We start from the raw sequence: 122,949 nt of genomic DNA, 5'->3' as shown, positions 1-122,949 counted from the left end.
AAAACTATACCAGCGTGAAGGTTTAGGATGGAGTAATTATTGCGCAGCATTGTGCTATAGGATAATTGAATAGATCCTAGTCTCTCTGTGTGGTTATATGGGTAAAATGCTGGTTAAGGAGTAACTGCTGATTTCACTAAAATAATTTGATATTAAATATTGATAATCATTCAATAAAACTACATCAAAAAGTACACGTGTGCTGTTAGTCCTTTCACTAAAGTTTTCTCAGTTGTCTCTCTTTTGGATGGAATGCATCTTCTAAAGGAGTCAGTTGATACCTGGGCAGTATTCCTTGAGTTATTTCCAAACTGTTTTTCTTTGAAACTCAAAGGGCTCTTGGCTAGATTAAAAAAGAAAAAAAAAATGACAGCTTGCAGTCTGCTCTTAAGTCTCTTAAGAAAGTGTTCCTATTATCATTTATTTTTATGCCATTCAGAAGAAGCCTGAGAGTCATAAATAATTTGACCTTTTAGCAAGAGCTTCTGGAATGAGCTGAAAAAGTGGTCCTAGAAAGCTATATCCATACCCAAAGCCCTGGCATGTGTAGCTATTAGTTTGATTGGAAAACAATTTTTTAAATGATTTTTTAAAAATTTTTTATTAATTTATTCTTGTTACATCTCAATTGTTATCCCATCCCTTGTATCCTTCCATTCTTCCCTCCCTCCTATTTTCCCCTTACTCCCCTCCCCTATGACTGTTCCTGAGGGGGATTACCTCCCCCTGTATATGTTCATAGGGTATCAAGTCTCTTCTTGGTAACCTGCTATCCTTCCTCTGAGTGCCACCAGGTCTCCCCCTCCAGGGGACATGGCCAAATGTGAGGCACCAGAGTACATGAGAAAGTCATATCCCACTCTCCACTCAACTGTGGAGAATGTTCTGTCCATTGGCTAGATCTGGGTAGGGGTTTAAAGTTTACCACCTGTATTGTCCTTGGCTGGTGCCTTAGTTTGAGTGGGACCCCTGGGCCCAAATCTGCCTATCATAATGTTCTACTTGTAGGCTTCTAGGACCCTCTGGATCCTTCTACTTTGCCATTCTCCCATGCTTCTCTCATCTAGAGTCCCAGTAGGATGTCCTCCCCTCTGTCCCAGTTTCCTGGTAATTGAAGGCTTAGAAAACAATTTTTGTAGATGTCATTAGAGCATCTTGAGACAAGATTGTCCTAGGTTATCCAGGTAGCCCCTACATTCAGTAAAGAGGGAAACACTGGATGTAAATCTGAGAGAGAGAGAGAGAGAGAGAGAGAGAGAGAGATTACAATTTTAGAGTCTTCTAGAAAATGTCTCAAAATTGCTCTTTTTAGGTTAGTTTTCTTAAATATACAGTGTGTGCTTGCAATGTATAAATTTACATTTTTTCTTATTTATGGAAGGTTCTCTTGGATTTCAGTCCTGTCTCATTGATGGCTTTCCTTCTTCTAGAACTTCCGTTATGTGTATATTAGGTCTTAGTTGACCAGTACATGGAAGGGGAGTGGTGCTCCTTGCAGAACTGGCAAAGAAAACGATCAAGGCGGAAGACTTGCTAGAAGAAACGAGAGGTACATCTTCAGAGCACTGTAGCACATCACAATGAAAAACAATTATTTTTATTATCAAGCTGTAACTGGGATGCTCAAGTGTTTCCCAGGCACGTGATGCAAACTAATACACCAGCTGTCTTCAACTTAAGCCCAGCGTAAACTCCAGTAGCAGTGTCTCGGCTCCACCAGTAGCCCCCATTGCTGGCTTCCTTTCCCTCCATGCCTTCAGTTCTCGGCCTTTGTGTATGGATCCAGTATGTACTCCACCAGCCTTAGAGCTGCTACTGTCCCGGATCCAGCTCTTTGCCTTACTTTCAATCAAGTTTTCATTCCTTACCTTAGGCTTTTGCCTACTCTACTGTTGTAGTCAGTTGAGGAAAAATATAACAATGTATCTCAGACTACATAATTTACACGTACAAATTTATTGTTGACTTTTTTTTTTTAAGTGAGCAGGGAAGGTCTAAGATTCTGGCACCGGAAAATTTGTATGTTCTACGTGTCCTCTCCTGGTGGCAGAGGACACACAACTCCTTGTGCCTGTTTTATAAGGATGCTAATGATAATTCTGAAGGATCCACCTTCAGGACCTAGTTGCCTCCATTTTAATCCTGTTGGTCTAAGACAGTGGTTCTCAAACTGTGGATTGTGACCTTTTGACGGCCTGCCTGAGACAACGGGAAAACACAGATATTCACATTAAGGCTCCTAACAACAGCAAAATCAGTTATGAAGGAGCAATGAAAATTACTCTATAGCTAGGGGTGGAGGGTCACCACAACATGAGAAACTATATTAAGAGGTCACGGAATTAGGAAGGTTAGGGTCCACTTGCCTAGGATTAGCTTTCAGCACACAGCTTGGGAAGGGGATACAATCATTCACACCATAACATCTACTTATGTGGTATCTCCTAGTTTTGTTTATGTTGTTGTGATTTTTTTAAAAAATGCTCTGGCAGAAAGCAACTCGGGGAGAATGGGATTACTTCCCTTACAATTCCAGGTTATATTACATCGTAGCTGGAAAATCAAGACAGGCACGTGAAACAGCAGTTGCATGACATCTGAGAGCAGAGCGAGAAAAAAAAAAATGCATGCACCCTTAGTACTGAGCTAGCCTCCTCTACGTTTCTCCAGCCGGGGACTCAGACCCAAGGAATGGCACTTCCCATGGTGCCCTGGGTCTTCCCACCTCAATTAATTACGGAAGAAAAAAAATCCTTCACAGGTGTGCCCACAGGCCAACCTTGATGTAGGCAGTTCTTTACTGAAGTTCTCATCCTAGGTGATTCTAGACGGTACCAAGCTGGCAATTCAAGCAGTCCTGTTCCACGGTGTCTAGCGACCTGTACTGTGTGGCCACCACTGCTACCTTCAAGGAGGGGCTCACGTCTCTACTTCCTGTCGCTCACTCCACACCTGGGCTCTGGCCACTTCCGCTGAAGAAGGATGGCCAGAAGTTTAGCCATAGGTCTGAGGGTTTTCTTGTTCTTCTTCTTCAAGGTATGCAAGCCCTTCACATTGGCTATCATAATGGGATTCTGTATCATTTTTAACCTGGTACCAATGGCGGCTTCTTCCACTTTCAGGCTATAGCTGGCTCCAGCGGGCCTCCTGCCTAGATTCCACTCTCTCACTAGAGTCCAGTCCCTAGCACACGGGGACAGCTCCTTCCCCATGAAGCTCCTCAGCATCTATGTCAAAAAGCTCATCTAAACCGAAGCCACAAAAAGCATATGTTTAGATTCTCAAAAGGCGGCTGCCCCAGGCTGGAGCTATGGCTCAGCAGTTAGGAGCAGATGCTGATCTCACGAAGAACTAGTTTAGTTCGAAGCTCCCACATGAGGAGGTTTACAATTGCCTAGAAGTCCAGCTCCAGAGGATGCCACACCCTCTTCTGGTCTCCATGGGCACCTGCACTGACAGCACGCATGCATGGACACATGCACAAGCGCGTGCACACACACACACACACACACACACTCACACACACACACACACACTTAAAATAAATCTTTGTTTTAAAAAAAAAAAGCATCTTCCTCATGAGGTGGATCATCCTGTCCGTGATCTAGAATAAGACTCTATTAGAAAGAGGTGATAGCAAGAAAGCACAAAGGCCCAGCAGTTTGGTGCTCTGTCTTAATAAATGTGTTAAAATGTTTCTACATTCAAAATTACTGAGTCAAAAGTATCCCACATCCCCACTTCCCCATATCTGGGGAGAACTATAGCAAAAGTTGCCTTCAATGGAAATTGTATTGATGACCTAGAATGGAGCAAATTAGAATATGCTAATTATCACAAGTTATGGTGATTCCACCCCGTGCTTTTATAAGATGTTTGAAACTTTGTTTAAAATTAAAACTACAAGAAAGTTTTTGTCTCTTTACTGCTTACCAAGAGGAATTTACTCTTTGATCCCTTTAAGCCAGTTCCATAATGGAACTAAGCTTTTTAAATGAAGTTCAAGACATGAGGTTTAAGGTTATATAATAAATTATATATACACACATATATATAATAAATTATATATACACATATACACATATATATGCATAAGTATTATATATAAAGGTTATAAAAGATTATATATATATATATATATATATATATATATAAATATAAATTACAGTCATATGTTTGAGATCTGAGTTCCTCACTGATAAACTCTTAAATTCATATTAGTCCAAGAAACTATAGATAATTTGGAACCAGGTCTCTAAATTATAGCTCTCAGCTATCTCATACACATATAGAAGCTACAAGTGCATCCTTACAATATGTCCTATATATTACTAGCACTGTCATGTTTAACTATACAACAACCTTATAAGTAAGGTGTTAACAGTCCCATTTTTAGAAAGAAACCATTCTTCCAAAATAGCCAGAGAGTTGCCTATAGCCATTAGCAACTAAGTAAGAACTGAATGCAGGCCAATTAGCTTCACAAGCCTACCCTGTACTTGATGTGGTAGCATCTGCCAGCACTCAAGGGCACAGGCTGGACTGTGAGTTCAAGGCCAACTTCAGCCGCATAGGAACTATAGCAAGTATGAGACCAGCCTGGGCTACCCACCCAGTGGGACCTTGTCTTAAAAACAAACAAGCATCATCAAGGACGGAGAGATTACCTAGAAGTCAGTGGCACTAGTTGCTCTTCCAGAGGACATAGGTTCAATTCCCAGCACCCACATGGCAGCTTACAACTATCTGTAACTACTATTCCAGGTGGTCCCACACCCTTTTCTTGCTTTTGAAGTAAGTAATGGTGCACACTCATAGTGCACAGATTTACATGAAGGCAAAGCACCTATAAACATAAAATAATGAAAATGTTTTGTTTTGTTTTGTTTTGTTTTTTAAAAAAACCTAGTCGAACAGAAAGCCTTATTCAGACTACTGTATAGAATTGCCTGTCTGCATCTGCTGAAGTGTACAAGATGAAGTTGCTTCCCTCTGGCTTTCTCACTGCCTTTAGCAGTCTTACAATGGTTTCCTGAGGTAGACCAGATGTCCTGTAAACAGCCTGTAACGTTTATTCTTACCTACCTAGAGTTTGCCTTTCTCTCTCCTCAGGCTGGAAATTTGGAACTCCGTTTCTCAGCCTTACTCACAATTAGTGTCAACTTGCACACGAATGGGAAGTCGGTGGCGAGGCAGACGCCATTTTCCTGGTGACAGTGGAACTTTTGGGACTTTGTGACGCACAGGCTAAGTGTTGAGATAGTTGAGGTGGGCTGTGCCGGACAGGGACCTTCTGACGAGATTGACGCTAATGCAATGTGTCTACAGAGTTGACATTTCCTAGTATCCAACCTCCACAGAGGTGACACCAACCCTACAGGGGCTGGTCCAGCGCGCCCACATAAGCACCTGCTTCTCTCTGGCCAATGCCTTTGTGCTTAAAATAGCCACTGTGGTTTTTGCTTCCTGCAACAGAGCTCTGCTGACACAAACCATTTTCCTTCTTTTCCTCTAACTGCTGAGCTTTGCAACTGACAACCCTGCAACTGATCCTGTGAACGCCAAAATGATGGCTTCGATGGATCTCCGCTGCTCCCTGCTTCCCTTGTCCCACTTTATTATCCTCCACAGCGTTTGCTGTCTCCCAAAGATTAGGATTACAACTACTCATTGGTTGGATATCTCCCATCCCAACGCTCTCTTAGAAGGCGGTCCATTCTCTTCTATGTAGCCTTAACACTTAAGACTGACACATACTGGTAACGTCATAGGGTTGAATGAGGGAAGTCTATGTCTCTTAATGAAACATACTCCCCCAAAATTAATGGGTTAGCAATAAACTCATCAACAATATATCTCTAATAATATCTTCTCATGAGACTTAAATCTTTTTAACACTCTCAAAAGAGCAGTACAGATGTATCCTCTGATTGCAACATTATATTTAGGGTAACCAAATCCTGTGGTTTATCCAAGGTAGTCTCAATTTCAACAATAAAAAAATTCCCCACCTTGAGGAACCTCTGAGTTCTGGGCAGACCAAGATCTTTAATTACCAAGTTGTTAAAGTCATCAGCTGCTAAAAAGCAAATCCCTTAGACTTATATGACTTTAAATCTATCCTGCAAATAGCAACTTAAAAACATGCTAAATGACCCAGTGGTTCCCTTCCCTTATCATAGCCCGGTTGCCATGTGACCCACCCCTCTAAAGACACTAGTTAGAATTTGAGCAATAGCTTGTGGCTGTGTTTTTGCACTTCCCTCTAAAATTCTAATTTCCCTATAGGCTGAATACTGTAGAGCCGGGGCTGTGAGCTCTCTTCTGCATTTCACAGTCACATTAAAAACATGATCTACGGGCTTCCCAGAGCAAAGATGCTGCAGACGGAGATAAGAGCTGGATTTACAGCCCTGGAGAGGAACTGCTGGCAGACAGAAGAGCATGCTCAAATAGAGAATGTTTGTCAGTGTCAATGCTCAGGGTGGATAAAGCCTGGCTCACACTAACTGTAGGACTCACCCCCCAGCTAGCTGCCCACATTGTCCTAAAGCTTAAGGCACATTCCTAGTGCAATATGTGGGTTTAAATTGCCTTTGCAATGGTACATTGGGGAATTGAGAGGCAACAGAAGCAATCCCAGATAGAAGACCCGATCTTCAATCAGACAGAAGATGTCTGATGTCTTTTCCCTTTGACAGTTCATGCAGACAAGTGTTAGGGTTTCCAATTGTAGTACAGTCTTCTCGGCAAAATAAAATAAAATAAAAAAGGAGCCATGGAATTTAGAAATATGAGTGGCCTAGGTATTTTGCCCCCTGGCCCTGCACAAAAAGTTTGTATCTCTCAAATCTACTGATTTTGTGACACAGACAGATGAGTGTGACACAGTGACTCTTCAGCCGTGAGACTTGGACGACACAGCACAGTATTTTCCACAGAGCCAGCAATTTGCCTGAACGTGTTTGTGCAGTAGATATAGAGAAAGTGACCAGACTTTATCTAGAGGCTCAGGACACGTGTTCTGTTTCCTTTCTGAAGAAACATGCCAAATGATCGTAGAACGGGGTCTTTCCAGACTATATAAACTCCTCACTTTTATTGATTTGTTTATTTCTTTATTTTCATGGTGCTAGGGATTGTACAGGGTCCTGCATATGTCAGACAAGCACTCTGCCACTGAGCTGCACCCCCACTCTAGACTGAGTAAGATCTGAAAGGATCTTCCTCCTGATCCTTTCATGGCATGACTGAAGTTCTTGGACAGACTTAACATTTTTGCTAAAATCAGCTATCAGGCCTGACCACTTCCTTCCCCCGCAGGTTCTATTTTCAGACAGTGCCTCAGCACCTGTTGTTAGACTGGCCACACAAGCAAATCCCTTTACAACCTTCATTTTATGCCAGCAATAGCCAAGCTATGGCAGAGAATTGCTTCAGTGTCCACTAGGGCTAATGGAGGCCCAGAAGCTAGCCAGATTCAGGAATCCCTCCCCATCACTGTACATGCTTTTTTTTTTTTCCTTCCCTATCTCCTCACCCAAAGCTTCACTTACGCCCAGCAAAACCCCCTTCTCCAGGTCTGCAGCTGGTATCCAAGTAGTCATTGCTGAAAGACGTAGCTGAGGCCTGACGGACGTGGTCTTCTTAAGGAGAGCAATGGTGGCACACGATGTAGGAGATGCTGGTGTGATTAGCTAATCAATACTTGCCTAGTGCCACTTGTGAGAATGAGAGGACGCTGTAGGCACCACTCAAGATGCTTTCAGTCCCATGAGAGAGAGAGAGAGAGAGAGAGAGAGAGAGAGAGAGAGAGAGAGAGAGAGAGAGAGAGAGAGAGAGAGAGAAATATGCCTGAGATCCCTTTGGGATGGGTCCACTACAGCCTAGACACAATGGGAGTGATGTTCCCTAGAAGGTCCTGCTGTGTTCATTCATTCTGGCCCTAGGTTATAAGAAGAGATGGGGAGTTTCAAACTAAAAATAACCAGTTAAAACCTGTTTCTGCTTCCATTCTCTTTTCTAAACCCAGACTAGTAAAGGTATTGGACAGTGTAGCCCTGCATGCCAGAAACCCGTTCATCTGCTTGCCAGCCTTTCCCTTCCTTTTTTTTTTTTTTTTTTTTTTTTTTGTCTGTCGTTAGTAAAAATTTGGCAAAAGACTTGGCTTCTGGGTTCCTCCTTTTATCTGGGTCACAAAGCTAAAATAACAAGGAGCTTTTAAACCATAGTGAATTCAAAGGGCAGCCTTTAGCAAAAAGACGGTCTAATGTTTCACCTCTCAGGTTTGGGGAAAGAGGCCATTTGGAGCTTACCGCTTTTTTTTTTCTTTTTTCTTTTTCCATTCACATGGAAAATACTTTTAAAACACCAACTTGAAAACTCAGAATCCTGAAACCAATGAAACCTAATCACTAATCTTCCGCATTCCTAAAATTTCCATCTCGGGAGAGGGTTCCATGGTGGTGCCCTTTGTACTTGGGGAAAAGGCGGTGGAAAGGGTATCATTTTAGGGCTTTGATTGCCAGAGGATTCGCACTTCTCAGCCAAGTGTTTCTAACACAGTCAAGTGGACTAACCACTGCCTTTGGCATCTAAGTAAGGCAGGAAAGCTGTGGTCGAAGACGGACTTGTTTAACACACCAAGCGGCATCCTGGGAGCCAGTTCCAACAAGGTGCTCAGTTCACTCTACCTTAGTGCTGTCAATGAATTCCCAGATCACAGATGTGTAAGGAACTTTGTTACAGGTGTGGCCTGTGTGCTTGCTACAGAGCATGGAAACTGCTGTCCCAAAGGCAGTTACATTGCTACTTAAAACACACACCCGAAGGGAAACCCATCGTAAAAACCGTATCAGCACACACAGAGGCTAACTAAATAAAATCACATGTCCCCAGCACTTCCTCTAAGTGACAACAACAAGGTCTGGGGACTTGTGTTCCTGAGTGTGTTTGGCCCCCTCACATCCACCCCTCCAGTCTCCCCTGCCTCCCCCCTCCCCCACCCGCTATGGCGTAACTCACGTGTTTTCCTTTACTTTTGGCAAGTGGGGGCTATTTCTAAGCACCCTTCTGTTTTTGTGATCTTATTGGCAATAACGTGTTACCTTGAGCACCTCAATTGTGTGTCAGCTATCCTACATCAGCTTGTAGTCCTGTCCGTCAAGTACTGGGCTTTTGTTGTCTTGCAAGCAAAACAAAGAAGGTTATTAATGAGATTTTAAAAATATAAGTTACCAATAGGAGAGGTTAATATACTAAAGGCCTTACGATGTCCCCTAAGGAATCAAAATAAAATACCTCCTACATCAAAATGAAAAAGGAGGAGGGAAGAAGAAGAAGAAGAAGAAGAAGAAGAAGAAGAAGAAGAAGAAGAAGAAGAAGAAGAAGAAGAAGAAGAAGAAGAAATTGACCACCTGTGTGAGACGTTACCAATAATTCACCAAATAGTACCATGTTTCTGTTGATTTATGTTCTGAGGTGACAATTTTATGGCCACTGGTTGAAGCTGCAGCCACATACATATAGGATGGACTTTAAAAGAGTCCTTTGTCCTTTCATAAATTGAAAGGACCTTTTCAACCATTAACTTAGTGATCTTTTCCCAACCCCCAAGGGTGGCAAAGTTTTAGTATTCTGAGGAAACATGGAAGGTAAGGGAGGTGGCCTCCTCAAGGCCAGGGCTGTACCTTGAACTGCCAAGGTGTGTATGTGAAGGCCATTAAGGTAATTCAAAAGGAAAGGACATCAACTCCATCCAGGTGGCAGAGAAAAGTGTCCTCAACGCCTTAAGCATTAAGAGCACAGTCTCCGTTTAAAGATCCCCAGGTCTTAGAAGACGGACAAACAGAATAATAGAACCCAATGGCCATTCCCCATTGCACAAAGTGTATTAGCTGTGCCTGGATATGCAACACAACACAGACTCCAGTTGTAAGTAGAACCTTAGAGGTGGGAACAGAAAACACAGTAAGAGGCATGGACTCAACTCACATCGGGGGACAATGGACCAGGCAAGAGACTTTCTCCAGCAGGGAGGGGGGCTCCAGGCTTGGGCTCCACTGGCATTTTGATCTTATGTTGCCTTGGTAACCTGAGCAGAAGATCTTCATTCTGCCATGAGGAAGAGTAACGAATGTCCTTTCTGGGCACAACTGTGATAAGCAAAGATGGCAACTCACTACCCAGGGCTCAGTGCAGCGGGCAGTGGGAAGAGGAAATTATTTACTGCCTCACCATAGGAAGCTCCTAATTTTCTTGTGGTCGGCAAAGAAAAGCATGTTGGTCTCCAAGAAGAAACATTTTGTCAGCCCTGACCCATGACTATGCTCTAAGTAGACACATAAAGCCAAGAGTGACACCCATTAAAAATTTTAACTATATACCATATTCATTTATTATCAATCCACAGGATAATTTGATTGCTACATGAGCTCATAAAAGTTTTTTTTTCACCTTTACAAAATTAAAAACAAAAATGTGCCACAAGGATGTAATAACAACTGCTGATAAACAAGAAAAGGAATCTTAAAATTATAAATTTGCTGTAGAAAAGATAAAAAACAATTATATTTTATTTAGAATTTTACCTTGAATAAAATATTCCCCTGTATAAAAAATAAAAAAGCTTGCTCTGGTTAGAATTAGAGTATTTTCGTCTTCAAATCTGGGAATTTGCATAATATTTCCATGACAGTTTTCCTTTGTACCGCGTGGCATTCAAGCATAGCAGATTAGAAAGATTTTTTTTTTCAAGCAGTCTTAAAATGGGACAGCTGTGGAGAAATTCATTTTCTTCTCCTCCTCCTCCTCCTCCTCCTCCTCCAAGATGTGGAACAATTGCCTTTGAGGAGAGGAAAAGGAGAAAGAGAAATGGGTGGGCTTGGGAAGGGAAGTGGTGGGCAGTGGGCTGGGCTGGAGGGGTTGGGAGGGAGGGTGGGTAGTGGGCTGGGCTGGAGGGGTTGGGAGGGCAGGGTGGGCCGAGAGCTGGGATAGAGGGAGGAGTGGGTGGGTGGGTGAATGGACACAGAAGGGGACGCCGAGCGGGCCGTGAAGGAGAGCAAGATCACGAGAAGGCCTGTTTATTGTAAGTGCTTCAAGATAAGGTGCAGAAGGAGACCGCGGCGTCGCTAGTGCTGCCCTATGTACATATTCACAAGAATAAAAAAAATTCCAGCTAGTTCACATTTTCTCGTCCGTTCTGAGGCGTCCACTCCACCATGCTGGCCTTGACCGTAGGCAACGCAGCACCTCCACCGCCCGTGTGGCTGTTGGTCCTTGAACTTGAGGGAGTAGCCCTGGGAGACCCAGCAGGTTCTAGAGATACGCATCTACCGAGGGGCTGGAGTCCTGAGTTAAAAAGAAGCTCCTGCTCTGGAGGTGGACACAGCAATCAATATTCTATTGTCAAGGCTTTTTTTTCCCTTAGATTTGTCTAAGATAGGTATCAGAGAGGAAAAAAAATAATAATAAAATACAAACAAATAACAACACAAAGCTAAGAAATCCCAACAACCAACGGGAAGAGAGTCAAAGGCTTAGCAGCTCTTGACACGGGCCTGGGTGATATCCGACGTCTTCTTGATGACACTGGCCCGGGCCTCCCTGTCCGGCCGACTGCTGCTGGGCGTGGGGGTCACTGGGGCAGGGAGGGGGAGGTCTGTGAACGGGGGCCAGGAACTGTTGTAAGGCATTGGACAGCTCTCCTCTTTGATGGTGACCTGCAGATCTGGCTTGTTGGAAGTGACAAAGGTCGCCATGCTGGGCAGCAGGTAGGTGTTCCGAGTCCCCATGTTGCTGAGGTACTGCTTGCCTTGAATGTTCCTCTTCCTCCAGTGTGGTCTCCCCTGTCAGAGAAAACAATCAAGACGCGATGCATAGGTTAGGTTTTTGTTTTTTGTTTTTTTTTTTCCTTCCGTTGAAAGTCACATGCTGAACAATGGCGTCTTACTTTTCAAATGAATTCCCACTTGCTATCTCCCAGAAATCTGGTCTAGACTATGCTACAAAGACACAAAACAAGGTGACAACTTGGCTTCTGGCTCCTATCCCTTGGCTGCCCCTGCTACCTAGGCTTCATACTGGATAGTTTCCAGCCATAATGAATGGCCCAACCTAATCAGTTACCCTGAATTCTCAGAGGAAAAGTATAAGGCCGTAGGCACAGAGACGCTGCCTTTTGACTGCTTTTTGAATGGGTGGTGCTGAGGTGTGGGGTTTTGGGGCTGCAACTGGCCTGGTTGCCAGGCAGCAGAAAAGGAGTTAAGGTCCTTGAAGAAACCAGATCATACACAGATGCCTACTGTCTTCTCGGAATTCCTGAGCTTGGAATATTAGGTAGCCAAACAGACACCAGCTTCTCTTCCATCCCACTACTTCTCCCCATCAGCTTTACAGGCACTTCCTGTCATTGTATGAGCCCCGCCTACAGCGGGAAACCGGAAGCAGGTCTGCTGGTGCGGAGATTGGACACACCCTGCCTCTCTGTGGGACCACTCCAGGAGGAGACCCATCTGTATGAAGATAATTTTGCTCAATTCTTTCTGATGGTTGCTGCTGCTCACTGCTTTGGGCTGGGCAGGCCGTACTATTCCTGTTGGCAAATCAGGATGTTTACAGCCATAAGAGTATCAACATTTCCTGGCCTTGACTTCAATTTCCTCTTCCTGCCTTGTTAATATTCACCTCTCTTTCTGAAGGTCACATTTTACTTCCCTCCTGCCCACTCAGTGCTCAGTACTGCATTTTACAACTCAGAATAAAAAACTAAGGTAAATTTTAAGTTATGTAATTCTTTGTCTCCATCTCTGTCTCTTATCTGTCTTGAGAATCTGTCTGTCTCCTCTCTCTGTCTCGCCCCACCCCCCCCTCTCTCTCTCCCTCCCCCCCCCCCCTCTCTCTCTCTCTCTCTCACACACACACACACACACACACACACACACACACACACACACGGAAGCAGACTTACCTCTGCGTTCTCCTCATCACTGGGCACACTGTCTGTAGTTTCGCTTTCTGTACAGAAAGAAAAACAGAGATATTTATTTTTGTAGCTCAAGCTATTTTGAGGGCTCAGGAAGTTCTTAAAAACCTACACCAGCACTTCAGCAATAAGAAACTACACGCCACCTCTCCTATTTCGTAAGGTTAAGCACTTCCAAGTGGGACAACGGTGCATTTCACTTCCTGCTTGCTCCCCTAGGTAAAGTGAGCTTTGGAGCTGAGTGGAGAGGCTCACTTTCCAAGGCTATGCTGCCACAGTCTCTGCCTCCCAGGGTGGGTGCTGTCCCTGAGGCACCTCCTCCTCCCTGAAGCTCTGTCCACAATGTCACACACTCTCTTCTCCCATGCCAGTTGTCACAGGAAGTCTTGACTCTGTGAAAAATTTCCATGAAGTCTCCTTACACCATCTAATTATTAATAGCCTCCCTTGGATTTATAGGGATCTAGCATCTACTGAGGTTATAGCAGGTGGCCATATTGTAGATGCCCCGAGACCTTCACTCAGTGTTTACTGTCTTTGGGACTTGTCCTCTTCAGTGTGGGTAGGAGCTGTGGCCTGCTTTGGGCCAACAGAGCACAGCAACTATGTAACTATTAGATGAGCACGATTATGTCATTGTGTAAGATTTAACCTGTCTTTTGTGGATACTTTCCTGCTTGCTGGCCTTTGTGGGAAGGCCCAGACGGTAAATTTAACTTAAAGGAGTCTCTGTTCCACACTTGCAAGGACTTCTATACTGGCCAATGCTGCATGAGCCAGTGGCTCAACAGTTGACTCTCATAGGAGTTGCAGCACTAGGCGACACCTGATGACAGGTTAGCACGGCTCTGCTGCAAAGGACCCAGCTAAGCCACACCTGGGGTCCTAGCTCACAGAGACTGTGAGATGTGCATTGTGCTAAGCCATTATGTTTACGGTCAGACTGCCACGGAGCAACGGATAATTAATCTATTATAAACCTGATTGGACCTGCCAGACACAGAGACCAGTTCTAAACCACAGTGAGCTACAGTTACCTGCCACCTTCCGAAGAGGGTTAGATGCTGAGTAAGTGGGAGAGCATTTGGGTGTTGAAAAGGCCCAGCACAGAGCTGACACATGTGCCTGCATTGTAACTGCTACTTAACACTGAGTTTGTGCATTGGGCTGGAGCCAACAGTGTCAAATTCAATAACTGGTGATTACACATCATGTGTATATTAAGTTTTACAAATTAAAAAAAGACAGTAGTTTTTTTTTTCCTTCAGTGTTTACCACTATTGCAAAAGTTAATGCACAGAGGGTAAAGATCTAAAATACACAGACTCTTGCAGGTCATTTTGTCTGGGTCATTTACTGTACTGACAAGAGGTGGGCATTTGCAGAGAACTACGGCCTTTGCAAAGAAGCCTTTGTATACAGGTCTTGCTCATCCCTTACAAAGATCCTAAGTCAGAAAGCAGCTGCTGTCATCTGAAATTATGTCTCTAGGGCCTTCTACCCTGGATTCAATAGCTCTAGGCCAGCTAGTGCCTTTTCTACCATTCAGTGCACTGGCCCGCCACCAGGCTCTCCACACATAACAAATTAAAGAACGAATGGACAAACCGTACCCCAAGTGCATTCCTGAACCACACAACAAGCACGTGAGAGCCACAAGTCTCACCCAGGAACGTTTCTGCATGATTCTCAGCCACTGTTTCTCCAGGGACTTCAGGCAGGCCTGAGAGATTGCCATGGGCTGACCAAAACCCGAATCATAATGTTCCCCCCAAAACATGCCCATACAGGGGCCACCAGATGCTAGGAGTAAGCACTAGGTCTTAGCTGCCCATGATCTCAGCTATAGAGACAAACTGCCGATAGACACAAGAAAGAGTTTCAGGCAGAAGCAAACAAAGACCAGAAAGGGGCACGCCCCTTCAAACACACACACACACACACACACACACACACACACACACACACACACACACACACACACACACACAGCCTCCAGAGGAGGCAGGACAGGTACCCCCAAGAAGAAAAAAAACAAAAACAAAAAATGAGGAACAGAGATGTTAAGAACATTGCCAAGTCGTGGTCTGAGTCAGCAGAGGAGAGAAAACAAAACCGTGCTTCAGATGCCAGACTCCAAACACCACAGACTGCCTTCCTGCTGGCGAAACGGCAAGATCCCTTTTCTATTTTCACATCTAGCTTCGTTTGTGCTCTGAAGCCAAAGTTTCTCTTCCTTCCACGGGCATCAGGAGCCCTCTCCTCCTAATGGCTCTCCATAAATCCTAAAGGTCCTCCGCGCCTTTCCCCTCAAATAGAAGCAAACACACAGAGACACATCAGGCACGCTTTGGAGTGTCAAAGACAGAAGCTGTTGACACCAGCGGTCTAGAATCCCACAAGCCCAAGCCACAGATTTGAGAGGCTCTGGAGTCTGATGCCAGGTTTGAACAGACCTGAAAGGGGATAAGAACATTAATTTCCTGTAAGCCTTCATCTAGAGGAACAAAGCTAAGTAGAGGCACACATACCCTTGTGTTTTCGGCTGACACAAGTGCCGACTGGAAAGACTCATTTCTAAATTAAGGTCAACTGTCTTGATGTAGTCATGGGGCCCCTCCAGGTCAGGAATTAGGTGTAAGGGTTTGGATCTTAACTGCCTCCCAAAGGGTCAACTGTTGAAGACCTGGTCCCCAGATGATGGGATAGGTTGGGAACCTCACGAGGTAAGATCAGTGCCCTCACACCTACGCAGGGGGGTGCCGCTGGGTCCCCAGCTCCTCTCTGCCTTTCTTTCCCTTCCCAGCCACCTTGGGAAGCTATGTTCCCACCACATGCTGTGCTCATCCATCACACTCCCAACACAATGGCACCAAATAGCTCTGAACTGAAATCTCTGAAACCGAGCCACACCGTCGTTCGCTCTTTTAAAGCTGATTGCCTCGTGTGTTCTGTTACAGCAATGTGAAGTGTACTGAAGACACCAATACTGAACTCTGATTCTTTTTGAGAAAGTGGTCCTTGAGGGCCTTTACCCTAGGGAGATGCAGGTGCCTGGGGCTCCCATCTAAGGCTTGGCTTACAGGTGAATGGTGGTTTTGATAATTATTACTGAATAGCTGGCTCCAAGTCCTCATTCCTGGTCTCTTGGGTTTTTTTTGCTTTGTTTTGTTTTTAACTCCACCACAGCCATTTCCAGAATGACTTCTTACAGGACAAATGAGTTCACTATGGCTGAGGCTTCCAGATCGATGTGGCTGCCAAGATGTCAGTGTGGACTATGCCACTTCCACACTTTTTATTAGTCTGGATACTTTTCAAACGGACTTCCAATACAATGGGATAAAAACAGATGAAGTTCCTTTGCAAGAGTGGTCAGAATACACTGAAATATTTACATAGTAGTAGCAGGCACACGGATAATTGGTTTAACCTTTCTGGCCTGTTTTCCTACAAGTGGCTAAGAGGGAAGGCAGTAATTTAGACTGGGATCTGAAGACCTCGAGGGCTCTCCCGGAGTGGCAGCTCTCCAGTCATGCCACTTTAGCCCAGTTTTTAGCATCTGCCTGGAGAATACACATTGCTGAACCACCTCAAGAACATCATAGGGAAGGAGAGGGTATGTTTTATAGAACACGTTATTGTATTATGTGATATATTTTCTGGAAGGCTCTCATTTAAAAAAAATACACTTAGCATTGATTTCTTCCCATATAATTTTCTCAATTATGTTCACAGGAAGATGCAAGTGGTCACTCGGCGCCTCAAGTCAATGTCTTCTTGGTCTCCACGACAACGCGTTTTCGCCTCACTCACAACCTGCACATGGTTTCTGGAGGACCTGTGGTCGGATGCCTGCGCAACCTCAGCCTCCTGATTATATAACCAATGAAGTCTTATTATGCTTCCCAGTCAAATCTGTTTGCCACCTCCTTTCTTCTGAATTACCATCATGGTTATTATCTTTCACCAAACCACCAACAATCTTGTTAAATCCTAGACAGATGAGGTTTATGGCTGCATCACAATAAAGTGAAGGCTGGGATACAGGCCATTGGTGGAACACTCGTTCTAACGTGCCTGAAGCCTTGGGTTTTATCTTCAGCACTGCAAAAATGAATATGCAAACAAACAAACAAACAAACAAAAAGTGACTATGCCTTAATGCTTCTTCAGGCTGGGCTTTGAAACATACTTCTCCACTATGAAAATTTTACAATTGAAATAATTTTTTCTAATTACCTTAAACTTTCTGTTGCAAATACTTCCTTCCACCCAAAGACATTGTCTCAACTGACCCTGACAGTTAAATAATACATTAGAAGACGGATCTGGAAAGCTGGTTATATTTCAGTGATTACTAGAGGAAAAGAATATTCAACAACAGTCTCCAAATACAAAACACCATTTCCTGAACAGGTTAATGAAGGTGGTTGATGTTTGGATGAAGTACCCGCACAAAGGAACTCTGCTGTGGAAAACTACCAAATGGCCTAGAGTACTGAAAAACATAAAATTAAAAGGTGAGAGCAGAGAGCTACAGAATGTTATAAACTTCAGACTGGAAGACTTGAACCAGCCACGGTCAGTAACAGAGAACTTTCTAGCATGTCATCAATAGCATGTCGTCAAATCTAGAAAAGGACAGCAGTGAAACACTGGCTCTATCCAATAAACATCCTTTTACAAGACTCTGGAGAATTCTGACAATGAAAACGGTAAAGCGAACCAAATATAAGGCTGGCTGGAAAGCTGAGCTCTCACAGAAACTCATGCTGCCTGCCACCCGGGAGCTAAAACCTTTCCTTTTAAATCTATGCAAATGTCCCAGAACCGGGAATGAAATTTTCATTTCTCTCTACTCACATCAGCTGCTCTCAGAATGCCTCAGATAAAGCAAAATGCCACTGCTGACAGAAAAGGAAGAAGAAGAAAAGAAGAAGAAGAAGGCCTTTCCAGACCACCAAGGAAAACTCACACAACAGGCAAACCAGGCTACTTCAAGGCTCCACACCTCAAGCCGCACCTCTTGTTTAATAACAACAGCAGCTGGACAACTTAGAGAAAGCCATGAACTTAGCCTTATCTCCACACACATAAGCAAAATACCTTAGTGCTTATTGCTTCTGTTGTTTCTTCATAAACATTTGAGTCTACTACCTCTGATGGGTCCTTTGACAATCAAATGAGACTATAGCATGTGACCCTGTGTAGCACTGTAGTGTGAGTTTAAAAACAACAGCTACAAACAGATCTATGTGTGTCACTATTTTTTCATTCCTAGACTCACATTGCCCTTGGAGTCCTCATTCTTGAAGAGGAAAGAATAATATGTACTCTTTTGAAAAATTAAGCAATCCAATTCATTCAAATTCTTACAAGCATTTAGTATAATTCCCCAGAGCACAGTGAACATACAACAAATGATAGTTACTGAGCCCCAGCAAAGACCGAAAAGAGACAGACACATATAAGAGTTCGTCAAGCTATCTCTGATGACTGACTGACTGACGACAGCAGGTTGTTTGATAGATTACAGGATACCTGTCACTAAGGTTCATGCTCAATTTTTTTTTATGTTCCTAACACAAAGATAAGTTACAATGCATGCTAAGTAAAATAAGCTAGTTACAGAAGGTTAAAGACTGCAAGGTTCCACTCCCAAGTACCCACTGAGTAGAGAGAAAGTAGATGAGTGGATCTCAAGTTTTGAGTAGAGGAGTTCTTATTTAATGGGTATAGCAATTTAGGTTTAGAAGATGGAAGATTTCTGGAGAGAGATGTGGTGAAGATTACACAAATAGCAAGAATATAGTCAAAGCCATTGAACTGAGCACTTAACAAATGGGAAATATGTGTTAATGTATTTTACCACAACTCAAAAAATAAACTCAAAAAGAAAGATGGCTGTTAGGGAATATAAGGTTAATTTACCTGCTGATAATTTACAAAAGTTGATGTTGGGATGAACTCTGCCACATGAGTCTACGCTATCCTTGTGTGGCCTCCAAAGCATACAAATAGGCCTGGGGAGAAGGTGATCCATTCGCTAGAGCTGATTGGCCTTTCCCATGCCCAGACCTCTGGTTTTTATTTGTAATAGTTGCAAGCAATATGACTCAGAATTTAGATTTCCTAATTGTGACTGAGTTCCAAAAGCTTAAATGGAAGCAGGGTGTGGTGGCACATGCCTTTAATCCCAGCACTTGGGAGGCAGAGGCAGGTGGATCTCTGAATTCAAGACCAGCCTGGTCTACAAAGTAAGTCTAGGATAGCCAAGGCTACACAGAGAAACCCTGTCTCAGAAAAACAAACAAACAAACAGCTTAAATGGAAATGGTCATGGAGTAAAAAATGATGTAATGCTGGTGACAAAAGGAATTGTCATTTTCTCAGTCTCTTCCTTTCTTTAACTTAAATTTCTCAGTCTATTTCTAATCCTGTGACTCTGGACTAAATTCTGCAATGATGGGACCAATCTCCAGGAGAAGTAGAAATGACCTTAGTTACACTATATAACAAGACAGGAAGGCAAGAAAATGGGAAGAAAGGAAGGGAAGGAGGGAAGGAGAGAAAGGCAACACAAGGAGGGATGGAGGGAAGGACAGAGGGAGGGAAGGAAGAAGGGAGGGAGGGAGGGAGGGAAGATGTGGAAGTGGCAAATTGGCAAGTAAAGCTAATAAAATGGATTGGATCTAGCAATGACCTCAAGGCTAAAGGCTGAGTTCAAGTCCTGGCCAGAACATGTGCTGGCTGAGTGAGTAAAGGAATTCCATGAGTACCTGTTCTAACAGAAATGTCCAAGATGGCGTCAAGAACATAAGAGTAAGAATAATTCCACTACAGTAATTCCTAGTGCAGAACAGAGATCTCCTGTGGTGTGGTGAAATGGGATGATGCTAGACTTAGTGGTCTGGTCCCCATTCAGTCTCCAAGTCACCCTCCTGTCCCCTTACCTGCGTAGGAAGACACAGGAGAAATCTGTAGAGGGTAGAGCTCGCTCATGCTGACTGGCTGGTCATCACTCTCAGTGGTCACTTCCACAACTTGGCAAATGTCTGGCGGATTAGCGACAATCTCTTGATCTTCAATGCTGCTGTCCAGATGGGACTGTCCTACAACTTCAAAGGACAAGGAGACCATCATCCCTCAAAGCCTTCTTGACTTCATGATTACAGCACCCACTCTCAAACCAGGAAACCTGCCTCCGCTCAGGAAGGCTGCCAAGTAGGGTTCAGACTCTGGGCCTCCCTATGTCACTGGCTAGGAAGCTGAAAACCAAACTTGAGCTTTGAGTTAATGTCTCGGAGAAGTAGTCTGCAATGGCTTGACCCAGATGTGCCCCCAGTATGCCCATTGATGGTACATCCTGGGAACAATGTCCTGAGTCTTAAACTCAACCTGCTCACAGTCAGGTCCCCAGGCTACCTCTTGACCAAATCTCAGGCCAGATATCCTAATGCTCCAAACTCAACCTACTACTGTTCCCCTGATCTTATTCTGCAGGAAGCTCCTATGTTTATTATCAGAATTCTGAGGTCCAGACAGACATTGTCAAATCTTCATTAGAAGGCAAAGACCCAAAAATCCACCCACTGTGCCATTTCCAGCCACATGGAAAGGGGGAAGTTCTACTCATAGCTCTTCCTGATCTGAACGAAACCCACTGTCCAAAATATCAGAACAATGAAATGGTTCTCAGATTCTAACAAATGTTAATAATGCGCAAACACTGATAAAAGACTAATCTAAACAAGCTGACTCTGAAACTGCTTCTATCTTTTTTTTTTAATTAAAATATTTATTTTGGTGAAGAGAAAAAGTGACAGTAGGGTACTGTAGTGAGAATTTTGGTTTCTTTAAAGACCGAGTTATGTTATATGACTACATTTTTTATTTTAATCTCAGGTGTGGGATAAAAGGCTGCTTCACAGGAGCTGATTATGAGCCCCCTTGTGCTCTGGCAGGGGCGTGGTTTTGCCAGCTGCAGATAGTTTCTCCAAGTGTGTGATGTTTGGAATTCTGGGAACTTTTGAGAAGGTATGAATTCCAGAGCCTGGAGAGGGGCCGGGTGCATGCTCCAAGGAGGCTGCTGCTGGTTCCTGTTGCTGCGGTTTGCCAAGTGGTCATGAGCAAAGAGATGAGGAGAAGAAATTGGATATCCTGGTGATGAAGATGGACTTGCTCCAAGGAACTCAACACACCCCTAATCAGAAGGAAGTTGTCTAAGAAGGTCTACGCCCCCTTTCCCCTCTAACCTTTCTCCTGTCCTACCTAGTGTTTTGGGTTTGGAAGGGACTAGGGTAGAGTAAGAGTTCCAAGGGTCATAGATATAGAAAATCAATTAACCTCCACCAAAAGCATGCCTACAGGGCACCCAGACTCAACTGGTCCATCTACAACACACCACCTACACTAAAGGCTCAGGGAACATCACAGAAGAGAGGGCAGAAAGATTGTAAGAGCCAGAGGACCGAGTCGTCTTCTGTGAGATGGTTTCTTTTATATAAGGCAAAGAAGTTGTACCCATGAAATTGAAACAACATGGCTATCTAAACAAGACCTGAACAGGACAACAAGAACTGCCCTAACAGTATAAATGGAGAGGGGGGGGGAATCTTATGTGTCCCACCCACCTCTAGGTAACTAATGACTAGGTAATTAACAGAGGGAGAATCAGTCTTCTCACCAAACTGTCTGGATCTTTTACTCAGTTTCCTTCAGGCAACACCTTGTGAGTCCAATACCTCAACCACAAGAGTGACAATCCACTATCTTGTTCAGATTGTCTGATTTTTACCTGTATTCCTGGTGTGTGATGAGTGTACGGACCTCCTTGTAATTTTAACCACATACCAAGTTTCATGTACCGACCACCACAGCCAAACAACTGACTCCACTACTACAGGAGCCTCTCCAGCTCTGTAACCTTAGCTGTCCTTCCTCAGCACCCCCTCAATCACCTCCTGTCTTCTGTCCCTGGCAGTCATCAATCTAGTCCACTTTTCTGCAATTTTTGTCATTTCAAAGCTGTTACACAAGTAGGTTCATAGCAACCCACTGAGGTTGGCTTTTTTCACTTAGCATAACTCCCCAGCAAGCCACCGAGTTGTGTGTAGCCGCAGCTGGCTCTCTACTGCTGGTGTACATATTCCGATGTTTAACTGTTGTAGACCATATCCCATCTGTTTAGCTAGCCACTCACTGGAGGATGCTTCGGTGGATACCAGCCTTTGCCGAGTACAGACAAGGTCTCTGTGAACATTTGTGTTCAAGTTTTCCACAAACATGTTTCCATTTCTCTGGGATAAACTTCCAAGAGTGTAATTGCTGGCTCATATGGAAATTCCATGTTTAGCTCCATAAGAACCAGCCGAACTGTTTCCCAGGGAGGCTGCATATTCTACATTCTTGTCAGCAGTGCCAGAGTGATCTAATTTCTCTGCATCTTTGCCAGCATTTGGTGTTGTTAGAATTTTTATTTTGACTGTTCTTCTAGGTAAGTAATGATAGTGGACTAATTCCGACGTCTCTGATGCTATGTTCTAACTTTAAACAGAATTGACAGGATCTTGTTGGCAGCTGATTGGATAAAAAGTCACTGAAAATCAACTGCACTTAGTAAAAGAGAAGGAAGCAGTGTGCCAATACACTTTCCTAAGGCCCTCAAAGAATGAGGCCACCATAACCAACTTAAGCGCTGGGAGGCTGTGTTAACATGTCAGTCGTCAGAATGAAGCACACTTGTCTTGATACAGACAAAGGAACTGGGCCACAGAGAGGTGGGAAGACGTTTCCATGGGTTCAGTGTGGTCCTGCACAGCTCTCTATTCCTCTTCCTTTCCCATCCTTCTGCAAGTGTGAAATGCCCAGTTTTTGTCAGAAGAGGCCACACTCCAGTCCCCCCTGGAAGTTATCGACTTAACAGCTTTGGCTTCAGCCACTCGAAGCATCTCCTTGGCTGACCTATTATTTATAAGTTTTTAAACACCTTTGAAGGTTCATTTGACTATTAGGCATGTATGTATGCATATAAGCGTGAGTGTCCTCAGAAGCCAGAGGCTCCAGGCAGCTGTGAGCTGTGAGCTGCACAACCTGGGTGCTGGGAACTGAACTCAGACCCTGTGCAAGAGCAGCGCACGCTCTTAACCACTGGGCCATCCCTCCGGTCTCGGTATTTTTTTAAACAATTATATCTTCTGGGCATGGTGGTACATACTTTTAATCCCAGCACTTGAGAGGTAGACACAGGAAGATCTCTGAGTTCTAGGCCAGCTGATCTATAGCATTAGTTCCAGGGCATATATAGCGAGACCTTGTCATAGACACATATGCTTGCATGTGAGTGTGTGTGTGTGTGTGTGTGTGTGTGTGTGTGTGTGTGTGTGTATGTATGTATGTGTGTATGTGTGTATGTATGCATTTGTATGTATGTGTGTATGTGTGCATTTGTATGTATGTGTATGTATTTGTATGTATGTGTGTATGTATATGTATTTGTGTATATATACATTTGTATATGTGCGTGTGTGTTGTATGTATGTGTGTATGTGTATGTGCAGAAGGGACAATGGAAACAGGGTCCTACAGTGACTTTATCTAAAACAAAGCCTCTTTCATCTCAGTGCTCCAAAGCTCCTTTGTACTGTCATTTCAGCAGGGACAGAAGCTGGCTAAGGACTGTAGACAATGGCGCAGCTCAGGTACTTTCACATCTGTCCTTTTGTTCTGCCCAAGAGTTCTTTCTCTCTGTTCTTTTCCTCACAATGCCCAGCTTAGTTACTCAACCAGCCCAGACGGGTGGAGCACCTGCTTGGCACAGGTGCCCTATCTGGTCCTGGCAGGGGCAGAGACGGTGCAGCGGGGACAAGGAACAGGTGTGTAAGAAGTCTAGAGGGCAACAGGCCAGCACATAGCCATGCAGGGAGGAAGTGGAAGACAGAGAAAGACTGAAAGAGGAAAAGCAAGGGATGAAATCAGAAGGAGATCCAAGTTGACGAAGTATTTTTTTTCCAGCTAGAGAATCAAATGCTTCAGCAAGATAGGACTAGAGGGAAGATCAGCGATGGGCACTGCCCAGATGGCCCTGTTTTCTAGCACCTTCCCAAACCTGACCCACAGAGTCACCAACCTTCCCCTAAGCACCTCCCAGACCCTGTAGTTGGAGCTCAAGACCAAACCATGGGACCTTGCAGCACATTTTGATTTTCTGCCTCCATTCCTAGTTCACTCGATGCCTCCTTATTTAACCCTTTATTTGTGTACGCCATATCTCCTGAGAGCTGAAAAAGGCCGTCAGCACTTCCTGTACTCCACCATGGCCCGTGATCGTGGCTGACGCCAGCCCACAGCTCAACGGACTTCAGAACCGAATAAGCGAAGGGATCCAGGCCCAGTGAGTTCCAGGAATGTATGCGCAGTTCATAAGATCTTGCAAATATGGGGCATGACAGTTAATGCTTTTTAGCAAATGTCAAGACTTGTAGTAAGTGGGCTAGCTTTAACTTTGCAAGTGAAAAAGACGCGAGGGACTATATTGCTATGAAAAGTTAGGGCTGAAAGGCTCTGGGCCGATGAAGACATTCTATCTTGAATATGATGCTGGTTATTACAACTGAATGCATTTGTCTAAACATAGAGAACTGTGGGGCTGGGGATCTAACTCCGTGGCAGAATGCTGAATTATACACCTAAAAGGAGTTAACTTTGTCTCTTCTTTCATTTAACATACACAACTTGAGAGAAGACACAGACAGGCAGCTTTGTTTAAATTATGAGTGGATCACCCGGACATGGTAGTACATGCCTTTAATCCCAGCACTCGGGAGTTCGAGGCCAGCCTGGTCTACAAAGCGAGTCCAGGACGGCCAAGGCTACACAGAGAAACCCTGTCTCAAAAAACAAAACAAAACAAAAAAAACCAAAAGAGTTATGAGTGGATCCTGAACACCAGTGACTAGGACAGACAGCTAAGATTTTGTCTTCTGGGGCTAAGAACTAGATGCCCGGTCTATACAATTATCATCTCGGAGGTCAAAGTTCCCTCCTAGGGCTGTGCTATTTTGAGAAGGCAAGTTACTCCATCCACACCCTGGTTAGAGCCCTTTGGAAGCATCCCAACCCTCAAGTGCAGGCCCTCCACAGCAACAGGGAAACCCCGAAGCCTGCGGAGCTCTGTGTGTGAGCAGGACTGTGAAGGGAGCTGCTGTCACTTGTCTGTCTCTAGGGCACGAGAATGAGTAACCTAACTGAAAAGCAACAATAAAATCCAACTTTCTGAGCATACCCTTTGAAAAGCCTCCCAACCCTATAAGGGCAGCACACTGCGCTATGACCTCATCTTTGACAGAATATGAGAAAAGAAAACTAATCAGGCAAAGGCCAGCCAACTAGTTACATGAGAGAACCAAGGAATTAAAGTCAGTTTTACTTTGACTCCAAATTCCAAGTCCTTGGTGGCATGGGCTCCCTAAGTAGAAGCAGCTCATGACATTTAAACCGAGCTACTCTCATACCCTGAAACCTTCCAGATCTCACCTTAATGAATCGTTGGACCCGCGACCAACAGTGAAATTTCTTCTCAACAGCTTCCTGTTTGGTGCCAGAAATTCTCAGCTGGGTCAGTAGGCAAACAGTCCACCAAACTCTTTTCAGCTCAGTAAGGCCAGCCCCTCGTGCAAGGTCACCCTCGGGAACGTAACTCTGAGTCCGGTTGATGAGAACCACAGCAATTTTATTCATAGCCGGTTATCAATGGATGGACTGGTCTGACCGCTTAAAAGACCATACTTGCTTTATTAACAATTGCTGAGTTGGTGCGAGGCCCCACCTGAGAATGGGGCTTGCTCTCAGGCTTTAGACAAAGTTGGAAACAGAAAGGCCCTTGAGGGGGGCTGGGCCTATCACTTTACAGTTTAAAATGCTGAAACGCTGGGGTGAGGTAAATTGCCAGGGTTACCTGGTAGCTACAGGGCCAAGCAATGAACTTACTGGCTGTGCATTAAAAAACAAACAAACAAACAAACAAACAAAAAACAAAAAAACAAAAAACCTGGACAATCGGCATCTCACTATAGGCAGAAACATATCCTTAGGTGGTTTGAGGATTGAAACCGCTAATACCGCACCCTGTTGACCCAGCATACAGTGAAACCCTTTTCCTACTCAAATGCATGTTTATTTGATTTTGGGGATATAATCATCCTATTTCCTCTCTAAACACAGAATGACCAACTGTACTTTGTATTTGATCCTCACAAGTGTATAGAATCGCTATTATTGGTTTCATTTTATAGAATATTGTACTTGTCCATTTTACAGATAATAAAGCATATTGTTTCCAATTCACATATACACTGTGGGGCGGTCTGGATAAAGATGGCCCCCCGCAGCCCCATAGGGAGTGGCACTATGAGGAGGTGTGGCCTTCTTGGAGTAGGCGTGGCTTACTGGAGGAAGTGTGTCACCGGGTGGGCGGGGGTGGGGTGGGGTTCATTGCAGTTTCTGATGCTCAAGCCAGGCCCAGGGTCTCTCTCCCCGCCCCCCTCTCCCTGCTGCCTGCGGATCTAGATATAGAACACTCAGCTCCCTCTCCAGCACCATGCCTGCCCGCATGCTGCCATGCTTCCTGCCTGGTGGCCACGGACTGAACCTCTGAACTGTAAGCCAGCCCCAGTTAAATGTTTTCCTTTGTAAGAGTTGCTGTGGTCATGGTGTCTCCTCACAGCAATGGAAACTAAGACACACCGTGTCTCAGATTTTAAGAGGTATGAATCAAAACCTCTAAAAGTAGGTCTAGCATCCAAGTCTTTTGTTTGTTTTTATTTTTTGAGACAAGAGTTTCTCTGTGTAGCCTTGGCTGTCCTGGACTCACTTTGTAGACCAGGCTGGCCTCGAACTCACAGCGATCCGCCTGCCTCTGCCTCCCGAGGACTAGGATTAAAGGCGTGCGCCACCACTGCCCGGCTAGCATCCAAGTCTTAACAGCTAATCTAGGGCTCATCTCTATCAAATACAGCATTCATTCACCTCTATAGCGTAACAGCCACCACTAAGCTTGGGGAGAAAGAGTCATAATAGGGTTAGGAACGTAAGGCTGTGGCCGAGTCCTGGCACGGTCAGCTGTCTGGGCTACCTAGCATTAGGGCTGTTATCTGGACTGTAGTAGCATTAGGCTACTGCTACCTCAACTAGTTGAGACAAGTGTAGGAAGAAGCAGGCGTTTAGCTGGTGCAGAGGGGACCGGGCAAAAATGGAGGACACAGAGCACGCATCACAGGCCTCTGTGTGAAGCAGAGCTCAGAGGGTTCCCGGTAAAACTCGCAAGAGGTTAATCAGCATCTCAGGGGTCAATGATCTGGAAGCAGAAACCTGAACACAGTGTGCTAAGCTGGCAGGACCTAGTCCGGGATCAGCTGCCCGGTCCTCAGTTCTCCTGCCAGCCTCCTCCTCCTCCTCCTCCTCCTCCTCCTCCTCCTCCTCCTCCTCCTCCTCCTCGACAGCTCACCACACACTGTTAGATTTCTTGGGCTGGCTCAAGGTCAAACTCAGGTCTGAACAAGGACAGGAAGTGCAAGACGCTGAGAAGACTCCGGTTTGTTTTGCGTTGGAGGCAATGGTGACATGGTAGTCCGGGCCTTTTCAAAAATCACTGTTAACTGAGGGATGAGTAGGGAGAGGGGAGAAGACTGGGGGCGGAGCCCAGAGGAGAAGCAAAGTGTGACTAGAAACTGTCAGAAACAGAAGAAGTTGGAGCAGAGGACGTGCGGACGAGGGGGCGGGGCAGAGCCTGATAGTTAATTATCAACAGGTGCAGGTGGGTAAGAACGAGAGGAGGAGAGAGAACTTCATGGATTTCTTAAGCACCTTAAAAAAAAAAACTCTGTGAGTCTAGAAAAACAACAGCCAAATTCTACCACCTATGGCTCCTGAATAGCAACTAGCAACCATCCTGCTTGTGTGACCCAGCTGGGGGAGGGGGGGGCGGCCGGAGCTGCCAAAGAAAAATAACAACATATCCACATATCGTATTTTTCTTTGTATCCTGATGATAGCTGGGTTTTGAGACTTGGCTTTTTTTAAAAAAGCTACTTAAGGCTTAAGTTGTATAACACAGTGTTGGCGTATTTGTCCAGGATTCACTCTCCAGCAACTCAGAAATAGAAAAGCTTGAGCTTTGCTTTACATAAAGTTAACTGAATTGGAAGAAATTGTGAGAAAGGACAGTCCCCCAAGGTGTGTTCTGAGTAGCTAATATTAAGACTAAGTACATCACTTCCTAGTTGTCCTATGTCAGTCACTTTATGTTGCTTTATGTCCATCAAAGTGTTGAATTTGAATAGTGTCCCTTGTTTCTGGTGATCTTTGCCTTGGTGAAGGGTGGGGTTCCCTCTTTTACAATGGGGCTGTAAAGCAGTTGCCTCAGAGTCGCACACCTGCAAGCTTCAGCAGGCTGGCCTGCAGATCCTTTCTGTACAAATCAGCAGAAGTTCTGTTACCTAGGGCAGGAGGCCAGCTGGACACTGTCAGAACAACTGAACAAGTGGCTGGCTTCTTCCACGTCCTACACACAGAAGCCACCACATACCCAGGCAACCCTGACAAGAATGAAAGAATACCAGGGCTAATCTCCACCAAACTCAGTGATTTTGGGCTAACAAGCCTCTAGACTGCGTGTAAAATGGTGCAATGTTATATAACCCATTTCAGCTCCCAGTTTTCATACATTCACCAACACAGGATGCAAACACCTTGTAGCTTTCTTGTCGGGGCCCAAATACAAAACTGAAATGCAAGCCAGGTCTAGAAGCAAGTCAGTGGGAAGTGAGAGGTGGTGTTATTTATAAAGAAAAATTCAAGGTAAAGAGACAGAGTATCTCAGAAGCCACTGTAGCCACGAATCTAGACTGCTGTGTTTCTCACCCCTATCCACAAGCCTCAAAGACCAAGGTGGCTAATAAGAAATACACGGGAGGCTGTAGGCAAAAGCTCCTGGGGTTTAAAGTTGAGACAGTAACACGGTGAACAGCGGCACTGATTAGCCGTCTATTGAAATACATGATGGCGCTATTTCCTTCCATTCACTTATTTTCTAAGAGCAACCAGCTAAACAGAAAGATGTCTTCAGACTCATTTTGCTGCCATTTATTATTAATGTACTATTAAGTCTCTTGAGTATTAACTATTAACTTCCTGGTCACCATTTAAGAGAATCATTAACCCAGTGGGGTGACTGTCTCAGGAATCCTGTCCAACATCTTTGTCCTGGAAGAGAGTACTTGCTCAGCCTTATACCAGCTCCAGGCAGCACCAGCCAGGCAATAGGGCAAAGAAGGGTCAGAAAAGCTACACACTGCAGACTCCACCAAAATGACAAAAAAGAAAGAAAACAAAAGAAAGGAAAACAAGGTAGATCCGAAGGACACAATGCTAAGTGAAATAAGTCAGGCGCTTGAAAAACAGTACTGCCTGGCCTCAGCACAAGTTGAAATAAATTCTGATCTCATCAGAAAAAGAGAGAAGGGAGGAAATCACTGGAGGGTCCTGGGGCAGGGAACGGAAAGGGAAACTGCTGATCTAGGGCACAGAGCATGTTTAAAGTTGAAGACTGGCTTTTACAGGTCTTTATAGCACTGCATGCTGTCAGTGATGGTAATGCCACACTGTGTGCTTCCAAATGACTGGAAGAATTGATGGTTTGTGTGCTTTTTTTTTTTTTAAACAAAACAAAAAACTCCTAATGCCACACACACACAAAAAAAAATGTTGACGAGGTGCATCCTTTATATAGTCATAATTATTACTTGCCAACTAAAAGTAAGTAAGTAGCCACTGTATAACCTTAGCTTTGGTCTGGCAGATCATTTGGGGCTTACTTCACCTAATAAATGAAGGGAAATTCCAGAACCATCCAACACATTCAAAATGAGCTAAGTCTTAAGAAGTTGAGCCAGGAGTTTGGGGGAAATTTTTTAAGGGCTCCCAGAGTTCTATGTAAATTCGCCAGGCTTGCCCGCTAAGTGGTACCCCACAGGGAAAGGCAGGAAAGGAGACACTTCCAGGGAAGAGGGGACAGGAGTCAGGAAATAGGGGGATACCTCCAAAATAGGGGTGAATCTCCAAACTCAAGGGGAATGATGGGTAAGACAGTTTCCGGCTGTGGCCCCCTGTCAGTCAGTGTTCGGCTAAGAATTCAGACAGAAAGCTCGGCTCCATATGTCTTTGCTGGCTCTTTCAGGTTCTTAGTAACATCAGAAGCCCAGATAGAAGCAAAGTTTTATGGACCAAAAGGCAGCCCTGGGCCACGGAAGCCTCAACTCTGGATCCTGTGTGCAGATGCAAGCCAAGCTCCCTGCGAGGCCTCCCCAGAGACTGATCATCCTTAGCGTCTCAGCAGGATTTTGCTATGATGTAATTCATGACTTGTCACCCACTTGCCTGAAACTCTTAAAGCACAGTGCTTGCTTTGTGGACGTTATTGTCCATATGTTGCTTCAGTGTAGAAATAATGTTACTAGATTTATTTTTATTTATGTGTTTGTGTTTGTGTCTGTCTATCTGCCGTGCATATGGGTGCATGTTTGCGGGTACCCACAGAGGCCAGAAGAGAATGTCAGATTCCATGGAGCTGGAGTTACAGACAGTTGTGAGCTGCCCAACCCTGGCGCTAGGAACCAGACTCTGGTCCTGTGGAATCTCAGCAAGACTATTAACTGCTGAGCCAACTTTCCAGCCCCACCCCACCTCATCCCAATTTTAAACACCCAGCCCAATAATTTGAATAAAACACAACTTTCTTACCATGATCTACAATATCTCCATGACAACATTTCCTGACTACTTGTATTAGTCAGAGTTGCCTAGAAGAATAGAACTTATAGAATTTATTTACACACACACACACAGAGACATATATATAATAGAAATTAAATACATATATGTTCTGTATGTGGTTTATTATTTATTATATATGTGATTTGTTATAGTGGCAGATGGCTGTGGTCCAGCTAGTACAACGAAAGCTGATTAACAACAGAAAGTCTAAGAATCTAGTAGCTGTTTGGCCCACAAGGCTGGATGTCCTCAGTATACACCGTAACACTGAAGAAGCGGGCTCTAATGCCAGGGAAGGAATGGACTGACCAGCAAGAGTGAAGGCAAGCAGGCAAAGAGAAATAAGTTTCTTCTCAGACCAAAAGTGGGTCTTACCACTTCAAATGAGTTAAGAAAAGATCCTCACAGGTCTACCCAGCCACTTGGGTCTTAGCTGATTACAGATAGAGCCAAGTTGGCAATCCAGGAAGAACCATCACAAGTCTACCCTTCATCAACTTGACACACAATGCTACTCCCTAGTGTCATGCTTAATTTCTAAATGAAAACAATAACTAGGTCATAATTATGTCTAACATGACTATCACACATACAATCTCAAATGCATTATATATTTAACATATATATGTTATGATATATGTATATAAATATAATTGAGATAACTTAACATCATAATTATGTCTACATGATATAATTATCCCTTATACAACCACAAACACAGAATCTAAAAACACTTGGGAGGGGAAAATATGATAAAAATATATTTAAATTTATAAATTGTTCTAATAACAAAAATATAATAAAAAGAAATTTTACTAAGAAGAGATAAAATAAATTTATATAGTGTCTAAAACAAAAAGTAAATAATATTTTGTTTTAGAAATAAAATGTTAAATATTAGTAGAAAGTAAGCATTTATGTACTAAAGTATTTTCTAAAAAAAAAAAAATAACAATAGGTGGAAATGTGCCTTGATGGACATTCATTCTTTTGGTATCTCAAAACTTGAATAGGGTAACTCATATTCTCTCTGCCCGGCCCTCTCTTTCTCTTGATTTTTCTAGACAGGATTTCTCTGTGTAGCTCTGGCTGTCCTGGAACTCACTCTATAGACTAGACTGGCCTCGAATTTAAAGATCTGCCTGCCTCTGCTTCCTGAGTCCTGGGATCAAAGGGGTGTGCCACCACAGCCCGGTGCACTGATATTCTCTTAATTGATGTTAAATTACATGGCAAAGAAATCATGGAAAGAAAACACAAATATCTATACAAATACATTCTTAGTGAAAGATGACAAAAACACTCATGTCAACTATAACCCTCATTTCTGCAACTGGTCACATGGCCTTAGCTGGTATTTATAACTACCTTTTCTCTACTACCCATTCTGTATTTCCTTTACCTTCAGCAAGCACCTCAGGAGGTCTTGGCTCTCTTCCTGGAGGAGTGACCCATACCTTCATTCCTGAAGAGTCTGTGCCCTCTGTCACCTTACTGGATTAGGCTGTTATAGTTTCCCACTGACTTTAACTACAGGACATGGTGGCACAAAGAGACACCCTAAAGGATCTCCTGCACTGCAGACATCATCTTTCTCACTTCCACTTCCATTTCTGCATAATCATCTCCCTCTCCTAGCACTGTTACTCCTTTCTTAGCCTTGGCTTAAGGGCATCAGAAGCAAGCAGAAGGAAGCCCGAGCTTCCAGTTCAATGGGGTGTTTGTTTCATCTTCTGGCAGGAGTGCTCTCCCCTCTGCAACCCAAATTTCTAGGCCAGCAGAACTCAAGGTCATGGGAACAGGAGCCAGAAATGTCCCTAATGGGTCACGGGTCAGATGGTGTGTTGAACAACTGCAGTTTCCATCCCTTGATTCCCGGACCTGTGAATCCTGGCTATGGGAAAAACAGTACCACATGTTATACACTAATTCAAAGCCTACTTTGGGGAACCCTGCCCAGCCCTTCAGCTGCTGTCACCCAATTAGTGCTGTAACTGTGTCTTTTAAAAGGTCATTCCAGTGCTGAGCAGTGGTGGTGCAGCCTTTAATCTCAGCACTAGGGAGTCAGAGGCAGGTGGATCTCTGTGAGTTCAAGGCCAGCCTGGTCTACAGAGCGAGTTCCAGGACAGCCAAGGCTACACAGAGAAACCCTGTCTCAACAAAACAAAACAAAAACAAAAACAAAAACAAAAAAAAAAGGCCATTCCATCTTTCTATCAGGCCAGCTGCTTCAGAGTGATGGTAGGACATGGTAAGAGCAGCGGGCCACAATTGTGGTTCCACTATGGCACTTCTCTGGCTTTGAAGCAAGTTCCTTAGTCAGTAGGGATCTTGTGTGGAACACCATGACAGTGGATAAGTAAGGCATTCTATAAATACACAGATGGTAGTTCCAGCAGTAGCATTACATGCAGGAAAGGCGAATCCACAACACGAGTAAGTATCTACTCCAGTAAGAACTAAGTGTTATTTTTCCCACAGAGGAAGTGGTCCAATGTAGTCAGCCTGCCATCAGGTCCTGGCTGGTCACCCTAGGGAAGGGTGCCATATCTGGGGTTCTTCGTTGGCTTCTGCTGTAGTCACATTGGGCACTTCTGACTGCAGTCAGGTCAAACCTGTTGAGTGGATGTCCATGTTGTCAAGCCCATGCATAACCTCCACCTCTGCCACCATGGCCACTTTATTCATGGGCCCATTGAGGAATGACAGGGATGGCTGGTGAAAGGGTCTGGCTGTCCACAGAATGGGTCATCCAAGTACTTGATGACTGAAATCTTCCTCTGCTGAAGTCATCTTTTGATGAGCATTTGCTTGAGACTCATCAAACAAATGGAGAGGGCTAGCCATATAATTCTTCCCCACGTGTCTTTCTCACCAATTTCCATGCATCTGACCATCCAGCAAATCCATTGCCTGCAGCCCAGGAATCAGTGAACAATCACATATCTGGTCATTTCTCCTTCCAAACAAACTGTATGACCGTGTGTACTGCCCGAAGTTCTGCCCACTGTGAAGATATCCCTTCACTGATGGCTTTCAGGGTTGTCCCAGAAAGGAGTGGTAATGCATCAGCTGCCCATTTCATGGTGATGGCTCTATAACCTGCAGAGCCATCAGCAAATGATGCCCTGGTCTTCTCTTCCTTACTCAGTTGATCATCAGACATATCCACGACACTATGCATGCTTGGCGGCAGACGGCATTGTAAAGGGAGCAGAAACCGTAAGGATTTGGGCAACTTCTTAATGTAAACTGTTTGTGCCTTCAGGGCTGCTCTGGCCTAGTCACATATACACCACTTCAATTTGATAATATGGATTTCCACTCTATACATCCTACTTTAGGACTTGGTGGGTCAGATAACACACAGCTCATGATGGGCGGTCCAGGTTGCTGAGTAAATTTGTGGCCCATTGTCAAACATCCAGTTTCCACCAAGGACCAACAGCAGGCCAAGAGCTCTCTTCTCAGAGGGAGAATAGCTGTCTGCAGATGACCTGCTCCCAAACCCCAAAGGTCTCTTCTGTGACTCAACTACAAGGGTCTTCCAAAGGCTCCAAACAGCATCCCTACCAACCACTGAAACCTCAAGTACCACCAAGTCTACTGGATCATATGGTTTGAGTGGTAGAGCAGCCAACAGAGCAGCCTGCTTCTGTTGAAGAGCCCACTCCTGTTCCAGGCCTCACTCGAAGCTAGCCACTTTCCCAGTCACTTGGAATCTGGGCTGGAGTAACGCACCCACGTGAAGAATGGACTGACTTCAAAATCCAAACAGGCCCACCATATGTCACATTTAGTGCTTCTTCCTTGGTGATGGGAGGGACCAAGGACACTAACTTATCATTCCCCTAAGAAGGAATATCTTTGTATGACACATACCGTGGGACTCGTAAAAATTTCCCTGGTGTAGAAAGCCCTAGAATTTTTTGTTGGATTTATTTATTTGGTTGGAATGTGTTACCAACAAGTATAAAATGGGTGCTGCATCTTTTTTTTTTTTTACTTCTTTTTTTTTCCTTTTTTAATTAATTTATTCTTGTTACATCTCAATGGTTATTCCCATCCCTTGTATCCTCCCATTCTTCTCTCACTCCCATTTTCCCCTTATTCCCCTCCCCTATGACTGTTCCTGAGGGGGATTACCTCCCCCTGTATATGTTCATAGGGTATCAAGTCTCTTCTTGGTAACCTGCTGTCCTTCCTCTGAGTGCCACCAGGTCTCCCCCTCCAGGGGACATGGTCAAAGGTGAGGCACCAGAGTACGTGAGAAAGTCATACCCCACTCTCCACTCAACTGTGGAGAATGTTCGAATCATTGGCTAGATCTGGGTAGGGGTTTAAAGTTTTACGGCCTGTATTGTCCTTGGCTGGTGCCTTAGTTTGAACAGGACCCCTGGGCCCAAATCTGCCTATCATAATGGCCTACTTGTAGGTTTCTAGGACCCTCTGGATCCTTCTACTTTGCCATTCTCCCATGCTTCTCTCATCTAGAGTCCCAATAGAATGTCCTCCCCTCTGTCTCAGTTTCCTGGTAAGTGAAGGCTTTCGTGGGACATGCCCCTTGGGCTAATATGCAGATATAAGTGAGTATATACCATTTGAGTCTTTCTGCTTCTGGGTTAACTCACTCATTATGATCATTTCTAGCTCAATCCATTTATCCACAAATTTCGGGAATTCCTTGTTTTTAATAGCTGAATAGTATTCCATAGTGTACCACAGTTTCTTTATCCATTCTTCTACTGATGGACACTTAGGCTGTTTCCATGTTCTGGCTATTATGAATAAGGCTGCTATGAACATGGTTGAGCAAATTTTCTTGTTGTGTGCTGGAACATCTTCTGGGTATATTCCAAGGAGTGGAATAGCTGGGTCTTGAGGAAGCCCTATTCCCATTTTTCTGAGATAGCACCAGATAGATTTCCAAAGTGGCTGTACTAGTTGGCATTCCCACCAGCAATGAAGGAGTGTTCCTCTCTCTCCACATCCTCACCAGCATGTGGTGTTGCTTGAATTTTTGATCTTAGCCATTCTGATGAGTATAAGATGGAATCTCAGAGTTGTTTTGATTTGCATTTCCCTGATGATTAAGGAGGTTGAGCATTTCTTTAAGTGTTTCTCAGCCATTTGATATTCCTCTGTTGAGAATTCTCTGTTTAGTTCCAAGCCCCATTTCTCAATTGGGTTATTTGGTTTGGTGGTGTTTAACTTCTTGAGTTCTTTATATATTTTGGATATTAGACTTTTGTCAGATGTAGGGTTGGTGAAGATCTTTTCCCAGTCTGTAAGCTGTCGCTTTGTTCTCTTGGGGTGCTGCATCTTGCTCACTTGGTCCAATCAGGATATCATCAATATAGTGAACCAATGTGATAATTTTTGGAAGAGACAGATGGCCAAGATCTCTTTGAAGAAAGTTACGACACACGGCTGGAGAGTTAATATATCCTTGAGGTAAAACTGTAAAGGCACACTGCTGGCCTAAAAGGCACACTGATGGCCTTGCCTACTGAAGGCAAAGGGCTTTGCTTCTGGTGATCCTTACGGAAAGGTACCGAGAAAAAGAAATTCACTAGATCACTAGCTGCATGCAATATACAAGGAGATGTGTTAATCTGCTCAAGCAAGGAACAGCACATCTAGTATAGCAGATGCGATTGGAATGAATACTTGACTAAGTTTTCCATAGTCATTTTCTATGATCCGCGTGTCTTCTGCCATATAGAAAAGCTAAAGGGAGACACGAGGGAAACCACTATCCCTGCATCCTTCCAGCCCTTAATGGTGGCACTAATTTCTTCAGTTCCTCCTGGGATGCAATACTGTCTTTGATTCATTATTTTTCCCAGCGGCAACTCCAGTGTCTTCCATTTATTTAGCCTTTCCCACTTGAAGAATGGACTGACTTCAAAATCCGTAACAGCCCTCACTCCACAGGTCAGGGAACCAACATAGGAACTGTGTCAACCTCTAACTACTACATCTATCCCAATTACACAGTCTGAAACTGGAAAGTTAACTACAGGATGAGCTCAAGGACCCCCTGGTCCCACTGTGAGTTGTATTTCACCCAAAAAGTCAATTAATCACCTGACCCCCATAAGCTCCTACTTTAACTGGGAGGCCGCAATGTTTCTTGGGATCTCCCGGGATCAGCATCAATTCAGAAACAGTATCCAATAGACCCTGGGAACTCTGGTTGTTTCCTTTCTCCCCACATGAAGTGACACTTGTAAGAGGCATGGGTTCTTCTGGAGCAATGACTGGAGGAAGGCTAACAGTAAAACTCTCACACATTTTATCAAGGTCTTTCCTCAGGGGAGGCTGGTCATTCCTTCATTCGAGGGCTTCTGGGTCTGCAAACTGACTCAAGTCTGGAAATTATTTTATAGGCCGAGATTCTCTTTCGCCAAAATCCAGAGTAATCTTTCACTGATTTGTTTGACAATTTTTCCACTTATACAAATCAAAACAAAAACGCGGTAGGCTTTTTATCTCATGCATGCCTGGAAACACTGTATTGATTACCAAGTACCAAAGGTCCACAGGAGTCATGCCATCATAAATGTCACGTTATCTGTGCTGCCCATTACAAGTTCGGCCATTGTGAGCATTGCCTTGTCGATGCTGCCCATTACAATAACTATGGTCACCTTGCCTCTGGCCATTTAGTGCTGTCACCTGGCCCCTGGGACTCTGAGGCACAATTAAAACCAGTGCATTTAATTTGCCCACTCAGCAGTAGTGTCTCCAACCCCAAAGTCTGACACAAGAAAACGGACAAGTAAGCTCTTCAAATGTGCTGATGCCCCTCTCACCAACCTACTGTCTTATAGGATTAGTGAAGGGCATGTCCTCAGGGCCTTCCCATTTGAAGGACTGGGCACTACACAGCATACGCACGCTAGCACTGCAACTTGAGCCTTAAAGTCTCTTCATCAACACTGAACCAACGGATACCTAGCATCTCCAAACTCATTTAGAGCAGGCCATTTTTTGGCAAATATTCTAGTCGATCATTTCAGACAACTTTTGATACCCTTTCTAACTGAGAAATTTTCCTAATTAAGCCTAGAATTTCTGCTCAGAGGGCCTATATCAATGAACTGAGCCTGGTCCAGTTTTATGTTTCTTCCACCGTTATCTCAGACCCATAAATCCACTCCCACACATACTCCCGAGACTGCTGCTTGAATGAAGCAGCAAACGTGTTAAGCTTTAGTAATGTATGTGGTGTACTTCCCTGTGGTCTACACTTTCTGTCTCCCCCCCCTAGGAGCCTGCTAAGCCTTAAGTCTGGTTATAGGTCTCGAGGCAACTACTGGTGAGCCCCGAAGGATATCAGAATTGTCTTGCCTGGCATCTCCTTCAGTAACAGTCACTGCTGGTTTAGCGGACAACGAAGGGCTAATTTCCTGAGTCACAGGTGAAAGAGGCAATAGTTCAGGGGCTGGGGTGTGAATACATCTGCTGAGAGTGGAGAGATACTTCCTCCAGTAAGATAAACCCTTGAGAATCCGAGGGTTCAGAGCTCTCAGCTTCAATGGAGTCCTCTCCCAGCTCTCCATCCCAAGTCACAGGACCCCATGCTCTACTAATTAATGCCCCCACTTTAGCAGCCAACATCCTCCAAGGCTGGGGCTTGAATTTTCATTGCTATTCAATTCAATCGACCTTCTAATGAGGGCTTTGGTTGATTTTCTGCAACTTGCGCTCTATGGCTGCTGGAGGGACGACCTGCGGGGCACACTTAGAAAAAGAAACCTTTAGGCTGCTCGTGCTCATCTGGAGCTGGTCAGTTTTATCACTGAGTTCACTGTTGTCCTTCACACTATATCCTGGGAAGCTAGAAGGTGGTACAGTTTATCTTGGAGCTCATTCTTTTCCTTTGTTAAATTATCCAGAGATGCTGGGAGCACTCAACAATCATCATCATTCTCCTTACTTTTCTACAAACTGTCAAAAAGTTTTCTATACAGGGTCACCAAGTCCGTTGCGTCTCATAACTGGAGAACTGAGATAGCCACATGCATTTATCTCCTCTAATTTGTAAAAAAAATAGTTCACACCATGGGCTTTTAATACTCTCTGAGCTTCTAGGTGAGGCTTCAGTAGGTGTTGGCAAATTGGAAAGCCTATTCCAGATACTTAAAAAAAAAAAAAAAAAACAACTCACCCTTAGATTTATGTTGTTCTACAACCATCTCTGTTGCCAAAATCTGTACTAGTCAGGATTCTCTAGTGGAACAAAACTGATAGAAGGAACGTGTGTGTGTGTGTGTGTGTGTGTGTGTGTGTGTGTGTTATGAGATTTATTAGGGTGGCTTACAGGCTGTGGTCCAGGTAGCCCAACAATGGCTGCGTACTAACAAAGCCCAAAACTCCAATAGCGGTTCAGTCTGTGCGGCTGGATGTCTCAGCTGGTCTTTAGTATATTTCAGAATCCTAAAGAAGTTGTCTCTCATGCCAGTGAGGGAGAGGACTTGCCAGAGAGCGTGAGAGCAGGCAGGCAAAACCCCACATTCCTCCTCTTTCCGTGTCTTTTCTATAGGCCTGCCAGCAGAAGGTGAGGCCCAGACTGAAGGTGGACCTTCCCACCTCCAGAGGTGTGGATTTAAAGCGGGTCTTTCCACTTCAAATGATTTAATGAAGGAAACGAAACCCCTCACAGATGAACCTGGCCGCTGGGGTTGGGGGTCATTCCAGATGTAGTCAAGCCGCCAACCAAGGATAGCCATGAGGAAACCTCTGCCCCTGAGGGGACCTCGTGAGCAGTCACCAAGCTTCCTATGCTATGCAGCACTGGCTTGCTTCCTGTTCCCTTTGTACCCCGGGTTCCTGTCACCATCATGCCTGCCACCCCATGTCACCTGCTGCCCCTCACGCACCCTCTATCAGCGAATGCCACTCTTCAGAAGGCACCCACCCTACCATGCGACTCTGGCTTCTAGGTTATTCCTAGTCACCCTTGTTTTCTTCCTTTGTATCACAGACCCCAGAGGGGTGCTATGCTTACCTGTAGCTTCGCCTGTTCACTGTGTCTCCACAAAAATAGGAATAAAGCCTAAGCTGTTCCTTATTTACTTCCTGCGCACAGAACTGCATCTGGACGGTAGAAAGTTCCTAGCAAATCTCTAAGACAGTCAGTCCCTTGACAGAAGATTCTGAGCTTTGGTCTCATGGCCTGTAAAACAGGTGACACCCACCGCTGGGAAAGTGTACACAAGGCAGAAGCTGGGGGCACTTGCAAGGATGGCCTTTCTTCTCTTTGGTTCTCAAGTTGAACAAATGACATTTTTGTCCACGTGACTAAACCATGAGTGATGAAGAACTGCTGACCACTAGCCACCAGGGAGGAAGCATCTCCAATGCCTGGCCTTCCTTCTTTTGGTTCTGTCTCATCTACAACCCTTTCTCTCTTCTTCAAAGCCCTGAAACCTAGGGAACAGACCTTGGATTTGGACGTGCTCCAAGAACCCCCTCCTGCTGACTGTTATTTAGAGATTACTGTTTCACAAAGTTTAGACCTCAGAGGCTGCTTGTGAGTATAAAAATAAGACGTCAAAACAGTTTACCTATGATGTTCACCGTACTATCCACTTCATTTTTTATAGCTGAAGTCAGGACCGCGTACTCAGAAGAAAAGTCACTTACTCCATTACTAAGCCCCAAAGATGACTCAACTGGTTCTTGCTAGGAAGAAGAAAAGAAAAAAGAATTGAGAACACGTCCTTTCCCTCCCTTTTCTTAGCTTCAATTCTCCCCCTAAGTTGTTGAATCCTGGGGTTAGTCATTTCATGTCATGTCCCAAGTGTATGCCCTGTCTCTTTAAATTAGCTTGACATTAAAGAAGCTACCTATTCGGCTTCTTTTCTTTCTTTCTTTCTTTCTTTCTTTCTTTCTTTCTTTCTTTCTTTCTTTCTTTTTCCTTCAAGGAAAGGCTCTCAGCACAGCTGGCTTGCTTTCGGGGAAATACCTGCAGCTGTAAGTACACAGAAGACCCTTCTGTGGTTTGACAGAGCTGCCGCGCTGTCCAGTAAGTGCCCGCATGGGTCCCATGCCCTCTCCTCTAAGGGAGCACTCTGAAGAACCTGTTCCTGGATTCTCGCAGGGAAGTCATGGCCTCTGCTTTTGCAGTCACTGCTTAGGGCAAACTGCCTCAGTGATGAGCCAGTGACAGGACCCCAGAAGAAGATGGGGAACACTTAGGCATACTTTGTAGTGGGTTTACAGACCCTTGAACACACTGCACTGGCGGTCTGATGATAGTGTGGGCCGTGACCTTAACTGAAGTCTCTTCTCACTGGCCCATCACCCAGGCAAACCCACCGCCACGGCCTCACATGAACTAAATGCACAGGCCTTCCTGTGCCCAAACTCCCATCCAGCCCAAGAAGGGGCCTAGTGACACTAGCACAAAGCAGAATACAATCTTTTCTTGTTTTAACTGTGTCTCCTCTTCCGTTCACTTGAACCCTCCCTTCCCTGACAGTAGCCACCAATCAAGGAAAGCCAATCCTGAGGTGCACTTGAGTCTCAGAACTCTGACGAGGGTAAGACTACATTTGTTGCCGCAACAGCAGTGAGCCAGACAAAAGCCACAGAGCAGGACGACTCTACAGGAATCCAGAGTGGAAGAAAAGGCTGGAGGCGGGAGAGTGAAAACAGGGCTGCAAGCACAGGAGGATTGTGGGAGTGGTAGTGTCAGAAGGAGTGGGCATTCTAAGGCATTTGGGGCATTCTTGGTATCAGTTGGTCACACTGGGAAATGGAGATCAAATTCCTTTCGGTCCCCATGATCCTCTGGCAAACTCCCACGACAGTTTTGTCTTTAAGGTATCACCTTGATGTTCAGCTCAACTTAAGGGAAACAAATAAACAAACAAACAAACAAGCCTCATGGCAGGGTTTACCCTCTAAACCAAAGGTCAAATACCCGGAAGAGCCCTGGGCAGGCCCACTGAGCATCTCAACATCTTGCACCCCCCACACCTGTTAGTAAGTTCCAAAAGAAGCTCTCCCTTTCAGGGAGAAAGGAGGGACTTAGCAGTTGTCTTTCCTTTACTGTCAACATCTGACCAGATGGCCGGCCTTTGCTAACTCGGCCTCCTCAGGCACACCCTTAGAAAGGCCTACAGCCCCTGCCTTGCCTCCATTTGCAGAATGCCCTCAGAGGAAGTACAAAAAAAAAGAGGGCTATGGGATCAGACCAGGAGACCAAGCCTGGCTCCCCTGCTTCTCACTAAATTGCAGGCTCAATTTAACCCTTTAACGCCCTCTTCAGGCACTGCAGACATCTGGGAGCTGAGCACCACCACGCCTGGCCACGGGGTGAGGAGAAGCTTAAAGGATATGATTATAGACGAGGCGTTTATTATTAAGTAGCACTCGCTACCAGCTAAGATCACCAGTAAAACTGTTCTTCCCAAATCCAATGGCCCTTTCTCAAGTCCCGTCCCCTCAGCTCCATCCTCAGGCACACAACAGCGAGAACTTTGCCTGCCTGCCTCTTGGCAGCCTGAATGACCTGATGCTGCTACACGGCTGCTGCTGTTGCTGCTGCTGCGCATGCCCACCTCTTGGCAGCCTGACTCACCTGACACTGCTGCTGCGCATGTGCCTACCACCCCCTGGCACCATCCTTTCTCTGTGGCTTTCTCAGCGGCCCCAGTTCCATTTTCTCCTCCCCTGCCATGTTCCACTTTGCAACATACCACTTCATTTCCTCAATTCTTCCCCAAGGAACTAAGTGCAGGTCTCCAAAGAAGGGCAGGAGGAACTGCGTCTGCGCATTCTTCTCTCCGAACCCCTCTCCTCGCCCCTCCCCCCCCCCCCGCCCGCCACCGCGCCTCTAAAAAAAAAAAAACCATTTTATTTCTCGAATTGTTATCAACGTAATGAAACAGTCAGGTTTGTACTATTCAAAAACTGAATTAATCTGACTTTGCAACAGAGACCTCTAAGTGTTTCACATGATCTACAGTTTAACTGGTGGCAAGTGATACTTTTGTCGCTTCTCATGAGAGAAAAATTATGACTCACTAAGTTAATTTTTCCAAGATCATGTTACTTTTAGCCTGGTGAGATACAGGAAGTAAGCTGAGCTTTCCTTGTGCAGTACGGGCAAACCAAAGACGGATGGGGTAGACAGCTGTTTCCCCTCTGCCTACCCCGTGTCCTGCCTGAGGCAGAACATTCAACCAATGACTCTTGAGAGACTATTAGAAACTGGTTTTACTTCTCCTATCACTACTCTGGGAAAACTGTCACCAGCCCTGCTGCTCCTGGGCATGGGTTCTCAATCTGTGGGTTGTGACCCTCTTGTAAGGGTCAAACAATCTTTCAGGGCGATCACAGATCATATATCCTGCAGATCGGACATTTACATTATGATTCACAAAAGTAGCAAAATTACAGTTAGGAAGTAGCAATGAAAATAATATTATGCTTGGGGGATCGCCATACCCAAGGAACTGTATTAAAGGGTCATAGCATTAGGAAAGTTGAAAACAGCTGTTTGGGATGGACAAACAAGATGGTAACACGGATGGCATATTGTGTTGCACATCGCTCTGACAAATCTCCTTCCAAGATCTGGAACAAATGGTCCCAGAGGAGAAATATCTTCAAGAACTCAGTCAAAAGTTTTGAAATAATTAGACACAGGGATACCAAAAGCTAAGAGGTTGGGGTGGGTGTCAGACTTTCTCTGACCTCCACCACACACTGTGCATGTGTGGGCATGTGATCTGCACAGGCACACAAATAAATACTAAATAATGTAATACAAATATTTTCTTTAGAAAACAAAAGACGCTAAACTACATTAAAAACCCCAAGGATCCCAAACTGTGAAAAGAGGTGACATTTCTCTATGAACATGCAGAGGCAATGGAAGAGATGGATGGCCTGTCCCGGTGACCTCCAATGGCCACTTCTGCCTGGTCTCAACCATATCTCACTCTACCACTGCACCAAAGCCTGGCCTACTGAGTCCTGAGCCTCCTATTAGAGGCTGTCTCACAAACCAGCTTCCCTGTGGCTCCCTTGGTGTCTAAGCCTCTCACCTCACTCCCACAGAAACAAATTATGCTCAGGCAGATTCCCTCCGTAGTACCAAATTAACCCTGGCAAATATTTAGGGTCAGAGACATCTTCTGCAATTACAGAATCTAAGATTTGGTGTAGCTTAAAGGAATTTTAAGCAAAAGGAGGAGGGTTTTTTTTGGGGGGGAGGGCAATTGTTTGTTTGTTGGTTGGTTGATTTTTTTTGAGATAAGGCTTCTCTGTGTGACAGCCCTCACTGTCCTGGAACTCTCTTTGTGAACCAGGCTGGCCTCAAATTCACAGAAATCTGCCTGCCTCTGCCTCCTAATGCTGGGATGAAAGGCGTGTGCCACCACCGTCCGGCTCCACAGAGAGTTTTACGAGTGAGCGGTGGCCTCCTTATAGCTGTAAAACAGCCCGCTTTGGTTGGTCTCTGGGCTCAGTTTGCTAGATGGGCTTAGAGTGGACCCAAGATAAAGTAGCAAAGGAGCTCTTCTGTCTTAGCTCTGTGCTAAAGCACTGTGCCCATCTCCGCCCTCCCAGGGCCCAATGGGATGGCCAGAAGAACATTCCCCACTTGGCCCACCTCTTATCCACAAATGCTTTTAAAGTCAATGTGAGGACATCAGATCTACGGGCACCTCCAGGTCTCAGGTAACCAAAGGTCCAGGCTGAGCGCCATAAACAAAGGCAAGGAGAGAACCTCAGAGTGTGCACAGGCCCACGACAGCAGTCACCACAGCACTGCAGGGAACAAAACCTGCCACACCGCCTCCAGCCTTCCCTGGGGCGAGGCCATCTTTCCTCTTCTCCATCCTCACTCACCGCAGCGTCCCTTCTGACTTCCCTCCTTGACTTCCTTTTCTTTCCCTTCATCTCAGAGACTTCCTGTCTTGCAGGAGGCCTGCCTTTAAGGCTTCCAATGTTGACCTGGAGTGAACACTGGGCCTCTTGGATCCTCAGTCACTTGGCACGAAATCTGCTTACCCAGCAATCGCTCTCATTTCACTAACAAGCCCCAGGCCTCCTATGGGCTCCGCTGTTAGCCTCTCCTGTCTTCACTCTCCACACTCTGAAGAAACGTCCCCTTGTCTCCATCCCAGTGGTCACCTCACCATCTTTGTCTATACTTGCTATTGTACAGTCCGTCATTCTCTTCCCCCTCCATGGATCTTCATTATGACGTCAACTCCCCTGGGCTCCAAAACTTGGCTCCAAGCAAGTCAGCTCTGTTTCCTAAAGTTATCCGTAGAAGTGTGAACAAGAATTCCTCGTGAGAAGGTGGGTCTGGGGCGACTGATCCTCTGAGTAGAACTTCAGCAATGTGGAGAGATTGGAATTTTGCAGGTCCAGGACTAATTAGCTTAGCTTGTGCTATATTTAGCCTCCATAATAGCCCTCCTGGCCCCCCCCCTCTGTGTCAGAACTAGCAACCTGTGACTTATTAATAAAACCTTCCTGAAGTATATTACCACAGCCGAACAACTAGTTTCCACCAACTCCAAAACTAAGAGAGCTCCCTCCATCCCACTGTAAGCACCTCTCTGATGAGCCCACTGATATATTTTTAACTTGCCTTGGCATGATTTTCATGATTCTGTAAAACTATCAAGCTTCATGAAACTGCTTCCACATAGGACCCTAGAATTTGGAGTGACCTAAAGCTATGTTTCTGAGACATAGTCACTCAAATCTAGCTCTAGAATAAACCGTCTTTTCTCCGAGGTGAAGGCTTATCACTTCTGTGTCCACAGACATGATTTAGTCCACCAGCAGGTGAAGGGAAGGACCAGAGGTCGTCCCTAGCCCACCTCATCCAGAGCAGCTCTGATGTCCTTTGCAAGTAGATCACCGATACAGGGTCTCTGTAATCACCGGTTTCAAACCGGAAGAGCTTTCCCAAGCCAGGAAGGGGCTTGCTGCAGTGACAGCTCCCACAGACAGTCACTGTCCTGTCTAACTGGGAATGCACTGTTGCAGGGAACAGTCCTATGAGAAAGTTCTGTTGAACCGGTATGAGCTTTTCTCTAACTCCTATTTACACGGCTGCACTCACAACTAACACAGGCCAATGACTTTACCAAATGACCCTAGGCCCCTTGCCATTCTGTTTCCATGGTAACGCGGATGCTTTGCTCTAGAAGTACTTGTGTTTTCATCTGCAAACAGCCCCCTGAGGCAAGAAGCACTCCATATCCACCATAACCCTGCATCTTTATTTCCCATTGTTTGCCACACAACCCCACCCATCCGTGCTCAAATTGAGCCGGACTCCACATTCATTCAAAGAAAACCGAATAATTCTAACCTCTAGACCTTCACTTATGAAGCTCCCAGGAATAGGCAAGGAGGACCATCTCATCCAGGCTACATTTCCCTCCCCAGAGTCTGGATCAGATTCTGCAGCTTCCGAAAGGCTCCACAAAGCTATGCCACCTTGGGAAAACGACTCAGGCCCTGGGCCTGTACTTCCTTGATATGTAAAAGGGAGAAAGTCTGACCATCACAGGAAGGGGTAAAGAAGGTAATAACATCACTTGGAGGAACTAGAAAGTCTCCACACCTACTGCTCTGCCTGCTTTTAGCCTTATTGTTCTTGGTGTTGCCTATGGTCCCACAGAGCAATCTGCTCCATGCTATATATATATATATTTTTTTGAAACCCATTCACTGCTGTTTAATCTAGGACCACTCACTCGTGTTTCTCTTATTCTAATTTCCTTAGGTAGACAGTAGCCCCATGGAGGCGGGGTTTATTTCACAGATGTCTATACTGGTGACTCACTAAGTGTGTAGGGATACACTCTCAGAGAAAGAGAGAGAGAGAGAGAGAGAGAGAGAGAGAGAGAGAGAGAGAGAGAGAGAGATGGGGGGGATGGGAAGGAAGGTATTTTGGAGACCTATCTGTCTCTATCGGATGACCTTACAAAATGCGACTGAAGCCCAGGAAAGGATGGGCCCGTGACAGGCAGGACCATGCCTTGCCCAGCACTGCACTGAAGGCCATGTTCTCGACCCTCTATTTAAACTTTAACTGCCTTGCAGGACCCTGAAGATGGACTTCAGGCTTACTGGATCTTTCTGTTCTTCCCAACGTGGTCGTATTCGGGAGGAAAAAGAAAGAAAGCTCAATTTTCTGCTTTCTATTATTAACTTGGCTCTTTCAATCGGTTTATGGAGGGTGGGTGAGCAAAGGTGGCATCAAGAATGAGCTGTGACATGGAAAAAGTGGTCTAACAAAGTATTAGGGTTGTGTGACATCTCCCCGGGCATCAGTTCCCCCATTGGATGGGGGCCTTTTCCTTCTCCCAGCATGAGACTTCTGGGGGAAATTCCTATTTCTTAGGGGCTCACTGTTTGAGCAGTCTGGCCTCACTCCTTTCCATTTCTGCCAGGCCAGCTACAACTCCCCATCCCCACCTCCACCGCCCAGCCCCGCCCAGTTTCTGTTTTAACTCCTCAGTCTTGAGGTGGAATGCATCTGTGTCTAAATAAATGAACAGCGTATAGACAGGAATGAAGGTTAGAACATACTTAGCGCCAGGTATCTGGGCGGAAGAGGTATGTATTTCTAACCCCGTGACTTTGGCAAGAGCTGGCACAAGCAACTTCATCTTGGTTTGAGAAAGGGGCTTATCATAAAACGAGGACCTTCCCTCATGATTAAATCCCATCCCACCCCCATCCCCCACCCCCATTTCACTGTGTAAAGGCCCGGATGACAGGAAAACCTGCCACACCCAGTGTGAGTCCATTTGGACTCCGACCACTTCTCCCCTTATCTCCACGGATCTGGAAGACACTGTTTTCTGGGGCAACAAGAAACACACAACAAACACGTCTGAGGCCCAGGAAGTACTTTTCAAGTACTTGGCTAGCATGCCCTAAGTATTGTTTGCGGATTAAAACTCTGTCTTGAGTTGAGGGTTGGGAAGAGCTGGCTTCAACAACTCTGTGTAGTTGCAGTTCTAGGTACATACTGACAATTCCATCAGGAGGCATTTAGCTGGCCTAACCACTCATGCATTTGCACATGACTGAAGAATTCAGCTTAGGCGTTTTGTTAGCTTCTATCTCCACTTGCCAATTGCTGGGATTATAGGCATAGACTACCAAACATGGCTCAGCTTACATATTTTGACTTGCAACCAACCAAAACAAAACAAAACAAAAACAAAAAAATAATTAAAAAAAAACTCTATTAATAGTTTATTTAAGATGGTATCACATGCCTTTAATCCCAGCACTCAGGAGGCAGAGGCAGGTAGATCACTGTGAGTTTGAGGCCAGCCTGGTTCAGGGAACCCAGAACAGCCAAGGCTACACAGAGAAACCCTGTCTCAAAAAAACCAAAAGGGAAAGAAAGAAAGAAAGAAAGAAAGAAAGAAAGAAAGAAAGAAAGAAAGAAAGAAAGAAAGAAAGAAAATCTTTTGACTATATGATCCCAGAGCAATCATGGAATTCACTTTGGGAACATTCTGCAGGCACCCTAAATCCATCAATGTCTTAAGCAACTATGAACCCTATAGTTGGGAATTGGGAAAGCCCAGTGGTCTGATTCATGTTCCATTTGTGGCACTGCAAGACATACGCAAAAACAGATCTCCATCCAAAGGTCAGGCAGCACTGTGTATGATTCATCAGCCTCCCACGGAAGGAACACTGTCCCTTGAGGAACAAAGTGCTAATCCTATCTTTGTTACACAACGCTTTAATAACATATTCCGCCAAGCGGGAGCTTTACCCATATGGTTGTACCTAAGGCTTCTCTCTCACTTCCTAGGTCAACATAGCTAAGCCCCACCCAGGGCTGTACCTTCCACAACTTGCTCCTTTTAATGGCCCCACAAAAGACAAGCCTCACAAAGCTAAAGTGACCAAAAGTACCCTTTACTTATAAGAACCCCGTATGTCATCCACCCTAGGACGCACACTTCCTTGAACGCCCACAGCCCTGAAATACTACATGTCTTAGCCCTGACTGTGGATCCCAGTCTCACAGGAAGCCGTCTTTCTGTCTTAAAGAGACATAATATAATGGTCTACCATATCATATTTGGTATTTGATATTAAATGGAATATAGTGGTTACATGTGGGCAAAATATCCTAAAAAGATGTTATTTTGCTGCTATTTTTTACTAACAGCACTTATGAAATTGAATCCGTACCCTAATGTAAAGCCCCTGGCTCCACCACACATATTATACCTTTATGTTTATACAACAAGTGCTAATGCATCCACTCAGTTATCAAATCTGTATGGGTTGCTCTATGCTACTCACTGAATGCTGTGGAAATAGCAAATATGACAGAACCACACCTAAGATTGCAGTGAACTCTTCAAGTTCTGTATTTGTTGAGGGAAAAGGTTAGACATTTCTTACTGAACAAGACACTCAAAATGTTGGTCTAAAAAAACAGCATCATGGAAAACAGTATGGCTGATAATTAGATTGGTTTTTGTTGCTGTTGTTTTGTGTTGTTGTCGTCTTTGTTTTTACAATCACAAGGAGAAATTTATCTTTTTTATAAAAATAGACAAGTGAGAAAATCCATAGATTAAAAACAAAACCACTCAAACTGGCTGTGGTGACTCTTGTCCCTAGTCCCAGCACCAGGGAGGCTGGCGGAAGAGCACTGCTGCAAGTCTGGGGCCAGCCTGGGCTTCAAGGTGAGACCCTGCCTCAAAGAAAACCATAACCAAGCAAGCAAAGAAAGAAAGAAAAAATTCTTAGGACATATTTTTTTAAAAATCACACATGAATCTTATATAAATTCCCTTTTCTTTTCTGAGAAAAACTTTCCTTCATTGTATGGTCCAGGACAGACATCCAGTGTCCCTTTTTTGGCCTTTTGTGTGCTCCCTACCATGCCCAGCCCATAATATTGGTCTTTAATTAAAATAAAAAAAAATATCCAGATATTGCAGAAACATTTCTGAGATAACTGAAAACCTGAGTGACTGAGGAATCATATCAGATGCATCAGTTAAAATAATGACACCATGGTATTTTTAAAGAGTCTTTACTCTTAAAGATATATGTTGAAATATTTATGGAAGAGAAACAACACGTTTGAAATCTGCTTCAAAATACTTGACAACTATCAGAAACTGTTTCTATAAGTCTATGATGACATATTGAAAGTCAGGAAAAGGATGGAGGCACCAATGGAACAAAATTGGCCATGAGTTGATTAATATTAAAGTTACAGTGGTGGTCTAGAGTAAATTTTACTCCTTCCTATGTGTATAAAATTTTTCCACAATAAAACTACAACTAAAACCATCAATAATCCTGTGCTGGGTTTTTTGTTTGTTTGCTTGCTTAAGGTGGTTGTTGTTTTCATTTGCAGCTGTGGCTGTGGTTGTGGCCATGGCCATCTGTGGCCAAAGCCAGAAGAGGGCTTTGGATCTCTAGGAGCTAAAGTTAAAAGTGGTTATGAGCTACCTGACATATATACTAGGAACCAAACTCAGATCCCCTCAGAACATTCCTAACCAATGAGCTGGCTCTCCAATACCTAAACGGTTAAAACAAAATATTGCTGCTAAATAGTCCGCCTAAAGTATTTGTTTTCCATTGCAGAGGTAAGTGTCTCTAAAACTTGAATAGCTACCTAAGTTTTCCCTCAAACTCTAACTATGGAGGCTGGAGAAATGGCTTTGCAGTCATGAGCATTCGCTGCTCTATGAGAGGATTCGGGTTCAATTCTCAGTACCCATCTGGAGGCTCACAACTGTCCAGAACTCCAGCTCCAGGGGATCTGAGGCCCTCTTCTGGCCTCTCCACGTACCAGGCATATACAAGGTACACAGACATACATGCAGGCACCCTACACACAGAGAGGAGAATCTAACAACAGTTAGCATACGTGTCCACAATTCTAAACCCACATATCCAACCAATCACTAACTGTACCAAACCTATATAAACGCCTTTTCTTTAAATTATACAACACTTTACATCATATTAGGTATTAAAAGTAACCGAGGGGTGATTTAAAGTAAATGGGGGATGTGGACAGGTTCTATTCAAACATCTACATCATTTTCCATGAGGATGACTTGCAGGGGAGGGGAATCCTGGGGACCAGGACCCAGTGACAAGACAGGCGTCTACCCCCTCTCAAGTCTAGCGAGATGGCTAAATTAAGTCACTTTGTGTTGTTCGCTTGTCTTTTCATTGTCAATCAGAATGTTCCACATCAACTTCAAGTCCACTTCTCAGGAGCCATGAGAGCTTGCCCAAAGGCCACTCAACCCTCAGAGTTCAGTGCCTTCCGCCGCACCCAGATGTCATCTCTTGGGTGGCCTCTGGCTCTCTCACTGTACTGTTGCTTCAGTTAGTAACTGATGGGAGTCCCCAGTCGGGCATGCAGTCATTTGACACTTCCCTCAATATTTAACAAGGGCTACACCAGCTATGCACTAAGATCATTGAAATGTAGGGGTGCTTACACCACCTAATTGACTGAAACTCTAAAGCATACAGACCCAGCCCTGTAGAAAACTCTTGGGACTTATGTGGGATGGTTCGGTTCGGTCACGAAGCAGAAACAAACCAGTGAAACTCACACTAACGGAGTGTCTGAACGACTGTGTTCCCAAGCTAACGGCTTGTGACAAAATGGACAGAAGGACAGCTAATACTTTTAATAGATGTGCAGAGTAGTTACGATAGCTTTAAACATATCTCATAGTCTGAAAACATGTCACAGCATTAGACAGGAGCCAGTGGCTGGAGCTTAGATGAAGCTGAGTGATTGGCTAAGGAGAGGCGACTGTCAAGCTCTGTGAATCTGTGACATCATTTGCACTTTTCTCTGGGACACTTGGATTAGGGAAAGCCTCTGTGTATTCATGTCTGCAAGTGGGTTTATGCAGAGGGGAAAATGTGAAAAGCACACAAAACACAACAGCAAAAGGAGAAAGGTCAAAGCCCCCACAAAGCTTGTTACTTGCGTTGATCGGACAGAACAGGAATCAATATATGAGCACAACATGGGCTTTCTAAACAACCAAAGATTACCTTGATGTGCTTAACCCTCTCTTCTTTTTCTGTCTTTGGTTTCTTTCCTGTGGCAACAAAAAGGTAAGTTCTGGATCAGTTCATTGAAGGATATTAAAAAAAAAAATAACATGGACTTTCCTATGTTAAATTCTTTCTGAAACGCAGTGCCTCATCTATACAAGATCAAAATTCCGTATGTATCTTTTTTTTTCCCCCTTTGGTGCCTCGAAAGTCACTTTTCCAAGGCAAACAAAGGCAGAATTGCCACCTCTAGGGTGAAAAAGCATTCTGCCCTTTGAAGTGAATACAGAGGCAGAAATAGAGATCAAAGGGTACTGGGATGTACGCTGAGTGATCATTTATTCAGTCAACAAGCAACTTTACCTTTTTTGGAAGGTCGTTCAGATAAGGGCAACATCCGGTAGACTCTGAAGGCATTGTTTCCTTTCTTTATACTTCTATCCTTCACTTCCTCGATATCAGGCAAGGAATTCATGGCACATCGGAAGTTTGCTTTCCATGTTTTGGGATCAGGTTTATCTACTCCTGGTTGATGCTTTCCTAGCAAAATAGCCAAAGATAAAGAAAAAGCGGGGGGGGGGGGGGGGATGGGGGAGGGGACGGGACAATGGTGTCAGACCGGGGAAATGTCTAAAAGCAATACTGCCAGGGGTGGGGTGCAAAACTGTTTTGTTTCAGATACCTAAGAATCCCGCTTTGCCTGAAGCCAAGGCATTTCTAAGGTACTGGCAACTTATTTTAAATCCCTAGACAACGGATACTGGGACACTGGGACAAGCTGGTCACTCTGGCTTTACCATATAGTTTGAGGGGAAAATAAAAGGGTAGAATAAGAATCAAACTATTCCTAAGACTAGAAATCCAACAAGCAGAATCAAGTAGCTTCAAAGATCCACAGCTAAAGATCGCTCCCTGCAGCGATTTCTGTAATAAGTAAGTGTATTATGGTAAGTTAAAAGTGCTAAAGTTGCCCCAGTAACCATGAAGAACTTATTAGAATGTCACATCTATGGGGAATTTAAGGACCGGGGACCTCTGCGGTGGGTGGGACATCACTTCTGAATGATGCTACTTCTCATACATCACCTAGATGGACCTGGGACATCACCCAGGATTTTCAGCACTATTTTCATGAAGTCTTTTTTTTTTAAGATTTATTTATTTATTATTATGTATATAGTGCTCTCTGCCTGTATGTACACCTGCAGGCCAAAAGAGTGTATCAGATCACATTACAGATGCTTGTGAGCCACCATGTGGTTGCTGGGAATTGAACTCAGGACCTCTGGGAGAGCAGGCAGTGCTCTTAACCTCTGAGCCATCTCTCACAGCCCCTCTTTGTGAAGTCTTAAGCCAGGACATTCGTGTAATGGAAACAGAAACAAACAACAGCAGCCATGCAGAGGAAGAAGGCGAGGGTTAGTACCTGTATGGATGGCCCAGTTTCTGAAGAGTGGAGCATCCTTTTCTACATCCCACCCATGTCTCGCTGCGTGCATCCATGGGATCTGGAAAATCTTCTTTTCCTGAAATGAAAATCACACAGTCGAGTAAAAACTGAAGCTGTGGGGTTTGGCTGAAGAAAGGCGCCTGCTTCCACAGTTCTAGCGCTAAATCTCACAGCCAAGCAGAGCTGAGCGTGTTGAGCGTCTGCAGTGAAGGCGACTATAAAACAAGCCTGTGGGCTGGGAGATGGCCCAGTTGGCAAAGGTCTTGCCGTGTAAACATGAAGACCCTGATTCAAGCACCCACATTAAAAAAAAAAAGCCAGGGGTGGTGTATGTCGGTGTCTTAGTCAGGGATACTATTGCTTTGGTAAAACACCATGAGCAAAGCAACTAGGGGAGGAAAGGTGTTTTGGCCTACACTGCCGCATCACTGTTCATCATCAGAACAAGTCGGGACAGGGCCTCAAACAGAGCAGAACCTGGAAGCAGGAGCTGCCGCAGAGGCCACAGAGGGGTGCTGCTCACCGGCTTGCTCTTTATTGCTCGTTCAGCCTGCTTTCTTATAGAACCCAGGACCTCGAGCCCAGGGATGGCAACAACCACAATGGGCTGGACCCTCCCACATCACTAATTAAGTAAAGTCCTACAGCCCGATCTTTCTTAATTGAGGCTCCCTCTTCTCAGATGACATCAGCTTGTGACAAGTTGACATAGAACTGTCCAGACAGCCTGTAACCCTAGTGCTGGGAAAGTAGAGACCAGAAGATTCCTGGTGCATGCCCAAGCTTGCCCAGTCAGTAGGCTCCAAATTCAGTGAGAAACACTGTCTCAAAAAATAAGGTAGAGCGCTATTGATGAGAGCAACCAACATTATACAATGATAAACAAATGAGCACACTATATACATGCAACAGAGAGAGAGAGAGAGAGAGAGACAGAGAGACAGAGAGAGAGAGAGAGAGAGAGAGAGAGAGAGAGAGAGAGAGAGAGAGAGAGACTAATTTGAAGAAAACTTAATATATATATATATAAAATCCCACTGCCTCACTGGGTCCCTAATTCTCACAATCTCTCCAGGAGGAAATTCAGAAGAACTCACAGGCAGATCTCTGTGAGTTCGAGGCCAGCCTGGTCTACAGAGTGAGTTCCAGGACAGCCAAGGCTACACAGAGAGACCCTGTGTAAAGTCAAAGGTGAAGGTTTGTGCTACGATGATGAACTGCTCCGTGTTTTGTTTCCCTCCCCTTTCACACAGCCAGTGACAACTCGCCGCTGGCTGAAACACCTAGTGTGGATTTTATTACATATGTCTTCCTGTCACGCTGCTAAAGGGATGTCTAGTGTACTGCAGACCCTGGCACAGAACACAAGTATTTTCAGTTTTGCATGGTTATTTACCAAACAAGGGTGTGTGTGTGTGTGTGTGTGTGTGTAGGACATAATAGCAGGAAATGCAAAGATGTGTACTCTGGCAAAAATTTCAATATAAACTTTATACGAGATGTTTATCTTCCTTACCACCTAAGCACAATTCACAACTGCTTAAGTCAAATCTGAGCAAACACGTGTTCAGAAACCGATTCTCCAGAAAAAGGTCGGACTCATAGTGAAAACCTCATGTGTGAGAAGAAGGCTGCTCACCCCACCCTGTGACTGTGCCTGTGCACTGAGTGCCTGACTATGCATGTCCACATGGGGCTCGCTTTTGTTTCCTGCAATTGCCTTAAGGGGTTAAGCTTATAATTTCCATTTTACAAGTGAGAAACTGAAGAAAGGAATTCATTTCTTTCACCAAGGAACTTTTGGTTCAAAGCATCTAAAACCAAAGCCAAAGTTGTGTGATTCCCTGTTAACCCACATATTGCCTCTCGCCTTTTAGATTTGGATTCTCTGCCCTGTTGACTTGCCCTCTGTGGAGATTAAAGCCCAGGGCAGCAGTGGTGGTGGTGGCGCACATCTTTAATCTCAATATCAAGAGGCAGAAGCAGGCAGATCTTTGTGAGTTCGAGGCCAGCCTAGTCTACAGAGTGAGTTGCAGGATAGCCAAGGCTACACAGAGAAACTCTGTCTTAAAAAAACAAAAAACAAAACAGGAATGTGGCAGGGTTGGGTGTTTGTTTCTTTCTTTCTTTAAAGCTTTTAGATAGTACTGATGATGGCTAAGTCTTCGGGATACCCATATTAGACACCGTGGAAGGAAAAGGAAGGCCAACAGGGATTTTCCATCACTGGGTCTCACACAGTGAAATCTAAAAAGGGACTCAGCTGCCTCAAAGGGACTTGAGACCTCTAGACAGAACCACTCAAACAGGCCGAACTGACAACACTTCAACATGCTGAAGAGTTTCCAAAACTGTTATGGGGGGAGGGGGGCGGAATCTACTGTATTTGTAACAGTCAGTTAATAAAGAAGAACTGAAAGCGACAGACATTTTCATAACCTCTCCATTGTTCAGTGTGTGTCGCCCAGCCACAGGTGGGCCAACGAACAGGGGATCACAGGAAGGCTGAGTGGAATTTTAATTTTTTTTTTAACGTGCATGAAAATCAGAGAGCAAAATTATTTAATGCAGGTTTTTTTCCTTGTGAAAATGAATACAAATAAAAAGGAACTGATTTCATAGATATGTTTTCTCTGCTGACTAGATTTCAAAATGCTAGAAGGTACTACCAGGGTGCTGGGGGGGAGAAAGCACATCATCAATGGTCCAGCACTGGACTCTGCGTGCTGTAACACTGACCAGGCAGGCAAGTGTGTCCACTGCTGCAATAGTGGCATGGATGCTAGTAACTAACTTTTTTCTGGTTGCATTTGAGGCTTGTTCCACAGGTGGAAATCTGAGGCTGGTATTATAAACCTGGTCAGAAATCCATGACTGTGAAAGTAATAGATCCTACTTGGAAACCTGGTACAACTTTTTTGCTAAATCGACATGTTGCCAAACTGCCATCTAAGTACTTTTGTTTATGCCTATGCGATAGCGCTATTCTCAACCTTAGCTAGAGAAGTTCCTTTTGCAGCGGGCAGCATCCAATGCAGACTTGTAACTAGTCAAAGTGCTAAGAAGAAATGTCTATTCAGTGTTAGGCCCTAATGAGACATCTACATCAAATCCTCAAAACTCAGGGAACATCACAGAAGAAGGGGCAGAAAGACTGTAATAGTGGGAGTTTGGGGAGGAGTGTTCAGGGACGGGGGGCCATTTTTCTTTTGCAGCTGGTGGTGGCGGCTGTTAATGTATTACTTATGCTTTAGCTGATGGCCTCATACCGAGGCACATGTGGGAAGTAATCATAAAATCAGTGGGTGATTTAAAACAAGAAGAGCGTGCACGTGAAGGTTGGGGGGGGGGATCTGGGAGAAGTGAAAAGGAGAGTTAGGGATGGATACGATCAAAGTGTATTATTTACACGTATGAAAATATCAAAGAATAAATACAAAAATGTTCTTTAAAAAAAGAAAAAAAAAGGATTCCAGACACTTTTTTTTTTGCAGGAATTTCACCCCTATAATCTAAAGCTTCCTGATTAAAAACACAGACTCTGAAGAAAGGAGTTTATTTTATTTTTGTTTTTGCTTTCCCTAGATGGAAAATAAGTTCTGGTGTAACATAATCTGAATCCTACTCCACAAGACACAAAACAACATCTTCTCAAGCATTGTGGTCTGGATGTGTACTCAGAGAATTACAACACGTATTCAACAACAAAAACTGTGTGGATGTGCATACACTCACAAACCCCAAAGGTAGAGAAGCTGTCCAGATGCCCAAACTTGTGAGTCCATAAGCTAAGTGTGGCTTGTGCATGCAGCAGAGTCTCTATCATCCCACCCTATTTCATGTTTTGATTATCATTCCATTTCTACAGATCAGGAACGAGGTACTGACACATGCAACCACATGGGTAAACTTTGCAAAGATGGTGCTGACAAAAATAACACAGACATAAAGGAGCAAACACCAAATGGCCCCATCTGTATGGGATCCCTGGGACGGGCAATACTACGGAGACTGCGGGCAGCTCAGCAGTTGCCCGGAGCTAGAGGAGGAAGAAACTAACGGTGACTGCATAATAAATACAATGCTTTATCTGGGTGCGGTAAAAAGCTTTTTAAAAAACTACACACAGCTTTTAACTTGTTTTTCATATTACATAGAAAGCACTGCTAACTAAGTATATCCAAGAGCTTAAAAAAATACTTTGATGGAATAATACACTCTTTTAACTCCGGAACTATCTCTCCAGATCCAAGGTTCATTTGTAAATTGAGATTTTTTTTTTTTTAGCAAGTGTTCTTGTCAAAGATCCTTGTGCTTCAAGGGACAGGAACAGTTTTTCTACATGTCTGCTTAGACCCTGAGGCATCTGCAGGGTCCAGTGGCTCAGAATCCTTCACAGTCCTGCACACATGCTGAGTGTACACACTTCAGATGAGAAGACTTCATGGGGTTGAAGACTACATAGTTATAGTCTCACAATTAAATTGTTTAGGATGATAGACATTGACAGATAGTAAGATACTTTATACGAATGTAAGTCTTGCCTAATAATTTTAATAATTGTTATATATAGTTTGTTACTGTAAGAAAAGGAGCCTTTTATTAGGCTAAAAGAGGGAAATGTAGGCATAAAGTTATTGTGTAGTTTAAATTCTGATTTCCTGTCTAAATGTTGTATAAACTCGGCTTCTAGTTGTCCCCTGTTATGTCAATAAAGCAGCTAACAGCTAGTCAGTGAGCAGAGGAGAGAATAGGGCTGGACTTCCTGCCAGCCAGGGAGGAGGAGTTAGGAGAGGAAGCAGGGGATTCAGCCATGGGTCGAGGTCCAAGGAAGATCAGGAGGAAGGAACTTGGAGCCAAGGAAAGCTACAAAGTGCAAGTGTCTCTGGGATGTTTGCTGGGAGTAAGACAGGATAGCACAGAAGGTTAAGGACAGACTTAAGCTAAGCTCAAGACTGTTGTGAAGCTCATTTTAAAACAAGTATAAAAGAGTCAATTATTTGTGTGGTAGCCAGGTTAAGAAATACGCTAAGAGAAACAAACACTGTTACATAAAAATAACATCAACACCTGAGCCTTCTCCCACGTGTGACTATGAACAGACCTGCCCAACTGAGGAAGAACTGGCAGATACTCTTGTGAGCAGGGTGAAATGTACATACCTTGGTCCCCATGGAAACCAGTTGTTATCTCCCTCTGCTTCACCTCCCCCTACCACTGATAAGATGTTCTAATTAGTTTGTTCCTTCTGTTTGGACTTTTTACTCTCTGCAGAGATAGTCTGATATTTACCCAAATACAAGCCTGTTTCAAAGTGAGAAGAGAGAGAAAGGTCTTTGGTCTGAGGAGTGGCCAAGGTGCCTTGGTCTAAATGGATCTCTACTGTGAATACCAACAACCAGAATGGAAATAACACAGAGCTATGAGAGGAGTGATGGATACCTCCTTCATTCCTAAATCAATGGCCTGGGAAAAATCACAAGCAATCATACAGAAACATCTGGAACTAGCATGGATTCTCCAATGAACCAATGACAAGAAAGAAAGCAAAAACAGGAAGGGCACTTAATGCTCATAGAAGAGACTTAAAAATCATAAAACCAAACTTGCAAAGCAAACACAGATATATGTCAAAAAGATTATGCACCATAACCACGTTGGCTTTATCGCTGAGACACAGGGATAGTTCAACATATGCAAGTCAATGAATGTAACAAGCCACATAAACGGACTTAAAGACAACAAATATGTATCACAAAATCATCTCAATAGATGCAAAATCAGGGATGCCGTCATGTTAATAAATCATAGATAAAGTAGGCTAGGAATGTAATAAAGACTGTATGTGAGAAACTCAAGACAACATCATCCTACTGAAGAAAAGCTTACATCAATCCCACTGAAACCAGGAACAAGGCAGGATGTCCACCATCCCCACTCCTTCTCAATATCGTGCTCGAAGCATTGGCTGGAGTAATAAGGCAAGAGAATGAAATTAAAGGGAGATAAATAGGGAAAGAAGCAGCCAAACTATCTCTATCTGCAGACTGCGTGATACTATTCATTAGAGACCCCAAAACCTTTACCGAAAAACTCCTGGAAGTGACAAATTCAGAGATGTGTCAGGATACACAGTTGAGAAAGTTTCCTCAACAGTGGTGCTGGGGACACTGCCCACGTGCAGAAGAAAGAAACTAGACCTGTCTGTTTTACCTTCTGTGAAAACTAACTCCAAATCTCGATCAAAGACCTAAAGGTGAAACCGGAAGACCTGAAACTCCTGTAAGAATGCATAGGCGGGACCTACATGACACAGGTGTAGGAAATGACTCCCTGAATAAGGCCCCATTAGCTCAAGATTGAAGATCAACAGTTGACCAGCGGGATTTCATGAAACTAAAAGTCTTCCATGCAACTAGGGAAACAATCAATAGGGTGAGAGTAAGTCAGAGAATGGGTGAGACTCATTGTCAGCTACACATCTGATAGATGATTAACATCCAGTGTATAAAAAACAAGACAAAACAAACAAACAAACAAACAAAAAACCAAACAAAACCAAAACATCCATTCAAAATACAGACCTGAGTCTAAGTTCATCATCTCTAACAATTAGGAAAATCCAAACCAAAACAAGTCTGAGATTGAGTGGCACTCCAGTCAGAATGTCAAAGATCAACAAAGGATTGACAACAAACGCTAGAGAGAGGATGTGGAGAAAGAGGAACTCTTACTCGCTGTTGGTAGGACTGTAAACTGGTCCAACCACTCTGTAAATCATCGTGGGGAAGCTAAAAATAAATCTGCTGTGTGACTAAATGGTCAATGTCAAGCATAAATACAAGTAACATTATATATACTGAGCAGGTTTATGACTTAGGAATATTCATATATATTGCAAGTTAAGAAAAGAGGCCATGAATCTAAGACTGTGGTGGTGTGGGGGGTGGGGGGTGGGGGGTGGGGAGAGGTACAGAAGGAGAAAAGAGAAGGAGGAAATGATCTAAGTATATTTATAGTCTCCAAAAATAAACAAATTATTTTTAAAAGGTATCTCGGGAATACACAAGGCATCTGAATATAAGTGGGACAGTGATACTTAAGACAAAAAACAAAACAAAACTGACAATGTTCAACTAGCAATGATATATATATATATATATATATATATATATATATATATATATATATATATATATGTAGGTAAGAAAATATTCTTAAATCTTACAGATACACACTATCACCCCATGACTTTAAGATACCACCTCCTCCTACCTGCACAGAAAAGATAAAGCAAGACAGTAAGAAATCTAGATGTGGACATGTAAGAATTTGGTCTTCTAATGTCCCCTGGAGGGGGAGACCTGGTGGCACTCAGAGGAAGGACAGCAGGTTACCAAGAAGAGACTTGATACCCTATGAGCATATACAGGGGGAGGTAATCCCCCTCAGGAACAGTCATAGGGGAGGGGAATAAGGGGAAAATGGGAGGGAGGGAAGAATGGGAGGATACAAGGGATGGGATAACCATTGAGATGTAACAAGAATAAATTAATAAAGGAAAAAATTAAAAATTAAAAAAAATAAAAAGAATTTGGTCTTCTGTTCATTCTGGACATGTGACTCAGCCAAACTATGTCATTGGCAAATACTGTCAGAAAAGGTAGATGGTCCTTCCTGGGCCTCATTCCCAAGTGATAAGGATACTGCTTCGGCAACTTCTTAGATGCTCATTTGGACTCTTCTACAGTGGCTGAGCCCTGTCATATATGACAGGTCTCCTTCACTTTTATTAGAATTGGGAAATGGAAACAAATTAAAGCACAACTAATCACCTACTTGTGTCTTACTAAAAGTCCAGCCTTCACTGGCTGGACTCGTCCTTGGAGATAGACGTGATAGTGTCCAACCCATTAATCCTAACTTTAACTTCTATTGTTTTTCTTTCTTTCCTTCGTTTTTGTTGGCTTATTTTGATTTTTTTTTTTTTTTGAGGCAGGGTTTCCATAGGTAGCCAATTTGGATTCCAATGCTCAGCAATGCTGAGTATGAAGGCCACAGACATATTACCACCAAGCTTGTTAATTTTAGTGTAAAAAAAATAAAAAAGAAAAAAGAAACAGCCATGAATTTGGGTCCATTATCTTCATTCCCAGGTTCACTGGAGAGTCTCCTACTTGGTCCAGCACTAGGTCTGGCACCATGCATAGAGTGACGGGCGGGTAGCCACGCACTGTACCGACAGCTTCCAGGCATAGGTAAAAAAAAATGTATCCTGAGTGTCAACTGCTAGGGTTTGGCTGTGGCTCGAGTGTGTCTTACAAGACTTCCTTGGTCTGCGGCATGGATGCGCTGAGGTGACGGACCCTTGAAGTGATGGGTGTCCAGTGGAGAGTGATTAGATCATAAGCGCTGCCTTCATGAGTGGGTTGGTACTGTCTGGGGGAGTGGATCAGGTCTGGGAAGAATACCCTAGTTCCTTAAAGAACCTGCTGTTACTTTTTTTTAGCTGCAAGTTGGTCCCTGCCCAGGTCTTTTCCCCTAGTTTACAGATTGGCCTCTTCTGCTGTCAGCCATGTTGGAAAGCAGCCCTTACCAGAACTTGGGCTCCATGCTGTGCAGACACTTCAGCCACCTGGACTGTGAGTCTGATAATTCCATAGCATACAGTTTATCACATTCTGTCACAGCAACACAGATTGAACCAAGACACCAACTGTGCCGTAAGAGAGTCACAAAGTCTTAGGGGTGGTGAGTCTGTTTTCCTAGAATCCCAACAGTCTTCAACCGGAAACAAAATTTTGGAAAGACCTCAAACTACTCAACATACTAACGGGTTCTTTAGAGTGCCTGTGAATAGCAAAGGAAAAACAACAGGCTCTCGATGAAGTAATTTACGTCAACAGATGCATGCCAACCAGCCTAAGTTAGAAGAAACCTATATAAAGATGCCTGTGGGAGTTTAGGTATGGAGAGAAAATACCCAGACACATCTGAGGCCTTGTACCAACCATATGCACAGATACACAGCTGCTGTAGCTCAGCTCTTATGGATCACCTGCCTAAAAAGGACCGTCAGTCAGAGAGCAGCCTAGGCAGTCCTGTGTCAACACTGTCCTGAGAAGTGGAGGGAGCTAGATCTTGTACATGTCCCTTTCAATCAGATGGCCACAGGTCCAGCCTAGAAATGCTCAAGAGATGGCGAGGAGGGTCCTTCCCTGGTCTTCTCTGGAAAAACACTTGTGGTGCCACAGTGCAGAGAAGGGAAGCCCAGTAGGGAAGGGGCCCCTGAACACGCTAAGGGCTTGGTTATGCAAAAAGAAATCGCTGCCTCTGGCTCTAGAGTAGAAAAAAGTGAACAAGGCTGGGGGTGAGCCTCGGTGGCAGAGTGTTTGGCCAGTGTGCACAAGGCCTTTCCATCCCCAGCACTAGGGGTAATGGGTAGCAGATAATGAGGCTCCATGGAGAAGGAAGTACCTTAAAGGGTATACTTACTTCCTTAAGCTGTTGTGGTTGTTGTTGTTGTTGTTATTTTATAAAAAGACCATACCCTAAGTGACTTACAACATCAGAAATGCATTCTAACACAGTTCAGAAAGTCAGAAAACCAAAATCAAGGTGTTGGCAGCATTTCATTTCCCCCTTGAAATTTCTAGAAGAAAATTTCCCTCCCAACCCAGCTTCTGGTAGCACCAAGAGCTCCTTGGCTGGGGCTTCATCATCCCACCTCCTGTCATCATAGAGTTTCTTCTCTTTGTGTGTATCTTCTGTCTATTCTAAAGGAACCTGTCCTCGGACTTAGAGCCCAGGCAGATGGTCCAGATGCTCTCATCTTGAATTCCTTAGCTCCATCTCAAAACTCTTTTTCAAACAGGGCCACATTCCTGGGCTCTAGAGGTTGGGATTGGGTCACTGGAGGTGGAGACAACTGGTCAACCTCCTGCATGGACCACCCAACTACAGGTTACCAGTGCCTACTTGACACAATGACACCCGTGTTCTGCACATACGGATATGGTTTGGGACCAGCAAACTTGAGAAAAGAAAACTCTGGGGTTAGAAAAAGAAAATGTGGAAATAAACCACTTGCTTTTCTTGAGACTCGAGAGACACATCTTTTAACAGCACACCATGAATCTAAACTGGAATCCTCCTTATGTCTCTGTACCTCAGGTTCCTGGTCTGCAAGATGGAAAATAACAGCCTTTTCCCAGAGTGGAGACTAAGTGAGTTGACGTATGTAACGCCTTACTTAGAAGAGCAAGTGGCACTGATTACTTGACAAATGGCAGCAGCCATTGCTACAGTCTGCTACCCTTCACTGCCCTATACTGCTCTGAACTACCACCCCTCCCCTTCCTTATAGCTCTACTCGTACTGTGGTTCACTGAGCAATCAAGGGTGACTTGAGTTCTTGTTTGTGTTTTTAGAAGAGACTAACTATATACCGAAAACCTCAACTAACTACAGATGTTACAAGCTTAGACATAATATATTCCTTGCCACAAAACCTTCCGTTACATGACAGGACATGTGAAACAAGTATGGAGTGCATTTGTTTCTATTTTCTCTGTCTTCCACCTTATTTAAGAAAGGACTCAAATAGATATTCAATTGTGGTCATATTAGAGTCAAAATAAGTGGGCAAGAAGAACATCAAGATGTAAGAGGAATGAAACCAGAAGTGTTTTTGCCTTTTTTTTTTTCCTCCATAATATTTTTTTCACTCATTAAAAGCAGGCCACAATCTGCTCTCTGGTTTTTAAGCTCTTATACCTGGTGCAAAAATAAAGTCTGACCCATTAAATTATTCATCATGTCCTTAAGATTAAAAGATGCAGGGAGTAGAGTAGAGAAGAAAAAAGAGACATTTGCTTAGAATTCTTGGTGTTCTTGTTGAAAGGAAAAAAAAATTCTCCTTCCGGCCTCCTTAGAGAGGCATAATTCTACTTAGCTGGTCCTTTAGGCCAGAGGTCCTCAGCCTGTGGGTCCAGACCGCTTTGGGGTCACATGTCAGATATCTTGCATATCAAGTATTTATTACATTACAGTTCATAACTGTAACAAAATTGCAGTTTATGAAGTGGCAACAAAATAACTTTATGGTTGGGGTCACCACAACATGAGGAGCTGTATTAAAGGGTCACAGCAGTAGGGAAGTTGAGCACCTGAATTAAACTGTAACTGCACTTTTAGTTTAAAAACTAAATTGGCCACATTATTTCACCTTGATTCACTACTAATAGCTAGAACCAGTTAAATTGAAAGTGGTGAGGTTAACAAAGTAGGAGAATGTGTGTGCACATGCGTGTGTGCACGCGCGTGCGTGTGCGAGTGTTTTGGGGGAAATGTAAATGATTAACAACTACTTTGTTAGAGAAGGTAGGCAGACAAGTGGTGTTTCATAGAAAGACAGTATATATGTTTGTTTTGTTTGTTTGTTTTCTGAGGCAGGGTCTTGCTGTGTATTCTGACTGACTCAGAACTCACTCTGTCAGCCAGACTGGCCTCAGACTAACAGAGATCCTCATCTGACCGCCGCTACCTCCCAAGATCTGGGATTAAAGGCAAGCAACACCTCACCCAACATGACTTTTTTTTTTTTTTTTTTTTAAGAAAAGAGCAAAAATTCCTTACATAAAGAGCCTTTTAAAGGGCAGTGGTGGTGGTATGATGAAGCACTCCAGAGGCAGAGGCAGACAGATTTCTGTGGGTTCAAGACCAGCCTGATCTATAGAGTAAGTTCAAGGACAGCAAGGCCACACAGAGAAACCCCATCTCAAACAAACAAACAAAAAGCCAAAACTGGAACCTTTTAAAGGGTAAGATCTTCCTCTCAAATAAAAACAAACAAACAAACAAAACCCACCACCATGGAGCCCTGTGTCCTTTAGTGCTTGAGCAGTAGGAGAGGCAAAGACAGGAAGTGAGGCAGAGGGGGACTGTCGGTGGAGAACACAGAACAGGAGCCTCACAAAGTCACCTGGAAACCCAAGGCTACAACTGGTACTCAGGTTGGGGTGACAGTCTGAGAAGATGACAAAAAAAATTTTTTTAAATAATTAAAACTCTTGCAAGTGAAAAATGAGGTTAGCCAGACCCAAAGTCTATCCATTTCAATGAACTTTCGTACAGTGAGAACAGCCCTGCTGCAGCTGTGGGGCTCCATGATGGACTTTAGACTTTCACTGTCCATTATATTTTTATGTCCTTATCTACCACAAAGATAAGTACATTTTAAAAACTATAAAGCAGTGACAGTTAAAACTAGAAAAACAACTACCTCTGTACCCTCCTCCTTCATGGCCCACGTGTCCGTTACCCACACTCCATCCATCCTTCCTCATCACTGAACATTGACCCTTTCTCTGTGCCCCACTTCATTTCAGAAATGTGGCCAAAACCTTCTTGATAGGATAAGTTTGTGTTTTATAATCATTGTTACCTGGCTGTTTCCTGTATGAAGACTCTGAACAAAACTTTATTTGGTAGTCCAGTGGTACCAGTAAGAAACACCTCCCATCTCTTTTCTCTCCTCCTCTCCTCCTCCCTCTCCCCCTTCCCCCCTCCCCCTCTCTATCTTGGTCCCTCATTTCCCTCCAACTCAAATACACTCATACACACATGCACACACACACCCCCAACACACCTACCTTGTTCAGCCACTTTAGCCCTGGTATCGTATTTGAATTTATCTGTTCCTCCAGCCACGGGCGCATTCGCATTCTTTCCACCGGCATGGTACCCTGTGGCAGAAGAGAAGCATAGCATTTAGTATTTCTGTGACTGACTGTCTTATCTGCACCATGGAGTTCTACACCCCTGCCATGACCCTTTCCTGGCCTCCTCTTCCCAGGGAGGACTTGAGTATATCCAGCTCTCTGCTCTTTCACCTAACCTGATCTCCCAATGAACACCAAAAAGGACCAGGCCAGACACTCTCTATGCTCTCAGGTGACGGAAGTCTTCATGGACATTGCACGCCACTCAGCCAACTAGCTAGGGGCCCAGGACGGCTCTTAGTGACTTTGACTTAAGTAAATCTTTACTCCCTTCTCTCTGAGCTGTGCTTTATAGCAGAAACTGTCAGCATATCAGACATTCAAGGACCAGTATTTTACCTTCCAAAAGCCAAGCAAATGCCAGGCAAATGGTTCTGAGGCAAAGAGCTACAGTAACCAATGTATTCCTTGTGTGTAGATACTCTGACCTCTCAATACTGGCACTGATTAATTTGGTCCACTAAGGGTTTGTTACAGACTAGTCATTCCCTCTAGACTTACTTTATGTTATAAGCTCACCAGTAGCTTCCCCTGTTCTCCCCATCTTTGCTTCCATGTCCACCCTAGAACAGTCTCTTAGTTCCTGAATCCAGCATTTTCATCCTTGCTTCCACGTCCATCCTAGAACAATCTCTAAGTCCCTGCATCCAGCATTCTCTTTCGATACCAGCCTCTCTGCTCTGACCCAAGGCCGTGGCTTTCCCCTTTGCTCACGTTCCCTTTGACAACCACTGCATGGCTAGAATATCTTTCCTCCACCAGGCCACGCAGAGCCTCCCCTGCTCCCCGAGCCTCCCCCTCCCACCAGACTCCACAGCAGTCTTCCCGCTGCCCACCCAAGGGCAGCCACTGCGGAGTCACTGCTACAGCTGCCCCCAGCTCTCCACTACATCTTCATACTTGTGTCAGTACATTTACGTTCAATCTGACACCTGAAATTGAAGATGACATGGACTCAGGCTGCCTGAAGATGACACCGACTCAGGCCTCCACTCCCTAGGACAGTCACGGGCAATGTGACAATGTGACATCACAGTCCTCTCCGCAACCTGTAGCCGTCTGGCTTCTGTAACTCCTTCCCTCCAGGACTAACTGATGTACAGATGAATGTGGGTCACGATGATTCACGCCTCACAATTCTCTCTCCCGTCTTGCCAAGCCCTCCCCTGTGCCCTGTCCCAAGCTAGAGCCAAGAGGACGAACACCGTTACAGGAATCAGCAAGGGCCTCCCCTTTATACATGGGAGACACTCGCCTCTTTTCTGTACCAGTCCCCCCAAAGCTCAAGCCCACTGCACTTCCTGCTCACAGCAAGCTCCCCCTTCCTCCTAGGCCCTGTCAGTCTTTAGCCACCTTCCAAGACCTAGCCTCTGCACTTCCGCTCAAGAAGGGCACGCCAGCTCACCCCAGCCTGAAGCCAGCCTTCCTCTTCCAAGTCCTACAGCACGCACAGATCTTACCCTGATGATCTGAGAACCGGATCTTGCTGTAGGGCCGCTGTTTTAGAGTCTCGGCTTTCATCTCATCTCCTATTATGCCTATAAAGTTCTCAGCTGTGCACAGCCTCACTTCCCTGCCAATTGTGAGCTCTTTGAGAGGATGAACTCCACTCCCTACAGTAAAAGGTATAATCTTGCAAAGCCAAGTTCTGCCCTCTACACGGTAAATGCGCAACATCGGGACCAGGCAGGTTCTAAGCAAGCCAGGCAAAGCTGCCGGGGGAGGGGTGGGCTTGTGCGGCATCTGCGGGCTCCAGGTGGCCACTCTTTTGAGACAGTGATAAAAAACCTTGGAGCCATTACAAAAGGACATGGGATGATGAGCAGTCACCAATACAGCTGCTTTTCATGAATCTCCAATTTGTTCCATTCACGCATTCCGTCGCCGACTTATTCATCGCCTATCCATTCAGAGATCTGGGACTGAAAATGAGAGTCTAGGAGATGGATAGGATCAAACGTCTTGCTTCTCCCAGGACTCGGTAAAGAAGGGAAGTAACAACACGAAGAGTCCTGTGTACAGGGGTAAGGAGTTACCAAAGAGTTCTGGGAGCACTGGGAAAAGCCATACACACTGCTGCCACCATAAAGGTTCTGCCCTGTAGGGTAGTGACCACAACCTACTCAAACCCTCCCTTAGAAGAACACCTCAAGCCATGGGGTGGGGACAGAGTAGCAAAATCAGGGACAGTCACAGGAGTCATGTGTCGTCAGCAACGGTCTCTGGTTCTTCTGAGGCGACATAACAGAAGTGCTGCTGGCATGCCTAAACTCAGTGACAGGGGAGTCTGAGAAGCGCCTGAGTAACCTTGATTCTGGTGCAAAATCATCTTGCTGTGTTTCGGTCTATGCTTTCCCCCCACAAAATAGCCTATTTGGAGAAAAATGATAATCACCCGAAATACTTCATGAAGCTTTCTCTCATTTAAGCCAACAGTGCACAAGGAGAGTTATAGTTGAAATACATTATTTCCAAGTTCTGTACATGGGAATTATGCTACTAAAAATGTGTTTGCAACCGCAGAACGCATCGTTAGAATGCTTTCACGGTCAAACAGATTCGCGCAAAAGGGGGAAATGCAAGGTGCCTGGCACGAACGCACCTGACTGAAGTCAAACAGGGTGGCAGTCGGGATTCTTGCTGCCCTTCTCCTACTTAAGACTAAAGCCCCTTCCACACTCTTCTTATTATGACATTTTTTGCATCTCTGTGCTTTTTGCTGATCGTCTTGTCATTTAAAACACCCCCAAAAGTAGTACTGAAGTCCTGTGGGGTGTTTCTAAACACACACACACACACACACACACACACACACACACACACGACAGTGATGTGCAATATATGTAATCAAGAGACTCAGGCATGTTGAGTCCTAACGGTGTTACATATGTTTGGCTGTGAGTTCATTTGGTTGTTCCTGTTTATTTTTGAGACAGGGTCAGTCTATGTAGACCTGGCTGGCCTGGAACTCACTATATAGACCAAACTGGCCTCAAACTCAAAGAGCTCTGCATGCCTCTGCCTCCTGGGTGCTGGGATTTAAAGGAACATGCCACCTTGCTCAGTGTAAATTCAGTATTAATTAACAGCATTGTTAAACAAGGTATTGTAAAGCATTATATATATATATATATATATATATATATATATATATACATACACACACATATATATACATACATACACACACACACACACACACACACACACACACACACACTGACGAAAGTGTCCTGACCAGAGTCGCACTAGAGGCTGATGTCATTCTAAGAGGGAACTGAAGATACAAACATACACCAATAAGGAACTATGGATATAGACATGGAGAGAAGACAGCTACACAAAGGTAGCAACAGAGACCGGTGAATAGCCTCCCACCCCCCACCCCCCCACCCCCTCACCCCCACCCCACCCCGACCCCCCTGAACCAAGGCTTCCAGAATCTGGAAACAAACAAGGATGGAGCCTCTCCTCAAACCTTCAGAGCAAACAGGCACCTTGATTTCTTTTTTTACATGTGGTAGAACTGTGGCAAACACGCTGCCGGTGTTTTAAGCCACACATTTCCGGTATTTTGTTACGGCACCCACAAGGACTAACATAGGAGGGAGGAAACACAAAGACCTCAAAGGAGAAGGACCAGCAACCAGTCAACAGTAGGGAGGACTCGAGAGACCAGCCTGACCCTGCAGGTCCTGGCAGGCCATTGTGCAACAGCTTAATCCCAGAGAGAAAGCTGACAGGCTCCTAGGTCCTTGGACCATGCTCTGAGAAGCCAGGATCCGTACACCCTTTATTTTTTACACACAAAGTGCCTGGGTATTTGGTGGCATCCTACATTGTCTGGTCTTTCTGGCTGGCAGATCTTTTCCACTCATCTAACTGCCATGCCTTGCTGCTTTATCTGTCTGTCGGCCCATCACTAACAGGAATTCAGTTCAGCCCAGAGTCAAAGTTTCTCTCTCTTCTCTAGCCACGATACTATAGCGGATAGTTTTTTTTTTGCTTGCTTCTCAAAGGTCCATACGCTAGAAACTTGGTTCCTAGTGCGGTAGGGTGAGCTGGTGGAACCTCAAGAAGCAGAGGCTACTGCTAGGCGTGGGGTCTCCAATGTCCCGGGTAGAGTCACGCTGTCTCTGGAACAAGCGAGGCTCTAGGGGACTGCAGCTGTTCTTGAATAAATGGAGCTGGAGAGAAATGGCTCCATGCTTAAGAGCACTAGCTGCTCTTTCAGAGGACCAGAGTTTGGTCCCTAGCACCCACATGGCAGCTCACAGCAATCTGTAACTCCAGTTCCAAGGAATGGGATGCCTTCCTCTGGCTTTCCCCAGGCACTGCATGCAGGCAGGCAAATATCCACACACATTTTAAAATGAAAGTCAATTTTGCAAAAAGGCAGATGGGGGGCTTTTATGAACAAGCCTTGCGCCACCCCCTAAAACCTCGTTCTAACCATTCCCCGTCGCTGTGATGTCAGTTGCGAGAGGTCTCTACCTCCTCCATGCTCCTCAGCCTCCAAAACTAAAAATCTTTTCTTCGTGAAGACCCAACCTCATGTGTTTCATTTCCGGAACACAAAATAAAAAACTAAGATATGTGAATAGAGGCATAAAGACGTTTAAGAATTTTCTGAAATTCATTTTCATTTTTTTTTCTCCCCATCGCCAATAACATCTGTACAAAGACTATTATACTATTGACGGTTCATTCAGCCTGACACTCTAACAGAAGTATCTACTATCTCTAATAGCTACCTCTAAAAAGAAAGTGATGACATCATCCTTGCTTTTGTAATTACTTACAAAAACATTGCTAAATTTCTCCAATCAGGGTTTGCACAGGGCGGGAAAATACACTAACGTACAAACAGAGAACTGACTCCACAAAGCTGCCCTCTGGCCATCACATGTAGACCATGGCACAGGCTCTTATCTTTGAATAGGAAGAAAGTACTTTTTGGTTTCTTTCGGGCAACCTCACTGGTAGCTAGCCTCGTCACCCTTGCCCTAGGAGCACAGCTTAAATAAAATTAGTTACTTGAATGCAGTCAATGGAACATTGTGACAGCTAATCTGATAACTAAGATGATTCTAATGACAAGAAGCATACAACATGGATGCACAGGGCAGAGCCAAACGGAGCGTGAGATTTCCTCACTCCACTCAGCACACAGTGCATGATTTAAAACTTCATGTTTATTTGTGGAATTTTACATTTAATATTTAATATTATCAGAACACCATTGACCCCAGGGCAACAGAAACCACAGGAAGCAAAACCCGTGATAAGACAGAACCACTATTTGGTTATCAGTCCTGTCGAGGCCACTGCAATAAAGCCATGCAAGGCACTCGCTGTGATTAATATGCCATGAGTGGTCCCCATGAAGTCACCAATGCCATCATCCTGACCAGTGTCATTGGCAGCCATGCTTAGTTCCCAGCTAAATCACTGGCATTTGTTTCTTGGGAGACTGATGCAATTTATAATTGTAATACTATTTTCTGATGTGCCAGGTATTAACACCACAGTTTCATCGAGTCCTGTTATTTAAATGTTGCGGCCCTAGGAGATGGGGTGGGGGGTTGATTAGGATATACTTAACCCTACAGAGGGATAGGCTGAAAGGCAACCTGCTAGGGGGCTGAGATTCTATCAGGTGTCTGTGCTGGGAATCCCAGGCTCCACCTGTCACTCTAGGAAGCCCAAAGGTAGGGTGGCCTCTCTCTGAGTCTGCTGACCCTTCCTCCTCCAGGTTCCCTTTCTTATACACTACCAGCATATGCATCTTCCTACAATATAATTTCAATCCTGTTGAATTTATGTCCTTCTAGAGATGCCTAAACATCCCAGAGGCACAGGCTGACCCCTGGGAGGCCGTGGGGCCCAGAAGCTGACCAGGACTTAGGACACATTCAGGTGACTAAGCTGACAACTGGAGATCAGTACCCAACCAGGAAAAAGGAGGCCCTGGCTTATAAGTAATAAGCTTTATATAATATATTATATATTATATAAGCTTTATAAGTAATAAACTAAGAGAGGCTTGAGGTGTAACTTAGCAGTTAAGAGCACTCGCTGCTTTTTCAGAAGACCCAGGCTTGCTTCCCAGCACCCATGTTGGTGGCTTGCAACCACCTGTAACTCCAGCTCCAGGGGGATCTGACACCTCTAACTATCAAGGGCACCCGCACTTACCTGTATTACACACACACACACACACACACACACCAGGTACACACACATGCACACACAAACATACACACACATATACAGACATACACACACATACATACACACACTTAAAAATAAAAGCAAATGAAAGTAAATAAATAAAAATAAACATAAATGGATGGGCTCAGAAAGTGGCTCAGTCAATAGAGTACTTTCTGTGCAAGCATGAGGATCGTAGCTGAATTGCTGCAGCTGAAATTAAAAAAAACCACTATAAATAAAGAAAGTGCTGGGTTTGGCAGCACACATCTATATACATAGTTTTGGGAACATGAGCAGGAAGGATCTTTGGGGATTGCTTGTTGGCCAGCTAGTCTAGCAAAACCAATAAGCTCCAGGTTCAATAAGGGACTCTGTCTCAAAAAAATAAGAGAGAGAATGGCTGGGCAGTGTGAAGCACATCTTTAATCCCAGCACTTGGGAGGCAAAGGCAGGTGCAGATGGAACTCTGAATTTGAGGTCAGCCTGGTCTACAAAGTAGGGTCCAGGACAGCCAGGACTACACAGAGAAACCCTGTCTCAAAAATTCTAAATAAATAAATAAATAAATAAATAAAGCAACTGATAAAGACATGTGATGTTGACCTGAAGTTTCCATGTACCTACAGACACATGTGCCCACACTCCTGTGTGTAAGCATGCACACCAATGAGTGTGGAAACAGGCTAATACCTGATGGAAGCTCAGTTTTGAATCATCTCAACCTCTGATCAAATTAAACTAGCGTAGAGTTGCCAGAAAGTAAGTGTAAATCTTGTCCTGAAAAAGGTCACGTTAGCAAAGAGTTAACTGTACTCTCTGGAGCTCTCCTTATGTAGTCACCACATCCCATCAGCATAGGCAGGAACATGAGGATCAACAACACATGACCAAGGGAAACAGACCCATACGGTACAGACACAGGTCTTAAGCAAATGTAACAGTTTACCAAGACACACAGAGCAGGTGTCTTCAGGCTTTTATTTTAGACAGGGTTCTCACTATGTAGACCAAGATGGCCTCAAACTCACAGAGATCCACCTGTGTCTGCCTCCCAAATTCAGATTGAAAGCCTGAACCACCGCAGTCAACCCTCACACAGCTTTTAAAATAGCTGTATCTGGTATGTTTAGAAAAATAAAAGGCAAAGGTGGAAATTTTTGTCAGACAAACTATTTAAAAAATTAAAATTATAGAACTAATGGATGTTATTAAAATTAAGAACTCAATGGATGGGCCTAAAAATAGCATTGATACCTGGGAGTGTGGGGGAGATGGGGTGGGGGGAGCGAATACTATGTGAACCAGAAAACAGGTCAAAGGAAATATACAGAATGAAGCTGAAAGGCAGAAAGATGAAAGCATGTAAAAAGAAGAGCACAAATTCCACAGAGAATACACTGTAGAGTTTAAAATGTGGGTGATTTGAAAGTCTATGAAGGTGAGAAAAAAAAAGTGAGGAAAAAGAAGGCCACATCAGACATTTTCTAATCACAGATTAAAAGTCACTGAAAACCCAAACAGGCAAGCACAAATTTAAAAAAAAACACACACACCTAAACAAAACAAACAAACAACACCAGAAACCACCACCAAACATCCCAGACCTATAAGCTCTACAGCTCACTGCTGCACAGACGCAATGGTAAACAGAAGACCATCAGATGAAGCCCTGGGCCAGCATGGTTCAGCAGGCAAAGGCCAGAGCACCAAGCCAGGTAACTGTGTTCAGTCCTCACAGTGCCATGATGGAAGGAGAGAAACAATGCCACAAGTTGTCATCTGACCTACACGCACGCACGCACGCATGCACGCACACACACACACACTGTAAAAAATAGTATTAAAGGAAAATGACTGCCTTGTGGACTTTTATTCCTTCAAGAATAAAGATAAAATCAAGGCATTTTTTTATTCAGACAAAAACTTATAGATTCTCACCATACATTAAACATGGTGGAATGCGCTATAACCCCAGCACTCAGGAAGCCAAGGCAGGAATATTAAAGCTCAAGGTGAGCATGGGTTGCACAGTGAGACCCTGACTCAAAAACAAACAAATAAACAAGACCGTGGCAGGGGGTGGGGGGACTAAAATTAAAAACTCACAGACAGCTGTTACTTCTCCAGAACTTTCTATACACAGTTTATCAGCTCACTACAATATGAGTCATAGCAGACAGGTACAAGATGTAATGAAGGAAAGGTGGGGACTGAATTAGGGCTAAGTTTGAGTCTGTGTCCCAGAAGCTGACAATGGTCATGCCACGCCCTAGCTCTCCTACAGCTACGTCATTTAAAAAAAAAATGCTTGTGAGGGCTCTTGTCACTAACCAGCCCTCCTCACAGAGCCATGCCCCCCAGCCCCACTGGACGCTCTCATCTTCAAGGCACACAGTGTCTGGGTCTCTAGTTAGCCTCAACGGAGAGTTCTTAGCACGTGGTGTTACAGGGAACTGTGCCAATTGCTGTGGTGGGGGGTGGGAGTGCTCAAAGACATGTAAGATGTGACCACTACCCTCGGGGAACTCATAAGAGGACGTGAAGACATAAATCATTTAATGCTAACTAATAATTCTGTAATTATCATAATAAAACAAGGCAGTGGAGACCAGAGAGCAGTCTGTGATTAATTGCCAACTAAGTTAACTCGTTCGCAAGGAATATATAAATCACTATTAATTGGATTTCCAAGGAAAGCATTATGACAGAGGACGAGCATAGAGGATGGAAGGAAATGCCTGGCCAAAGAGAGTTCAAGAGGCAAGCTGGGTAAGATGAAAGAGGATCAGAGCGGGACCGGGAGGGGTGTGTTTCTGATGAGGACAGAGAAGTTGACTCCCCGCGCCATCACAGGTAAAACTCCGGAGTCGTCATCCTCACTGGAGAAATAAGTCCGGGATACGTAATGCTGATCTTCAGTAACACCCACGGCAGCCTTAACCGCTACATACCATTATTTCCATTTCGAGATGAGTCAAAGGAGCTAAAGGGAAACCCATCCCCAAATAATAATAATAAATTAAACAGAAAAATTAAAAGGAAAGGGGCATGGGGGGGCCAGGAAAGAAGAGATGATGTTCCGTCTGGAAATGGAAAGAGGGGGAAAAACCCTCCTGTAAAGTTAAGAGACTATAACAGAAACTTCCAGTAGTAATTCCTCCTTAGCATACAATAATCCTTCTTCAAGTCTGAGTTTAATTCTTTTTTTTTTAATTTTTTTATTCAATGAATTTATTCAGATTACATCTCTAATGGTTATCCCATCCTTTGTATCCTCCCTCCCTCCCCCTTTCATCCTATTCCCCTCCCCCTATGTCTGTGACCTAAGGGACCTCCTCCCCCACTCTATGGTCATAGGTTATCAAGTTTCATCTTGGTAGCCAGCTTATTCGTTCTTTGAGTGCCACCAGGAATCGAAGACCCAGAAATGAATCCACACACATATGGTCACTTGATTTTTTACAAAGAAGTCAAATCTATTAAATGGAAAAAGGATAGCATCTTTAACAAGTGGTGCTGGTCTAACTGGATGTCTACATGTAGGAAAATGTAATTACATCGGTATTTGTCACCGTGCACAAAACTCAAGTCTAGATGGATTAAAGACCTCAACATAAAACCAGAGACACTAAATCGGTTAGAAGAATAAGTGGGGAAGAGCCTGGAACATATTGGCACAGGAGAAAACTTCCTGAACAGAACTCCAATAGCTGAGGCTTTAACATTAACAATCAATAAATGGGACCTCATGAGGCTGAGAATCTTCTGTAAGGCAGGTGACACTGTCAAGAGAACAAAGCGACAGCCTACAGACTGGGAAAAGATCTTCACCAACCCTACATCTGACAAAAGTCTAATATCCAAAATATATAAAGAACTCAAGAAATTAAACACCACCAAACCAAATAACCCAATGAAGAAATGGGGCTCAGAACTAAAGCGAGTTCACTTCTTATATGACGTTCTATAGTCTTCACGCCGACGGTTGTGTGCTTCTCGGCAACACTGAGAACTTCCAGGAAGAATTACACAATGGGGAGAGAGCTGGAGCTGAGAAAAAAAAAAAAAGTCACCATGATTTCCCCACCGTATTCATTCCAGGGCTTACTAGGAGCTGAGTGCTTCCCACCCATGACTTCATTTAAGCTTCCAACAGGCCAAATGAGGACAGGGTCTCATCTCCATCTTGCAGCGGAGGAAATGAAGCCACTCACTTAGCTTGACCTCAGAGAAGTGACAGAGCTGAAGCTCAAACCCAGATCTCTCAGCCTCCAAAGGCCAGTCCAGAACCCAGATAGCTCTCTAAGGCAGGATGCAATCTGTTCTGGGGTTTTGTTGTTGTTTGTTTGTTTGTTTCTATTAAGATTGGTATTCTTGGTTTATAATCAGCGCCTTGAATATAATTTTAGTGAACTGAAGTATAAGATAAACAAAATATAAGAGGGCACTACAAGTAGAGTCAGCTTAATTTTAAGAACTTCCTTTTGTTTTGTATCTTATCATATATGGTGCTGTAGTATACTGTCTGAAACCAATTCAGTGGTTGATAGTTTTACAAGAATTACATTCAGACGAAACTACCCCTCAACAGTGAGTGTGTGTGTGTGTGTGTGTGTGTGTGTGTGTGTGTGTGTGTGTGTGTGTGTAACAAGAGGCAGAAAAAAAAAGGATACATGGAGACAAAAATAAATAAATCCATCCTTAGTAACCTACGGGCTACTGGGAGACAGAAATGAATATACAAGAGTTTACTGGCCTTTGCTTGCATAAAAATAGCACATCTGGAGCTAAGACAATATGACATGGCATGGTAAGGAGGAGGTAAGGAGCTGTGTTTCCTATTTCTCTGTCTGTGGCATTTGTACCTACTACTCCACTTATTCTGGTGGGATCCTGGAGGAGTAAGTCAACAACTGCCAGTCATGAAACCAGAAAGATGTTTTGATATTTCTAGTGGAGAGCCAGACACAGGAAAAAAAAATCCCAATGCTATCTACACCAAAACAAAGATGATTGAAGTCCAAGTTTTATTAAGCTTCATCTTTCTTTCATAATTCACTGTCTTATGAAACCCTTTAAGGGATGTATATCAGACACATCAAAGAGTACATTTCAGGCAGCTGGAGAAACGGCCCAGTCATTAAGAGCATTAAGACCTGGGTTAGCTCTCAGCACCCACAGTGGACAGCTCAGAGCCATCTGTAACTAGTTCCAGGGGATCTCATGTCCTCTTTGGCCACTGCATGCTCACGGCTCACATACATACATTCGGGCACACACAGATACACATAAAATAAGTTGTTTTAAAGTGTCAAGCCAAGAAGATGGCTCAGCAGTAAAGCACTTCTCACAAAAACCTGAGGAACTGGCCCCCACAACCCATGCTAAAAAAAAAAAAAAGCCAGGCACAAGAGCATCCATCTATAGTCCCCAGCTGAGGAGAGAGAAACAGGGTGATCCTGGAACAGGCTGGCCAGACAATCTAAGTGAACCAGCTCTAAGCTAAGTAAGGTATTCTATCTCAAAAATAGGGTAGATTTAAAAAAAAAAGGGGGGGGGAAGATAAGGAACATAGCCAATGACAACCTCTGGCCTACATTGGTGCACACTTATCCACACCTTGTGTGTGAGCACACAGTGAGGGGGAAGATGGGAGGGAGGGAGGGAGGGAGGGAAGGAGGGAGGGAGGGAGGGAGGGAGGGAGGGAGGGAGGGAGGGAGGGAGGGAGATTGAGACTTCAGTCTTTTATTTTCTCCACAAAGTTAAAAACAATTCTATCATTAATTCTATTACCAGGTAAATGGCGACCCCCAAAAGCAGCATGAGCATAGTCACCTTTTCTGTGCTGCATTTATCCCAGTCTCTACAGCTGCTGTACATGCAGTGCTATCATCTGGAGAATGCTGACAGAAAACCCCTTACTTAGCCCCAGTCTAGTGAGACTGTCCAGGGCTTGAGAACGAGGATCGCTTTCATTATCCTAGAGTAATCTCTATGTGCCACTAAATGGGGAAATCACTGTCGCTTAGTGCCTGTTAATCCAATGTCCTTCTGCATCCCTGATGTTTAACAGGCATCTCCCAAAGGGTCATGGGCCAAGGGGGAGGCTAAAGGATGAATGAGGTTCATTGCTAATGGAAAACAAATGCACATGAAATTAACTTTCCAAAATGCCTTCATCACAAAACAAGCTCCCCATGCTGAGAATCGTAAGGATTATAGTTTAATATACCTGCTTTCCACATTGAATTAGGTGATTTCTGGGCCCTTTTGGAGAGATATGCAGAAGATACCATAGCAAATTTACAAAAATGACTACTCCTCTGGTACCCAAAGAAGAAGCCTTAGCTTCTGATCGTAATGTATACTGTTGCCTCACCACCATAGACACACAGCAAAACTGCCTTAGGGTCTCCATATGAATGCTCTAAAGACACTAACATGTCGCCAGTGTGGGGTATGACAGGTGACATCGTGGTCATGCCAGAAAGGGAGTCGCATTGCAGCCTCCTAAGAACAGTTCCTCTGCCAGAGAGTAAGCCCCGAAGGTGCACGGAGCTTGTGATGCTATGCTCATGCATGTTGCTGAGAGGCCCCATTGGGCTTAAACAGCAGTTTGGAGACAAGTGTTCAGAAGCCCGGGTCAAGCACACTAACTGGAAAGCAGATAGACCTCTTTTTACATTTAATTAGCCCCTTTGTCCTTACCATTTGCTATTTGTCATTACCACTTCCCTCGCCCTCCCACCGACTGCCATGCCTAGCAGTCAGCTGCCATGGGGCTGCCCTGTGACCACACCCTCTCCATCTTTACCAGGACAGCCTCGTTAGTGATACTTCCTTCCTCACCTGGGTTGCCCAGCAATCCTGTAGAGGCCACTCTGCCTTCAGTGTGTTTCCATATTCCATTTGGCAATCTCAGAAACAAGTCTGGAGTGGTCACTCATAGGTTTAGAAAGCTTGCCATGACTTTCCAATTGATTTCTTTCAGAAAAAGTCCAGACATCTTATCATGACCCTCAAGGGCCCTTCCTAGGACTTCAGAATTCTCCAGAATCATTTTAGTATCTTGGAACTCTAGGATCCTGTGCCCCAGCTCTGCCCACTGAGCACAGCAACCTCAACTTGTCTTTCTGTGACTTGACCTGACTTTCTTGATTTCCCTCCCTAGAACATTCTATGGCCCCCTGTACATCCCAACACCATAGCTCTACCATTTCCTCCCTACAAATGGCTCTCACCACCTCTCCTTGCTTGCTCATGCTGCAAAAGGTCGTGATAGGCCTGATGAATGCTCCGTCACCTCCACTGATCTTTCAGAGCCTCCTCAGGTCTCACAGAAGTCATTTCAGCTTTCGCCTTCCTCAAGCCTCTGGATTCACCTCCACCTTCAACAGCAACAGATGATCTTGGAGGTGACTTCATGGAGAATACAGACACCGATGGGCTCTTCCTTCTAAATTCCTGACTCTCCTCCACCCTCAAACTTCTGTGGACTTCTGCGACCTCCTTTCCTCTGTTTTCAGATTGAGTCATTGCCACTCAGCTGCTACGAACCAGTGTGGCTTGAAGCCACGCCAAGGTTGACTTCCGGCCTAGTTTGGGATCTCCTTGGGACAGTCAAAATAATGTTGGATGGTCAATTAGATGCATGGGGCTGGAGCTTGGGGAAAGGTCCAATCAGGAAGTAGTCAACTGGCCATCCACAGATTATCAAATGCTATCTCTTCAACAATGTCTCTCCCCACAACTTAGGACTCAAAACAACCCCCCCTCCCCTCGAAGTCATATCACAACCTCCAACAGTTACTTAACGTGTGCTTACACTGCCTTCCAGTCTCTGTTTCATTTTCCTGCGCTTTAATCCATCAAGACAAAGGCCCCTCTGGTGCCGGAAGCCTGTGTTGACATCGCTACATGTGTAAATATGCATGACTACAGCCTTACACTTTGCACCTAAGAAGTGTACATCCATTCTACCCAGCAGACTTTGGCCACAGCCGACTGTCTACACAGTCCAAGAAGGTAACGGCTAGTCACTTATGGCCCGCCTAGCACCTCAAACGCAGCAGACATGAACCAGACGTTTCTTGTCTCCAAAGAAGGAAAGATAGTTTCCAGGCTAGATTCTAACCTTCCCCAGTCACGGTCACCCATCAGATACCTGGTGGAAACAAACTATCTGCACTGAGCACAGCTGTGGAGGTGCCAGAAGAGGCGGATTAGCTACCCCGCCCATTGAAAGTATACTATACTGAGAAGCTTTTTTTGAAAGGGGGGAAAAAAAAAAAGAAAGCCTGACTTGTATTCTTCAAGCTTAGTCACCTCTTAGAACACAACCTAATGCTAAGTGGGGGCCCCTGAGTGTGAATAAGCCAATGATCCAGGTCTAGACCTGCAAGTTTTCTGCAAACACCAGCATCTGTCAGCTCCAGTACTATTAACAATAGCCACCAAGTCCAAGAGCATAATGGTGTTGTGCAAGGCATCATCATCAGCCCAGTGCCTTCACAGGCACGAAGGCGCTGCTGGGGATTTCTGCTTTCCAGCTAAAGCAGCAGACGCTTGAGGTTAAACAAGGTGCCCACAGATACAGAGCTCCTGATCATTAAAGCTGGGACTTGAACAGCCATCTTAGACCCTTATTTAGTTACCCTTTGTGTAAGGAACACACACACTTGCAGGCCAGCCTTGGGTCCACAAGGGCTGGATGTCACCATCTGACACCCCCACCCCCATCCACATTGGGAGCCCGTGCTGCAGGGGCCACAGGTGGGGCAGTGGGAGGAAGGGGGCTGTTAGAGGGTGTTAGAGGCTGGAGCCATTTTCCAACCTCCTTTATCAAGCCCCCTCTGGTGCCTTCCTGGAAAATACAGATTAGCAGAAGTTACTCCACATCCGGAGCAACCACAGCGTTACTTCTGTAGCTTGCCCAATGAAAACACGCCCTGTGTTCTAAGGCACAAGTACCTCCCTCCTCTGCAGCCCCTTCTCCATCCTTTCCTTAAGAACCAGGATGAGGAAAGAACCAGAGGGGGGTTTTCCCGTTGCATCACTTGAGAACATTCTTCAGTTGCTTCACTGTAGCTTGCTTCCTGGAACAGGGCCACCTGGCCAGGTGCGTATGCTTCCAGCTTCTCAAAAGGACTTGAAAGCAGAGAGGAAGAGGAGAGAGGAAGGGGGAGGGGAGGTGGGGGGGCGGGGAAGAGGCGCTCTGCCTGGCCCTGTTTCTGATTAACCTGGAGAGCTATTTCAGGAGCGGAAAGCAAGTCCCACTGAAAGCTCATGTTCCACCTCCCAGATGTTAATTTCACACTCACACTCACTTAAGGTGCTGAAAGGCACTAGAGGACTCAGCACTTTTTCTGTACCTGCCCTGGTCGCCACCTCCTGTCAGTTTGTAGGAGAAACAAGGAAGCTAGGAAGCCATGGTGCTGCCCACTCCAACATGATGAAGCCTTCACTTTGACAGCCCTGTAATTCTCAATACCACTTTACTTCTCTTGGCTTTCAAGTTCAAACCTTCCCCTCCCAGGAAAGTTTTTTTGGTTTTTTTTTTCCTTAATTTGTTGGGGGAGGGGGGAGTTGTTTGTTTTGTTTTGTTTGTTTTAGGGTGAGTGGAGTTCTGACTGTTTCAGTGGGACTTACTAATTTGATAGCACTAGGAAGCATCTGGATGCTAATGTCAAGTCATCTGTTCCCCTGCTCGTAGCTAATCAGTTTGATAACCTGGATATTGGTTTTGAGATAAGGGCTCACTAGGTTACCATGGAGATTAGTCTCAAACTCCTGATCCTCCTGGCTCCGTCTCCTGGGGATTGCGCAACATTCAGCAACATGGAGCTTTGGTGGATGCTGTTGTTGTTGTTGTTGTTGTTGTTGTTGAAGGGTATCATGCTGTGTAGTCAAGGATGACTTTAATATGATCCTCCTGCCTCTACCGCTTAAGCAGGCGAATTACAAAAGTGCACCACCACGCCCAATAGCCTCATGCATCAAGTACTCTTACCAGCTGCTGACCTCATCCCCAGCCCCGGCAAGGATGCACACACAGAGGCCAGAAGAAGGGCTCAAGTGTTCTCCATCTCTGCCTGTTCCTTTAAAATAAAGCCAGTCTTTCCTTGACCTGGGGGCTCATGTCTTCTTCTTGTGCTGGAAGTCAACAAGATCCCAAGATCCTCTTGTTTCTATCCCACTTGGAGCTGGAGTTCCAAGCGTGCACAGCTTTGTTACGTGGGTGCTGGGATACGAATGCTGGTCCTCAGAACTGTTCTCCAAGTCCTTTCAACCACTGATCCATTTCTCGAGCCCCAACATGGAACATCTTAACGTATCATTATGAGCTCCACAGGGCCCAGCTCTGATGTTAGTAATCATGGAGTAAGATGGTGGTCATAAAGCAGGGTACAAGATGATATTACTTAGTGTCTTAGCCACCAAGCTTCTAGGATCTCCTGGGTACCCAAAGGCAAAATGGGTACCAGGGAAGACCTCCTTAGCTCCTCTGTGTCTCCTAAGTGTGCAGAGTGAGCCTGTAGCTCATGCATCCCCTCCTGGGTACCCAAAGGCAAAATGGGTACCAGGGAAGACCTCCTTAGCTCCTCTGTGTCTCCTAAGTGTGCAGAGTGAGCCTGTAGCTCATGCATCTCTTTATTACTGTAACTTTTATCAGAAAAGAACTGGAGTTTTATACCTTAGTGAGAAATCAGCCTGCCCTTATAAAACCCGTCTCTCTTCTACTTTTTCCACAACTTAGAAGCTATTAGGTGGTGGGGAGCGGGGAGGGGGGGCCACTGTCAGCTGCAACTGTTTTCTAGAACGAGCGCGGCTGCAAGAACTAAATTCAGAGGGCAGCAGAAGCCCAAGGTCCTTAGGATTCTATTTTCCTCCCCTGAAAAACGGAACTCCCTCGGAGTCTGTGATGATGACGTTCCTAGCGCAGCTTCTGATAGGGAGCATTTAGTCACTCAATGTACTGTGCGTTCTACAGATATACAATTTGTGGTTAAAGACAGTTAAGGGGAGGCTGGAGCTGGAGCTCAGTTGTAGAGCACTTGTGTAGAAAGTACAAGGCCCCGGGTTCAGTCCACGGCTCCGGAAAAGAAAAAAAAATCCTTAAGGAACACTGTAATTTTGAAGCATTTAAGTTGATTGAAATAGCTAGACTCTAGGGATATGTTTAAATAAAATGTGGTAGAGCCTTGTAGTGAAATATTGGAAACACAAAAGTACAATTTGTATGGGAATGCTCAAAGCATTGCAGCGAAAAAGGAAGTGGAGGAAGAAGAAGGTTTTTCAGCTAGCAAAGTAATTAAAAGTCACACACACAAACTACAGGGAGGCAGGACAGCTCTGTGCCACAGCAGGTTGCCCCTTGGGTACTGTGGAAGGGGACAGTCATAACAGACCCATCACAAGTGCCCCAATAAATGGCACCAGTGGCACTCAGGAAACACACCTAGCTGGGAACTTGACCCAATGGACAGCTGTCTGGCTTCAAACTGGACAGCTAGGGGACGGGGCCACACCCTAACACCAATGCGGCCAGCACAGAAGGTGCAAACGTCTCCAGAATGGAGCAAAGGCTGCAGTAGCTTAAAGGCTGAAGCCCAGCGCCCTCAAAATGGACACCAGCCTGTGTTTCTCTGAGTCCTGAGTCCCCTCAACTGCTCTCACATCGTTGGCAGGCCTGAACTTTAGATGGGACAATAGGAATAATCCATCAGTAGAGGATACGCTCCTCAACACACTGGAAAGAGATTCCATCTCCCTGCCTTCCTCCCTCCTGCTCATCTCATGCAAATGACTTGGCCCACTGGGCAGAGCACAGCCAGCAGATATACTACCTTGAAAAGGCTTTCCCCAAACCCCCGGCCCCACAGCATTATCAACCACCAAAAGCTGTGAGTGTGATGTGTGTGTGTGTGTGTGAGAGAGAGGGGGGGGGGAGGGAGGGAGGGAGGGAGAGGAAGAGGGAGAGGGAGAGGGAGAGGGAGAGGGAGAAGGGTGTCTCTGCAGAGTACACACATTAAAAGCAGGCTATTCTGGATTAAAGCAGGCCTACCAGTGGGGGGGGGGGGGAGTTCCTTGTATTCTTCTAGACGCTTTGGCTGGGCTATGAATTAAGATGGCATAAGGCAGAATAGCAGGAGAAAAGCCATATCAAAAACCCTACCTAAACCATACACACAGGTGTCCCACTGAACGTGAGACGCAAGAAGAATCCAGTGGTTGAAGTGTAAACAGTATCCTGAGCCACAAAAGCATTTGGGGCTTGTGTAGGGTTGTGGTCACATATCTATGGAGGTGTGTGTGTGTGTGTGTGTGTGTGTGTGTGTGTGTGTGTGTGTGTTGAGTAAAACACTATTGGCCAGATACAGTCTTAAGTAATGACCAGCCATGACAACCCTCCCTGATACTAACACTCTCTCTAATGCATAGTTTTTAGATGTTATGTTTTGGGTTGCTTTCACAAAAGCATAGTTTCCCAGACCCACTTCTGTGCACGAGCTTCTGAGACACTCAGTTTAAAAAAATACCAAAAAAATATTCCTATAATACATTTGAGGTGCTGTAGACTGAGCCCCAACAGCAGAGAGAGAGAGAGAGAGAGAGAGAGAGAGAGAGAGAGAGAGAGAGAGAGAGAGAAGAGAGAGAGAGAGAGAGAGAGAGAGAGATTGAGATAGAAATAATCCATCTACAAACCCAGAGTCAAGACCTGCCAGCAACCACCAGAAAGAAGGCAGGGAGGTGCCCAGCATCTTCTCCCTTGGGGGTCCAGAAAGGAAGCAACTTGGTCAACACCTTGATCTCAGACTTCTGGCTTTAAGAACTGTGAGAGCATCCATGTCTGTCACTTTCAGCTGCACTGTATGTGGTCACTGGCATGTGACCAGTGAAGAAAGGCGGCCCAAATGGTGAGTGTGGGGACTGGCAGAGAGTGAGCTTCACCAGGGAGGAGAAGGCAGGTGCATCTTTGCACATGAAGGAAGGAAGGTCACGTGGCACACTGGGGACAGATCCAGGAAGGAAGCAGCTGCTGGAGACAGGTGACAGGGTTCCTCTACAGGAGACAGCAGTCCTGTGCAGGAGCCAATACCAGGAGCCACAGGACAAGAAAAACGTGCTGACTGAAGTCGGGCAACCATGGGACTTGACAGTAATATGTGCAGACAGCTAGGCAAGAATGCCTGCAGAATAAGTAGAAGGAAGTTACACAGACAGAAAGCTAGATTCATGGAGGGCACTGGGTTAGTAGAGAGAGAATTAGTTTGGATTCATGGGTTTCCACATAATACAATGCAGAGATAAATGTAGACGTGAAAAGCACATGTGTATAAGTATGCACACATACATACATATTATAAATATACACGTACGTGCATGCATATATGCATCCTCTATCCTTGTCTTCTCAGAGGACCTGGGATGAGTAACAAACATGCCAAGGGCAATAAGCACATCTCTTGCTCAGATCTTAGTTTCTGAATACTCCACTAACCAGAACTAATGGCTGGTTCCAAAGCCAGGCCAGGGAACACAAAAGACAATCCCTAACCAAAATGTTTACTTATTTATTTGGGGCAATAAAATAGGAAAGTCTTCAAAGGATAACAGGACACATAAAAAAACAAAAACAAAAACAAAACAAAACAAAACAAAAAAAACATAGCAGCAACCTTCAGCTTAAGGGGCTTGCACTGGCCCAATCAGACAGAATATGTGCACCAAATAAGTAATAATAAAAAGGCAAGAATCCATGAAGAAGTAAACAGAGAGTAAGCCTTCCCATAAAGCAGAATGTCAGTCGACAAACATAGAACACGGGCAACCAGAGATTAACATTCGGTGCCCAGCAGAGTCGGAACCCTTCAAGTCAGAAGCATCAGTGAAAAGTGGGGTATGTCGTCACAGCCTGTATAGACTCAGCACCTGGGAGGCTGAGGCAGGAGCATCACCACAAGTTCAAGGCCTACAAGGGCTACATAGCAAGTCTGAAGCCAGCCTGGGCTATATCGTGAAATCTTGTCTCAAGCCAAGAGTAAATAGGGCTAATGAGCTGGCTCGGTGGGGAAAGGCACTGGCTGCCAAGCCTGATGGCCTGAGTCAATCCCCAGAACGCACGGTAGAAAAACAGAACTGACCATGGCAAGTTACCCGCTGGCTTCCACACACCCATCCTAGCACATAACCCCAATAGATGTAAGAATGAAGAAAAAGGAAGAGGAGGAGGCGGAAGATTGATAAATCCTAAGCCGTGAGGGAAAAGATAAGTAGGGCATCTGCATAGTCTTTTTTTTTTTTGTATTTATCAGTTCTTTTCTTTTCTTTTTTTAATTTTTTTCTCCTTTATTAATTTATTCTTGTTACATCTCAATGGTTATCCCATCCCTTGTATCCTCCCATTCTTCCCTCCCTCCCATTTTCCCCTTATTCCCCTCCCCTATGACTGTTCCTGAGGGGGATTACCTCCCCCTGTATATGTTCATAGGGTATCAAGACTTCACAAAATATGTTTACTACAAAGGGGAAAATAACTTCACAACAACAACAACAACAAAAAACCTAACAACTCCTTAATGAGGTGATGAAAGGAGTATCACCAGCAAAGGGACAAGTCAGAGTCACCTATAACCCACAAGGAAACTAGATGAGGGTGTCACGCCTCTGATGAGGTTATTTAAAAGCACACAACCTGAATAACGTCAGGAGGAAATGCCCCATGAGGCCAGATTGGCAGATACTCTATAGGACAATTAGCCTCTAATTGTCAAAATTGTCAAATTCACACAAGCTGAGTATAGATTAAAATCGAAGGATTCCTGGACGCAATGCCTGGGCCCTGGATTAGAGATTTGCCCAATGTGAATGGGTCTGTGCATCGCCTGGTGCTGGTGGTCATGCTGTGGTGATGAGGAAGGATGTCTCTGATGTAGGAAAGGCCCACTCAAGTATTCAGGAGACATAGGACAGCAGAGTAAAGAGTAACTCTGAGGGTTCTGGGAGTAGGGGCGGGGTGTGTGTGTGTGTGTAGGGGAAAGGATTCTTTTTACTATTCTTGTAACTTCAGTCTAAGTCTGAAATTAGTTCAAAAGAAAAAGACTTGGCAGAGAAGACAAAAGCAAAGCATGCAAATAACTTACAAGGCAGGAGGGAAACAAATTTCTGCAAATGTAACAAACCCTAGAAAACCCTCTTCCCGGTGCCTCAGGGAAGCTGCTGACCACCGTGTCTTCCTATTCCAGGCACTGAGACCCTACTGAGCACATACCCCACACTTCCCACCTACCCTGCCTGTTTTCAGGGGCCACCCAACGAAGCCCCGATTATCTGACCAATGAACCTCTGAGCTTCATTTCCTGGGGAAGCTGAGCAGTGCCAGTTCACAATTCACTTAAACCGTTAGGATGCGTGGAAAATTAAAGATGGCCAAAGAGGGTGCCTGCTGTTTGCTCAGGGAGTCTCTCAAACTTACACCTCGAAGACACTCATACCTCCATTGAAATTCCTATACTAACACGGAAAGGTGGTTTTTAACATATTAAAGCACCGCTGATTTCCCAGAAGCACTGTTGCCTAGCACAGGTCCCATATCTTAGAAGTCCCCACACCCAGAAGCCCCAGCAGTGAACTTCTCAACACCTCTCCACCTTCCGCCAGTCCCTAAAGTTATCCTTCTCCCAGCATCCTTTGATTTTTCTAGCCTGACAACAGTTCCCACTCCCACAGCCTTTCGGGCACTTGGCTCCACAAAGGCCCACCATGAGTAAGGGCTCCACTCTCTGTTTCTCATTTGCAACTTTTCCTCATTTGCAGAAGGAAGCCCTGAAAGAACCTTCAGTTCTACTTTGTCCCAGGCAGGCTGGAAACTGCAGTCAACTGCGCTGACCTCAGAGAGCCAAGGCGAGCACATATAACTATTGTCCTCCACGGGGGAACAGCTCAGACTCTGTGAGCCTGAGAAGTGAAGCCAGCAGCTCAAGAACAATTGCTTCCTTCTACAAAGACTGTACCAAGCAGCCACCCCGACTGCCCTCCACCGCCCACAGCTCTGCCCGGGCTCTGCAGCCAGACCCGCTCTCTAAAAACACAAGACCTTGCCGCTCTGCTGAAAGCACACTGCACTGACTCCCTTCCAGCCCCTGTATTTGCTCCCCAAACTGATGAAGGACAGGGAGTGTCTGCCCCCTGCCCTGCCTCTTTATCTGTTGTCTCTCAGCCTCTGCAATGTCCTCACAGTTGCTGCTATGGTTTGAGAAAGTGACGTGTCCTCCACTGGTTCCTGTGTCTGGGCACTTAGTTCCCACTGGTGGGGCTGTGGGTTCAGGAAGTCTAGGGGGTTGCTCTTTGGAACCCTCAGGAGGGAGCACTTGGCTGGAGACTCTGGGTTTCTAGCCCAGCCCCACCTGCTGTCCCCTCAGTGCTGACTGATACAACTGGATGTGCGCCAGCAGCCTATTGCTACAGCAAGCAGCCATGTCCACTGCCAGGACCTTTTGCCTCAATGAACTCGGTATCTAAATGTCAGTCAAAATACACATTTATTCTCTAGTTTCTTGCCAGGTACACACAGCAACAAAAAAAGTAACTAAGACCAGGTAGGGTGGCATCCGCCTCTAATCCCAGAACCTGAGACAGACAGGTCTCCGTGAGCACAAGGTCAGCCTGGTCTACATTGCGAGTTCCAGACCAGCTAGGACAACATAGTGTCTGTAAGTAATTAAGTAAGTAAATAGTATGCATTAGCTTGCTCAGTTTTCTGATTTAGCTTCAAAACTACTCCCTAAGCAAGATTTCCCAGACACCCCCCTCAAAGAAAGCCCCCCCAAATCTGTGTGCTCCAACAGTCAAGAACTCTCCATGAACAAGACTAATTCTTTTATTATTGTGTCCCTACACCTTGGATAGAGTATGGCAAGAGCCAAAGGTTAACAAATATTTGTAAATAAATAACCAGTAACTTCCTACAGCAGTCTCCCTTGCCCGTTGCTTCCATGGTTTCAATTACTGGAAGGCAACGGAAAGATTAAATGGAAGTTCCAGAAATAATTCATAAATTTAAAATAACCCGTTATGCTATATTGTTGGAACTGTCCTATTTTATTATTGCAGTTCTTTACTTCTTTTGTACTGTTAATCTGGGTGCACGTATGTGTCTCTGTGGGAGCGTATGTGCACATGAGTGCAGGTAGCTTGCAAAGGACACAAGAGGCCATCAGATCCCCTGGACTTGGAGCTACAGTGGTCATAAGCCGTTGAAACCATCCAGGGCCTTCGGGAAGAACAGCAAGCACTCTTAACTTCTGAGCCACCCCTCTAGCGCTTGTTACTGATATCCTCTTGATATTCTATGCCTAGCTCATAATCAAACTTAAGAGGTATGCAGGCACAGGAAAAATTTACCATGCACAGTTCCAAAGTCTCACTGGAAATCTTGCAAAGTGGCCCCAGTAGGTATGTGAGCACCATGGCATTAGCGTCAAGCATCACAATGACAAGACCAAAAAAAAGAAAGAAAGAAAGAAAAAGGGAAAGAAAATTCATAGACAATAGCCATAAGGAAAGTGATAAACCACTACGAAAAGAAATATCTGTTATATATCTGCCTATATGTGATGTAGGGAATTCTGCCTAAGAAGGCAGTAGGGAATATATTTAAAAATTACTTCTTATAAGTAATATGTTATAATATTTTAGGCTTACAAGATATAATCAGAATCTTGCTTGTTTTAAATTCCACATGCAGGGATCTACCAGGAACTCAGTCACCCTCACCAGCAGCACCACGGCGCTCTAACCGGCAGTGCGTGCTGGTCAGCATGGGGATCATGTAATCCACTGGCCGCGCTAGGACAGTTTTGAGTACAGATAGAGCACTGATGGTACATATCAGCGGGCTAGCCTGGAAGCAGATATAAAGAGGGACTATCCTCAACAGCATCAAAGTAAGTCTAGCCTGGGCTACATAGGTGCGACCTTGTCTAAGGGGGAAAATGGAGCTGTTCTTGGGAGGATCCTCTGACTGTAAAAAAAAAACTATTGTGCTGAGACAAGCTACCATCTTTCATTCAAGGTCTTTGGGCTAGGAATGTTCCCGAATCTGAAGTGTTTAGATTTTGAAAGATAATGAGGTATACATTTCTATGGAACACAAGACCCCTGGTTGTGTTTAGGGTAGACCCTCTTAATCCAGCAAAATAATATTTAGTAGAAAAATATATAATACATCCACACTGTCCGGGACAAATTAAAGCTATGTGTAGCTTCAGGGCAGACTATACAGCCAGAGGAGTCCTGACAGTAACTTCCAGGCTTCCATACTCTTTGGATAACAAGTGAAGGCAGCAGATTTCAAGTTATTTCCATCCTGGGAATATCCTGGTCATTAAACTGTACTCACATTTACAAATTCATCTGGCACACAACTAAGCTTAACTTAGTGAACAACAGCATTTTTTTTTTTTAGTTCTAACATACAAGAACTTAATGCAAACTCTGCCCCCATTTGAAAGTGGGAAATTATGTTTCCTGAATACTTTTACAAAATTTGAATCTTAAGTAACCATTTAAATGATTACTTCCTTTGAATCAAGTTTACCTAGCAATGTGAATTTAAACTACCCCTTTATTAATCTAATGCATGAAATGTTTGTTTATAAAATAAGAATTAAACAAGCTTCAAAATGTCCTAAACCCTCTTTATAACGGCATTTGCTTGTTCTCCTACGACATTTAATACTGGATTTGGGGCGAGCAAGATGGCTGAGCAAGTAAAAGGCACTTGCTGCCACAGCTGAAACCCCAAGTCTGATTCTTGCAGCCCACATTGTGAAAGACAGAATGGACGCTAAGAAGTTATCCTTTGATCTACACACACACACACCACACACACACACACACACACACACACACACACACACACACCAAACAAATGTAAACATTCTATTCCAAAAAGTTGTTATAAAGGTAATTTACTAAAATTGGATGCTGTTTATAACAAATTAGAATGAGTTTATTATTTGCTTCTGTATACATTTGGGTGAGGTCCTCATCTCGTATGGAAAGTGAAAGCTACGCTTCTAACACTGGGATAAGCCTTACTCCTCCGCAGAGCTGTGGTAAGAAACTAAAACTAAACGTGGATAGTAGGATTGGTGAATTTTTACACCATTTAGGAAAAAAAAAGCCTAGAAAGCTTACTGGCTGCATTTCTTTTATCATCAGGTTTGACTGAATGGAAAAGGACATCATCACAATGCGGGAAGAGTGACACGCGCCAGAGCGCTTCGTGTTCCGTGACATCCGTGAGCACGCAGTGCTCGGAGTGGTACAAAAAATTAACACTAAAGGAAGTCAAGGTGAAGGATCCTCAAGACTCCTTCTGAAAGGGCCCAAACACTTAAACTATGAAACGAACAGCTTACAAATGGATACATGCCAAAGCCAAAACTTGCCTCAAAACATGCTCTCCGTATCCCTTGGTGATGGCAGCGGGGTGGAGGGGGTGAGTCACAGCAGCAGTGACCAGACACTGAGCATCTGCCATTCAACTTGGCATGGGTTCTCACTGAACCCCAGTCACCTTGGGAGGTCACCGCCATTGCCTCCTTTATTTAAAGAAAATTGTGTCTTAGTGCCTCAGTGTCTGTGTCACACCCGATGCAGATGCAGGAGCACCAAGCTCCATTAGGGTAAGTACCCAAAACTGACCTTCAACCTTCAGAGGTAACACTGCTAACGGGAAATTGCCAGGGGACAGTCGTTTCCCACAGGTGCCCTTTGGGTCCTCCAACACCCATGCTGGGAAGTGGAGCGTTCAGACATCTCTCCAGCTGCGGCAGCTGTCTCCCCAGGTCTGGAACCTGAAATGTATCACCCTCTTCCAAGTCTACATACTGCACAGAACACACAGGCCCACACTATTCATTGTGCCCAATGCTTTTTAGCTTTGTTTACATTGAAGGGCAGACAATTTTAAAAATGCAATCACCCACAAACAGATAAGCGAGCTGTCTGGGACTTTTTCCTAAAAGAGGAAGTCTTGTGACCCTACATAACCCTGGGATTGTGCAGATTAAAAAACAAACATTTTTTTTTCAATCCTCACAACAAATCCAGCAGCAAAGGTTGGCTTTAAAGCCTGGAATCCCCCAGCACCCTCTGCGGCATCCATCTAGAGGACAGACTGAGCCAAGAGGGGCCACCTGCACTCACCCTGCCCATTTGGGCTTTGGCTGAGAAACAGGCAGGAAGAGAGAAGCCAGAAGTCAGCCATAGCTCCGTCCTCTGCTTGTCCTGGCCTGGCAGCCGGTAGAAAAGGGAAAGAGGGAGTGTGGGGACACCGCCCAGGGACTTGCTCTCCAAACTGGCTTTTGATTCTTTCCAAAAGAACACTTTGCAAGTGACAATTTCCCTACAACCAGAGGTTTGTTAGATTTGGTTGGTTGGTTTTGGTTTTGGTTTGGAGTTTTTTTGGTTTGGTTTGGTTTTGAGATGTATTTTTACGTGTGTGTGTGTGTGTGTGTGTGTGTGTGTGTGTGTGTGTAGATGTCCTCAGGCCAAGAGAGGGCTTCTGGTCCCCGGAAGCAGAGGCACTTGTGAGGTGAGCAATATGGAGGCTGGGAACTGAACTCAGGTCCTCTGGAAGAGCAGCAAGCACCCTTATAGCATCCTTCCAGCCCGAGGCCAAAGGTTTTGCTCTAGGAAAATCATTCTATCCCTAGCCTACCAGGAGCATGGAAGAGAGTTAAAAGGCAAGGCCATATCCATGCTCAGAGGCTCTGGAAGAAAGACAAAGTTTTGTCACAGCATCATGTTGTTAGTTTATACCCCCTGCCCCAGAAATGATAGCTTATTAGGTAACAGCAACGTGGGGCTTGCCAGCCAGCCAGCCTAATGAAGAAGTCAGCCAATGAGACACCCTGTCTCAAAATCCAAGTTCTTTCTCAGCCAGGGAAACCCTTCTTCTAGGGATAATGGCTCTGAGATTAAGGGCACCTCTGAACTCAGATTTGGTTCCCAGAAACCCACGTGGCAACTCACAACTGTCTATAACTCCAGTTTTAGGGTATCTGGTGCCATCTCCATGGGCACTTAACACACATGGTTCACAAGCACACATGCAGTCTAACACTCATACACATAAAATAAAAATAAGCAAACCTTTAAACTTAAGTTATAAGGCACCTGAAGAATCACACTCAAGGTTGGTACACACACACACACACACACACACACACACACACACACACACATCAAAAAAGGGAAAAATATGAGAATACTGTACATCTCACATGCACTATGGACTATAAATAGGTACAAATTTTCCAAATAGAAACTTGGCAGTAAGCACCAAAAAATTTAAATGACACTAGTAAACTCAGCACTGTCACTTCTAGGAATGCTTCTCAAGTAATTTAGTCATGTGTGAAACATATTTTCCTTTTTAAAACATCTATGGTTATCACTGAATTTGTTACAGGTACAAATGTAATAATTTTGCAAAAATAAAAAGATTTTTTTAAAATAAAGCTACATGGGGTTGCACAAATAAAGTATTGTCCATATACAACTAAATTACAAAATTTTCTATTGTATTCCATCAGTTTTTAAAATAACTATTTTCTAGAACAATTGTCTACCTAGTGTTTTGAGAACGTTAAAAGCGTGCTAGATTACCAAGTGTGTTTGGCCCCCAGTCCCAGAACCTAGATGACACCCACTTTGCACAATTCATCAGGAAAAGTTCCACAGCCAGAATGCTAAGCGTATGAATTCAAGCTCGCTGCACTTGCAAGTCTTTTCTCTGTGTGGAGAACAGGGGGGGGGACCCTACTTCCCCCCAACGCCCATCTTCTCTGAATAGTCAGTGTCTCACAGAAGAGAAGAAAGGAAGCTCTGAGGCCCAGTGTCTCATCCTAGGAGTTGAAAGGAGGGCCATGCAAGACGTCTCTTCTCCTTTCTGAAACGAAGGTATTCTGGTACCAACTGCTTAAGTCAGCAAGGCCGGGAAGGATTGTTTTGTTGTCATGCACACCCCTAAATAAAAGAAAAATAGCAAGATGCTCTTCAGCTCTCAAGGAGGGTGCACCCCAACAAGCCCTGGTCAAGTTGAAAATACATCCTTGTCACACCTAACCTAATGCACCACAGTTCAGCCACACAGCATACTGCAGCATGCTGATAGACTTTCATGTGGTTCTGTAGCTAGCTGAACAGGAGCTGTGGCTAGCTGCACTGTCTACAGTCGTGAGAAAATATACCGGTGCATATCACTACCCCAGGAAAAAGGAGCATCATTAGGTCAACAAATCATAAATCAAACCATCATAAGTCAGGGGAAAGTATATTAAGTACATTAAGATGGTACATGAGGGGGCTGGACAGATGGTTCCCAAGTCAAAAAGCAATTACTGCTCTTCCAAAGGTCCCAGGTTCTATTCCCAACACCCAGGTAGCAGCTCACAACCATTTCTAATTCCAGTTTCAGGGGATGTGACACCTTCTTCTAGTCTCTTCTGGCACTAAGGATGCATTGATGCACAGGCGCACATGCATGCAAAACACCTACATGTGGAAAATAAAAATAAAGAGGAGAAAGAAATGCTAATCCTAATGGATTTGCTTTTTTAAAGAAAGGTACATGAGGAAAAAGGGGCGTGAACTTAAGAGGTTGAGGAGGAGAGCATGGCAGCATATAGGCAGAATTTAAGTGATCTGAACTATTCATGGGCCCACTTCGTCCTTGTACTTATCAGATCAAATAAAAGGTCTGTTTAGGGCTCCAGCTAGCTCAGCGGCAGAGCAATTGCTTAGCACTCATGAGGCCTTGGGTTCAATTCCTGCCACCTCAAAGATAAAGAAAAATAAATAAATAACAGGGGCTAGAGAGATGGCTCAGCAGTGAAGAACACTGTCTGCTCTCGCAAAGGGCCCAGGTTCAATCCCCAGAAACCACATGGCTGCTCACACCCAGCAATTCCAGTTCCAGAGGATGCAGCCCACTCTTCTAGACTTTTCTGCCACTAGGCTTGCATGTGGTGCACAGACATGCGTGCAGGCAAAACACCTGCACACATTAGAAAGAAATACAGAGGGAAAGGGTGTGTTTTGAGGGGAGCAATCTTCAATATTAATATGTTCAGTATGTTGGTTAGAAAAGACAAAAAACAGGATGCTCAGAAGGGCCACTGAAACCTGATGAAACTTTGCAGAAAGCTACAGTTTGTTTTCTGCTATCTTATTTCATGGTTATTGCTTGCAGAGCGCCTTGGAAACAAATGGCTTCCCAAATACAGAGAAATAACCTGCTCTAGAAAAGAGCAGTTGTGCTGCCCTCCTGTGAGATTAAATGATTCTCTTCGTCACTTCACATCCAAGTTCGCAGCCACCTCCTTCTTGCCAGAATCCCTCCAAAGGTTTCCTTTAAGCTGCACTTATTTAGTGTACTTAACTACCCAATAAAGGGTGATTGTGGTTGTCAATTTTATCATTGTCACATGTAACACAGCTCCTTATGTTCAGATAAAGTTTGGCTCCAACATGCACATACGAAACTTGGGCGCTGAGTTTTCAGCGTGTGAGTCTATTCTTGGGAGAGAAACCATCATCATTACCAATGAGTTCCAGCAGTAAAGATCTAAAATCGCTCCCTCCTCTCGGTGCAGGGATCTGACACAGGAGCACACTCTTTCCTGTAAGCAGGACTGTCTTGGCAGACTTTTAAAACATACTCACTGGCTGCTGGTTTCCAAACAGTTGCCGCAAATGACAGCGGTGAGCACTGCATGGCTGCCAAGGTCTCCTCTGAGGCAAACCCCTTCCAGAACCACAAGGAGGTTAGCAAGACGGCTCAGTGGGCAGAGGCCCCGGCCTGCTGGCAAGCCCGAGGACCCCAGGTCATCCCTAAATCCCAGATAGTGGAAGGAGAGGTGTGACTACTGTGAGGTGTCCTTTGACCTCCATATATGCAGTGTGCAGCGTGACCCCCACAAACACATACATACACACAATAATTAAATGCAATTTTGAAAGCTTTAAGTGCTTTTAAAACCCACAGTGGTTTCCTTCTTTCTTTTTATTAAAACATAACATGGTAGAAACAGGTCAGGTTTGGTGTCAAGCACACCACATACAGCCTGTAAGTGTGTTTACAGTCCTCACCCACCAACCGGAATAATAAGAGAATCATGGCAGAACTGATGTGAGACTGCCCCGGTCTCCTCTAAGATTTCTCCAAGGAAATCCAATGACAGAGCGGGTTCTACCTAACAGAGAGAAGACAAAGACAGATTCTCCACAGAGTGGAAGAGGGCATCCAAGGCCCATTTTCTGGAGCAGACATATATCCCCTGTCCTGCACAGGGATGACAACATTAATGTCCCCAACACCTCCTTGCTCGAAATCTTTGAAACGCTCCACAGTGTGGACTAACACTCTCACCCCAGCCACTATAACTCACCTTCCGTCCTCCGACCCCTTCCACCCAATGACACCAACATTCACACCAAGCACTTGAAAGCAGCCTTATCGCTGTACAAAGTCCTTGTGAGCAAAGAGTCATCGCTTACACATTGTTGAACACCCTCTCAAGTTATCAAGCGTAGCACCTTGTACATAATGATATATAGTGATTATTCTTCAATAAGGAAGTAGATGAATCCCTTTTGGAGAACAGATGGGACAGGGAGGGAAAGGCGTGTCAACACATTAACTCTGTGCCGTGATGAATGGATCATGTGTGAATGATAAGGAAAATAAAATAATTGCAAAAAGCATAAAGGCTAAAAAATTAACCAGTTTACTATTTGCACATTATGCAGGGAATTCAGCCTAAGTATACTAACAAACTTTCTAATGTATTCAACATTTTTCAATTAAAAAAAAAAAAGGTCTTCACTGACTCCTGCACCATGACGAATGCTATGCACCAAGCATTAGGAAGAGCTCTGTGAAGGACCCAAAGACTGTACAGACACCGTAGCCCAAGAAGGAACAGAACAGTGAAAGAGCCAGGCACACCCAAGCCAAGCCAAGTCATGATGTCCTAAAGGTGTCACTGGAGAAGCATACCGGGGGTGGCGGAGTGATGCTGATGTCTCTCCCTCTACAGTGCATTCCCAGGGTGGGCATTTAACACAGCAGCGGCCCAGCTTAACCTCCAGGTGACACCACCTCCATTGTTTCACATGCACTTCGCAAGACCGAAATCCCGTGTTTTCTACAGGTGGGTTGTTTGGAAACTGTGTTGAGAGGGTTTTACTTTCTTACATAAAAGCTCAGAAGAAAAGAAGGTCTCTAGAAGGTTTCGAAGAAGAGGAGGCATTTGAACCAATCATGAAAGACAGATGATTCTTGGGTGATAAGGAAGGAAAACTACTCTAGGAGAGAGAGGGGGGAGGGCGGGGGAGACAAGAGGGAGGAGGCATAATGATGCATTTGAACCATTCTTTCTTTCTTTCTTTCTTTCTTTTTTTTTTTTTTTTTTTTTTTTTTTGGTTTTTCGAGACAGGGTCTCTCTGTGTAGCCTTGGCTGTCCTAGACTCACTTTGTAGACCAGGCTGGCCTCGAACTCACAGCGATCCGCCTGCCTCTGCCTCCCAAGTGCTGGGATTAAAGGCGTGCGCCACCACCGCCCGACTGCATTTGAACCATTCTTAGTAAGAGAAGCTTTGTCACTGGGTAATGGACAGACGGAGAAACAGCTGCAAGCCTTGGCTGGGTATGGCTACCGGAGAGCACGTGGTCCTTGCACCTTATGGAATCCTGGTGGATTGGTAGAAGGAAACGCCCAACCCAGCCAATGCATGTACAGTTAGATGTGGCTGTCATGCTTTCCTACCCACTGCCTGCTCTGTGTCCCTCTCCAGGAAGCACAGGCCACGCATGACCTCTACTAGCCCTAACCTAGAGTGGACACGTAATAAGAACTGGGCAACTAATCCAGCCACCACAGCTGAACTCAACGCACATTTGTAGAAAACGTCTATGCAAGCTGCTTTGTTCTGCCCTGTGAAAAGCACTTCACTGCCCTCCAGAATTCATAACTGGTTCCAAATGGCAGTTACTTGTAATTGAGTGCAGAATGAAATAAACTGAAATAAGCCCCCAGAAACAGCTAAGGCCTCTAAGTAAGATCTTCACATCTTCCTCTTCCTAAAGTGAAGAGTTCAGCAAATAAGCTAATAAATGCTCTCGCTGCAGCCCATCAAGCTGGGCGTTCTACCACAGTCAAGGGCAAAACCATTTTTACCTCCATCACACTTGGGGCGGGGGAAGGAATGCATGGGAAACAGTCTCAACCACATGACAGCCAACGTAGGGGGCATCTTCCTCCAGTCTGCTAGGGTTTAAACCTGAACACAGGAGGTGTTCCTCCTGCCGTTCTATGGCCTGGCATGGTGTGGACTTAGGAAGAAAGCCTCATGCAGAACGACTGCTGGGAAGACTGGCCAAATGACTCGCCGGAGCAAAGGAAGCCCCATCCGACACATGTCGGCCCTGCTAAGGTCTTGCCTGGGAGCACTGCCCCTTCAGCTTCCCAACTGCGTTTCTCATCCGAATTTGAGACTCTGTCCTTATCTGCTCTTCACTTTGAATATTATAAACCTACTCACAATCACTTTACTTTTTAATGAATCCATTCAAAACAAAAGAGAGTACAAAAAATATTTTTCCACCTTTGTATTACTTCCCCTTAGAAAGATAAAAGGCGGTCGCGCTGGAGTGTTCTTCAGTGGGGGTGTTTGCTTTGTGTGTGCAAAGCCTCTGGTTTTTACCCAAATGACTATGTCAGGAAGGGAGGGAGGGAGAGAGGGAGGGAAGGAGGGAGGGGAGGGGAGAGGGAGGGAGAGGAGGGGAGGGGAGGGGAGGGGAACCAATCTGAAGGTAGAGCCTAGTTATTATCACAGCCAGGATCCAGTCCTTTCTGCATTGCCCATCAAGTAAGTCTGTGGCCTACAAACACACACACCCTCTTGCCACTTCTCACACATTCCAGGTTCAGAGAGACAGAGAGAGAGAAAAGGAAAAAGTTTGTTCTCGGCCCAGATAAGACCTTTCCTAACTGGGGAACTGGAATGCATGCCATCACTCACACGTATGTGGCCACCGCGCAGCGCACTGACTGTGACAATTCCCGGCTGACTGACTCATCTGCTCAGCCACACTGGACAGCTCTCCAGGATCCGGCCGTGTAAGGAATTTACAGCCTCCCCTGTCTTCCTTTAGTCTCTATGTCCTTTCAACCACAATTGCCTCGCCCTTGCTCGCCCATTAGTTACCAGCTGACAGTGTCTCTCTCTCCTTCCAGAAGCTGTGAAGAAAGCACACTCCAAGTTCTCGCCTCCTTCCTCTCTCCTCCCTTAGCTTTGTACTTTTACACATCTCTGATGCTCATATGTCTTTTTTTTAATTCACCACAGATGGTTCTATTACCTGCTTCTTCCATCGGTAAACTATAAGATCTTGGGGAATATGGCTGGGAAGCTTCGGCTTTACATCTTTGCAGCACAGTGTGCCTGTCGCACACAGCTGCTCCCAAGCATCTGCGAGGGGACTCATTCCAGTGAGGGTTTTCTTTAAACTGTTTGCAGCGATGTCTTCATCTTAATTTCATCACTGTCATATTTGTTTTCACAGAACTTAGAGCTAATTTTAGGGATTCTTGGCAGGGGGCAGTTGCCCCTTTGGCTTAAAAAAAAAATGACAATTCAGAACAGAGGCTGCTTTTGCAGAGGACCAGAGCTTGGTTCCTAGCACCCACACAGTTGCTCACAACCATCCATAACCCTGTTTCCAGGAGGTCTGATGCCCACTTCTGGCCTCTATGGGCACTGCGGGCACATAGTCCACACATACATACATGCAGACACATACAAATAAAAATAAATACATATCCTTAGCAAGGTGGCTGGGGGCGGGGAGAATGGATAAAAAGTTCTATGGCTTCTTTTACTACCCCACCTTGTGTGTGTCAGATAGACCATAGTGTATCTTTCCCCACATTTACAATATACAATGCAGAGTTATCATCTGCATCAACTTGCCAGGCTATATATATTTTTCAGGCTATATTATTTAATAAAAGCAAATTTCCAGAAAGAATGAATGGAATGAAAATCTGAGCAGACCATAAATGTCAACTAACAATGAATTTCCTATGATACAATTAAGATTTCACCCAATGCCTTCATCTGCCTTAGCTCTTGTAAGAAAGGTGACAAATGCCTCATTCTGGAACTGTGCATTGAATCCACACCTGCGGATGGATGCTGAGGTAGGAGAGAGATTTTGAGGGTTTGAGGTTCATATTTACTGTCATCTGGAGCCTACCAAGAGAATGACTTGATCTAACAACTGAGCATCCAGGAAACAAACAATTTAAAACCAGGCATAGGGTTTGTGTAGTGCAAAGTTTTAGTGTCATTAAAAACTGAGTTATGGCTGGGTACGGTGACACGCGCCTTTAATCCCAGCACTCCGGAGGCAGAGGCAGGCGGATCTCTGTGAGTTCGAGGCCAGCCTGGTCCACAAAGCAAGTCCAGGACAGCCAAGGCTACACAGAGAAACTCTGTCCCGAAAATCAAAAGCTCAGTTATGTTACGTAAAACATGTTTTTGTTTTAATCGCAGGTGTGGGATAACAGGCTGATTCAGATTAGCCACAGCAGCAAACTATTTGCCTCGTGCAGGCTCCGAGAGAGGCTCCTTGCCAGCTGCAGATACTTTGATTCTGAGGACTCTGGAAAGGGAATAAATGTCAGAGCCCAGAAGGAGAGATGGGGCTCCAAGAAAGAAGAAGCCTGGTGCTTCCCCTCGAGCCCTCCCCCATCCCACTGCTGCTCCTGGTTGCTGTTGGTGCAGTTTGATGAGAAAAAAGTTGCAGATATCCTGAAACGAAGATTGGACTTGCCCGGAGGAACCCAACAACCCTAACCAACAGGAAGTAGCTGAGGAAAACTCCACCCCCTTTCCCTTCTAACCTTCATTCTCTCCTACCTAGTGTTCTAAAGTTGGGGTGTTGGAAGGGATTGGGGTGGAGAAGGAAGAAAGGAAGAGGCAATTTAAACACACACACACACACACACACACACACACACACTTAAAATAGAGTAAAAACCAGCGGCTACCGGTTGGAATAGGTATTTCTCATTGTGAAAATACGTTCTCCCTCGACATGGTTACCACAGAACTGAAAATCAAAAATCATAATGAGAAATCCCTCACATCCATTAGAATTATTTTAAAAGAAGAAATAACCCTTAAAAAGTAACAAATGTTGGTAAAGACGTAAAGCCTGTGGGACCGGTGCGCACTCCTGGTGGTTGCATGAAAGTGGCACCGCAACTGTGCAAACCAGTCCAGCGGTTGCTGGGACTTTACGTTCCAGCCTCTTTGTTGATGATGATAAGGAACAACTACAATAAGGGGCAAAGTAATCCCTTCGGTACCTGGGGGGTCACTGTCAGGGTCCGGGAAGGAAGGCCGAAATGTTGGTCCAGGGCTGGGAAGGGAGAGGCGTGCAGCCTGGGAGACACGTATTGCACTCACTGCCTGGCTCTGCAGAACACACAGGGCTCGGGACCTTCAGGCAGCTTTGGTGCCAGCAGTCTGCAGCTGATCGGAAACATGCTGGGACAGATAGAGGCTGGGGACAGAAGGGAGGATTAAGGAGCTTGGGGGGAAATGTTTACCTTGGGTGTATATTTGAAACTTCCAGGTCCATGGTCCTGGTAGTTGGGAGTAGGATTCACAAAACTAGGGGGAGAGAGAGAGAGAGAGATCCTACTTCAGGAATAGGCAGGTGGGGAAACTGAGGCTGTTGCTTGACAGGAGTCCTTATCTGGAACCTGTCTGATATGTGACAGGTGAATACAAGTCACAACTTCCTGAAGCTTACAAGAATGGTTTTAAGTTAAATGTTTTAGACACATAAGCATCTACTGAAATCCACATTGGAGAAAAAACAGTTGGCTCATGCCTTTGAGTCATAGCAAAAGCTCTGGTTTGGGGTTAAAAGCATGAGCTCTCTTTCCGCTGTCCAGGGGGCTGGATATACAGGGCTGGACAGACAGTGCTGGACAGACAGGGCTAGACAGACAGGGCTGGACAGCGACATTTTCAGCACAATGAGAAGCATTTTAAATCTACGCTTAGAAGACAACAAAGGAAATGTAAACTTTTGCTTGTGATTATGATAAGAGCAGCAGTACTTTACCGGAACTCCCACTGACTAATGTTCAAACTCTGAGTTTCTGGAGTCTTAATACAACAGTAGAATAGGGAGGAGAGAAATTGGAAACATTTCTCATTTTTCACATACCTTAAATCACTTCCTTGGACCTTAACAACCTGCATTAGCACACCTTAAATCGCCTTCTTAGGCCCTCACAACTTACTTAAGCTTTCACATCCTCGGACCTTTAGAACTTGCACTTACATACCTTGAGTTGCTTTCTTAGACCCTCGCAATTTACACTAAACGTTAAATCTTTTCTTTCTATTCAGTCATTTACCATGAGACACAGGTGGTTCATGACTAAGCGCGCAGTCATGGCAAATCAAGTTCCTTTAAATAAATAGTAAAAAGTTACATCGAAGCCTGTTTTGTGAGTTTATCTTCTTCTGTGTGAAGCCTTCCAGCGAGGTAAACTATGTCTGCGTCTGCCTCTTGTAGCATCAGACCTAGTACCTCTAACAAAAGGTTAGATTTTCCTGAGGCCTGATCATTCATATAAAATAAACTGACCAAGGCGGCGGCATTCTTGGGGGGAGGAGCTTTTTTGTTTGCTGCTGTTAAACTGATAAAATCTAGATAGCAGTCAACACCATCAGAGATCTGAGATGAATAAATTGTAGCAGGAAGTATAATCCTTATGGTCTACATATCAATTAATATGACAGAGACTTACCAGCAAGCCACCTTAGGCTTCTAGATGGTTTTGTTAGGGGCAGAGGTTGGTCTTTAGCTGCCACACTGGACAACATAGGCCTTGGGCTGCCGGCCCCAGAAGGTCAGAGATTTTCCTGTGAAGGAGGAACTTGGGAAAACTGACCTACATTGGTAAGGAAGAGTGGAGCTCTCAAGCCAACACTGTCTACAGTTTGGGTAGAGGCCAGGCAGCAGGTGAGGCATGGGGCAGCTCTAGGTCCAGTGGTCAGGGTGAGGCATGGGGCAGCTCTAGGTCCAGTGGCTAGGGTGAGGCATGGGGCAGCTCTAGGTCCAGTGGTCAGGGTGAGGCATGGGACAGCTCTAGGTGCAATGGCTAGGGTAAGGCATGGGGCAGCTCTAGGTCCAGTGGTCAGGGTGAGGCATGGGGCAGCTCTAGGTCCAGTGGTCAGGGTGAGGCATGGGGCAGCTCTAGGTGCAGTGGTTAGGGTAAGGCATGGGGCAGCTCTAGGTCCAGTGGTTAGTATTACCACGTCCAGGTGGAGTCTTCTCTGCCCCGTCATCTTCTTTAGAGACCTTAGTGTCATCACTAGGAGTTAGCATTTCTGTCTGCCATGGCAGGTTCTTTTTACATTAAACACGTTAAATGCCACATTCAGCAGATCTCTGAAGAGCCCGAGGACCATTATCTATTAAGTATACCTGACTTTAAACACACATTGGCTTTAGTTACTTGTTTTATTTAGGCTGGACCTTGAAAACACATACAGGAAGCTAAATAAAGCTTGCTGCTGCCAATGAATTACATTTGTACTTAGCCTGAGTGTGAACATATTTCTGAGCACATTGAAGAATTTAAACATTTATAAGGTGACTGAGCATTAACTTGCATGTCTTAATTATCTTTAAGAGTTTTCAACAAGTTAATAAATTTTACAAAATTAGGCTTTTAAAAGCTTTATCCCCACTTAAGTTTGATTCTTAAAATTTGAGTTGAAGATTTCATTGAAGATCCTTTAACATCAAAATGAAACTTTAAACCATAAATTCAGTCCATACACAAACTGGGAACTTTACCAGACCAGAAAGAAAGTTCTCACTGCGACTGGAAATGTTACTTTTCTGATTATTTCTTAGTGCACCAATACAGAATATCATAGTTTCTTGGATGACTCAATGTATCCTGATAGCTAAAGCTTAACAAAGTTAGCAAAGACAAAGAGGCTATACGTAGAGCCTTAAGAAAGTGACTATTAGCCTGGGTAGACCTTAAGAATTTATAAACCTCTGAGTGCCACCAGGTCTCCCCCTCCAGGGGACATGGTCAAAGGTGAGGCACCAGAGTATGTGAGAAAGTAACATCCCACTCTCCACTCAGGAACAGTCATAGAGGAGGGGAATAAGGGGAAAAGAGGAGGGAGGGAAGAATGGGAGGATACAAGGGATGGGATAACCATTGAGATGTAACAAGTATAAATTAATAAAGGAAAAAAAGAATTTATAAACCTTATTTATCAAACATCTTTCTTATCTAACATATGTTGTCCTTCATCTAAACATTTTTAGAAGTCTGGTGTTGAGCAATCAGCCAAGACATAGTAAGTAGTTCAACATACCCCTCTCAGTCAGTTTCTGTTAACCTGGGTAATACCTTTATAACTTTGAGGAGTTATAAACCTTGAGCAAACATACTTTATTCAACAAGTCTGTTGTTCCTTATCTAAAATTTTATAAAATCCTGGTTTGGAATAGTTAGTAAAAGAATAACTTTTAGGCATATATCTCTAAGTCAGTTTCTATTAAATTGAGAATATCTTTATAAACTTGAGGATTTATCATCATAGAAAAATCCATCCTAGAGCTGGGCATGGTGGCACACACCTTTAATCCCAGCACCCAGGGAGGCAGAGGCAGGCAGATCTCTGTGAGTTCGAAGCCAGCCTGGTATATAAAGGGAGTCCAGGGAAACTCTGTCTCAAAAACAAACAGAAAGAAAGAAAGAAAGAAAGAAAGAAAGAAAGAAAGAAAGAAAGAAAGAAAGAAAGAAAGAAAGATCTACCCTAATCCAAGATATTCTGGAGACCTCCTCTTGCTGCCTTAGTCTACAAGAAGGCACAATAAATAACAGAGGGACTAGGACATTTTATAAGTGTTGCCTTGTTGGTTTCTATCACATGGTCATCTTAAGAGAGACACTGGTGACGTTGCATGGCACGTCCTCTTTTAACCTTAGTAAAGATGACTGCTACCCGCATAGTTGCTCCCATCTCGATGAGGTCATCAGCCAAGATGGAGGCGAGCCACATGAATGCTATTTAAAATCTGTTTTCCTAGTAGATCTATTTTTTAAACAAGAGATGAATCCAAGTTACAAATTAACTAATTAAGAGTTGTAGCAAATAAAGACTGCTTTTGCATACATTTTTAACTATGAGCCTTTTGTTATAAGTTTAAGACAAATTTCATTTCGTATTTTTAATCATATCCTATGAACTTACAAATCCTAAGACAGTTCACAATATAGTCTTAAAAGATTTTTTTTTAGATCAAAGAAAAAAGAAATTGTAGAGATAAAAGATTTTTAAGAGTGGAAAGTAGAAAAACCTTAGAGAGTAAGAGACTTTCAGAAGCGTAGAGCAGAGAAAATTTGGATGTGAGAGATTGGGGGGAGGGGTCATTTGCTTGTGCAGTGGCTGGAGCTGTTACTACACGGAAGAATCTGCACATCAAGTGTGCCAATTTTTAGCCACTGATGGAGCTGTGCCGAGGCCAAGGCATCTACAGTCAGATAAGGAGGCTTTAACAAAAGCTCTGGGTCCAAGGAGGGAAAGAGAAAGTGTCCTATGAGGCCCAGGAGGTTTTCGGGAAGCTAGAGTCCCAGAGGGCATAAGGAAGCAGTGGGAAGACAGACAGACAGACAGACAGACAGACAGACAGACAGGAGTGAGTGACAGAGGGACCGGGTCAAGATAGGAACTCCATCTGAGAGAGGATTCCAGTATCATAGAGGCCCAGCTGTGAGCTGGGCAGTGGTGGAACACACGTTTAATACCAGCACTCGGGAGGCGGATCTCTGTGAGTTCGAGGCTAGCCTGGTCTACAGAGGGAGTCCAGGACAGCCAAGGTTACCACAGAGAAACCCTGTCTTGAAAAACGAAAGAAAGAAAGAAAGAAAGAAAGAAAGAAAGAAAGAAAGAAAGAAAGGAAGGCTGTGTTACTTCAGCTCCTAGGGTGAATCAAGGAAGCTCCATGAGGGAGCAGTGGGGGTTAAGTGCCTGGTGACAAGATTTTCAATTTGGGGCTTCCGCAAGCAGACTGAGAGGCTTATCAGCCAGAAATGTCCCAAATCATACAGGAGAGGTGTCCCTTTTCAAGTGACAGAGGCCAAATAGGGTGAAAGGAGCTTTCTCACACACCACTGTGGCATTTGTAGTACTAACAGCTGACAGAGCAGGCAGCTTACTCAGGAGAGAAGGTGAGACAAGTGGTTAGAGCAGGCAGAAGAGAAACAGCTGAAGAGCTGGGCTCGGGGAGGCCCTTGGGAAAGGGGAGGGCTCCAACAGAGAAGGAGGGGTGTCTTAGAAGGGAGATGCAGGGGGGGCGGGGGGAGATAGCAAACCATGCAGAGCGGGCTGGCCTCGAACTCACAGCAACCCACCTGCCACTGCCTCCCTGAGTGTTGAGATTAAAGGTGGGCCCCACCACGCCCAGCTCCTCAAACAGATTTATTTTATTTTTTTAACAACAATATTCAAAACAGCATTGCTTACGAGAGCCAAAAGGTTAAAAACAAAAACAAAAAAACAAAACAAAAAACCAGTGTCCAGATGAATGGAGTAACAAAATACGGGAGCATCTTTTAGTATAAACTCAAGATGAATTCTGACACAAGCCAGAGCAAAGACAGCATGCTTCTGAGTGAAGTGTGCCGGACACAAAAAGGCAAATGTGGTATGCGTCCACTAGCATTAAGAGTCAAGTCCGCTGAGAAAACAGAATGGTGGTTTTCGGGGACTGAGACAAATGAAGTGACTGTTACATATGAGTTGAGTTTCCGGTTGAGATGATTTTTTTTTCTTCTTCTTAATCCAGGAAATGGTTCGTGGTGATGGTTGCGCAACACGGTAAATGAACTTAACGCCACTGAGCTAACCGCCCACTTGAAGCTGATTGGAACTGCAAATTTTTATGTCTTAAATTTTGCAACAGAAAAGAAAGAACGAGAAGACACGCTATTTATCTATGAAGTCACCACTTGCTGCCAGGGTTTTCTTCAGTCCTCTTTGAGGAACAGTAATTATTTTTAACACAGGTGACTTAAAGTAGTCACTGTAGACAGACAGACAGACAGACAGACAGACACACACACACACACACACACACACACACACACACGGAGGGAGGGAGAGAGGGAGGGAGGGAGGGAGGGAGGGAGAAAGAGGGATTGAGATTGATTCAGGGCAGTGACTGCATCTAAAGTGAGCCTCATTTAGTCATATGAGTTTTCCTCAATGAAGTCAGGCCCCTGAAAGGAGCACTCCAGGCCACAGCTGCATGCGGAGGTACCATGGGACAACACTGGTAACATCAAAACAGTCTATGGTTTCAGGCCTGTTGTACAATCTACCAGTCATCTTGCTTCTAGTGAGATACATGCACCTGGTCAGAAGTCAGCCCCGTGCTCACTGTGGTTTCCCCCGACAAGGTGAGATAACCATGACGTGGCCTGTGGACTTGCAGATGATCTCTAGCGGCTGCTAAAACTCTTCTCTTAGCTGCCTAGCTGCTTGGCCCTGCTGTAGATGAAGCTCCTCAATATGGAGAATGGAAGTGACCTAGCTAGGTCACTTCCATTCTCAGCACCATACGACGCCCAAGTAAATGACTCAATGCATGATGAAAACAGGTGCTTCTTTTCTGTCGGACGTCTTCCTTGATCCCATCTACCAAACTGTGGATGTACTGATATCCAAGAAATACAAAATCAATCAATGATATTTTGATGCCCCAAAGCTGCCTGCTCCTACCAACTCCTCTCTTATACTGTTCTTTAGCCACTCGGAATGCACGTGTCATCAGCACGTCACACCTCAGAGTGGGAGAAGCCGTCAATCCACGGTCCCTACGCGGGCCTCCTTCCTTGGCTCCCCAAGCTTTCACCTTCATTCTACAGTACGGAGAAGAAAAGGGAGCCTTGAACACACGGTGGCAGGTGCCCCTGCCCCACATCCCTAGACACGGGCTCTTGGGACAACAGCGTCAAGCCTGGCTTCCCTATTACAGTTTTTCCTTCCAATTTAAGAGGTCCTTAACTTGGAAGGTGAAGCCAACCGTGCATGGAAGTTGGTTACCCTCTCCCAAACAAGGAAAATCCCAGTACCCCTAAGAACGACTCATTACATAGACTTGACTCCTGTATTATTATTTTAAAGCAAGATTATATTTTTCTGTTCTCCTGACAGTTGCAAATCCCCAAACCAACTCGAATTCACTTAAAGCTAATCTGCTGTGTTTTTATTGGAAGAGAATAATCAGGAAAGTTCTGCCCCGCCGAACAGCTGGGAATTTTGTTGCTGAACGCTTTGGTTTAGTCTTTGTTTTTCTAGCTGCTGGCCCTGCTAACAGGATTCCAGGAAGGTCACATTTAATCTTGCAGCGACAAGCTACCTAAGCATTTCTTAGGTTGGCTTCAGTAAAAATAAATTGCCTCAGCTCTGTGGAAGGGCCTGGCGCTTCAGCGCGACAATTAAAGTCAAAGAGAACAAATGAAGGCAGCCGTAAAACACCGCACTTGGTTTTCAAAAGAATTTCCCTGCACAGGTCAAGGGCCGGAAGTCTGTGTTAACAGCAATAGCAAAGGCATAGCTAGTTTAATCCATGGAGAAGACAGCAATTCTCCCAAGCCCAATTCCAGTTTACTACCAAATAGATTTATATTCATAAAAAGGTGTAAATATCACTGTTGGGAATGAAATGTCAGGTTCTTTCCCAAGTCTCGGTATGGAAGAGAAAAGGTGAACAATTTTTCACCTTCTGGGTGTTGAACCTCCTCAATATAGTGACAAGTCCCCTTGCTAAGTGACAAGACTGCATGCCTATGTGCCAGATGCATGTACCAGTAGGTTTCCAAAACAAAACAGACCTAGGCAAGCCCTTCTGAGCTGAATTTCGGCTTTCTGAGCTAACCTCTGCCTTCAACTGAGAATCAAAGCAACAAATATTTATCTAGTTCTTACAGCGTATCAAGTACCCACGAGGAATGCAAAGAAAGACAGGATCCAGGCTCTCAAATAGCATGCCATGGAGGCGAGGGAAATAAAAAGGTCCGAATAACCAAAGCTTTTCACAGCACGCCGAGAGGCCCACAAACACTCAGGTATACACACAACTCGTGGCCATAGGAATACTGCGGGCTGCACACTGCATTTGTGGGCATTCAGAAAATTTATTGTTTTCAGACTGAAAAAATATCAGGTAAGGCTTATGATGAGAGGCCAAAGGAGCGTCATGAGATTCTGGTCAAAATAGAAGACTTCCTTTGGTCCTTTTAGGCTCCATTTCTTGCATTAAAAGTGTCAACAGATCTCTCTCTCTCTCTCTCTCTCTCTCTCTCTCTCTCTCTCTCTCTCTCTGTGTGTGTGTGTGGGGGGGGGGGTATTTTTGTGAAGGGATGTGGATGTGTGGATGGATTGTGTGTGGGTATGTGGTTGTGCACGCACATGTGTGTGGATATATGTGTGTGAATGGATTATGTTTGGGGGTTGTGTGCGCACACGTGTGTGGATGTGTATATGGATGTGTGTGACTGTGTATGTGTGTATAGGGGTGTGTGTGTGTGTGTGTGTGTGTGTGTGTGTGTGTGTGTGTGTGTGCGCGCATATCAGGGGATAACCTCATCATCACTCCTCTAGTACAGTCTACCGTTTTTGATACAAGGGCTGTCCCTGGCAACCCCTCCTGTCCTGGGATTACTAATGTGGACCACGAGGCCTAGCCTTTATGTGGTGCTGGGGATCAGTCTCTGGTCCTCAGGCTGGTGCTGCAGGTGCTGGACCAACTGAGCACCTTCCAGGCACATCTCTTGGCACCTTTCATCTGCTGTACTATCTAATATGGTAGCTGCTAGACCTGTGTGCCTACTGAGCACGCAGAATGTTGGTAGGTAGAGATAAGACAAAAACAACACAGTGGGCTTTAAAGACTTCCCACGTAAAAGGGATGTAAACCAACATTGCTTTTACACCAATGATATTAAAATGATAATGATTGGGAAGGGATGAGTTAAACAAGTTGTATTACTAATCTCACCTGTTTCTTTTGCTTTTCGATACAGACACTAAGAACAAGATATAAGCAGGTGGCTCACACTGTACTTGTACTGAACAGTGTCCTCCTTGTTAATCCCGCCCACATTTGGCCTTGTCCTTCAGTCTCTGGACTAGTAACCGATGCACCCAACCTTAGCTTCAGCACAATCGTAAAATAAGTCTGTGCTCATAACTGGAGTGAAACTATTCTAATATTTCGTCAGATAAAAATCAGGCAGGTGGAGTCTTCCTCCATTTTGAAAACTCCGAGCTCACAGTGTGACTACGCCTTCCTAAGTGACTGTCCATGAGGAGATCTGCAAAGCGGGTATAGAGGGAGCACAGTGCCCTTGGATTGTTTAGGACTCCTGAAAACTTCCCCACCCTCCTGAGACCGAGAGAACAGATCTGACATGAAGTCAACCGGGAAGGTATAGGATGTAAAGGGAGGGGGTGTTCACTAGACCTCTTCCTTTGCATACGCCCCAAGACTTAGACATGTGGCCATCAGTCTAAATTAACTGCTCTTCAGCCGGGCAGAGTTGGCACATGCCTTTAGTCCCAGCACTCGGGAGGCAGAGGCAGGCGGGTCGCTGTGAGTTTGAGGCCAGCCTGGTCTACAAAGTGAGTCCAGGACAGCCAAGGCTACACAGAGAGACCCTGTCTCAGAAAAAAAAAATTAACTGCTCTTCTTATCTCCTCAACAGGATCAAATAATGCAGCCTGGTCCAGACCTCTTGCTTAATCAGGGTCCCGAGTTGCTAAAGCTAAGAGGACCCCCTATCTGCCCAAGCAGGATAGAGGATAGGGGACAAACAGGGAACACATCACAGTCTCTTATGTGTCAGAAGAACCCTGAATCCTTTCCACTCATCTCAAAGGAGCTAAAGTTCTCTCTCTGCATCTCTCTCTCTCTCCTCTCCCTCCCTCCTTCCCTCCTTTCCTCCCTCCCTCTTCCTCCCTATAAGGAGGAGAAAGGAACAGTTTCTCTATAGAATGAAATGCCCCCACTGCGATCCATCAGGTCTAGGTGTGGTGGACCAACACTGCAATGATCCTTTTGTGGACTTGCTTGTAAATATCAATGAGTAAGTCTCATCTCCTGCTCCAGTGTTACATGTTTCTAGGGTATTTACGATCACAGAAGGCAGAAGTGTCCAGTGGGGTAACATCTTAGACCATTACTAATTCTTGGCATAATAAGGCAATGGTGTCTCCCAGCCTTGGCTAGGAGAGCCCAGTTCTAGAGCCTGGATCTGCACAAGGAAGCCAAGTGAGCTGCAAGCTGGCTAAGTCTATTTGTAGCATCCTTAGTAACATCCAATTTCTTTTTTCTTTCTATTTTTTGTGAGGGTGTGGGGGGGTGGGGGGGGGTTGAGCTGGGGTTTCTCCATGCTGCCCTGGCTGCCCTGGAACTTGCTCTGTAGATCATGCTGGCCTAGCGCTCACAGAGAACCTGCCACCACCACCGCCTGGCCTAATTTCCTTTTTCTAATCTCACACTTGCTAGAGATGGATCAGTGGAGACACAGGAGCAGTGTCTTGAGAGCATCTCTCTAGGTATGAGGGTAACTACGGTTGATTCAAATTTGGAAAATAAATACAAAGTGTCTCAGTGGGCATTTTTTTAAAAAATCAAATACAATCCTACTATCAAACTGTTTCCTTTGAGCATTTTTAATATTGCATAAACAAAATACACACGATTTAAAAAATGAGAGTGGAGGCATAATCTAATATCCTCTTCTCCCGGCCAGCCAAGATGTGGTAAATATTTGAATAAACACTATTCAAAGGGATGAATTTTTTAAACTACCTATTTTCCAGATATACCATAATTTACATGTGTTTTTCTTGTTAGATATTCAAAGGGCTGCTAGTCTTCTATATAGTGAAGTCCAAGTCAATAAACATCCTTCCTTATACATGAATCCTGGTTCTAACCTGTAGTCACCTCAAGGAAATAGGTTCCTAGAAGTACTGTTAATGGAAGAGAAAGTTTAACTCTTGTTTGATTGAGGTTTGTTTGCTTTGAAAACAAAGTATCATGGCAGATTCAAGCTAGCCTTGCGCTCACTATGCAGGACCACCTCAATTTTTCAGCACTCCTTCCTGCCTCAGTTTCTCTTGTGTTAGGACCTCCAGCTTGCATCACTGTGACTGCCTGGCTTGAACAGTTAACATTTTTACCACTGTAAGCATATACCACCAAGTGCAACACCGGAAAAATTCCTCTCTGTGTAAAGCCTCAACTACAGCTTGTTACAGTAGGTTTCCCAACAGTGGGTGACCTGTGGAAGAGCGTCAAGCTCAGTGGTTAAGAATGTCTGACGCAGCTGTGCGTGGTGGCGAATGCCTTTAATCCCAGCACTTGGGGGGCAGAGACAGGTGGATCACTGTGAGTTCGAGGGGCCAGCTTGGTCTACAAAGTGAGTCCAGGACAGCCAGGGCTGCATAGAGAAACCCTGTCTCGAAAAACCAAAAAAAAAAAAAAAAAAAAGAATGTTTGGCACTCTTCCAGAAAAGCCATGTTCAGTTCCCAGGAACCACACGGAGACTCACAACCATCTGTAACTCCAGTTCCAGGGGATCTGGCACCCTTGTCTGGCCTCTACAGGCACCAGGCATGCACATGGCACACAGACATACGTGCAGGAAAATCAGTCATACATATGAAATAAAAATAAATGGTAACCATCCAAGCCAGATGTGGCAGGACATAGAGAGGACGTCTGCCTGCCAAACTGCCTCTTCCTTCTCTTCCTGTACCAAGAACCCAGTTTTAGCTTTTCTCCTTCTCCTCTCTCTCTCCAACTCTCCCTCTGCCGTACCCTCCCTAGTCCCTACCCCACCACCCTACCAACACCCTACTGAGGTGTTAGGACACTCTCTTCTCATCCCTGTTCTTGCTGTCACCTTCAACAGATCTAGGATAGCGAGAGCAAAATTTAAAATACCTGATATTGGCTGAAACAATGCAATTTGTATGCAGCTCCTTCTTCCTTCAAAATGTCACCCAAGTGGAGTACGGAGTAAGTCAAGGATTTTTGAAGCTCACAGGGCCAAAACCGACTGTCCCTGAACCTGACAGGTATAAGCTCACTAAGGACAAATTAAAGTGTAGGTTCGCTTTCCTTTGGTCATCCAAGGCGTGAACACCAGACACTGTTACAAAAACAACAGTAGATGCATACGTACATTTGAAAATAAATTATTTAGGGAAATGACATGGGAAGTGCTTATCACTCAAATAAATTGTGCTTAATGAAAACTGGACAGGCTTTTATCATACAAAATTCTAAACTAAGATTTCTGTTCAACCACATTGGTTGTGCTCTCAGCATTTAAAAAAAATGCTTGGGAAGTTCACTCAAGGACCTATTATTTCTCCTGTGTGTCTCCACACTTCTCTTTGCTCAACTCTAGTTCTTTCTGGCTTATCAGAGCTCATAAAAGGAAGTATAAACCAGAACAGAAACAAAACAAGTCAGGAAAAATAACCCATAACTATGTCAGAACTATCTATGACATTCTTACACAAGGAGACAACACTGTGCCACAGTCTGCCTTGACTCTAAAATGGAAAAGTCAGAGTCAAAAACCATGATGTGAATACCGCTTTTGGCATGCTAAGGCCAACATAGACAGCACCAACACAGGGAAGCTCTATTCAAAGCAATACGTAAACTGTAGAAGCAAATGGCTTTCCATTGCTGTTTGCTTGGCATAGCCCCTAAGCCAAGGCCCAGAGCAAAGACTTACCCTGGGAAGAGACCCTTGAATAGGGAGTGCTTCTGTACCTGGTCCCTGACCATGCAATCGAGGGAGGCTAGAGTGAAGGGCCTGGCACACTCTAGGGAACAAGAGGCTCATAAGGGAGAGAAAAGGAGATATACTGTAAAGTATTATAACACTATAGATTGTAGCCAGTCTCAAATCAAAAGGATTTAGACACGAGGAATGTAGTCAGCCTCAAATCTAAAGAACCCCGGACGCTTTCTAAATGTTCCTTTCCCCTGGTGATTTAATAATAAACAAATGTACTGCCTGGTCCCCTAAGGACTGCAGAACTATCTGCTTGTATTTTATGGGATTAAGGTCCCAAAAGGGGAAGTTACTAAAAGAATGTATAAAAGATATAAAAGTCAACTCCAAGGCGTGGGGTGTAGCTTAGTGACAGTAGCATGCTCTCAGGGCACGTGTGTGTGTGTGTGTGTGTGTGTGTGTGTGTGTGTGTGGTGACTTCTAGACTTCTGAGCCCATTCACCATACACAAATCCTTGTGCACGGCCAGCTGTCCACAAATGTTTAATAAGTGAATATGTTTGTGGATGACCACATCTTTAGCTACTCACCTGAAGCAGTGTTATGAGGTGCTGGATGTTCTGAGGGAAGGGCCTCAGCTGGTTCCAGAACCTCAAGCCTGAAAGTTCAACACAGACATGCCCAGGAGGCCAGTGCGTGGGTTTCCCTAGGTTTGGGTTAGAATGAGACTGACTAGACTTGAGGAGAATAGCTTTTTTTCAAGTTGGCCAGGAGTTCTGACTGGAAGCCACAGGTATCTAAGTAGTGAAAAAGATGTCACACGAGGGCTTCCTAAATGAACATACTTTGTTTCAGAGACTCTGTCCTAAGAGGAATCTTGTCAGTGGCCAGATCGAGTTAAAGGGCTCCCAGACGGTCGAAAGCAGGCAATCATAAGCCTGCTGCTTGCTCAGAATTCAAAGACAGTCTGAGGACTTTTCACAACATGGCCGCAGTCGGGTGTCAGCTGCCTGAGGTGTGTGCTTTTCTGGGTAGTGTTTTCCTTGGTATTTTATCTTAAAATAATGGCTTCGGGTTTAAATCTGAGACTTAGATATAATTTATTATTCTTTTGGGGCTAAATCAATGCCTGATCAAACGTCCTTAGCTACCATCTCCGCCAGCTAACACACCTACTCAGCTTAGGCCATTACACATTGAACTGGTATTCTTAACTAAATGTTAATCCATGCAAGTCAGAGAGTAGGCCATGGATGAGGCAGAGCAAGGTAGAAAGTCCTGCTCATCTCGTGCCCCTGTTCAGGAGAGAATGTGGAGTGCCATACAGACGAAAATAATTGGCTTTACCATTAATATCTCTTGTTATTTTACAGCAATCTATCTGTGCACGGTAGTGTGTACTTTACATGCATTATAAATATGTACTGTTGGTGCTTCTTTTCACCTGTGATGTCATATCATCTTTACATATAGAGCGTTGAGCACTCCGGCAGTCAGTAAACGCAGGGCAGCCAAGTCGCTTCCATGGGGATGCAATAGAATACAGCATAGAGCTGAGCCATGTCTCTAATAGCAATAACTTAACCAGTCTGACACAATGGCGAAGAAAGGTCAGGCCCACACACACTGCCACCTGTGTATTCTACTACAAAAAGGGGAAACATGTTGTCTCTCATACTCAGACCCTAGCCTGTAATACATGTGTGTGTGCACAGCTGCAAGCGTGGCCAAGGGATGGCAGTATTAGGTGACGGGGAAGGACAGGATGGAGGCACAGGAGCCCTGACTCATGAAAGAGGATATCAAGCCAACCCTGTTTCTAGTTTCAACCCTGTTATAGGTTTTCATTTTAGTGGCAGGTAAGGGCATTTTTTAAAAAAAATGCAATTAATAGCAAAGCGTAAACCCCCAAGTGACACTCCATGACTTCAAGAAGGCCATTCTAAGCGCACAGAAGGTCACAGAGACGCACAGAGTTTGCGACTGAGCAAGTGTTTGAGTGGGTACCCTTAACCTAGTTGTATGATGTTTTTATGCGTGAGCTTATTACAATAAAGTAATTTAATTAATATATAAATAAACTGGGGGGAAACACTCATCCAAACCAGTTATTCCCATATCACTTGGTCTCCATGGAAACCACTTAACTTTTCTCCTATCGCGCGTGTGCGCGCGCACACACACACACACACACACAATATTCATTCACACATTTCACTGTTAATATTTTCTTCATACTTTCTATATAATGGTTATCCAGGACATAATTCTTTGTCATTATTTATGTACCCTCAGAAGTACATAATCCTAATTGTGATTTCCCCACTTTTATTTTAAAGACAGGAGCTCAGTCTGTATCTGAATTTGAAGTCACAATTCTCCTGCCTCAGCCTCCCTAATGCTGGGGTTAGAGGTATGTGCCTGGACACTTCACCTCTTTTTTTTTTTCTAACAATAATCTAAAAGATTTATAAAGTTAATGTGTGACACATTTGTGGGTTGCTATATTTTACACAATGCTCTTTCATACACAGTATCACACAACTGTTCCCAAGGCAGCCCTGTAAGTATAATATATTATTACCTTCCTTAGACTAACCCCCAAAGGTAATTACTGTATTTATTTTTGGTTGTTGTCAGCTCGCAGCTAGAATGCAACCTTTGTATAAACCTAAAAAGGCTGCCTTTCTTGGTTCTTGTTGAATCCACACAGCCTACCACTGAGTCTGGTAGTTCATGTCCCACAAATATTTGTCAAATATATAAATAAGTTCTCTAGATTGCCATGAGCCCATATGGTAGAAGGCAGATAAGGGACCCATGATGAGATACCCATGTACAGTTCAGTAGTCTGTTTGCTTAAAAAAAAAAATGAAGTGAAAATGCTGGAGAAAACTACAGTTTTTACTAAATAAAACTGAGATTAAAAGGGCAGTTCTCTTGGGTATATGAGGAAATCGATGTATATCAAATGTTGAATAACCAAAGTTTCAAGTCTTCCACTCCTACAGGCAAACAGCTTTCACTAGCTCTGGTATATTAAATATTTGCTTAATGAGTATCTCAGAAGGCGGGGTAGGGAAAAAGTGTGGCCATAGTTCAAAGGGCGTTCGGGACTTTAGGACAATTGCTCCTTAATTTGCTTCCAAGTTGATTACAAGCCCTCAATTTTTTTCCCCATAAAGATGACATTTTTACAGGTAAGTCAGTCTGAAACATGTGGAACTCTTCCTAACTTTTGAAGGACAACCAGAAAAAAATAAAAAGACAACTCATTGAGACTGAAATATGTAAATGTTTAATTTTAAGAAGCAGTAACAAATCGTAACAGACAAAATCTCTTGGATCTAAGTGCGGGCCAAAATCTAACTTCTTACACAACAAGCTAAGCTGTAAATTATAATCATTCACCAATTACAGTGAAATTCCGGACTTTGCCCCATCAATCAATAAGTGTTCCAATCTTACCCCTTAGAGATGCCAACTCAAGCCCTAAATATTCCATTTGCTTGAAGCCACCTTAGAAAAAGCCAAATTCCAAGACTTTACTGGTTTCTATTTTACACACACACACACACACACACACACACACACACACACACACCAACAGAAAAAGAATGAGAGTGGAGACAAATCATAGAATCGTAATCGTGAACTTGTGCGAGTGATTAAGTTAAACAGGGCGACCTCTGGGACCCTGCCTGGTCCAGGCAAGTGTACATCTGTCTCCTATCCACCTTCTGTAAACAGTAGGCTAACAGACCCGTCCCTGCACCTGCCCTTAAGCGCCAGAAGTGCAGACTGCTAACTTCAAATGCCTCTTGCAGTTAGTCGATGTGAAAAAAGAAAAAGAAAACAACTAATAAATGACTTTATGCACAACAGGAGATGTAACTATCCTCCAACCCTCCGGAACCATTCATCAAAGCACTCCGGAGTCCCAGGCACAGGGAGGTCAGTGACAGAAAACTAACACAGACAACACCTTGCCTCCCTGGCACAGACACGACCAAGGACAAGGAGTGCCCACACCGGAGGGAGAAGGGGACGACTGGGAGCATGTCCCCAAACCGGCCCGCAGACAAGTGACAACCTCGACTACCAATCCCGGGGGTCTAATTTCCAGCCGACCACCACCAACTGATCCGGGCGTCTCACCTGGTGCCCGAGCACAGTCCTGGCTCGCGGCTTAGGCTGCCAGCCTCCTTCCCTTTCCTGCTCCTAAGGGGCGAAGGGTTGAGGGTGGCAAACGGTCGCAGACCTGGGGCCCAGAGGACGGCGTCCGAGGAGCCGGGGGTCCGGGGAGCCGCGCCCGGGCCCTGCGCTCTCGCGAAGGCTTCCCGGGCTGCTCAGGGGCGCCGGCCCCCAAGGCCGGGCGGCGGGGACTAACCGGGCACCGCGATTGGCCGCGGCCGGCATCGCTCGCCCAGAGAACCGGGCCGGCGGGGCGGAGAGGAAGTGGTGGCTGCCGCCCTGCACCAACCATGTTCGGCCGGCGGGCGAATGTCACCAGGCTCCCAGAGCGGGTCGGAGGGCACGGGGCGGGCACTCGGATCTCCCCACAGCGTCCCCGAGACCCCCCAGGGCTCGACAGTCCCCCTCTGCCCGCCCGCGGGGCGCCGCTCCGTCCCTGGAGGCTCCCCGCCCCCACACCTCGCCCGCTCCGTAGCCAAGGCGGGTCGGGCCCAGCGCGCCAGGCCGGCCCGGGGGCGCCCGCAGGGACCCGGAGGCGCTCTCAGCTAGGCCGCGCCGGAGTGGTTGACCCCTGCGCTCGGAGCCCTCCCAGGACGCGCCTCCCTGGCGCCTAGTGCGCTGGGACAAGTGCAGTGACAAAGCCCGGAGGCCAGGCCAGCCCTGGCCGGCGGGCAGGAGGACGCGACGTCCCTGGCGAGTGGCGGCGGCCCAGCCCCCAGGAAGCCGGGCGCGCCGGCCAGGCCCGCGCCCAGCCGCGCGCGGAACCCGCCCGGCCCGAGTGGCCGCTGGCACCCAACGCTCGTCACCCGACCCCGAGCCCTGCGGGCGAGCGCATTCTGGGACCGCCTTATGGCACCCTTCAAGTTTACTGTGGCCACTGCCCGGACACGGGCATCTGGGGACCGCGGGTGCCAGTCTATTTACACCGGGGACTGCCCGGGAGAGAAGGGCCGCTAGGCACCGAGAAGAACCCGGTTCCCTTCTTCGGACCTGGTGGCGACAGTGTCTGTAAACACACCAAACACACAAACACACTATCTTATTTTAAATGAGGCCCGACTCCAGCGGATCTGCACCCACAACGCACGACACCTGGGGCGCAGAATCACAGAGCAGATCTGTGTCCATGGAGCCACCTCATCGCATCTGCAAATCCAAAAGTGAAATTAAACCTCCACTAACCTCCTCCTCCCTCTCTACCTCCTCCTCCTCCTCCTCGCAGCCTCAGCAGCCCCAGCACCAGCAGCAACAGCAGCAGACCCCTGCTTCCCCTAAAATCAGATGATCCATAACTGCGCCGACTCTTCCTCCAAAAATCGGTATTAATATTTATGAACCCCGGCATTTTCCGTCTGCAAAACATCGTGTCAAAGCATCAGGACGCACATACATACATAGCTCCTCCTGTCCCCCATCAACATGCCCTCGAGAGAAAACACACGCACAGTCACAACTATTATTTGAAAAAATGTTACCTCTCAGTGTGCTTTTTTTCACGCTACCAATACAATCCCGCAAGGTGTAAATGTTGTTAGGGTGTGTAAAATGGAAATGAAAGCCCGTCAGTTGAATAATCGCAGGAGCAAAACTAAAAGTTACTCCCCGGCTTGCCTGAGAACAGTCCAGATCGAAAGCAAAACAAGGAGAGGAAACTGCGAGGAGCCGAGGCTGGAAATCCCCCCACCCCCGCCCTCTGCCGGCCCCGCTCCCTCCCTCGCTCCCCCTCCGCCCTCCTCCCTCCCCGCCCTTCCTCCCCAGTGTTTGTTTCAAGCTTGTGCAACCCGGAGGTGGAGGCAGAGGGAGGGCTCCAGCCGCCAGCCGGGAGGTGCGGAAGTTCGCCGCCGCTGTTCATTGGCGGGCAGCGCGGCTTTCATCATTTCTCAGAAAAGTCAATTTCATTTTCACTTCCCTATGTCGCGGCTGCGGGGAGCAACAAGCGGCAACGCGTGAGTGTGTGGCTCGCGCGGAGCGGCGCTCGCTTTTCGCTCTCCGTGCCGGCTTCAGAAGTGGCGGGCCAGGCACAGGCTTGAGAACTGGCGACCAACTAGTGGCCGAGAAGGAAGGAGGTACCTGACTCTGCACCCTACCTGAAGGCGGAGACCGACCGGGAGGGCGCCCGGGGAAGCCCAGGGACCCTTCCTGAGCCGTGGGTTCAGTGTTCAGAACCACTGTGCTCTGGCGGCTTAGAAAAACTCATCTTGGAAAGTCGCCCGCTGCAAAGGAATGTAGGAAGTTGGCTGAAAAGAGGGCATTACTTGCGCCCTACTTTATTGGATCTCTTACTGGGGGGAGTCCGGGGAGGGGTGCGGTTGAAGGGCCAGCCTGGCATTGTGTGGAAGCTAGGATGATTAGGAAGGCCTTTCCCAGTAAGTCACCCTCCACTGTTTCTTCATGCCTGTGCCATACCTGTTCCTTCCTGCCAGATGAGATGGGCAAGGTTGAGTTTTTCTTAAACTCGGATGCCTTGATTGGGGCTGGTCTTGGAGGGAAAGCTTAAAACGCTGCCAATTAACTTCGGTCCAAGTTCAAATCTGACCTCCTTATTAGCTGGACATCCCTGGCTGCTGCCTTCCACGCTGTTCAATGGCGATAAGAAAGAATGCAAGAAGACGATCGGGTACCTACGACAGGTGCAGCGGCTGTTCTTGACTTATAGGCTGTATTAAGCCAGCTCGCTTGGAACCTCCTCCTCCTCCTCCTTGGTCACCTAGGTTACATTCCATGTTTCTTCCCTGGCTTACAGTTTTATCAGCCTTCTAACAGCCTTCTCTACCCCCCTAGAGAAAGTTCCTCCCTAGCCGACTCTAACAGTGTGTAAACATCTGAAAGGTAGTTCTACCTCGTCTTCATCACAGAATGACTGGATTCCACAGTCAGCAAAAAGGACAGTATCCATGCACCTGTGCAAAGAAATTAGGTGGCATTAAGAACCCCATCTTGTGGCCTCAGAAACAGATCCCTTGTGCACACACTGTCCTTTATTCCTCCCATAATAACACTATGCAGTCCTTGCTTTCATGTATCAATAACCACAAGAGTATACAAATTGCAAAATGGTTGTTTCTCTTTTTCTACCTGGCACCTAAGTTAAAAATCTAATAACCATCAGTCTTTTTTCTTTCTTTCTTTCTTTCTTTTCTTTTCTTTTTTTTTTTTTTTTGTGTGTGTGTGTGTCTGTGGGTGCGTGTGGTACATGGATGCCTGTGTACAAGGCATGTTCTCACAGAGGCCAGAGTGTCTTCGCCCTGTCGTTTCTCTACAGTATTGCTTTGAGACAGGGTTCCTCGCGGAACCTAGAACTAGGCCGGCAGCTGCCCCACAATCTTCATGTCTCTGCCAGCCACAGCTCTGGAATTCGTTGGGCACATAGCCAGGCGTGGCTTTTCAGGGGAGTACTGGGGATTTGAACTCAACTCCCTGTGCCTGCCAGACAAGCACTCCAAGGGCCCTCTTCTGTCTGCTGTTCTTTCCTTTGCTGCTGTTGCTCTGCTGCTCTGCTGCTCTTGTTTTTGTTTGTCCATTTTTAGACAGGATCTTCCTGTGAAGTCCAAGGTAGCCTGGAATTGCAGGCATGTGCTTTCTGTATTTGCTTATTTTCACCTCCGCCCAAACCATTGTCTTCTTGTCCCTAGAACAGGGAGAGGAAGCAAAGAATGTTTCTTTCTGAACTTCTTGCTCATTCCAGTTTGAGTATCTTTTTTGTTTTTGTTTTGTTGTTTTGGTTTGGTTTTGGTTTTTCGAGACAGGGTTTCTCTGTGTAGCCTTGGTTGTCCTGGACTCGCTTTGTAGACCAGGCTGGCCTCGAACTCACAGCGATCCGCCTTCCTCTGCCTCCCGAGCTGGGATTAAAGGCGTGCGCCACCACACCCAGCTCCAATCTCAGTATATTTTATGTACAGGCTCAAGGAGCGAAAGAAACAATGAGGTCTTGTGGGACCAACCCATGTCTCCTTCTTGATATCTATGACAGAAGCTGCCTTACTGGTGGAAACTCAGGGGAGCCAGGCAGGGATGCCCGCAAGTCTCGACTCCGAATCCTAATCCCCTATAGCCATACACGGAGGCTAGTCCTGGAAACCCCATTGCTAGGTGCAGAAAGCACCCCAACTACATGCTTCTCTGATGATTGGCCTCCCATTTGTGTGATTTCACTAGATTCTCTACCAAGAAATGGGCCTGCCTGCTGTGAGTGCCGCATGATCTCACTCTTTCAGAAAGCCATACCTTAGTTATGCATGGTCTTTGGTAAGCAACAAAAAGTTTGCTTGGACTGTTTAGGCTTTCTCAGTTGTCCTCGGTACCTTCCTTCACACAACAGCCATCAGTCCATCCATCCAATTAGTCATATCAGTGTAATACCCCTTTTATCTACTTTATTTTGCTTTGGTTTCTTAATGCCTCTACTTCCCTTCAAAGCCCTGAATGTTAGAAGGTACAGGGATCATAGACCT

General features: G+C 45.0%; 1 protein-coding gene across 3 annotated transcripts; it reads right to left on the bottom strand.

Moving 5' to 3' along the window:
• Window positions 1–11,065: 11,065 nt before the first annotated feature.
• Window positions 11,066–120,164, bottom strand: IRF2 (interferon regulatory factor 2). 3 transcript variants are annotated; one of them, XM_084758967.1, is made up of 9 exons: window positions 119,974–120,164; window positions 65,999–66,091; window positions 53,322–53,421; window positions 52,259–52,435; window positions 51,893–51,939; window positions 40,390–40,507; window positions 19,939–20,103; window positions 12,968–13,014; window positions 11,066–11,846 (listed from the first exon to the last, which is right to left on the bottom strand). In XM_084758967.1, exons 2-9 carry the CDS (start codon window positions 66,083–66,085, stop codon window positions 11,538–11,540), a joined length of 1,050 nt encoding a protein of 349 aa, XP_084615093.1. In that variant the 5' UTR covers window positions 66,086–66,091; window positions 119,974–120,164; the 3' UTR covers window positions 11,066–11,537. The 3 variants fall into 3 exon arrangements, with proteins under 3 accessions (XP_084615093.1, XP_084615094.1, XP_084615092.1); XM_084758968.1 differs by lacking the exon at window positions 119,974–120,164 and adding an exon at window positions 118,463–118,814; XM_084758966.1 differs by lacking the exon at window positions 119,974–120,164 and adding an exon at window positions 79,193–79,329.
• Window positions 120,165–122,949: the final 2,785 nt, after the last annotated feature.

The sequence above is a fragment of the Acomys minous genome (assembly GCF_964271855.1).
Source record: "Acomys minous genome assembly, chromosome: 15".
NCBI lineage: Eukaryota > Metazoa > Chordata > Mammalia > Rodentia > Muridae > Acomys > Acomys minous.
The sequence above is the reverse complement of the archived record's forward strand: the minus strand, read 5'-3'. Positions and strand labels throughout refer to the sequence as shown.

Coding starts and splice junctions, on each gene's coding strand:
- IRF2 (XM_084758966.1), bottom strand. CDS start 79,252: ATGGAATATGGAAACACACTGAAGGCAGAGTGGCCTCTACAGGATTGC. Junction 51,940..52,258: donor TGAACGACCTTCCAAAAAAG/GTAAAGTTGCTT, acceptor TTGTTGCCACAG/GAAAGAAACCAAAGACAGAA. Junction 40,508..51,892: donor AGAGGGTTAAGCACATCAAG/GTAATCTTTGGT, acceptor TCTTCTTCCTAG/CAAGAACCAGTTGAGTCATC.